Below are 122,485 nucleotides of genomic sequence, written 5' to 3' on the forward strand. Positions count from 1 at the left end.
ATGGTCCTACCCTGCTCACTGGCTCACACTGCATGTCTTCATATGGGCACGTTGCACCAGAGCTCCGCACATATGTACAAGTACCACGGAGCTCTAGGAGTGCCAAATGATCGGGCAAATGGTAAAAATTTCAAACCTTTTGTCACTCATCTTGTAGATAAGTCCAAAAGGAGTGGTTTACACGGTGCAATTTTGCCGCTTTACTACTAGTTCACGGTATAAAATGTTTGTTGTGGCCGGATCACACGAACATATGCGCAGGTAAGAGTTGTTTGGTTGGTTATCATAACTTGTCTAAACTTATCACATCTCAAGTTAGTTAAATTTAGTCATGTTAGGTGTGTGTTTGGTTTATGTCACACTTGTGATAAGATTCCCTTCTTAATATATAGGACCCACATGTCAATGACACAATAAAGTATGACAAACTTGTCACATATTAGCTAAAATGTGGCTTTATTTTTGTTAACTAAACCTTAGTCAACTTAGCTAAAATATTATGACAACCTTATGTCAACCAACCACCCCCGTATGCTCGCGGTGCAATGGCCGGCCACTGGCCAGTCGAGAACTTGAGGTTCGTGCACAGACATCACCACATGATTCTAAAACACAAGCGATCGATTGCAAATTTTTCATGCACAAGTGGAAGTACTCCTGGTAGCAGAAATGTATTGTAGATCCGAGGAAGATTGCACTGAGATTAACATGATCTTCTTTTTATTCACTTATTCCTTTTAGCTCAATCTACATAATTACATGACGCAAGTTGCTATACACCACTCCAGAGAAAAGATCAATCCAAGCCACCGTCGTCGTCGTCGTCGGCACCCACGCCACCGTGTCCTGCCTCCCCGGTCGGCGACGGACAACCGACAACACCGTAGGGATCCGCCCCTCTTCCTCATTCCCGGCGAAGTGCTCCCGTCGCCGGATTTGTGGAACGGAAGAACCGGCACCGCACGCTCTCCTGGATCACAAGCTCACAGCTCACTCCACTGACCACGAACACTTCTACTCAACCTACCTAAGTAATCGGAAGACACCATGCGTCAGCTCCACTCCGCTGCCCATGTCGTCGTGAGCTCTAGGCGTCTCGCCGCGTGGCCGCCCCAGCGCATGCTGCACGAACTGGATTTCTTGAATAGAGATTCATTTTTTTCCCCTTCTGATTTTCTCTCTGTTTTTTTTTTCTTGTGGCCACGGCACTACGGCAGTGCCGGTGGCCGCGTCAATCGAGGGGGTAGCATGTGTCCTCACCGCCGGTGTTCCAGAGGAAATGCGCGTAGGCGGCGGCATGGTGCGCGTTGCCGGGGTCGGCCGCGATGGCCTCCTGGTAGGTCTCCTCCGCCGCCGCGAGGTCGTTCCTCGCCTTCCACAGGAACGTCGCGTACCGGCTCAGCGCCTCCGCATCCGCCGGCTCAGCGCGCACCGCCCTCTCGAAGTACTGCTCCGCCCTGCGATCAACGGGAGGTTAGACAACGAATCACCGTGGCGCGGCTCAGATGAGCACGACGTCAACTCATCGAACAGGTGGTGGGTGCAGCCGGGGGGACCTACCGGTCGTGGTCGTTCTGCACGAGGTAGAGAAACTGCGCGAAGTTGGCGAGGATGAGCGGGTTATCGGGCTCCTCGGACACGGCCAGCTCGTAACTCTGCTCCGTCCGCGCGTACTCGGCGTGGCCCTCCGTCTCGAGCTCCGCCTCCACCGGCGCGACGAGGTTGCCGAGCACGTCCGGGTCGCTCAGTTCCTCTGCACGCGCGTTGGCCTGCATGTTCGAGGCCTCCGCGACCATCCTTTCCCAAATGGCCTGCTCGTCCTCGGCCGGAGTCTCGGGAACGGCCTTACTAACTCCCGTTCCCGCCGGCGGCGCGGGTTGCTGTGGCGCGAGACGGCTCAGCAGTGACAGGGACTCGTCCCACCGGTCGTCGCCAGTGGCTCCCGCGACGGGCCGAACCTTGCCGCCGCCACCGCTGCTCCCGCCGACCGAGGCAGCACGCCCAATAGAGAACGTCTTGACCGAGGCCGCGTCGAACCGCGGCCGGGATGGCTCGCTGTTCTGGGTGTCGACCGCCGCGACAGCCGCGGCGGACGGTGGAGCAGGAGGGATCGCTGCGGCGGCGGCGACGCTGTGGCCCATGGAGTGGACGGTGAAGTTGGCGAGGAGGAGCATGAGGGAGACCATCAGGGCCGGGGTGCCGGCGAAGATGTGCTGGAAAAGCCAGACGAAGGAGGCGTGCATCTCGCCATGGACTCGCGCCAGGACGCCCTGCAGGTCGTCGCACAGCATTGCCTCCCGCATCTGCTGCAGCGCGAAGCTCTGAAGCTCCCGCACGATGAGCACCATCGACGAGAAGGCGCGGCCCACCGAATCGCCGGCGGAACCGAGCAGCCGCTCGTCCCACCGCGTCTGCCGGGTCACCAGCTGCTGATGCTGCTTCTTCCGCTTCAGCATCCGGAGCGACAGAGGCATCCCGGCGCTGCTTGCGCTCCGCTCCACGCTCGCCGGCCACCCGCACCCGGTGGGCTGCACCCCCACCGCCGCCGCGAGCTCCTCGATCCTCCTCAAGAACTCCGCGTCCCCACCTCCCACGCCATCCAAGCTAGCGCTCAGGGCGCACCTCGCCGGCTGCCGCAACCCGCGGCGCCGCGCCATAACACCGACGCCCCAATTAACCGGGCCGCAGGATCTCGCGAGGCCCGCGCCGGCACCGCCGAGGGCGGGGCGCGAGGAGGACGTCGAGGGCGACGACGAGGCGGAGGAGGAGTGCGCGCACGGGGATGGCGCGACGGCGGCGACCTGGAAGCCCATGGCTCGCTTCTTCTCCGCGCGTCGGAGGGGCGCCTCTCTCCTTGCCTTCGGCTGGGGCCCCGAGACCACCACCGCAAGGGGAGGCGTGGAGATCGCGCGCGGCCGCAGGAGAAGAGAGGAGGCCGCTGGCGAAGGAATGGAAAGCGTTGGGGGCTTTTAATTCAGGAGAAGAGAGGAGGCCGCTGGTCAGCCTCCGGCGCACGGCGCTGCTCGTGATACTGGTGTAAAGATTTGGACTTTTAACATCTCGAAAATTATATCTCAGGTTATTGAATTTTTTAAAATGATATCTTTGGATATTTTTCTAAAGATATTAAAAACTGTTGATATACCTATACCGACTTACCACAATGTAAAGTCATCAAGCCAATTTTTTTTAATAATCCTTTATCACTTGCTGTTGTATCTAAATTAAGTATTTTTTTTCAAATAGATGAATGAGGAAATCTAATTTACAACCACCATGATTAGCATAAAGTATTTGAATTTTCTGCTCAGTTGTGCAATTCTGAATTCCTTTATCTTTTCCTTCATCAATTCATGGTCCTCCAACTTTACAATAATGTAGATATACAAATATTTTTCCATCTAAGGCCTTTGAAATAGTGAAATGCATGAATGGGAAAGCGAACTACGAGTAATTGGGCTGGAGCCCTTTTTTACCCAGTACTTTCAAACAAATACAAAGGTGTACTTCCTCTGACTATCGGCCTATCAATTTACTAACTTCAAATTAGTAATTATAGACATATTTAAATACTGTGAATATTTCTCTAATTTTAGATATTAAGGATACGTGCAAAAGTAAAGTCGGATATAGTCTCTTAATCAATACTATATCATATATATAGATGTGGGTATGTATAAGGATAGACTAAGACATTGTCTCTAAATCAATACACTAAAATATTTTTTTGTTATCCTCCTTTTATTTTTATTTACTTCATGTAACAAAATTACTTTAAACAAACACTAGGAGTCAACTTTGAACCGTTGTCACCCGCATGCTTCAAATTTTGGATTGCAATTTCCAAAAATTAGGTGATCTTGGAACAAAGCACCCCTCGGTAGGAAAATATTTCACCTGAAATTATTATTTTGTTGTGAATTTTGCAAAATTTATATATACTACATCCTTTCTAAAATATAAATATTTTTAGATTTTTAAGTAGAGATCTAGATTGAGGAAAAAACCCTTTCATCCCTTAATGAATAAGTGATGAGTTTGGTTGGGAGAGGATATATGGGGTAGAATTGGAAGAAATTTAAATGTGAAATAATTGGCGGTACAAGTTACAAGTATTAATGTGAATATTGTTAAAAACACATTGATCGGAAACTAAGATTTAAAACCTTAAATTATTTGTATTTTCGAATAGACAGAGCGGATTTCTAACAAAAAAAACTAATAACCATTATTTATTACTGTGTTATAAGACAATAAGAGTTTGCCATTTTGCACGTGCTTTGTATGTGAATTGGGGATCCAGGGGATAAAATAGTAACCCAAATTATTAAGTCAAGTTTGTTAGGAAGTCATAGGTGCAGAAGATAAAGTAAGCGCCAAATTTATCGACGGATCTAGAACGTTAAGAATCTCTGGCCTGTGATACAAGCTTGTTAAAAACAAACCTGATATTCTAAAGAAATACACCCTTTACAAATGTATAATGGGGTTAACCCTAGAAAATGTGTAGTTGCATAATTATGAGTCCAATTGGTAATAACAAACCATAATTTTTGCTTTTAAAAAAAATAACAAACCACGTGCTCGTGTCTTTCCAGTGCATGCTTGGGCAACTGGGTAGCGGGTGAAAAGCGAGAACAAAAAAAAAGTCCACTTCTGCCTAGAAAAAGGAACTGGTCCTAGCGTAGAAGTATACAAATTATAGTACTCGTATTAAACAAGTCCAAAGGCCACAGAACTACTGATCTAATCATATGATTATGTGAACATGGGAGCCGGACGTTGCTAGGTCGGCTTGAGTCACCGTCGTGCATGCAACCACTCAAATTCAATCCTCGCAAAACAAAATATCCTACCACTAGGTTTTATACATCACGATGGATACAGATGCTAGATTTTATCTTATTAAAAAATATTATGATTATGCGAACATAATTGGTTCTTAAATAAGAGCGGATGAAATTATATCATCTACCATTATAATATAATACCGATTTTACTGTTATTGGCATATGAATCTCATGCATATGTCAGTGATGTAATAGCAAAAGATCTTAATTTAAAGACCACCAACAGTGAATTTCGACGTGCGAATTCCTCTATTATAAGACTATATATATTAGCGACGATAATAACACTACCATTATTACTAATTCTATCATCATTATCCCAGAGGACGTGAATCCGGCAGCGTCCGCCACCATCAACCCACCCACTTAACGCCTCTTACGTCTGACCGTCTTCGAAAATGAAAATACACTGAGCTTGAGCCCATCTGACGTACTAGTGCCGTCGTTTCGCAGGCACTCTCGCTACACGCCGAAACGGTAAGAAAGCGAGGGGGAAGGGAAAAGAAAATATCTGGGCGAGCTGGAGAGCGCGCGGCACCAGGCACCAGCAGATGACCACCAGACTCCAACTTGGTGATTTTGTACCGGTCGGCCTGGACAAGCGCAGGAAGGGAGGGCCGCGTCGGGGTCGACCTCCTTCGATCCGCTCGTACTCGATCGGACGGCAGAGAGCGTGAGCGGACGGTCGACCGCGGTGGCCGCCGGATGGGTCCTGGAGGCTTCCGTTCCGTGCCGTTCCGCTCCACGAGCAGCACATGCCGAAATTGCGCACGGGCAGTCGGGCACAACGCAGCTGTAGCTGTAGCCTCTACAGTCTGTAGCTTAGCGCGGTGGAGTCGTGCCTGTCAGGTGTGTGTCGTGTGCCGCCTCGGGTCGCGGGAGAGTTAAAGAGGATGGGTGGTGGCCAAGCTGGATCCCGTTCGCTGGGAGGAGTAAAATCGGAGTTTTTCTTCCCTCGCCGTGCCCTACTGTCCTGGGACTCAACACGACACGGTGTACTCTAGGCTCTAGCAAAGAACAGGAATACAAATATCTTCTTAAATCCAAACATCACACGAGTCACGGACACACGGAATCTGTTCAAGTTATTTGTTCCTTTGCGTTTTTGTCGTGGCTGAATATATGAATTACTTATAATGATAATTTGATGATAGAAATAAATAAAAATTGTCCATAATAAGTACGTATTACTACTTGTCTTCTCAAATATAATCGTTTCAATGTTGTTTTGCAAACACTAAAGTGTAGTCAAAAGGTTTTATTTTAAGTGATTCCTACTTGATTAACTACAAAATTATTGAGATGATTGAAATCATAAAAATAAATAAAGAAACGCTAATACGATATGAATGAAATATAGATCCTAAAAATATTTATATTTTAAAACTAACGGAATATTTGACATAAAATCTTCTGAAAACCATTTTTAACGTATAAGCATTCTAGATTGTTTAGAATCTAAATAGATGACAAAAGATTCTTTGTTTAATCACTTAAACTAGCATGGTAGTTTGTATATATTGTGCAGCTAGCATTATTATAAATTCGCATTTACATGATTTCTTACCGTTGGTATTGATTATTTTTAAATTTCTTAGTTCAAATGGGATTCTTTAAAAAACTATATTTCTACGTGGAACCTCATTTTACTTTTTTTTAGTTTTAATTCCCAATTTGTATTTATACTTGTATTCAAAACTGGTACCTATGTAATATTTATTTTTTTAATTTACATTTTAGATACCTCTAAATTATATTTATATATAGATTCTTCATTCTTTCTCCTAATATTACTTATTTTTAACTGAAATTTTATATGTTTCCAATTTACTCTTATAGATGGGCTATTCGAACAATATTAGTTATTTTAGTTTTTAATCTAAATTTTGGATTTTCCTAAAGTGTATTTACACGTGGTCTTTTTTTACTTTTATTTATTTATTACAATTATTATTTTATTATTTTCTTTACTGATGGATTATTTTTTTTTGTTTTTCAATTAATGTGAGATTTTTCTAGCCTGTGAGAACAATCATGGTGACTCATTTTTAAATGATTAAATTCATTTCTATGCACCTGATTGCTGGTGAAATCATTGGAATAATTAAAATCATAGGAATCGGTTCATAAATGTTTATATTGTGGTATGAAACTTAAATTCTAGGAATGATTATATTTTGAAACCAAGAGAGTATCAAATACAATTACATTAAACCTATCTGTGAATTGTATACAGCCACATAAAGCCTTCGTATCTTACTGAAAAAAGGTGCACACGTCACTTAAGAGCTTGTTGGAAAAAAAAAAATCTAAGCACACATTTAGTGGTCGACACAAACCTTCAGCGTGCATCGAACGGATTGGCATATAGCTACCAAAAATCTATTGAAGACATAGCAAAACTACAAATAAATTAACTATTATAAAATTAGTAATATACTTAAAATAAGCATGCATCCTAATGTTTCTTTGTATACTTATAAGCTAAAATTTATATTTTAAACTTAAATTTTATGGTGTTTTATTTATAGTTTCTTTTACATCATTTGCCTTTAATCACAATGAAAAAGTATATATAATCTTTAACAATCTATTATTTCTATTGCTAATAAACCTTACGACTAGTTTACTACTTCCTTCGTTTCGTAATTTAAGTCTTTCTAACATTATCTAGATTCATATAGATACCAATAAATCTAGGCACATATATATAAAACATATACATTTATCAATTAATGAATTTAAAAAAACTAAAAAGACTTACAATATAAAACTGACGGATGTAGTAATAAGCAAAACCAGATACGAAACTAGCGATTACCAAACCTGGAACTCATCAATGAAGTATAATTATTTTATATAAATTTTAAGTTTCTGAAGCAATTTTTGGAGGAGGCATTTGGGTAAAGCCCAAACCGTCACACGCCTATTATGCCCAGAGCGAAACTATGGAAGCTATAGTATCGAAAGAACTTGTATTAACACGCCATTTGGAAAGCCTGATACACGCACGTTCATCAATCATCCGTTAAGAAAAGAAAAGGACAGAACCCGTCGTCGCCCAAATAATCCACATATAGTGAGTAGTTCGAGCAACCGCTAATTTTATAACCAACTTGGTGTGGGATAGCATTATCTTCTGTCCTGATTCTGCTAGAACTAATCGCGAATGGTGGGTGCTGTTGAGAGAGACTACTTACAGTATTATTTTTTGTCGTGGATGGGCTACATATGGTGAAATGTCATGGGCCGTGCCGTACCTGTACCTGTCGTCCGATGAAACACGCCGCGGTAGCGGTTAAAGATTGTAACGGACTATAGTGTCCGGCGATCTCTCCGCCGTCCAATATTTTCGAGTGCCCCACACAATGATCAATTCTGTGTGTGTAGTCTGAATGGACGAACGAGGGCAATTCTCGCCCACGATGTTGACAACTAAAGCTGCCCTAGGCCCTAAACGTTATTTCAGCCCTTAAATCTTACAACCCAATATTTTCATTTTTCTTATACTTACAAGCAAAAACATAAATTTTAACTTTAAATTTATACATTTGATCATTAATCTTATTCAAAAAATATATAATTATTAATAGTTTTGTTTTGATTTGATTTATTATTAAAGTAAATTTTAAGTATGATTTATATTTTTTTATGTTTGGATAAAACATTTGAATGAGAATAATGGTCAAACGTAAATTTAAAAATCAATGACGTCAATTAAAAAATTGGAGGAAGTATTCACAAATCACTTTTCATTTACAAATCTGTCGTTTAACATTTTCCAAAAAATACAAATAATCACTCCTTAATTTATCCTTGTTTCCGTTAACACACATTTTATGCAAAAAAATATATGGAAATTAATTAAAAGTAAATAAATGTATTTTTAAGTTTCTACCATAAAGGATTACTTAAATATGTGTTAATAATGTTTCTCGTTTTACGTGCCAAAAAGCTTTATCCTAGGGCTGCATAGAACACAGCCTACTTAGCAAAATTTCCTTTGATGTAAATCTAACCAATATATATTGTAGTAAGTTTGCGACCACACTGATGCGATTTACGGCTAAACTTGCCATTCACGATAATCGTTTCAGGATATTACTCTGTCCCATTTTCATGGATTCATATCTGCTGCTTTTTCTGAATAGGTATCAGTATGCTTACTATGCTAGGACGTTACCATGACCAAGCAGATTAGCTTATCGCCGTATTATTTAAATATATTATTTGCTTTACGGTTAGAAAATACGTTTTCTCAAAAAAAAAAACTTCTACTTACTCTATCTCTTCAAGTTTTTTTGATGTCAAATATTTTCAAATTAACTAAATTTATAAAAAATATAGCAATATGTTCAGTAAGCAATAAATATACTATAGAAATATATTTAATGATGTATTTGATGAAGCTAGTTTCATGTTATATATATTAACATATATTTTTATATAAACTTTGTCAAATTTAAAGAGTTTTAATTTAGGGCAAAGTAGCCTAATAATATTATTTGGATCTCTTGTTTTAAGCTAATTTATATATATTTACTAAATATTTAATTTATTCCTATAATAAGTAGATAATTCAGACAATCTACTCAATCATCTATATCAAACAAAGTCTAATGTCTAGGTATGGTTCACACAAAAGGCACATTTAATGGTCAAATGGTTGATATTCGTTTCTCCGCAAATTGAACGGACAATATACCGTTTCTTAGAGTAATTCAGCAGATCATCTATTCTATAAAAATATATGATGTGAGGAAAAAACAGGTTTCAACAGGTCATCCATCCTATTATTCAAAAATAGAGCATCATTTATATTAAAAAGAGCAACTCTAAATATGCATGTTCTCTTTTCTTCATCGATAACTCAACATCCAATCACTAAGATAAGAGAACAAATATCAACATGAGAAGATATGGTTATAAAATATCAATAAAATATATATGTATCATGTAATATGAATGTTTTATTAGAGTGATTCATAATATGAATAGAGAATCTATTTTGAATTGTCATCTAAATAAAAATATGAATGATGAAATTTGGATGAACCGATAGAAATGCTCTTAGTGATAAGTTCCAGCTCGGGTATCTTAAATCGTGTTCACGATACGATATGAGATTTACTCTCACTAAATTGCAATGGCATGTGCAATCAATTCATTCTAGGAAGAATTCTGATGGTGGGCCATTTTTGGAGACTGCGGGTTGTTCTGATTGATCGTATTAGCTCAAACGTAATCCGTCAGTTGTGCCATGTGTGTTCATACGAGACGATCCAAAATAGGTGGACGCGATTTCAGATCGTCCTCCTAGTACTACAAAGGAGCGGAGAGCGACGGTGCAGCAGGGGCATGTGCATTAACTTCAGTATAGTAAGGTAAAACTTCCGGGAAAACTGTTTTAAACTCTCGAGACTTCTCCTCGTCTATTGCATATTATAAATAGTTATAAAAAATATAAAAAAATTGTGAAGATATATTAATATGCGATAATATCACTACACAAACATACAAGTTAAAATATTACTTCTATAATCCATAGCAAAATAACAAATATATGATTGTGAGTATGTGTATACTATTCATAATTTAATTTATTATTTTTGTTATGGATTGTAGAAGTCATATTTTAATTTACATGCTTGTGTAGTGATATATTACATATTGATCTATCTTCATAATTTTTTTTTCAAATTTTACTATGACTATTTAGGTGTCCTTAGAGCTTAGAATCCTGCTCAAACTTTCGCTCAACCCTGGCACTTCTCTTAGTACCTGGTAGTGGAGTAGCAAATCAAGGTTTATATGCAGCATCAAATGGAGTGTATGACACAGTAAATCTTTCGCAATGAAAATTTTGCAAGGCACCGGACACCTCTTTTTTAGAGGTTAAAATTACCAACTCACCCAAAACGAGATATACGAAGCATATAATTAATAGATACTTAAATTTTAAAAATATGAAAATGGATTTATTTAATTTTTTAAGAAACTTTTATATAGAAAACTTCATATGAAACACGCTAATAGTAGTTTGAAAGCGTAACAATGGATACTGAGAGAGCAGATAATCTTATTAGATACCTACTCTATATTTTAATATTTAACGACATTGGCTTTTATATGCGTTTGACCATTCATTTTATTTTAAAAATTATATTATTATCTTATATTTTATTGTGATTAAATTTATATTTATGTATATTTAATTATTACATTTTTTAATTTTTATAAAGTTTTTTTAAAAAATAAATAGTAAATGTGTATAAAAAATGAAAGGCATCACTAATTAAGAAAGAGAGAGAGAGAGAGGAGTTTAGAACGGAGCCACCGTTATAATTCGTTCGGTCCCTGTGAGCTCGTGTCATGTGGTGCGGCCTCGGCATCTCATCACAGGGACCAGGCGAGGGGCGAGGCGATGCGCCAACGATCCGACGACACCCATCCTTATCCCCAGCTCTGCCTCTGCTCCCGATCGGTCGAGAGAACTCCATCGCCAGCTTCCACCTGCTGGCTGCTGCACCGTGCCTGCCTGCACTGCTGCAGCCTCGTCTCGACGCGCCCCGTTTTTCCACCCCCACCTCACCCACAGCCTTAGGCCTTGATTAGTTCGTAAATTTATCATATTGAACTTTTGGACATTTAAATAAAGTATTAATTATAGATAAAAAACTAATTACATAGTTATGTAATAAATCTTAAAACGAATCTTTTGAGTCTAATTAGTCAATGATTAGCTATAAGTGCTACAGTAACTAATATGTGCTAATGATGAATTAGTTAGGCTCAAAATATTCGTCTCGCGGTTTCGAGGCTACTTTAAAATTCGTTTTTTCATTCGTATCCAAAAACCTCTTTCAACATCCGATCAAATATTTAACATGACAATTCTCCCAAAAATTTTCTACTGAACACCACCTTATCCTCTCCGCGCATTTGTTACCGTCCGCGCCCGTCTAATCCAGTAGCCGTGCTGTGCTCTCTCTTCCCCGCGCGTGCCTCACCTTACCCGTAACATCTCGCCGCTATCCGTTCCGCGCGAGCGAGCAGGATCACCCACCCGACTTGCCGGCCGCTACACTCGCTCGCTCCTCGACCGAACCGCGAGACTGCGGAATCAGCGGAAAGTTTGCCTGGCCTCTCGTTGTCGCGCGCGCTTTCGGTCAGCAACAGCACGGGCGACGACGAGAGGCGTGGCACATCAGAGCGCAGCTTTCGCGTACCGGCCCGCCACTGTTTCTGAGATGGGTAGATTTTGACTTTGACGTACCCGTATATATCTCGTGTGTGTATCTGTATCCGCTCGAGTTTAATCATTAGTGTGTTGCTGGTATTTGCGTTCGTTTTAGTGTTTGGATCCTGTACCAGACTAGCTCACTTAGCCCGCAGTACAGCGGTTGCAGCTGAATAGCGGATACATGCAGTGCAGAGCTTGGGTTCGTCGGTCGATCGACCCTCCTCGCGTCCTTTTCCTGTTGTGCGTGTAGCATGACGTGATGGTGTACGAGTTGTAGAGCACATGCATGTGTGTTTTTTATACGTGTGTCGCGCGTGTCCCGCGTTATCCAGAGCTACTTCACGGCAACGGATCAGGAGAGGAGCGAACAGGTGCAAAGATAACGAGCTAGCAACCAGCCGCGGCGTGGTACTGTGCTATCCTTTTCCACCTCAGCTGTTTGGCTGTTCCACTTTTCTGATCGGTCTGCCGTGTCAGCGTTAGCATGTCAATCCTGCTTGTGTGGCACTGGCAGTGGCAAGTCGCCCAAGCAGGACGACGAACATATTTTCATATATCTTCTTCTGAAATATGGGATGTCGTCGTCATGCAAAAGATCCAACAGGTCGATGTATATGCAAGGCATAGCAAGCAAACTTCTGTAGAAAGTTCTTGCCCTATCTTGTCTTTATAGCATGCTCTCTTCTTTTTCGTTCACGGGGGTACAGATCCTCAGTGACGGTCCATCGCATGTCTAGGCTATTGGTCCGTCAGAACGAAGTCATCTTAATCGGGCCTAAAATAAGCCCGTTGTAGATGTAGTCGCATAGCCGAATCCAGGTGCGCGCATATGTTTAGAGTCCGTCACAGATGAGTATGGACACAAATATAAGCCCGATTGAGAATATCTCAATCATCTCAATCGGGCCGACTATCAAACCCGTTAGAGATGAAACCCATCTCAATCGGGCAGATTATGGCCCATCACGGATAACTCTCGTTACTGACGGGCCTGATGACCCTTATCTCTGACGGACCTAAATTATGGTCCGTCACGGCTGACTCTTATCTCTGACGGGCCTGATAACCCTTATTTCTGACAGGCCTAAATTATGGCCTGTCAGCGATGACCCTCATCTCTGACGGGCCTAAATTTTGGCTTGTCATAGATGCCTATTTTTAAATATGACAACTTCAAACTATATTTTTAAATATTAAGTGATTTCAAATGGAAAAATTGTCAACAACAAAGTTGTATAACTTACGAAGATTTACAACTTTTATTTTGGTCATTTTTATATAAACATTTGAATAATTTGAATTCGAATTTAAAAATATGATAACTTCAAAACAACATTTTCAATTACTAAATAATTTCAACTTAAAAAAATCATCAACAACAAAGCTCTATAACTCATCAAAATCAATAACTTTTATTTTGGTCATTTTCTATTTAACTTTTTTTTAACAGTTTGAATTTGAATTTAAAAATATAACAACTTCAAACAATATTTTCAAATACTAGGTTAAACGTGCTTAGCCTAGAGCAATTCCTAGATGAGTGACCTACCAAGAAGACACACGAGTAAGAACAAAAGCTAGCAAAATGAGGACAAAAGTTAACAAAATGTCCGTCGGAGATGGGTGACCTACCGGGAAGGCAATGAGTGAGGGCAAAGGCTAACTAACAAATGCCCGTCAGAGATGACCAAAGGCACACAAATGGTAAAATTTATTTTTTTGGATTATAATTATTTGTGACGGGCCATAATCTAGGCCCGTTCGAGATAAGAGTTCACAGATAATAAAATTTATTTTTTTCGATTATACTCATCTGTGACGGGCCCTAATCTAGGCCAGTCAGAGATGAGAGCCATCTGTGACGGACCATAATTACAGCCCGTCAGAGATAAGAGTCCTCTGTGATGGGCCATAATCTAGGCCTGATTGAGATGAGTATCTTCCGTGGCGGTCGGATGCCCGATTGAGATATTTTCTCACATCACTGACCTTTGTTTAGTGACAGGAGCTATGTCCGATAGAGATGACACTTTAAATCCGTTAGAGATAACCGGTTCTGTTCCAGTGGTTATGTCAAGCAGCTCAAGCTCATTGAAGGATTTGGATGGTGTATATCGATCCCTACGTGTTGTGAGTAGCATTAAGCTTCCTTTTTAGAAGCTATGAAGCTCTTCCCATATCTTAAGATAGCCTGTTTCGTCTTGGACATCAATTGATCGTGAAAGGTTTGAACAACTGCTATAAAACTATAATTTGGTAGAAGAGAATGTGGTGACGATTCTGACCAAAACACCAAACCTTAATTTGCGTTGTTGGCGATTCGCAGCAGCGTCACACGTTGAAACATGAAGCTATCGAACTACGATTGTGAAATAGGGGGGGCTTCTCTAATCGCAATCATTCATGACAAAAAGAAGTCCTTGCCGGCGATCGCACTACGAGATGTAGCCACGGAGCGCGATGGCCTGCGAAATTTTCAGATCCAGTCGTATGATCTTCGGATTGGCACGTTGGACGGGATCCGGGTTCAATGACATGCCCCGTGACATTCTCGGTGATATTAAGCCACTGACGTGTGGGACACACATGGGTCCATCAATGACTCAATGTTACTAAGAATGTCACGGGACAATGTCACTGAATCCACATCCGCGTTGGACGTGTGGCGGTGTGGGGTTTGGTGGCCCACGGTAAAATGCTAGCTGCCTCGCCCGAGCCACCGCCGGGAGCCCGGATACCAAAACCCCCTCGGTGACGGTGGTTGGAGGAATAGCAGGAGCTCATGGGCGTGGATAATGAGCCAACTTGGCTTGTTAAGGGGTGACTTGTTTGGGCTTATTATCTTAACGAGCTAGCTCAACTTGGCTTCTTAATGTAAACAAGTTAAAAGTCTAACTTGGCTTGGCTCATGAGCTGACCCGGCTTATTAACGAGCTATGTCTCATTTAAATTATCAATAATTTATAAATTTATCATAGATTAACATAATAGACACTAACTAACAAAGTACTCACAATATAATAGTTTGAATGTGATTATAGGGTTAAGCACTAGTTAATAAGTTCTAAATATATAAAACTATATATAGTGATATCTGGGTATTGACGATCTAAACAATCAGCTTGGGAGCTAACCTATTAAGCTCATGAACTAAATGCCCAGCTCGGCTCGATTCATTAAGATTATGAGTTTGAGCTAATCTAAGTCAAATTTGATGCGAGTCGATCCAAGTCACAAGCTTCGAGATTTTTGTCCACCTTTCGCGGTGCTATCATGCTTGAGTACAAGATTGACATTGCTGCTTCACAGAGCTCACTGATCTTCTACGGTGATTCCTTCGTCGGGGAAGAGAAGGCAGAGAAAAGAGATGGGATAGGTGATATCGGTGACATGTGGATCCTATGCGAGTTTCAACATACTTTTTATTATTTTCCTGATTGCAATACCATGTAATCACCAATTAGATGCCGTCTAGGATGAAACTGGCATACAAACCGTCAAGGAAGGGAAACGAGCCACTTTCAGCAGTTAAGAGCATCTCTAATAAAAAATTAAAAATTTACTCCCAAAAGTCTTGTATTGAAGATCTCTGCCCTCCTAAAATAATGAGGCTAAAAAATTACCCCTACTTTAACAGAGGCCCGAAAAATAGTGATAATAGTTGATTGGTTGGCCATATAAACAAAGTGGGACCAGGTTTTTTGGATCATCCTCTTCCTTCCCCCTTGTGCATGAATGATGGGCGATGCCGCTTTATCATCATCTGAATTGATCATATAATTTGCTTGATCTTCTTGTTTTGTGGGGGAAATGGCACACCAAGTTTATGCCCTAGCCATACATTTGATCAATCAAGTAATATCCCACAGCAAAGGAGGCAGAGGAAACCAGGTTAGCAAAGGAACTTCCATGCACGGTATGTGTGGAATTTTCTCGCAGAATGAGCGATGGGAACACATATTGCATTCCCAGATCTAATTTATTTTTGGCTAGAATATCTATTGGAGATATATTTTTATAACACATTAAAGCTTTTAGAAACTTTTGAGCGCACAGTCAGAGATGCTCTTTGGAGAGGCTTAGGGCATATTTAGGGAGCTTAAAATTACAAGAAGCAGCCTATGAGAAGCACTTAGAATATAAAAAGACTTATAGTTTGTAGCTTCTGGTTCATTTTATGGATTCTATAACATTAGATTCTCCGAAGCTAAATACAATTTAAAAAATTTTAAGTTCTAAATATTCTATAAGAAGTTGTAACTGCTAGGAAGCTCTCCTAAACATGTCGTATGTTTCCTCGTTAACGGTTGAGTATAGGCAAAATCAGAGTCGGGCAATTATTGATCGCCCTAATTCCCGAACTATCGATATGACAACAAGGCTTAACACCGTAACGGTCCATTCTGGAAAGGCCGAATCCCGGGATAACACGGGGAATAAGTTCATTTTAGGTCCCTCATGTTTACGCCGAGTTTCAAAATCGTCCTTAAATCTCAATACCAGAAATGTTAGACCTCGAATTCACATATCCCGTCTAATATAAGTCCCTAAGCAGTATGAAGGAGTGGTTTTGCTTACGTGACATCCTAATCAGCCAAAGAAGCCTTATAAAAGATGTGGGGTCTACTCGTCAGTGAAATAGGATTAAAAAGACGAAAAAAAAACTCTCCATCTCTCTCTTCTCTCCTTTTCCGGCAGCAGGAGGAGCTCGGGCTCAACCGGCTCGGCGACCGCCGGTCGCCGACCCCCGCCCGCGCCGTCGTTCGCTATCCGCTCCTCCCCAGACCGCCAGCCGCCGCTGGCCACGCCGCTCACCCCCTTCCCGCGCCGTCGCTCGCATCGCCTACACCCTGCCCACGCCATCGGCCGCATCGCCTACATCCTGCCCACGCCATCGCCCTGCGTGTCCCGACTCGACGACCGCCGCTGCTCGTCCCTAGCCCGTCGTTCGTCGTCGCGCGGTGACCAACATGCCCCAACCCGCCTGCCCCCACCGCCGTCTGCACTAACCCTCGCTGTCGACCGTCCGTACCAGTCCTATTCTCACAGCGAGCTGCCGTCGTCGGTGGCTTCTCACCATGATCGTCAGCGGCCGGCTCGCCAACCAGCATGACGACAACGGCGACGGTGCCAGCACCAGCAGCGAGTGCTGGTACGTACTGTGTGCTAATTAATCAGATCTAATAATTATAAAATAATTAGTACGTAGCTAGCTGATCGATCGAATAATAACTAATTTGTAAGTGCATGCACATATGCATGATGAATTGATGATACGTACGTAGGTGAACGCGGAGCAGCTGGGCGTTCCTGAACGAGACGTCGCCGGAGCAGCAGATGTTCGGCAAGTCGCAGACGTACGCCTGCATTCAGTTCCACGTCTATCGGGTCGTCACTGGCAACGCCTAGGCAGAGCGCGGTGGTGGCTAGGACGTAGGCTTGCGGCGGCGGCCGAGGTGACCGGCAACGGCCTGTTCGATGGGGCACCCTCCACCGCTCCGACGCTCCCCATCGTCCTCAATCTAGTCGACGGGGTATACGGTGATGTGCACGTCCGGGCCAGGTAGGTGTCGTCGTGCATCGTCCTGGTGCGGATCGAGCGGAGGCCGACGTAGGTGGGTAGCAGAGCCGCGCGGCGGTGGCTAGCGACAGCCGGTGCGGCTGGAGGGCAGAGCACGGGCAGCGGTCGATGCGGGCGTGCGACAGGGGTGGTGGCAGCCGGGCCGATGGTGACGGCGAGGGCGACTAGAAGGCGGATCCCTAGCGCGTCAGTCGTCACCGCCCATCCCCGCCCGCGCCGCCGTCCGCCATCCGTGCGAAGCTCGCCGACCGCTGCCGTTGCCCTAGCTCGCTGGCCGCTGCTAGAGCAGAGAGAAAGGGGGAACCGAGACAACAGCTCGCCGGCCAACCCAACTCGCCATTCATGGCAGGATACGAGGGACACTGCCGGTGCGGCGGCGGGCGGCAACGGGCGGAACGTGGGCGAGAATTTGCCGACGCCGGCGTTGCCTCATGTCGTCATCGGATTTGGGTGGGGACGCGTCCGTACTGACTAGAATTTTCCGTCAGCGAAACAATCTATGCATACTGCCCTAGAATCTAATATACACGGTTTTATATAGTTTAGGGTGAAAATATCTGGTATTGAGGTTTAGGAACATCTCGTAGACTCGATTATGTAATGTTGAGGGACGTCAGGTGAACTTATTTCAATAATACGTACGGGACCACGCCGTGTTGGGCGCATTTCCGCCTGGCCCCGGCCTCCATCTCCATGCTCCCGGACGGCCCAGGCCCACGGGCGTTCCCGTCACGAGGATGCATTCATACATCGTACCTTTGATCCTGAACTGATCGAAGAAAAGGAATGGGTTCATTGGCGTTTGAGCAAAACATTTTAATTATGTTTGATCATGAAAAAGAACGCGCATGTCCTCTCTGTCCAATTAAATGTTCAACAGATCAGAGGCAGACACTTGCAAGCCGGCATGCATCATGCATGCATGCGCCCGTAGATCGATCATATATTCCGTGCCCTTTCTGCTAGACCTCGTCTTTTCTATACGCACACCCCCTGCATCTTGCTGCTCCGTCTCTCTCGCTGCACGGTAAGCATGGCGGCTCGAAGGTTCATGCCGATCGAGCAGTGCTCGACGGAGGGGCGGTCACAGCAGACGGTGGCCGCCGACCTCGACGGCACGCTGCTCCTGTCCCGCAGCGCCTTCCCGTACTACCTCCTCGTCGCCCTCGAGGCCGGCAGCCTCCTGCGCGCCGTCGCGCTGCTCATGTCCGTGCCTTTCGTCTACCTCACCTACATCGCCTTCTCCGAGTCGCTGGCCGTGCGCGCGCTCCTGTACGTCGCCGTCGCGGGCCTCGACGTGAGGGACATCGAGTGCGTGGCGCGGTCGGTGCTCCCCAGGTTCTACGCCGGCGACGTCCACCCGGAGGGGTGGCGGGTGTTCAGCTCGTTCGGCAGGAGGTACATCGTGACGGCGAGCCCCAGGGTGATGGTGGAGCCGTTCGCGAGGGCGTTCCTCGGGGCCGACGGGGTCATCGGAACGGAGCTGGAGGTCAGCGAGTCCGGCAAGGCCACGGGATACGTCGCCAAGCCCGGCGTGCTCGTCCGCGAGCACAAGAGGAACGCGGTGGTGAGGGAGTTCGGCGACGCGCTGCCGGACGTCGGCATGGGGGACAGGGAGAGCGACTTCGACTTCATGGCCATCTGCAAGGTACGTACACAACTACGCATGTGTTACAGACATGAAACTATGAAAGCCACTAACATGCGGACCTGAGGAGCAGTGGGACCCGCATGTCAGTGTTTTTCACCACCTCAGCAGTACTTTTCCGTTAATTATGATGTTTTTTTAGTGAAATGGAAAGTTTCTCTGTTTTTATAGTTATCGGTATAAATATGATATTAACCACTAGAAATTTAAAAATCACATTAAAAGGTCATATAATAATAAACTTCTATATAGAAACCTATTTTTAATGAAAGAGGAATTTTCTCTTTTTATAGTTATTTAATGGTATAAATATAAAACTAACCAATATAAAGTTAAAAGTTATTTTAAAAGGTCATATAATGAACTTCTGTATAGAATTTTTTTTATAAAAAAACACATTGTTTAACCAAAGCCGGTTCTATAATTTCAAGGGCTCTAGATGAGTGCCATGAGTCCTTTAGGCTAAATATTTTTATCCGTAATACATACTATATAACCATTTATCTTTTAAACTGACATAAATAAACATCACAGCTAACATGATGCCCCATGTATTAACTTTCTAAGAGATAGGTTGCAATATAGTTTCTATTATCAATTTCTCTAAATAATGTTGTATACTAAATTGAAAACAAAAATAAATAACATGAATGAAAAATGGAACAAAAAATAAATTAGGACTAAATCTTTTTTTTATTTGTGTTCTTAGCAATTAAAAAAAGTAGTGCTAGAAAAAATAAACTACAATAAGAACATCTTAAAATCAAATATAATATTAAATTCAAAAAAATTCAAATTTGGCTACAACTAAAAATCCAACAAGAAAATGATAGAGCTACTAACCTTAACTATCTATTAGGATTCGTAAGTTGATTAATCATTATTATAGAAAGAACAAATAAAAATTCAAATAATATGAGCATCTAAATATAAGTTTGGTTGGGCCCCTCCGGGATAAGATCTTAGGCGGTCATGTCTTTTGTTTAGGCCCTTAGCTGGCCTTGCCTGTTTACAATTAAAAAAAACATACGTGTAAAAACTGGCAATAAGCTGGCACAATATGCCCCCATCAACTCTCTCTAGGATTGCATATGTTCATGGACAATGTATTGTAGTACATCCTACAGTACGTTATAACTGCAGGCTGCTTAAGTGCAACCGGCAGGGAGCATATGGAATTCTGCGATGTGGTCGCCCAACCATGTACTCAGTATTTGTCCTAGGTAGCCAGGTAGGTTAACTGCAACAATACGACCAATAAATCAATTTCCTGTGTTGTACTCCCTCCGTTCTAAAATAAATTAATTTTTTATTTTTTACATATAATTTTTAACTCTTCGTCTTATTCAATTTTTTTTCGATGGATATTTTTATTTTTATTAGATGATAAATCATGAATAGTACTTTACGTGTCACTAATTTTTTCTAATTTTATAAAAAAAAATTCAAATAATACGGACGATCAAACGTTGGACACGGAAACCAAAGAATTGATTTTTTAGGACAGAGGGAGTATTTGCATATATGTGAATAGTACTTGCAACGAGTATGCGTTTTGTTCGTCGCCATTTATGTTAAGATGCTGTCACGCTCAGTGTAAGGATAATTGTAGTATGGCATTAATCGATCTGGGGCAATCTCTCCGCGTTAGGTGTCTGCATTTCACCAGTGAGATCAGTTGGTTGAGAGGTCGTAGTTGTGTCATATATATCGACTACTGCAGTACTGCTCTCATTTTATCCCTTTCCTGTTTTGTAGGTAACTCTGAATCTAGCTCTCTTCACGCATAGATTTCCATTTCCTGCGTTCATGTACGCGTACTAATATGCTAACTAGGCAATTAAATAGCCGATCGATAGCTCATAGCAGGGCAGCTGTGCCTGTCAGTGATCACTCCAGCTTGGTTGTATGGTTGAGTTAGCCCTGTCTGTTCGATGATATATGGTCCAGGTGCCACTCAATACCGTTTGGTAGGAATTGATACTTGTGATGTACTTAACTACTTATGATCCCGAATAAAATCCATGAAGAATATGAACGGGAGAACAAAGTCTGGCCCGTCCATGATCTGCAGATTTCCTCGTTTGTTCCCGCCCACTTTGAAACGGAATTTACTGTTTTGCTCCAAGTGCTTGCACTGTGGTCCTGCTAGCATAACTGATTTGATTCCAAGTTTGCGATGGGGCATCACGGTCACGGGCTTACTATGTTCAGATCGATATGTATCTGCATGCAATTCTGGAATTCTAGTTACTGTGCTGATCTTGTATAAGCTTATCGGCTAGCAACAATTATTCCTTCTATATTTTCTTAGACAATGTCATCGACTATTTTACGCATTTAATCAATCATTTTATTAAAAAATTATATTACTATTAATTTTTTAATTAGAATTATTACTAAATGTATTTTAATTATACATTATATTTTTTATATTTGTAATTTTTTTAATAAGATGGATAATCAAATGTGTATGGAAAAATCTATATCATCATCTTCCTCTGGTTCGTGCTCTAGCAGTGCTGCTGGACTGCTAACCTGCTTCACAAGCGCGACATTGCTAGCCACACTGTTTGCCCCTTATGTGGTCAGGATCCTAAGACAGTGAACCACATCCTCCTTAACTGTGTCTTCGCTAGGCAGGTATGGCTCCAAGTGTTGGCGCCCCCGGGTTGGACGTCGCGTCCCTCTCACCCACCAGAGGCGCTTGGCTTCAGGACTAGTGGTAGTCTTCTAGAGTTGGCTTACCCCCAACACCTGAAGGCCAGTTTTAACTCTTTAGTCCTCCTCGTCACCTGGCAGCTGTGGAATGCAGCCGTGGAATGAGCGAAAACGTAGAATATTTGACTCAGCGTTGTCTTCCGTCTAAGCTGTTAAGGGACTCGTTATTTCAAAGGGCCAACTATGGTCTGTCGCCGGCATTGTCACTTTTGAGGATATCTTGGGAGTGTAGAGCGAGCCTGCCACCTTAACTTTTTCCGCTTTTGCTAATCATTAGTCACCTGAAAATTTTGATTATGTCAGTCGATTTTATAGCCAAAGGATCGCTTCAAGATTGGTGCACTGATCTAGCTCAGGTAAGTTGTTTCTTTTGTTTGGTAACGGGCCAGATGGTGCAAATAATCGACTGATGGTTTTGTAACTTTTCAGTCGACTGATCAATAGTCGCTTCCAACTTTTTCCTAGAGTTGCGTTTATTTTATAGTCACGCTTCTAGTTTAGTGCTCTGTTTTTTTTTTCTCAGCATAGGGGCCTGTCAGGCCTCTCATAGTCACGCTTCTAGTTTAGTGCTCTGTTTTTTTTTTGTCTCAGCATAGGGGCCTGTCAGGCCTCTAATCGTCGTGTTTCAAACTCTTTTTTTTTTATATATTGATGTATAAATTTTTTGCGCGTTCTTAGAGAAAAGTTTGGAGAAAGCATTAGTTGGGGTACGGATCCCGGATCCGGACTATATATTGTGTTGTTTGGGGGCAACCGAGCTATGTATGGCACAGTGTAAATTTTGGCAGAACTTAGGGATAATATGTAATTAATCAATACATGCTGATTAGTCCACGGAAGATAATTAACCTAGCGGGCATTCGAGTACTAGACGAAGCGCATTATCCATGTTTAATTTTTTTACTTCTCCATGCCCATATTGATCCATGCATATATGCAACGTTCTGAATTTAAGTTGGATCTCTATTCATGAAGGAATTAAACTATGCACGAAAGGATCCATGCATATATCTTGACCAACGTGACGCGTGTACGAATGCATGCAGGACGCATACATCGTGAGGACCTCGCGGAAGCACCGGCCGGTGCCCAAGAGCCAGCTGCTGAGCCCCGTCATCCTCCACGACGGCCGCCTCGCCCGGCGCCCGACGGCGATCAACACGCTGCTCGTCTTCCTCTGGATGCCGCTCGGCTTCGCGCTCGCGATTCTCCGCGTGTACGTCAACCTGCTCCTCCCGGAGCGCGTCGTCTTCTACGCCTACAAGCTCATGGGCGTCAGGTTCGTGGTGCGCGGACACCCGCCACCGCCGCCCGTGAACGGCAGCCCCGGCGTGCTCTTCGTTTGCAACCACCGCACCGCGCTCGATGCGGTCGCCGTCGCGGTCGCGCTGGGGCGCAAGGTGAGGTGCGGCACGTACAGCATCGCTAGAAAGACGCACGGCGTCTCCAGGCTGTCGGAGCTCGCGACCTCGCCGTCGCCGGTCAAGACCGTCGAACTGTGCAGGGAGCGCGACAGGGACGCGGACCGCGTCCGGCGGCTGCTCGAGGAGGGCGTAGACCTCGTGGTCTTCCCCGAGGGCACCGCTTGCCGCGTCCCGTTGCTGCTGCGGTTCGGCGCGCACTTCGCGGAGCTCACCGACCGCATCGTGCCGGTGGCCATCGCCACCAAGGAGACCATGTTCCACGGCTCCGCGGCGCGCGGGCCCGACCACATGGATCCCTACTTCTTCTTCATGAACCCGCGGCCGACGTACGAGCTCACGTTCCTGAGCCAGCTGCCGAGGGAGCTCACCTGCGGCGGCGGCAAGTCGCCGGTCGAGGTGGCAAACTACGTGCAGAAGGTGCTCGCCGGGCAGCTGGGGTTTGAGTGCACCGGCATCACGCGGAAGGAGAAGTACCAAATGCTCGCCGGCACCGACGGCGGTGTGGAGTACAAGGAGGACTAGAACATATAGCATACAGAGCCACGCCACTGTTGGTCATCCTACGGTCAGGAAAGTTTGTTCATGTTGTTTATTGTTGGTGTAAAGTCACATAACAAGCTTCATGTTGTTTATTATTGGTGTCACGTCACATAACAAGCTTCATGTGCTTATACAAGATCTGAAGCTAACAAACGTAGTACTCATGCTACCTGTTCTATCGTCGTGTTACAGCCACGCTTCGAAATGGAAAATAGTACTCCCTTTGCATTTTTATTTAACGTCACTTACTTTTGAATTTATATTTAATCTAGAAAGATCTTGTTGCCAATATTTAATTATAGTAAATACAACAGTGTAATTAAATCATAAATCAAATAGAATAGTTAAAACAAATATTGTTTCAAACCAACTAATATAGACTTATTTGGTGTGACATGCACAACATGCAGCCTTCAGTGTAGAGACAACACAAAGACTGGAGCATGCTGCAGGAGCATGCAGCAGTATAATATTTAGCCACGGAGGAGTTCAGTTCATGGTAGTTTTTTTCTTCTTTTTATTTCTCAATCTGTAGAGATATTGTGGAATCGAAATTTGTGTTGGATGATAGATGATTATTTTCATTGTTCTTAAATTTTCATTTCTTTAATAAGGTTATTTTTTTTAGAACTTACCAGCATTTGAGGGGATATATATATATATAACGGTATAACCAGCTCGAGTATAGGGATCGAACACCCAAGTGACAAGACACGTAACAAGGACAGTGCACAACTTCCTGGAAGCAAATCCTCTGTGCGCGGCTGTTCCAACTTGGCCAAACGCCATCTTACAATGGATATAGAGTAACAGAGTCATTAGATATTTTCGCAAGCATACACACAATCCAACACAGCAACATGTCGAACGGCTACTGCAATCTGCACCACAGATCAGTCATCAGATAATCGTGTCATGTGCAGATGTCGCATCGCGCGATCGTGCCCTAGCGGTACAGCAGCAGATTTACGTGCGTCACGGTGCACGCGACACGTGCTGCAGGAACTCGTGGTCACCGAGGAGGCGGGCCATGGTGTCGGGCGCGAGGCAAAACTCGACGTCGACGCTGCCGTCCCCAGACCGGCCCGGGAACGCCGACATCTTGCCGTCGAACTTGTTGGCGCGTCCGCTCCTCACGGCGAGCGGCCGGCCCCACCCGAAGTCGTTGCCGTCGTACATCGGGAACCGGGGCGAGCTCCCCATCGTAAGCGCCGCGCCGTCGGGGTTGCCCAGAGGGAAGCACCGCGGCGCGGCCTCCCACTCCGCCGCCGCCAGCCGGATGGCGCCGTCCTCGTGCGCCACGACGGTCGCGTTCAGCCTGGCCGCCGCCCACCGTAGGTCGTTCGACGCCAGCTCGGCCACCTTCGCCGTTGTAGCCACGCTCTGGATGGCGTTGCCGAAGTAGAGCGGGGAAATCGCCGGGCGCAGACGGTGCCGGCAGTTCACCGCCATGCGGAACGTCGTGGTCGCGTCCGCCGCCAGCAGACGCCGGGATCGCGTCACCGCCCTCCATATATGCGCGCATAGCGACTGGAAGGACGAGATCTCTCTGTAACCACCCTGAACCTTCGCTTCATCCACGTGCTTCCCGTCAGCCTCTGCAAAATTGTCGGATCTTCTCCGCTGGTTGGCCTTGGCCTTCAGCTCGCGAATAGCCGCAGCGCTGAAATGGAGCACTCTCTCGCGGAGGGGCGCGTCGGCGTCGAAGGTCACGGCAGGACCCGTGCCGCCGGGGAAGCGGATGACGGCAGTGGAATCGCCAAAGAAGTTCCGGCGCAAGTCCGGTGGCTGGACCGGTGTGCCGCGGCAGAGACCTGCCCACGTGTTAAAGAAGTGCCAAAAGGAGGTGCCGTCCACTACGGCGTGGTTAGCGACGAAGCCGACGAAGACTGCTCCATCGCCGAGCACGGTGAGCTGGAAGGAGGTGAGCGGGCGCCGGTGACCGTCGTAGCTCACGGTACGGTCCATGGGGAACAAATCCTTCGTCAGCCTGGTTGGCACATCGGCGTTGGGCACAAGGAAGTCGTCCAGCGACAGAGCAGGCGCGACCGCGTGGTAGAACTCGACGGCGGCGGCGTCGCACCGGATGACGATGCGGCCGTCATCCAGCGTGACAAGCCGACCGGCGAGGGCAGGGAACACCGTGAGCGCGCGGGAGAGCGCGCACACGAGCGACGACGCTAGGGAGGCGATCGGTACGCCAGGAGGCGGGAAGAAGAGCCCCTTCTGGATGTAGTGGCACGACAGCATCGGCATGTCGGAGACCGAAAGCTTGACGTCTCCAGCCGCCGACACGCCGTCCGGCCGAACGCTCTGCTTTGAAACAACGGTGACGGCGCTCGTCCTTGGCGCATTCGCGCAAAGCGTCTGCGTCTGCGTCAGCGGAACGACCACTGTCGCTGGCGCAGCCGAGGCAGCCTCCACCATAGCGTACGGAGAAGACCAGCCGGGCAAAGTATATCTCTAGCGTTCGAGCTGGAGTGTGGCGGCGAACCGTGCGTCGCAGAAGATGGCGTTGGAAATTGCTTAGTTTTGGCACATTATATAGCTAGGCATGGAGAGTTTACTGAGGGAGTGGATTCGTCTCCCGCAAACCCGCATCTGCGCTAGTAGAAAATGGATGGATGGGACGGCATGCAGTAGTATCATCCGGATCGGCGCCAGCAATTGTCAAGCTCACACGCCTGAGATGGCGCCGCGACCGCGAGTTCGACCGGCCCTCGTGCGGCTTGTCCCGTGGCCCCGCCGCGACGCGCCAAGCATTCGCATCCTCCCGGTCTGGCTGGCGTTGCTGTCACGGGGTTGGCCGGTGCCGGAGGACCGAGCATTATTTGAACGGAAGAAAAACACACGGGGCCGGCCAGGGCGGGCCAACGCGAACCTGCCCGCGCGTGCGCGTGCGCGCACGTTAGCCTCGGCGGCTCGTGGGCCGTGTTCCCTCGTGGGCGAGGGCGTGGACGCGGGGAGCTGCATCTTGCTCTGCCGCCCGCGGCCGCGTGGTGGCGAGTTGCGACCGCACGCACGGCGAGGCGGTCCCCCCGAGACCGAGAGGGCGTCGGCCGAGAGCAACACCACCGAAACGCCCAGACCGCACGGTGCGAGGTGGGCAGGAAAGAATCATGGTCGTGCTCGAGATTGCGACTGCGTTTGCGTTTGCATTCTCTTGTCGCGAGCAAATAGCAATGAACCGGCGCTACATAAACAGTTCTAATTTGGGCTAGACTCTTCCACTAGGGAAAAAAAAAAGGCTCTGAAATAACTCTGGCACACTGAGATGGGCTTCCTACCGAACAAATGTGAAATAAGTTTATCTGTGGTCCCTTAATTTACATCGAGTCTGTGAGACATCCTAAACCTTAATACCAATCGAGTCTATGAGACATCTTAGACTTTAATACCAAAAATCTTCGTCCCTAAACTGAAACTGTGTAAATTTGATTCAAGGACAGTATGTACGGATGGTTTCGCTGACGTGAAGTCCTAGTCAGCAAGGAGAAAATAAAAAAAAATATGGAACCCACGTGTAAGTCTGTAAGTCACATGTTAGCAAGGAGAGAATAAAATGTGTGGGACCTACGTGTAAGCGACATGTAAGCAAGGAGAAAATAAAAAAAATGTGGGAACTTACATGGATCATACTTTATGTTAGTTACATCGATCATACTTTATGTAAAGTGCAAAACTTGGACTCCCACGCGAGCATCGGCCACTCGAACATGTGCACCGTCTCCCTCGTGCGGTCATGCCGACCGCATTGGCGGAGTCCGGCGTAACACCGAACAGCGCAAGGACGCCCGATGTTAGAACCAGACAGCGCCGTCGTGGTGAACGGGATGGAGTCTATGACGCGGCAAGGCACGAATCTTAGCGCCAACGTCACCACCTCCGCGAAGTAGAACGGGAGCATCTCACCGAAGCGCACCGCGTCCTCGTGGAAGCACACCGTCGTCGTGGCCGCGGCGACGCCTCGTGGCGTCATGGACTCCACCGTGGCGTCGGCCATAACCACCTCCCCCGGCCTCCGCGGCCAGCACGCCCTCCACCGGCCGGCGCCGCTTGTCCCAGCCATCGGTGACTCCCACGCTCCCCCGGCTGCCGCGGCCTCTACCGGCCGTCGACGCCTCCCCCGGCCGTCGCGGCCTGCATGCCCTCCACTACCATCGGCCGGGCTGCCTCCCCCGGGCGTCGGTGACTCCGCCGACCCCCGGCTGGCGCGGCCTCCCCCGGCTGTCACGGCCTGCACGCCCTCCACCGGCCGGCGCCGCCTTTCCTGGCCATCGGTCACTCCCCCCAGGGTGCCGCAGCCCTCCACCGGCCAGCACCGCCTTCCCCGGCTGCTGTAGCCTCCACCGGCCATCGACGTCGGCTTTGAAAGAAAAGAGGAGAAAAGAGGGAGGTTGACAATTTCTTAAAATTATTTTTGCTGACTAGGATTCCATGTCAGCGAAACCATCCTGCATATTTTTTTTACCTAATATGCATAGTTTTGTATAGTTTAGGGGCGAAGATTTCTAATATTTGAGTATAGGGATATCTCACAAGCTCGTCGTAAAGTTAAAAAGGACGACAAGTGAACTTGTTCCAACAAATGTACAGTGTGTGACTAACGTGAAAAGGTCTGAGGCTAACTTGTGCGCTGAGATGGGCTTCGTACAGAACAAAATGTGTACAGTATTTAACTGAGCTGGCCCATCTTCTAAAATTTTAATATGGGCCGTCATCTAGAAAGACTAATGTGGGCTCCTCTTCTAGAATAAACTAACATTGGCCCAGTACTTTGGACGAGTTCTACCACCTGAACGAGTATCCTATTCGACACGTTAGATGGGAACCACTTTTTGATCCCGTGGGCGGTAGGAAGCGCGTCCTTGGTGGACAGTTCTTGTTTTTCTATATTTTCTGTATACAGTCCAGTCAGATGTCCACTATATGATTGATTTAACCTTCTGAGAAAAGAGAGGATTATTGTGAAGTGGAGAATGTACCACGGTTAACTATCAACGAAACTCAGGCATGCTGATGCCCCCTGCTAACGGCATACTCACTCTGTCCAAAAAAAACAAATTTTTCGGCTTTTGTATTCAACGTTTGACCATCCGTCATATTTGAAAATTTTTCATAAAATTAGAAAAAACTAGTCACACGTAAAGTACTATTCATGATTTATCATCTAATAAAAACAAAAATATCAATCGCAAATTTTTTTTGAATAAGACGAAGAGTTAAAAATTGAAGGTAAAAAGTGAAAAATTGGTTTATTTTGGGATGGAGGGAGTATGTTTTATGAAACTTTTTATATAAAAGTTACTTTAAAATATCATATTAATCTATTTTTACAATTAATAATTAATTAATAATATATTAATCTAATATTATTTTTTTCACGCCGGATAACTTATCTCAAAACAACATGAGCCAACCTATGGCAATCTAGAATATAGATAATCTACAATTAAATTATTGTGATAGTTTAATATAATCTATCTATAGCATATATTATTATAATCTGTAAGCTTCTTCAAATATGTTTTTTCAGATTATTGAATAGTTAAAAAACTATTTCCTTTGGCTCTTTGAATCAATTATTCACATTAACATCCATTACATATTTTAGCTTATTATAATTTAGTTTATAGTAATATTAATTAATAATTTAGATTACACTGGCCCTTAGTGGAAACAAACACTACCTTTATATTGTTTTCTACGGCACGTTTTTACCAGCATAGTGAATTTTACTTTAAACCCTCTTCATGTTTGTTTTTACTAAAGTTTCATGTTAGACACCAACTAAAAATTCACATAGATATTTTCTAACTTCTTTTTCTCTTAAATCATTTTTTCTCAACACCACTGCTATCTCTAGGTATACATGGGACATCAACTTGCTGATGGAGGTAGGATGGTGTGATTAGGGGTGCAGATTATCGATGAAATGAATACATAATGATAATATGCTGCTTAAGTATGAAAAACATATTTGAGTATGGAATCTCGTAGATATACCATATACAATACAATTGGTCGGGTATGAAAAGACGTAATATATGAAAAATATAGTGATATGGTCCATATGGAATAGAGCATATGTATATATGTACAAAGCTCCCAAAGTCATCAAGGGAACGAGACAATACAAGCCTACACAGGACAATTGAAGTTGATTGGAGCCTTATTTTGTAGATGTGTTTATGCTTATAAGCCAAAATTTAAAATTAAGTTAATTTTGGAATTTTTTCATTATATTTTATTTTCAACCTTGGTTTTTAAATCGCTAAAATACATATATAAAAGAGTTTTATTTAAAAATCAATTTTGTTGTATGTCATTTGGATCTTTTTTCATAAGAAAGCAAAACAATCACCCTGATAAGAAAACCAAACAATCACCCTGATGACCATGAATCCATGATATAGCTCTATAAGTTCTGAGTTAGAGGATAACGATGAGATTGTCATTCAAGCATAGACTAGAGTTTCCCTTCACATATTTTATATCTTGTACACGTCTAAACATATGGACAAAGCAAATATAATGCCTGATCATTACCCTACGGGAGGTCCAAATCCACATAAAAATATTGTTTATATTCGTGCATAGAGGGCCAACGAATCCTAGACTTAATACAAATGATTGTAGTTACATATACTATCATTGTCAAAATCTTATTAACAGTATTCTCTAAGTTCAACAATGTAAGATTTTCTGGTCTTGCCTAGATTTATATGTATACTAATAAATCTAGACACATATGCAAAACATATACATCGATATATGCATGAAATTAGGCAAACCTAGAAAGTCTTATAGGATTAATGGAGGCATGACACACTTAGCCCACGCTTGAGGACAGGGCAAAATGGAGTCTAAAGTGAAGTGAGTGGTAAAACGAGAAAGTATGGAATGAAAAGAAACATGGGCTAGGGTAAATCCAATTGAAATTCACTTAACAATTATTGAAGTTGCAAATATTGTGTTTTTTGAAAAAAATACACATGCTTATTTCTAACATTCAACTAGTTAAGTCGTTGGTTGGAAGGTATTTTCGGCAGCGGTTTACAGATATGCGACAATGCAAAGAAATTTGATTTTAGGGTAAATTTTTTACACTTTGATCCAAAGATAAGACTGAGTAATGAAAGCGACTATAATGAAAAAAAATTCTTATAGATTAATTTTGAATTTAAGGTGCACAATTCAATATTTCAAACAACCCAGAGGTGATCTTTTTTCCTTTTCAGGAAAAAACCCAAATGACATAATTATAAACGAAAGTTAATTTATGAATAAAACTTTTATATGTATATTCTTGGTGATATAAAAATCAATGCTAAAAAATAAACTATAATAAAAAATCTCAAAAATAACTCTAAAAATAAGATTAAAAATTCATATTTTAGCTTATTAGCATAAGCAGAAGTTGAAAATATCAAGTTCTTGGTTAATTAACCGGTCAAAATTTCTTACGCACCAATTCGATGTTCAAAGTTCGTCTTAAAAGCTCGACGTCGATGGGCACATCATTTCGCATAACACTGTTTTAAGACGTAATTTTCCCCTGTCCATCTAGAAGGAAAGTAGATGCAATTTGATGCCCCTACCATATGCCATCAGTGGAGCCCCATACGCCACAGCCCATTGGTTGGGCACCGAGACCGACCGACCGCTCGGTCCCCGTCCTCGTCACGGCCGGCCCGGAGCAGTACGTACGTGGACCTGCCGGGCACAGCAACATGCAGGCTACTGTGGCTAGCCAGTACTAGTACTAGTAGCTACCTAGCTCATGCCGCGAACCTGGTCGACACGCACGACCACCACCGCTCCACCAGCAGCAAAATTCGCCTTTGGAGGCCAACGATTCCGGCGAGACAAGATAAAAAACGGTGGCGATCGACGGATCGAGCTCGACCGTCCGCATGGTGGATGAGATGGTAGTACGTACTACGGCGCACGCGTCCTTGATCCGCTCCCGTCGCGCGCGGGCGGGCGAGGCGATGTGCCCAGCACCTGCGCGCGCTTGCAGAGATCTCGACGTGGACGGCGACGTACGTGCGGTGCGGGTGGCGTGGCAGTGGCGCCGCCCGGTTCCGTCGGGTGGCGGTCGGAGCCGGCCAGTCGCCGAGAGGATAGGCTCGGAGTGCCGTCGCATCGTACGTATCGTATCGCCCGCTCCCTCCGGGCTTCCGATGGATGCGCCGTCGTCAACGCTGGCGAAGGTGTCTACTAGGCTTTTGCCGATTTGGGCTGTACCACCGATCGATCTCCCCCCGTTTACCGATAGAAAAGGATAGCTAATCTCAACGGGGGAATCAATAGCACCATCCGTTGCTAGCTCATACGGAGTACGGTGCGGTGCTAGCTTTTTTTCCGTGTCTCAGCGCAGAAGGAGGCGTGCGTTGACATATTTTTAAATCTATATTTGTTCGGAACATACGGCGGGATTTGATCTAAAACCATACAGTGGGAGTTTTCAAATACAGGGAGATGGGGAAATGCCAATTCGTCTAGCGAGTATGTTACCATTTGTATATACAATTTGCATTCTCTCCCTTACCTGTTTAGGTGAGGGAAGATGCAGTATCTTTATCTTTTTTCTTCTATTTATATTTAAAAGCTAAATTTTTAATTTTTAATCTTAAATTTAGTTGTATTTTTAATTTTTTATGTAGTTTATTTTTTAACATATACTTTTAGCTCATTAAAAACATGTATATAAATTTTTTATTTTTAAATTACTTTTTTATTGTATCGTTTGGACTTTTCTTTAAAAAAACAAAAAAAATTACCCTCCTAGTTGCCGACGGCTGAGGTTGACCTTAAAACAGAGTAGAGGCAGCTAGGCCAGCATCCAATCAAATGTCACTGAAGAATTGCATTTTGCGAGAGCCTTGGACAGCCATTTTTAGCTTATACACTGACCAAATATACAGATGAATGAGCAACGGTGGCAGAGCATTTGCGTGATATCGAAGTTGGTTAAAGGACCATATATACACAACTAATTTCGTTACATATTGGAGAGAAGTTGGTTCAATTATCTAAAATTGTATCAGAGCACCGAAGTCATGCACATGCGGCATCTTTTCTTTTTAAAAAAAAAACAGAGAGAAAGATTCTCTCAACTGAACCCTCACAGCAGATCATCAGAGAATTTCGTGTCCGATATTTTTTTAAAAAATAACTAGACTACCTACCGAAGTGAATTTTTTTGTAGAAATTTGCATGAAACTAAAACCGAAGGTGCACTGTATAGTCTAAATGGATACTACATAATATACCACATACTGTTTTTTTTTCGAGGAATGTACTCCCATGGTTCAGTAGCATTCGACTAGTGTTCAAGATGACGGAAGGTTACAATTTTCTTTGCGTGTGGCATCATCAGTAATGCGAAATTATTAGCAAAACGCAATAAGAACCACGGCCCGTCGCTCGACTTGGATTCACCAACTGACCATCTGGACCATGCAAAATTTGGATGCTATGAAAGAGACAAATGAACTACGAATGCTGATCGGGACTTCAGGGTCCCAGGAAAGAAAAAAAAACACACACATAATCTCCGTAAGGAAAAAAAAAATCTTTTCAGCTTTCAAGAAAGTGAAAGGCTGCGACCGGACGACGATGCGATAAGACGGGAAAAAAAACAAGATATTTTTTTCTTAAAAAAATGAGATATAACGAGAAGAAAGGGTAAAAGCTACTACTACTAGTATAACTTGTCGTTTTCCTCTGCGTGATGATAAGCCAGGCCCTCTTGCTGGTTTACTTCCACTTGTAAACAAAAAGTGCGCCTTGCACGAAACGCTAATGCTGGGTTAAGCACAGCGAGATGAAGTACGAAAACTGTTTCGCCCGCGGTGTTCGCGCGCAAGTTGGCCTGCGCTGTTTTCAGTTCGGTCGCCGTGCGATCCATTAATCCATCCCAGTTGAGTTGAGGGCCAATCAACTTGCGCAGCGGCGTCTCAGCGACGCATTAACTAAACCCCCGCACCGTCCGAGCTACCAATCGAAACGAATCGATAATAATGCCTCCGTACTTAAAAAAAAAAAACTCTTACGCTCACGCAGTTCTAAAATAGCTCTATTATTCATTCATCTCACACCATATTATAAAAATAAAAAACTATAATACCTTTTTATTTTGTCAAATCGCAATGCAATCATAATCTATTTTATCTATCTCCACTGCATTTATTCTCTAGTTTCACATTCTAATGCATTCCTCCTCTATTTTATTTATTTCCAATACATATATTTACTACTTTCGCATACTCCGTTACAATGATAGCTTAAAATAAACTCATTTTAGTCAACAGATATATAGCAAAAATGATCTTATTTTAGGATAGAAGTAGTATTTAGCTTCTCATATTTGTTTCACAAAAACGTTATTTTGAACTAATCATTACATTAGAGTTTATTAAAGTAAGGATAAATGTATTGACGTTTGAAAAAATGAGGGGTATTTTACCCTTTTAAGATTTATATACGTATATATGGGACAGATAATAGAATAAAGTACTTTTGGAGCGGATGAAGTATTTATATAATCTTTTCTTATACAGTACTCCTTATACCCCAAAATGGAACTATTTATATATTTCAACCAATCATAACCATTTTTTATTTAATATTCTCATGTATATTATTATTCTCAACCAATCACAACACTTCTCTAATTATGTTTGCATACTCTCTGCCTCAAAATATAGCTGTCCAAATTCGTGGCCTTATATCAGCCAAATATCATTCCGCGTAGTTTTTTTATCGCATTCTGTGTAGTTATATTTTAGGACAGATTTAGTACTTTCTGAATCCATCTGTCTATATCTAAAAATACTTATGTTTTGGGACGGAGGAGTACTCAATTTGTTGTAAAATATAAATATTTCTAATATTTAAAGTTTATATTAAAATATAAGTATTTTTTACTATTCACATTACTACTTATCTCATTAATCATTTTTCAACAAATTGTTTTTCACTTTATCCCCACCTATGCTTCTATTATCATATATTTCTTATTTATTAAGAAGACAATATGTCTTTTATTCTCAACCTTAATATCAAAATAACATAGAAATGATTAAATGTCGGTATGTCCGTTCCAAAAAAAATTGGTTTTTTTGCATTTCTCACATATGCCTGTACAAAGTTATAAACACTTGAATGTTCTTTACCATTTTAAACCTCAATACACATATTCTATACTTTTTGAAATCACAACGGATTTTCTCATACTTTACTAATCTTTAATACAATAATTTTCGCAGAAATGAAGGATATTGAGAAAAGAAGATGAAATATAAATAAAGTCTTTTTGTCCGGCGAGAAGTACTGTTGCATTCACCTGCGCCGTAATACCAATGCTCCTACCAACCGTTTTTCAGTGGCAGCGTGAGAACCCCCACCAGTCAGCAGCGTGTGAGGTACGCAGCTTGGGTTGAGGGGAAAAAATATTGATATGGCCCACCGGAAGTGCCAGATAGGGGGTGTCGTAGTGGACCAGCTGTTTGTCCAGGTGCACCTAATGCGAAGTACTTGCTGGATTTGGATAGATTCGTTCCAGATCCGACTCCGGCGCACCTCACATACTGTGGCTGTACGTGTCTGGAACTCGGATTCTGTGTAGTATTCTCCTCATTCACACCCCAACACGTATCTACTCGTCTACTATCTTGTAGATATATTAGTCGATTGACTTTCTACTGTATTTGTTACACGTAGTTTAGCTTAGTTAGTATTAGAGTATTACTATACTCCTCTGTTTTAAATTATATAAATAAATACGTTATATAATTATTAAATTTGTATATTGTAGAATGAAAAATAAACTTTACATTTATGTCAGCGCTACCTTTTATTCGTTTGGTCACCTCTCGAAGATCATGACACGTATAACCGTAGTTCTTTTCCAACTATACAACAATATGATAATTAGAATTCCCCTTCCTATTTTTGGAGTTTGGGACACGGCGCCTTTACGCCAAGTACGATACAGGTGCGCTCGCTGAAATTTTTAATGGAAACAGGGACTTACCATCTTACTACCTCGGTGTTCGACGTAATCATCATTATTCGTGCTTTGGACTTTCTCGCCGCAGATCATGAACAAAAACAGGTTCTGGCATAAACTAGCACGCAGGCATGACGTGCCATCATCGACAGGATCTCAACCTGCATCCTTGCCGAGGTGGTTTATCAGTTGGATATAATGCGTAAAGGTACGGGTTTAATTAGCACTGTGTCAGCAGCTTAGCAAGTGCCAAGTAGGAATAGTATATTGGAGATTCTCCTGCGAGACCTGCCTGTGGCTAAAATGGCATGGCTTCGAGCCTGAGAATTGCGTGGTGCGTGCGTGAGTGAGTGAGCACTGATCGAGCAGGCGAGGCGAGGCAGCGAACTAGGGGGGAGGAGATCTCGCCTCGGCACCCATCGTGTGTGTAGCCCCCGGCGAACCGAAAGCATTTTTTTATATGCGCTGATGACATGCTACGAGATAATGTCCAGATGCCCCACTAACGACGAGGCTAGATCGGACGGATCCTGGGCGCCGGCGGACCCCATCGCCCAATCGCATACCCGCTTTCCCGGCCGCAAGAGAAAAAGAAAACGGACATTGTTGCTACGTGCGTTGCTACGCGCACACCAAGCTGCCCCACAAGTCACATCATAACTTGTGTTATGCTATTCACTATGATTATAATTATGAAAGTTACAAAGTGGGTTTTAAGATCAACTCGATATGTTTTCATGTGGTGGAATCAATCCACCTGGATTTAGATCTTAGGTTAAATTGATCGTACTTACTACTATGTTTAAAACAGACGATATACATGTTGATAACATGAGGCCGACGATGACTTTGTTAATATCATAAATATAGTTATCCCAATTTTCAGAAATAAACTAAAGCGTAAATTGCATTTTTGTTCATATTCTCTTCCCCAAATTTCACTTTGGATGATCCTTAAACATATATTTTTATTTTGGATTAAGTAAATTTGTTATTGTCGTAGTTTGGACCACCATGAATAATTTTTTTAGTATGCATCAACCACCTCAAACACATCGGTTTCGGTATACCAGCAAGCCCTTATATATTTGTAGTCAATTTCTTTTTGCTAAAAAGTGTTTAGATATGATGAGCAAAGTTGTTTAGGGGTGTCTAAACCGCAACTATATATGAAAAATTTACCTAGTACTAAGTGAAAAGATATGTCTTAGGATTGGTCAAAGTAAAACGTGAGTAATAAAAGATGGCCCAAAATAAAATTAACTAAAAAATTATTATGATCAAGGTTCTTTTTGTTGTCACCGTGCCAGGAGATATTTGTTACCAAAACATTTTCTCAATAGCTATCCCTACACCAGGAGATATTCGTCAGCAAAACATTTTTCTCAATAGCTACCCCTTGTAGACGCTTATGGCAGATTGAGTATTGGCATAAGTTTTTTCTCAACTAATAGTTTATCATTAACAATTATCATCTCAACAGATCTAGTGTTTCCATACCTATGTCACGGTGTGGTGTGTATATAGTTGTTCAAATTGTTAAATCAACCATATCAATCTTGTACGTAGGATTGAATCCCACAAGACCTTAAGATCAATAGGCTTGGGTGGAGATTCCTCAAGCTTAAATTACAAGAGGTATTTGCAATTTTAGAACTGGTTTAAATCGTTGTTGAAAAACACCACTAGAAAATTATAAAAAATGCCATTAGAATTATCGTTCGAGTGACAAGCTTACTATACAGAAAAAATCTCTAGCAAATTTCTTATGGACTCATGCCTAAAATGTTAATTCTAAGAACATATCTTAATATTAGATCTATAGTTAGTGTATAGCGTTCATATTTGGCTAATTATAATTTTGATTCTATTGGGGAGCTATGTACTCCTAGGGTCCCCATCAATATCGTGCATGTCGAAACACCTCCATCCCTCCGGATGTGTAGGCTCTGAACAACCCTTGGATGTGGGTGGTCCCTGGAGTCTACATCAAATCCTAAAGAGGGAAAGCATGAGCATTAAGAAGATGGGCATGCCTTCGATGCCATGTAACCTAAGATCTACTTCGACCATTCGGAGTAAGGCAGGGTATATAGTCGAGGCCAGAGACCGCACCTCAACTAGGTCTTGCATGTTGTCGTCTAGGATCCTCGGGATATAGGTGGCAGGTTAACGCTATGGTTGCTCAAAGAATAACAAGAAGCCCCTTCTAGGTGGGCCCACCTATCATGCTCTGGCCCCTTCTTGGTAGGCCCACTTGTAATTCTAGCTCACAACAAAGGACTTGTAGGCCACCATTATGATGTTCCGTGTGTACATCGCTAAAATATGTAACTTGCCTCAATGGGGGAGGGATTCTCAGAGAGAGTAATGAGCCACCCAGCTCATTTCAAATCGACATTCCCCTAGTTGGGTTCGGTTCCAACATATTTCACTTTGGGGGAACCTTTATGCTCTCTCCAATTCCTCCATGCTTCATTTATTCAATTTTGCTCATGCGGTATTGGTAGAAACTACAATACTCAATCCAAATTATTGCCTATGGGAGAAGTTAAGATCCATGCAACTAGGTTTAGTTAAGCACATCATGCCAACATTGGAGGATTTTGTTTGAGTTTGTGGTGGTTAATCAAGCTAGTTCCATGCAAGGTTTTAGGATGTGTTCTTTTTTTTGCTGAAAGATGAAACACATAAGCTTTATTTATTTTTAGTTATAGCTATTTAATGATATAAACGATTGAATCAACTATTACAAAATTAAAAATATATTTTACACCATTTAGGAGTTTGGTAAGCACATAGGTATAAACTGAGGAGGCTTATGATCTATTGCTTGGAAATTTCAAATGACATGGTAAAATGAACATGACAAAAAGGATACTTGTGAAAACCTTGGCTCAATTGCTAAACATAAAAGCTAGAAGTGTCACCTATTTATTCCGTTAAGCCCGTTTGATTTGAAGGAAAAATGTAGGAATCTTACGGGACTAGCTCCAATCATATAGGAATATTTCCTACGGAATGTATAATCCCATGGATTTTTTGTTTGAATTTTAACAATAGGTCTAAGCTCATAGAAAAATTCCTTTTATGGGTGCTCTCTTTAAAATGTGTTTTTTTTTGTCTAATCAAACGACCATTCCGGTGTTTTTACTATGTTTTTCAATCCTTTCTTATATAGATGTATTCCTATTAATCTCATGTTTTTCTCATTCCTAATCATACAAGTGAACGGGATTAGTTAAGAATAAATCGAAATATGTATTTACACTACGTCGCCAACACTTTTCAGCTAAAATGAAGAAATTGATCAACATAGATTGTTATAAAGCATGGCGTCTGATTCTCTAGCACCATACATATACGGTGCTTTCTTTGCATGAATGCATATCTAGCTACAATCAGCTGAAGTTACTATACTTGACAGTGAAGAAGCCCCAACCAAGTAATACAATCACCTCAACTATATAATTGTCTTAAAAGCTATCTCCGTCAACTACATAAATACACATAGCATTACTTTTTTAAAATAGTACATTAACTATTAACTAGTAAACTCTAATAGTCAGTTGCATCTTTCTCTAATGTACGTATTTTTAACAATCTAAAAGCTAAGCTAGAAAATAAACATAGGTAAAAAGCCCTAAAATCAACTATAAATTTAAGGTTGAAAATTTAAATTTTGAATTATAACTAAAACAGACACAAAAAACATGGGTGACAAAACATGCACTAAAAAGTCACATCAACTAAATTCAAATATTAGACGAGACAAAATGTGATCAACTTTCAAGAAATTTTTTCCCTAAAGGTACAGCCAAAATCATGCCTTCTCTGTACTATAAATGTACGAGTAAGACTCAAAATGGACACTAACAAAGTCATTAGCACTACAATACCACATGCATAACCGATGTTACTTTACTCCAGGGTGATCTGAAGTGAAGGTAATACTAATGAGCAACTTGAGCCTTCAACAAACGCTCACATGGTACTACCACCGCTACACATCCAACAGGCCCCATCACAAAGGCTAGGGGGGGGGGGGGGGGGGGGGGGGGACAGGGGCGGCCCACGCCCTGCGTGCGAGTGCCGTGTGTGCACCGAGCAATTTACCCGCCCGACCCCGTGCCGACGTGGCGCAGCATCCCCAGCTGGATCGCGCAGAAGTAAACGCCCGCCCCCTCCCCCCTCCCCCCTCCCCAAATCCCCATCACCATCTCCCCCTCCTCCTCTCCACCCCTTCTCCCTCCAATAATTCTCTCCTCGCCTCTCAGCACCAGCACCAGCAGCAGCAGAGAGCGCCATCTCCAATAATCCCCCATGCCCGCGCGCCTCCCCCGGCCAGATCCTCCGCGAGCCGGCGCGGAGCTGGGGGCGTAGGTAGAGCGAGGAGCTGGTTTGGTTGATCCGTCGCTGGGAGTGGCCGGATCGATGGGCGGGGAGGCACCTGAGCCGCGGCGGTTGGACCGCGCGATGAGCTTCGGCGGCGCGGGCGGCGTCCCCGAGGAGGCGCTGCACCTGGTGCTGGGGTACGTCGAGGACCCGCGCGACAGGGAGGCGGCGTCGCTCGTGTGCCGACGGTGGCACCGCATCGACGCCCTCACGCGGAAGCACGTCACCGTGCACTTCTGCTACGCGGCGTCGCCCGCGCGCCTGCTGGCGCGGTTCCCGCGGCTCGAGTCGCTCGCCGTGAAGGGGAAGCCCCGCGCCGCCATGTACGGGCTCATCCCCGACGACTGGGGCGCGTACGCCCGCCCCTGGGTCGCCGAGCTCGCCGCGCCGCTCGAGTGCCTCAAGGCGCTCCACCTGCGCCGCATGGTCGTCACAGACAACGACCTCGCCGCGCTCGTCCGCGCCCGCGGACACATGCTGCAGGAACTCAAGCTCGACAAGTGCTCCGACTTCTCCACCGACGCCCTCCGCCTCGTCGCACGTTCCTGCAGGTACTGAAATTGCTGTCGCAACTCCCTTTTGTTCTGATCTGGGAGTGGGAGAGGCAAGCTCGGATTGGGGTTGGGGATTACCGGATTTGGCAGATAGCGACTAGGTGGAGAACTGGACGCTGTTTGATTGATGCCCAGGAGTGGTGTAGTGGATAAGCACCGAGCTAAGCATCAGTTCCCGCGAGTAGATTTTTCATGTTAACTGGGTAAATTTTTTTTCCAGAAAGTGCGTCGAGATCTGCATGTTTACAGTTCAATTATGACTATTTAGCGCTCATGAGTTACCTTTGTTTTACTTTAGCCACTTAATTATTCTACAACAACTCTATTTGTCGTGCTTTAGCTCAATGGTAATAGCGTGATGAGATCAATTCACTTACATGTTGCACTGAATTCCACAGATCACTTAGAACATTGTTTCTGGAGGAATGCATAATTGCTGATAAAGGTACTGAATGGCTGCATGACCTTGCTATCAACAATCCTGTTCTGGTGACATTGAACTTCCACATGACCGAGCTCACAGTGGTGCCAGATGATCTAGAGCTTCTTGCAAAGAATTGCAAGTCACTAATTTCATTGAAGATCAGTGACTGTGACTTTACAGATTTAATTGGGTTTTTCCGGATGGCCAAATCATTGCAAGAGTTTGCTGGAGGGGCATTCATTGAGCAAGGGGAACTCACTAAGTATGGAAATGTTAAATTTCCTTCAAGGATGTGCTCCTTAGGACTTACGTACATGGGAACAAACGAGGTGCCCATCATCTTCCCTTTCTCTGCAATACTAAAAAAACTGGACTTGCAGTACACTTTCCTCACCACTGAAGATCACTGTCAGCTCATTGCAAAATGTCCCAACTTACTAGTTCTTGCGGTAATGTCTCTATTATATGTACATCATAAAGATATTCAATTGATTAGTTAATCGTTTTCATCGTAACCAAAACTGTAAATGCACTCTACAGGTGAGGAATGTGATTGGTGATAGAGGATTAGGGGTTGTTGCAGACACATGCAAGAAGCTACAAAGGCTCAGAGTTGAGCGAGGGGATGATGATCCAGGTTTGCAAGAAGAACAAGGGGGAGTTTCTCAAGTTGGGTTGACAGCAGTAGCTGTAGGATGCCGTGAGCTGGAATACATAGCTGCCTATGTATCTGATATCACAAATGGGGCCCTGGAGTCTATTGGGACTTTCTGCAAAAATCTGTGTGACTTCCGGCTTGTCCTACTTGATAGAGAAGAGATGATAACAGATTTGCCATTGGACAATGGTGTACGTGCACTACTGAGGGGTTGCACCAAACTTCGGCGGTTTGCTCTATACTTGAGACCAGGGGGACTTTCAGATGCAGGCCTTGGTTATATTGGACAGTACAGTGGAACCATCCAATACATGCTTCTGGGTAATGTTGGGGAAACAGATGATGGTCTAATCCGGTTTGCATTGGGGTGTGTGAACCTGCGGAAGCTTGAGCTAAGAAGTTGCTGCTTCAGTGAGCAAGCTTTAGCTCTCGCCATTCGGAGTATGCCTTCACTGAGATACGTATGGGTGCAGGGCTACAAAGCCTCTCAAACTGGTCGTGATCTCATGCTCATGGCCAGGCCCTTCTGGAACATAGAATTTACACCTCCCAGTTCTGAGAATGTGAAGGAAGACGGTGAACCCTGTGTAGATAGTCAAGCTCAGATACTTGCATACTACTCCCTTGCTGGGAAGAGGTCGGACTGCCCACAATCTGTGGTTCCTCTGTATCCTGTGTGACTGTAAATACGCAAAGCGGGTATCTCTCTGCTCTGCTACGTTCTTGCCTTTTTTGGGTGATACGCTTGTCGATATGTGGTTATTGTATGGGTCTAGATGGCTAGCTGCTATGTACCGTAATAAGCTACTGGTAGCTGAGATGTACTGGAATAAGCACTGCTATTTTCCCTGTACTACTATCTAATCCTAGGAAGATGTATACTAATAAACACGCTGTGACACTACTTGCTTGCTCATGCTCCCCTAGTCCCCTGTCCTGAAATGTACCATTGGAGGTATAAGAATACCTGGTTTTAGCAGTCCTACTAAGATCTTGCTCCTTGTACATAAATGGTCCCAGACTGTAGGGGAAGATTATCAGGTGAGTTGCCTGTTGCATGATACTGTATGTGCTGAGAATGTTGTTTCAACCTTTGCTGGTTCTGGTTTTGAAGACCTTGTTTGTCTTACATAATTGCTCAAACCTGTCATTTGGTGAGTGGCATATTGCATAACATATGAGATTTCCCAAAATATTGATATTTGTAGGTTGTTTAAGAGAGATTAATGTTGAGAATAAAAGACTATAGTGTTATTTGATAACGATGAATGGATAAGGGTGGGAGGATAGATGTGGAATAAAATTGGGAGAATTTTGAATAAAAAATGATTGGTGAAATAAATAGTATTGTGAATATTGATAGTAATATTTATGCTTTAGAATAAGATTTAAATGCTAGCAATGCTTATATATTTTTTTTGAACGGAGGGAGTATGAGCTAACTGTATGGCCTATGAACCGTTCTGTGGGAAGATAATCATATGATCCGCATCCCCTGTTAAAGAATTCTGGCTATAAATGGTGGTGCATATGGGAGCAGTAGCAATGGCAGTATTGCACAGTCGACAATTGCAAGTTTACAATTTACAATGGGACATTTCTTAGCTGGAAACCAAGGCCACAAAATGATTCTGGCATTCTGCCATCATGCCAGGGCCCCTCGCGAATGTGGCCTCTCATGGTAAATCAAACCATAAGCAGAGTCACTACACCATGAACGCGATAAGCACATCACCGGAATAAAGGGGATTGTCTGGTTTCTTATGAGAAAAAAAAATCAAACGGCATATATAAAGAAAAAAATAATTTGTGAATAAAATACGTATTATAAGTGACCTAAAAATCAAGGCTAAAAAATAAACTTTAGTAAAAAAACCCTTAAAATCAACTTTAAATTTAAGATTAAAAATTTAAATTTTGATATATAAACTTAAGAAAAACAAAAAGATGGAATCCGACGGTACGATGGGACTGTAGCAAACAAAAAGCGTAGGACGGTGTCTGCGTCTAGCTAAATAACAAGTTGGGGGCATCGAAACCGACCTCGTCGAGAAAAACTGTGCTCGGCCGTGTCATCGACCGTCGGTCGCCACAAATTTCCGAGGTAGGCGCGACCGTCTATGCATGCACACCACACAGGCTACAGCCACTCGGCTGCATGTTCGTATAATCTACTCCCTCCGTCGTATGATCTACTAGTACTCTAGGTAGGACTTCATTAAGAAAATCGTAATTGTGCGGTGAAAGATATCAGGGAGAGAAAAAAATGCGTACGCGTCCACTAGTTGGGCCACGCTACTGTACTGGGTTTCTACCTTGAAACAGTCTCCCCACGTGGCTACGCATCAGTCCAGGACAAGCAAGCGAGTGAGATCCGAAGACATCCATGGCCTGATCGAGCAAGCTCACCTGTGCAGCCCACATGGTTACAGCTTGCAACTGAACTGGAGTAGCATAAATACTATACCTTGACATTTTTCAGGCTTCAGCTATGGGATGCAGGCCCTGTTTGGCATGGAGGGGCATAAGTTAACTTATATCTGGCACGTAAAACGTAGTAATAGATAGTACATGACTAATTAATTATTAATTATTAAAAAATATAAAATAAATTAATACGTTTTTTAAAACAACTTTCCTATAGATTTTTTTAAAAAAATATACAGTTTATCCGTTCAGGAAGCGTGCGCGTAAAAAAATAAAGAGGGCTTAGTTAACTTTGGGGGTGTTTAGATGGCAAATTTTTTGGTGGAAATATCACATCGAACGTTTGATCGGATGTCGGAATGTGTTTTTAGACACGAATGAAAAAACGATTTTACAGCTCGCCTGGAAACCGCGAGATGAATCTTTTGAACCTAATTACGCCGTCATTAGCGTATATTTGTTACTATAGCACTTATGGCTAATTATGGACTAATTAGTCAAAAAAATTCGTCTTAAGATTTCTTCCATAACTACGTAATACGTTTAATGCTTTATTTAGATGTCCAAAAATTCAATATGATGTTTTTGAAAAAACTTTTATGGCCGAACGTGGCCGCAGTGATGCATCACTATCACCCCCAATTTCGCGAACAACAATAACCGAGCTGACAGGATGTGTGGACGTGCAGGTTGGAACCATTTTCCAGAGCTGATCACCTCCAAGCATGCCAACTGAAGCATGTTTGGCCACCGATGAACCTTACAAAATTTATGCCGAAACATAGGCGCCTCCATAGTTGAGCCATTTTTTGGTTACTCAAACGGTTCACAAAATTCATGTGATTTTGCAAAGTGAGTTTATGTTTCGTTCACATGTTTGAAGAGAAAGTTTGATACTTGGATGGAGATAAGCATTGACTAAACATGAGGTAAAGGTTAAAGTACGTGCCCTTGTATTGCGGTAATCTTCTTTATTTTACTCAAAATATTATATCAAACGAAAGCGATACTTTGAAAAAAGAAGGGGGAAGACAAATCGAAGCATGACAAAGACTCTTTATTTTCAACTACCATTGAGGACCTTCATGTTGCAAAAAAAAGGCATTTAGTTGTGAAAAATCGTTGTTATCTTTATAACTTTTGTTGATGTTGCTATTATTGAAAAAAAAAACGGTTACATGTCTAGGTGAGTTCGCCGAACTAGTTTACTCATACAAAATGAGATAAGTCATTAACATATGATTATATATATATATATATTTGTTTTGAAACCATATTAACTCGTTTTACATGAGGAAATTGGTTTAGCTTGTTTTTCTCCAAAAGAACTCACCCTAATAGTAGAAAAGAAATCCCCTAGCCCCTATGCATTGCTCGCGTGTTTGATGAAAGAACAAAAAGTTAAACGTTTGATCAATAGCAAAAGTGGAAATGTTATATATATGAGAAATTCTACGTAGTCGAGGAAATACCTAGAGGTATTAAATTCTTAGTACATTCAAATACCTATTATTTAGGGGCATTAAGATTTTACAACAAGAAATATGATAACTCCATGTATCTTTTCACGGATGGTAAACCTATATACCACACTGTGACATGTACGTTTGTATTTAGAATATAAAATATACTGTCCTGATTTCTGATCAGACATAAGAATGAAAAAGAACCAAATAATATCCAATCTGATCTGCCTCCGAATCTGATTAGCTGAAAAGCTTGGTAAGAATTTTCTGAGCTATTCCAATAATCCAAAGAATTTGGATTGTTCAATATTCCTTTTCGAATAATCCGGCAAAGAATTACTTAGAGTTCCTGATACTCTAGTACTACTCTATGATGATATACCCTTTTTTTTAAAAAAAAACTACTCTATCTAAAAGTATTTATAGACACTCAATAGTCCTAAGGTGAAACCAACATGACCTACATAACTCAGCTTCCAAAGCAATGGCTAGGCCCAATTGAGTAGCATATCCTGTACCATTTATCTATCCTTGTGGGTTACCTCATTTAAAATGTTAAGATTGCTTCGTGGCAGGGTTCACCCTAACAGAGTAATCGCCAAGGTTACTGTGGGTTTCGGTAAGATAATTGTCGATATGCTTTGATAAATTTTGTTTGACTTTAAATTTGAAAAAGATAAAGAATGTCTTAAAAATTCTATTAGTGCCTAATTTCTACAGCCATTTGGTGAATGAATTTCATAGAGAGCACAAAATTTACTTCATATATTGGAGATCCATCGAAATTGGAAAAAAATTGAACAATAAGAGATGGTTTGGGATATGATTTCTACTTTGTTTAAGTGTAAAAATATAGAAAAAATTATACATTATTTCATTGTTTTTCTAGAGATATTCACATTTTTTATTCATTCCTTTTTTAATTTTAGTTTTTTATAAATTTTATATAGGTAACCATTGTATTACTACTATCGTTGAACGGAAATTTGACTATGATATTTCAAGATATAGGGTCTAGCTAGTGATAAGGGGCATGTTTAGGGGAGCTTATATGATATTGATGAGATGTACATAAATACAAGACTTGAAACTACATATCGGGTAGACTACCCTATAAATATATGCTGACAAAGTCGATAAGGTTGTATGTAATTGATCTTGACAAGTTAGCTTCTAGAGTCTTGGCATGGTGTGGCTTGTGTGTTGGTTGTTGCCCCTCATGTTGCGTCCGCTTGAATTTGCTTATGTTCACCCTGCTGGGGTTTTGTATTTGTGACCACGTTTGCCCCTTGTTCAAGTATAGTTAGGGAGATATGTATGGATACTATACGAACATTCTTATTAGGAACCGAGTAGGATTGTGTGCACTCCTTGGGATAAACAGGCAAGTAGTTAGAATCATACCCGGATCAGAATGTGTACATTTCCATATCCATATACATTTACTTCCTCTGCCATGTAGGATTATGTTTGTGGCACTCTAGCCAAGTTAAGCACGTGTCTATATGGTATCTCATACTGGTAACACAGACAGCTGCAAGAAGTTCAAATTTGGAATATGACTTGTCATGATATTCTCATGTGTTTTGGGGGTTACTGTGGTTATCAGAATGTAACCATGTTACTATTGCGGTTGATAAACACCCTACCAACGATACGATGGACAATATAGTATATAGTAAGCCTATCTAAACAGGATCTGGTCCGCCCCAAAAAAGCCTAACCCATATGACCGACCATTAGCTAGGCTCAAGCCTACCTATTGTAGCCTAAAAGCCTAGCAAACCACAATAATTATGAAAAGGCTGAGAAAGCCTGGGGTTAGGTCGGGCCCAGGCTTTGTCTTATTGTAAATTATTGGGCTTGGGTAGGGTTTTTTGGCCGGGCTCTTTTCAAGCTTGGCTCGAAGCCCTACCTGGATCAGTGTTTGGATATGCCTAGTCTCTAGTTTCTAAACATATTGTAACAAATCGATGCATGTCTTATATGGTATGTTTGGTTATTTGTATGATCCTAACATAGCTAGTGAGGTGTAAAAGGGGGCGTGTGTGGCTGTATGTATTAGTTGACTTGAGCCTGACTTAGATGAGATGTTGTTTGGTTGGTTGAATGTGAAATCTTGTAAGTGCGAGATTGTGTTTGGTTTGATGTACTCTCTATTTGGATGGTGAGATTACCCCAACCATCATGCATTGAAATATTATTAAGTCAACACTACCCTAAACTATAATAAAACCTACACATTTCTAATATAATGTAGCTAGACCAATAAGATCACTTTTTAATACGAATTCATATCCATATATCCATGAACGGTAAAACCATTATTGCATATTTATACCATATAGATAAGTGAAAGAAACCAAAAGGAAAAAGAGCAAAAGAAAAAAAAAAGACAAGGGGGTGGCTTAATGGGCTCATTGTCGGGCTATAGCATCTCACCGCTTGCCCGCAGGCTACAAGGTCGCTTACCGTTGCTGTAGCGGTCAAATCAGGTGGTTGGGAGTTCTCGACCATCGGAGTTGTAGGTGCTGCCGGTGAAGACGGTGGATCCAATGCGACAACATCCGATGAAGAAGGGCAAGGAAAAGGTGGAGGCGGTGGTGACCAGTGAGGAAGATGTGAAGGCGGCTGTTGTGGCGGTTATATCTAGTGACGGATAGTCAACTGTTGGATGGAGAGACATTGGTCGACGGATCGTTGCGATGGAAAAGCAGTGGTGGTCAATCAATTTAGGTGGTAGAGAGCCAGCCGGCCGATGAAGATGGTGATCAGCGCAAACCCCTCTCGTCTCCTGCACGTGCTCGCTCCCTGTGACTGTACCCATGTGTACACGCGCTTGTAGGAGCTTGGCTTGGTCAGGGAGTGAAACTCGCGTTGTTTCTCGTGGGCCTAGCTCGGTAGCATTTTTACATCAATGCTTGGATGGTTGTGCGGACAACAAACAACATCTTATACATATCCCCGTGTACTAGCCATCCTCCATTGTAGTACATGTCAAACTACTCCAGTGCGTCGATGAATAGGTGCACAAGAGTTGTAGTCCATAGGTATGCAAAGCAACTTTAGTCTAGCACATTTGTTACACACTGTTTCTAATCAATAGAAAGATACACTAGGGTGCGCTCTTTTGGGCTTAAATTATTCCATATTTTTTACGTGTATGTTACATGGACTACCAAGGCCACGTTCTTTTGAAACGTTGGTAAGATAACTTAGCCCGCGCGAAAAACGCAGTAATAGATTAATACAGGATTAATTAATTATTAATTATTAAAAAATATAAAATAGATTAATATGATTTTTTAAAAAACTTTTTTATAGAAAATTTTTGCAAAAAATATACTGTTTAGCAGTTTGGGAAATGTGCGCGTGGAAAACAAGGGAGATAAGTTATCTAAACTGGGGGCCGAACACAGCCTAAATGGTATATAAAAAGTTTTATATGGAAGTTTATTATCTTAGCTTTATAGAGTAGATTTAAAATTCTATAGTTAATTTTATTGTTTATAACATTAAATAACTATAAAAAATTAAATACCTTTTTATCTTTTATCAATAAAAAGAACTCATGTTCGACAAAGTTTCTTAAATTGGACTGTACATGTATCCTTTGACACGGCTGATGACGCTGTTCTACAATGGAAGGCGAATTCCGAATTATGTCCTGTTTTTTAATAGTTACTGCATTTTAGTTTGTGTTGTGCTCCGAATCAATTCGTTTCTTTTTTTTTTGCGGGAGCATAATTCGTCTCATTTTCCTACTAGTCCCACTGAATTTGTTTGCGTGCCTCGATAAGACAGGAACCACTGAGCTTGTCATATATTAATATATATACTCCACTCTACTCCCTCCGTCCCAAAATAAATTAATCTTAAATACAATGTTTAACTATTTGTCTTATTCATAACATTTTATGATTAATAATTTTATTTTTATTAGATGATAAAATATGAATAATATTTTATGTGTGACTAATTTTTTTAAAATTTTTTAAATTTTTTTAAAAATAAAACGGATTGTTAAATGCTTAAAAAAACAAAAAGTTCTTTTTTTACGGAGGGAGCGATAGAGTAATGTGTCACACGGTCATAATCCACGATAATGCGGCTCTTGTGGACGTGTCACGTCTCGTGTGGCACGCGGTGTGGCCCATAAAATAACTAAGCCCATGGATAGGTGTGGTTTTAAAACGGAAATCCCCAGGAGGCGCGAGGCAAGCAAACGCAAACCCACGCACACTCACACACACACTGCCACACGCCTTGCCTTCGTTCCTCTCGCGAGTCCAGCCGCTTCTTCGTCTTCCGCCATGGCCGCCGCGGCGCTGTACAAGGACGCGGCGGCACCGGTGGAGGCGCGGGTGCGGGACCTGCTGGGCCGCATGACGCTGCGGGAGAAGGCGGCGCAGATGGCCCAGATCGAGCGCACCGTCGCGTCGCCGCGCGCCCTCGCGGAGCTCGGCGTCGGCAGCGTCCTCAACGGGGGCGGGAGCGCCCCCCTCCCCCGCGCCTCCGCCGCTGAATGGGCCCGCATGGTCGACGACATGCAGCGCCACGCCCTCTCCTCCCGCCTCGCCGTCCCCATCCTCTACGGCACCGACGCCGTCCACGGCCACAACAACGTCTACGGCGCGACCATCTTCCCCCACAACGTCGGCCTCGGCGCAAGCAGGTTAATCGCCTCGCCATGTTCTCCCTTTTCTGATGTTCGGTTGGTTTGACGGTCCAATTTATCCGTACGCCTTTGGCTTCCCAGGGACGCGGAGCTCGCGCGTAAGATCGGTGAGGCGACGGCGCTCGAGATCCGCGCTACCGGCATCCACTGGACCTTCGCACCCTGCGTCGCCGTGAGTACAACTCGAAAACAACCCAGATAAACTGGTGGCGTTTTGTTTGGGATCTCTTGTTGATGCGCGTTCGTTCTGGTGCCGTAATGCCTGACAGGTTTGTGGGGATCCGAGGTGGGGGAGATGCTACGAGTGCTACAGCGAGGACCCAGAGGTCGTGCGCTCGTTGACCACCATTGTCGCCGGCCTGCAGGGGCAGCCACCGGCTGATCACCCTCATTGCTACCCGTTTCTCTCATCCCTTAGGTACTTAAGCAGTGAGATTCAATGCGCTTTTTGTATACCCACAACCTGTTTGTGTAAATGCGTCTATGCGGTTTGCAGGGAGAATGTGCTTGCTTGTGCCAAGCATTTCGTAGGGGATGGTGGCACGGACAAGGGGGTCAATGAAGGAAACACCATTTGCTCACCTGAAGATTTGGAAGGGATCCATATGAGACCTTACCTTGATTGTATAGCTCAAGGTGTGGCAACGGTTATGGCATCCTACTCTCAATGGAATGGGGAACCATTGCATGCAAGCTGCTATTTGCTGACAGATGTTTTAAAGGGAAAGTTAGGCTTCAAGGTACTACTGGACACTATGAAAATTGTTTACTTGTTTATTGAAAAAAAAGGAGATTCTGATTTATGAAAGTTGGTTGGCATTATCATGTACCCTTAGGTCATCGTTGTGAATTAACATGTTTATGGTCTTGTTTCAGGGTTTTGTGGTGTCAGATTGGGAGGGTATTGACAGGCTCTGTGAGCCCAGAGGATCTGATTATCGCTACTGCATTGCACAGTCCATTAATGCAGGAATGGATATGGTATTTATTTAGTTAAGTGGTCATATGAAACATATTGTCCAGTTTTTTTGTTGCATTTGTTGAATAATCTACAGATTATGGTACCTTTCAGATTTGAGAAGTTTTTGGAAGATCTTGTTTTCTTGGTGGAGGCAGGGGAGATACCAATGCCACGGATTGATGATGCGGTTGAGCGGATTTTGAGGGTTAAGTTCATATCCGGAGTTTTCGAGCATCCATTATCAGATCCATCCCTACTAGACGTAATTGGTTGTAAGGTGGAATGCATGTTTAAATGTTCTCTTTGTTCTTCTGTTTGATTGGATGTCTCCAACCATGTATGTGCGCATGTTGACCTTTTAGGAGCATCGTTTGTTGGCACGTGAGGCTGTTCGGAAGTCTTTGGTACTTTTAAAAAATGGCAAGAATCAGAAGGAACCATTCCTTCCATTGGCCAAAAACGCAAAAAGAATACTTGTAGCAGGAACACATGCTGACAATATTGGATATCAATGTGGTGGGTGGACAATAACTTGGCATGGAGACAGTGGAAGAATCACTGATGGTAAGCACTAATCAGATAACCAGCTATAATATATATTTTGTATACTTATGAATTATTTATGCTGGTCATTTTAATACTTCATACTGTTTTTTTGTACCATTGGCCAATGTTGTATTCGACATGATATGTATATATGTGCTATTCTCTACGGTACCAGTGCTTGGTACTTTGATTTGATAGCACAATAATTTTCATACTTTCATACTGCTGTAGCTCTCCTGCACATATTCTAACATTTTGCAGGGTATAATCTGTGCATATAGTTCTTTCTTTCTTTTCAACCGCTATACGATAATATGTAGTAATTAGAAAGTAGTAAAAATGTTAGAATATGTGCTATTCTCTACGGTACCAGTGCTTGGTACTTTGATTTGATAGCACAATAATTTGCATACTTTCATATTGCTGTAGCTCTACTGTCCTCTCCGGAAGCAGAAAAAACTATTTTGAGGTGTAGTTACTACTTTCTGATTACTATATATTATCATATAGCGGTTGAAAAAAAAGAAAGAACTATATGCACAGATTATACCCTGCAAAATGTTAGAATGATCTTGGTACTGAGCAGTTGTTTCTCATTTGAAGCTGTGATGATTGTCTTTTTCTTTTTTGACCTGAAAAAGGTAGTTGCTAGTCTGTTACTGATAGTTTACAGTCCACTTGAACTGGTAGGATGCATATGGCTGGGATGTATGACAAAAATATTTTGCTTTTTAAGATGCACGGATGCACCACCATCTTCCTTGGAATTAAAGAACAACAAAACCTAGATTCTTTATATCAAAGAAGCTAAGTGCACTCAATACCATTTTTAAAAGCATCTATATATTCAATCTAAAACAACAGGTACAACCATATTGGAGGCTATAAAGGAATCTGCGGGAGCGGATACTGAAGTTGTGTATGAGGAATGCCCAACAGAAGCCACAGTTGAAACTGGGGAGTTTTCCTATGCAATTGTTGTGGTTGGTGAGGTCCCATACGCCGAATGGTTGGGAGATAGAACGGACCTTAGCATTCCATTTAACGGTTCTGACCTTATTTCTTGTATTGCTACTAAAATTCCTACCTTAGTCGTGGTTATATCTGGAAGACCCTTGGTTATTGAACCCCATGTTCTGGACAAGATATATGCTCTTGTTGCTGCCTGGCTACCTGGAACTGAGGGTATGGGAGTTACCGATTGCCTCTTTGGGGATCATGATTTTTTGGGTACATTGCCTGTGACTTGGTTTAGGTCCACTGATCAATTGCCTATGAGTGCTAGAGATGCTAGCTATAATCCATTATTCCCTTTTGGTTATGGGTTGAAAATGTTCCAATGTGATTAAGTTTTAGCAGAAGATACTGTTTGGTTTGGTTATACATTTGAATCATTATAAGAATTTTACATATGCTGTACCAGTTGACTATTTGAATAATGTAAAAGAGAAATAATGCCATGTTGCAGTATTGTGGGTGTGGCGCAAGGCTTTTAAAGCTTGATTCTTATATTTCTCTAGAGGATTTAGTTAATCTTTTGATTACTTATCTACATTGACAGTTAAATTTCATATAATGTTTGTGTTTCGATTTATCTTGCTTATTTGCCTTAAGAATTTTGTTTTTGTTTTACACATTCAAATTTGTACTGAAGGTATATCAAAGCAATAGGTAGGGAAATACATTAGAACTGAGTTTGTGTCGAAGGCCAAAGGATGGTTGGGCCATTCTTGTTACTGAGATCAGTATATCAGAAGACGAAACTCCAGGTGATAAATTGGAGCATTTTACACACGGTTTGTTGATGGAAAGAATACAACAAACAGAATGGTTACTCTGAATGATGTTTCTGAGAACTTGGCTAAATCTATCTGCTTGGAGTTTATTTTCATGGATAAGTATATAAGAACATTGAAGTGGATCCATGCAGCAATTCACTGAAAAGGAATGGTTCAGATAAATAAGGTCCTTCAGTAATCAGCCTTTTTTGGTGAGAAGGTGTATTGCTTCTAGGTGGAGGCTCGTTTTAAAAATATATTCGAATTCTCTAGGTGCCGTACCGCTAAGGGCCATGTTCTGCATGTATCACAAATCGCTGTGTATTTAAGATCTGATCTCCTGAATGCAACAGTGCGCAAAGATTTCCATATAATGTGTTTTATCATGCAAAAGAAAGGTATCTTAGCGGAGGCCGCCAAATGTAAGGATTAAGGTATAGGGAGTTGAGTATAGCAATGAGATGCATGCTTAATTATTCAGGTCAAATCTTGGCCACTTCTGGCTTACCATCATTGCTGTTGCATTGAAAGTGTTATCAACAACAGTACTCCGTGGATTCGCATACTGTTGCTGGAGAATGGATGAATAGATCTACTTGGTTAATATACAGAGGTTTCATGCTGGTTCTTACTGTGAAACCGATGACCTTTATGCTGCCTCCCCTACTTTTTCATAGCCATGACAACTATTTGGTGAACTATTGACCCTCATGACTTGGAAAAGGAGGCTCGAGCTTCTGCTTTGATCCTTTTCCCTCTTACTGTCTTACAAATAAATAATATGAAGCATTGACATGTCAGATGGGCGAAATGACTACATTTTTGTTTTTATCAAAGCATGCTCGAGTTTCATATTGTTTATGGTTGGTTTTGCTGCTGTTCTATAGTATAGTAATTAGTTGCAATCCACAAGTCAGTTAAATACATTTCTAAGCAAAGTGAGAACATTTAGGCTCCATTCAGGAATCAGGAAAAAAAATCATGATTCCCGTAGAATATTGATTTTTTTCTACGAAATTATGTAAACTCCTGCACTCCACACAGAATATAGATGTTATTTGCCAAAATTTGTATGTTTGATGGCTCCAAATACCTCAGATAGGTTTAATTCAACGATAACTCCATGAAAGCCTGAATGACAATGTTCATAGCTTGTACAATGGCCACAAGCGTACAATCACATTATGGAAGATAAATTACCAACAGGACACCATGATGTGTTGTCTTTTCCATTCTTTCTGAAAGTTCCAAGTGTCCACCATGGCACTTACTGGCCAAGCTGATCATTTATAAACTTGAATTGTTTTTTTTAGATACGAACCCAGCCAACGGCTGGCTTTATATTACAGGAGAAGGTCGAACCGTGGAAACTCTACAGAATGGACTTGAAGTGATGCTGATGTATCTCAACTGATTCCGTTCTTGGATATTCGTACTCAAACATAAAAGCAATATTTACTGCTGTAAATATTTTTTATGTTTCCATCAAACATGTACGGTGTGAACTGTGAAGGATGTCTTTACTTGCATCAAACATTTTGCCAGCTAACAATGTAATTCATGACCCATTGTTCTGTTGATGAATGTTTTTACGATAAAGCAGGTGTTGCTATTTGAAGCTACCGTTTGTGATAGTTTAGATGCATTTTTTACACATAAGAGTATTTTCAATAGTTTATATAAATTTCATCGTTCAAGTTGTCATTTAAATGACCATCCAAAATAGATTATCTATTCATATCAGTTATCGCTTCAATAAAACATTCATATTACATTACCGATATATATTTTATTAATATTTGTAACCATCTTCTCTTATGTTGTTATTGCTCTCTCCTTTTATGATTGGATATTGAGATATCTTCTCTTATGTTGTTATTGCTCTCTCCTTTTATGATTGGATATTGAGATATGAAAGGATGAGAGAGAACATATATATTTAAAGTTTCTCTTTTCAATATGGATGATGCTATATTTTTAGATGATTTGATACATTACCTGCTGAAACTTTTTCAAATCATTTATTTTCAGAATGGATGATGAAATAGATGATTTGCTGGGATTGCTCTAATACACCTAAGACTGCCTACCTTTTCTGTCACGGAAAATTGGGTTAGTCTGCTTCATGGATCCTAACAGTTTGTGGTTGACATCTAATTGCGGCAATCCTGGATCTCAAAGAATATTGATGTGAAGATTCTTGCAGTTGTCATGGAACACATATATGCTCTTATAATGTTAAAGCAAATACTCGTGTTTAAACTCTTTTGGATGCTTTATTTGGTCAGTGTTGTTCTTCCCCTGTTTTTACCAAAGAGTGGATTTTGTAAGAAAGTTCATGTGAAATTAAATTAACAAAATCCATGATTCAGAAACTGTCTTTTGTCTACCTTAACTGTATAGGTCATCTAAACGGCTTTTTTTTTCTTTTTAAAGAACCCATTTGAGAAATTCCAAGGTAATCCTGCTTGCTTCTCTATTACTGTAGTCCTTTTTTCTATCACCCTGTGCCAGGTTCTCTGATAAGTGATGACGAATTTTTTTGCATCTTCTATTGATTACCAGGGCTAAAACATGCAATTCTCATCAGTAGAACTGATGGAGATATGGTCTAAATGTTGATGAAAACTTAAATCTCCTCCTTTTGTTTGCATATATAAAGTGAGCACATATTTGGATTTAATGTTAAGGATTTTGGATCCTAACAGTAAAGCAGGAATTATGTTGATGAAAGCGAAATTCCATTTACAAAATGATCGTACGATGCTGAATATCTAGGAGTAAATCTAGGAGAATGAGCATCACTTCTTTTTTTCATTCAAGTGAAAGTTCAAAGCCCTGAGACAGATGCACCATGATCTGACCTGTGGTCCAGTAATGATTTACTTTAGATCTTTGCAAGAAGTGAAACTTCTATGGCATGCCCGCCCATCAATTAAAGGGGCCACTAGAGTAGATAAGCTTCAGGGTCTATTTAGCGATGGGCAAGGAACAAGTTAATAGCCTGCTTTTTTTGACCCAAAAAAAAAAATCTAAGTTGCTAGATATTTCTCCGTTGCTACAATGGTTTATTTCCTTCATACTGAACAACTTTGCCTTTTTAATCATTAGAAACAGCTTAAAACAATGTTTAGGTCATCTCATCAAGAATTGATAATCCTATGAACTAATTGTCAAGTATTTGTTCATTTTGGCTTCTTCCTATTTTGTTTGCAGACTCTGATGTGTTTGACTCTTTCACTTTCACATGGAGGACATTTAGACTTACAGCACTATAGGTCAACTATCTCGCCGTAAGATAATGTTGTGAGACGATACGTGGCCTAACGTACTCCGTCCTTCATTTTAAGTTTGTTCTTAGTTAAATCTTTTTAAGTTTGACCAAGTTCATATATAAATATATTAATATCTACCAACCAAATTATTTTAATCAAATCCATCATTAAGTATATTTTTATAATATTTATTTTAGGTTGAAAATGTTTTTCTACAAACTTAATTACATTTCAAGAGATTTGGTTTAGAATAAAGCTAAAGTGACTTGTGATATGTAACTAGGGGTAGCAGTCAGTATTGTTTCACCTGCATTTATATATCACATGCAATTGTTTTTCTTTTCACATGTGTTCACTCCTTTCAATCTGGTGGCATGTGCCCATTATTGAGCCATCCATCTTCCCTCTCCCCTCTCGCATGTGCAGCACCTCCAGTTTCAACTTGTGCGTAAAATAATTCGATGGTCCCTCTTCCATCTCCCTTAGCACAAACGTCAGTGCATGTGAGATGTGACACAACCATGTTTACAATTTACAGGCACGCTCGGTGTTATCTGTTCCTGCCAAAGAAATTAAGCCGGAGAGAAAAAAAAAATGTATTGTTCGATGTGAAGACGGAGAGGAGCACCCATACGCATACTGTTAGATTCAAAGTTGCACAGGTACCGTATTGTAATGGGTGCGGTTGGGGAGGGTGGTCCGTCCCCTACGGTGATGGCTACCTGCTGCTTGAATGGCCCTGTTGGTTTTGAACGCCTCTTGATGCAGCGTTGGAGTCACCGGTACGTACTACCGGGGAAGCAAATGCAGATGCTCTCGGTCAATTTGCAGGGGGAGGAGGGGTTGGTCTTCTCTGCCGCATGACATGGAGCCTGCCACTGCGCGCCACTGAATGGCTGGCTGTGTGGGAGGCGTGGCGATAACGATTGCCCAGCCCCAGCCGCTCGGGCATCTCTTCTCGTGGGTATTTTTACCACTTTTTAAATTAGATGATAACAGATATTGTTACTGATATGTGGATCTATATAATAGTGACAAAAAAGTTAATTATCTCACCCATGACGTACGTCGTCGCAGCCATCCGTCAGTTCAGTTGTTGCTGGGTTGCCATCCTGCCGCTCATCAAGAGATGCTGAAGCGGCTGCTGCCGCTGATCCTGACCCGTTTCACTGCCTCCACACTGGCTCTGCAGCTTTTTCACTGAGCCATATCGATAGTTTGGTGCGCAACTTGGCGTTTCGCATCAGGTATGTCACGCTCTGCCATCCTTGCATGTTCTTGGACAATGTATTTTTGTACTCGTAGTTGTTGTTGTTGTCGTCGTCTACGAGTACTGAACTACTGATGAAGCAAAGGTGTGAACCATAGCCTACGCAGGCACGTAGCTGGGACGAGGAGAGTATTCTGATCGTAGTGGGGGGTAGGTAAACTAAAAACTACTCGCGGCCTCCTGCCGGGAAACTACACCTGCCCGGTGGTCCAATAACACCCAAGTTTCCTGCCCGGTGGTCCAATAATTCCCAGTAATATGTTAGAGGATGGTCGGTATTGAAGCACATTTGTTTACTGCATGCGCATCGACCAGCTCTGCCCCACTGGTGTCAGCTACGCCAAAAACGTGAGCTTTTTAAGCTCCAAGTGCGGGGTTAGCTATACCTACTTAGGCTGATCTAAACACACCTTTCTACCAAATCTAGCCGTGGATACTTGGGCTTTCCCTTACATTTTGGAAAAAGGCATGTAAGTGGCCGCCGTTTTTATATTAAAAGGGTTTGCTAACGCGAATTTGGCTGACACGAATTCAAAAACACAACCCAGAAAACAATTGAACCATCAGAGTGCACGGGTTCTTGGATAGGATAACAAAATCATGTGAATTGCAACAAAAAGAAGGGGTTTTGAAACTGATGTTAGGTAGTACATACATGTGTATGGTACGCTTGCTGTACTAGTGGTGCACCGGTGTTGAGTTGAGTGCTGACACGGTCTTTCCGTTTTCTTTTGCTTTGAGCTGTGAAGCTCACCTTTTTTTTTCTCTCTTCCCATATTGATATGCTTTGCCTGTATTGGGAGCAGCAAATCTTTGTGGTCCGACGCGAGAAAGAAGAGGGGGGGACGGAATCTCGAATCTCTGCAGCCAGCCTCTACCTCTAGTCCCGGCTCAATTATATGCCCATTTGCAGAGGAGCCACCAGGAATCTCGACACTAGCTTGCTTGCTCGTGCAATACAATGGCTTTTACGGACGCCGACACTTGTTGATGCCACCAAGAGATTTGTTTCTGTCTAACAAAAAAAATATCTCGAGTTACTGGTACCTCAAGGTACCAAATTATTTCTAATTATTGAATCAAGCTGTGTGCTGTCAGATCTAATAATTAGAAACGATTTGTTACCGCGAGGCACCGGGTACCTCAAGATACTTTTTGTTGCAAGGTAAAATTGCTCGCCCCCAAAAGCGCCGTGATGCCGATGCGTTGCGGCCTGCTCCAGTTTCCCCCCAATGGCAGCTTGGCAACGCCGAGATCACTCAACAGCACTGGCAGTGACACCACCAGCTTTCACCCAACATAGGTCCTCGATCTGCCGCTCAGGTTTCGCAACAACTGGATCACGTGCGTAAACTAAACCCCCATCCCTAACCCCTTTAATTCCATCTCCGACAAAGTTTACGTTACCGTTTTCTAATCCAATATGTAAAGTCACCAACATTTGTCAATTCCTAGGGAGGAAGGAAAAGAAATTAAAATAGAACCAGGATAGCAAATAATTGTTTTGTTTTCTCAGGAAAAAAAAAGGCAGGAAAGGCACAGGACGTTCGCCCACTTTTCTTGTGTTGGATTGCCTATTTGCATGCATCTTTCACTCCTGCCCGCCTGTTTGTCCCTGGGGGCCCACTCGCAGCCCCACATCTACAAGTTGCCACCATATGGTCCTTGGCCTTCAGGGATAGGCTGGAGCCAATAATAACAAATGAGTAATTTTATGAGACACCGCTATTTTAGTATCTCTGGGTATTTTAGATACTAGAAGATATCAAATTTTATATAAAAAATAGTGATATCTTATGGTAACTCTTTAAAGATAGGAAAATTGCTCATTTGTTACTATTGACTCCAGCTGCCCTACGTATAGCAATAGCAGTATAGTAGTGCCCCCATTGACAGCCAATAGTGCAGGGATGACAAATTTAAAATGTGATCAAACCGTTTGGAACGAGAGGGGCCCCCACTAGAGCACAGGATTTCAAAGGCTTAAGGCATCCAGGACGTGACAATATAAGGCATCATGACTTCTCACATCGAATATTTAGATATTTAAATGGAGTATTAAATATAGATAAAAAACTAATTGTACAGTTAGAGAAGTTAGAGAAGAAACTGGGAGACGAGTCTTTTGAGCCTAATTAGTCCATGAAATTCGTCCATGAGAAAAACTAATTGTACAGTTAGACGAGTTATGAAATTCATTTTTTATTCATGTTCGAAAACTCCTTTCGACCCTCCATGACGATGGTCATAATAATTTATCTTCTCCTCCCTCTCTTTCTCCATGCACGAGGGACTCGCCTAATAGCCCACTTTAAAACCTTACCATTGCATAAAATGAAATAGCTAAAGATCTATGTTTATGGTGCTATCTACAATAACTAGTTGAGCAATATACATTGTGCATGCTCTATGCTATTCTCGTGTTCATGCTAGGGATTTTATATGATTTCCATATGAAACAGTCCAGCTATTCCAAATTTTGTATGAAATTTCTCCAAACCAAATAGACCAAGAGGTTTTGGGTAGGAATATACTTTTTCTGTTAATACCACTGTTGCTTTAACTATCGTGCTTGTCTAAAATGCACCCTCTATAGAAGAATTCAAATTTTCACGTGAATGGAAAAAACCATCATGCTCTAATTGGAGTTCTTTAAATATCCTCTGTCCCATCGGTATTATCCATCGTCCTTTCTACCGGCTAAAATGTATTACCAGCCTAATTGTTTCGTTGAAATTAAACATAAGAGAAACAACTTATTAAATAATAATTTTAGATATTTATATTTATGTTTTTAACTATCTAAAAGTAAATGTTGATAATAAACTACGTAGAAAAAACACTACAATCAATTCTGAATTTAACTTTTAAAATTTAAATTTTAGCTTATAATTATAAGCATAAATAAAAAGAGAAGAGGGTAGGTGCAAGTCATTTCCCATCCCATCGAAACAAGAAATATTTTTATCAATAGGAAGTGTTGCTAAAAGATTACGGGTAAGTCATACTTCAATGGGTTTAGAAATTCGGAGGTATTAGAATGCAACCCCGTTAAATCACCTAAAACCACTTGAAAGTTCATGAATCTTACTCATTCAAGCTGCCTCGACGAGGTAAAAAATCGTGAAATTGCGGTTTACAATCTAATTCCGAACGGATTTAGATCATCTACTACGATCTCATTCTTTTATGGAATCATATATCAGTGGCAATAACTTAATAATGACAGAAGATCTCGGTCTTGCGAACCAGTTTCAAGGAGGAATATTTAGACGAGACAGTACTGCGGCTCTCTTGCCCTCTCTTGGTCAGACGATTCTCGTCCCCTCTCTCCGGAGCCGCGGAGATACCGCGTCCCACTACCGGGAAGTTCTCCCGAGATTGCGTCTTTCCTGAGCAAATCAACCACCGGAGAAAGGCGCCACCCTTCGCCCTTTCCATGGAAGCATCTCCCGTTTTTTTCACCGGTGCGCACGGCCAGGCCAGCCACGGAAGCTCAAGCAGCTGCCGCCCCGGCGCCCCCGATTCCCTGCGCCGCCACGCCCGATCGATGGCGTGCCTTGAGCCACTAAAAATGGCACTTTCCTGGGTGGATCTGCAGCACAGCGCGCGGTGCCCCCGGTGCAAGTGGTACATGCGAAATGAATCCTGCAACAGCAGCGAACTGTGCCGTGCCCACCTTGTGGTGGTGCCCGTTCCTTCCGTTGGTGTTTCTGTGGGCTGTTATGTTAGATTGGAGTAGAAAAGAAGGGAGAAAGAAAGAACAGAGGAGAGAACAAGGAGGAGGATGAGAGAGGTGTTAGGGCATGTGATGCTTGGTTCCGTGGTGGACCTCCAACTCAATTCCCTGCCACTGTTTGCCTGTGTGACAGCCACACCTCCATCAGCATCAGCTGGGGGTACTTGCAAGGTACAACCTCCATTTCAGCTAAACTAATCAGTGTGAGTGCCATGGCCAGCTCCCATTGGCCGAGAGGAAGTGACCAACTGGACTCGACTGCGGGTGCGTAGGATGTATGTAGGCCTGATCTCAGACACGAGCTGGCCGGTCATTAATAATAAAGTGTCATTTGGGCTAAGCAAGTACGGTGCTTGAAATCCGTAACACGGAAATTCTCAGCCAAAGTGAAAGTCAATGGGAAGCTTCCCAAGTCATTAGCGCACACCACGTCCGCTTCAGGTTTTATTCCCTCAAAAGCGACAGGAAAGAGCAGATAAAAACCACAATCATCACCATAATCATCGTTAATAAAGCAAGAGTCAATGAGAGGGTGACCAATGCTAATACCCTCCACTGAACACTAAAGAGGCTTAACAAAAAATAACAGACAGACAATATGCTGCTGCTGCTACGTGCTATGTCCAAATAATACATGCATGACAATAATAACTTGACTAATACATCAACAAAACGGCGTCTAGGTGGTACTCATCCTGTGCCTCCTCCCATAGCACAGGAGATAATCAATGGAGTATCAAATATCAATAGTTGAACTAATTATTTAACCGTGGGCGTGGACTTATGTACACAGACACGAAGTGCAGAGATGCCATGTCCAACATGCTGCTGCTTCTATCGATCTCGTAGTTCTTCTCCTTCTCATCTCCGGGATACACGGCAGGGAGCTTAATTAGCAGCAGCCCAATGCTTGGCTACTGTATTGTTTACTTGTCCTCGTGCTGCTGCGATCATTTCGTTTTCAGAACTCCATTGATGGTTGGAAGCAAGAGCACGAGTGCACTCAGCTGCGCGCTTCTCCGTCTTCGAGCACACCAAAAGATGAGAGCTTTCACAGTTGGTTGTGGGTTGCTGCTCCGGGACAGGTGGTCAACCGAGGGGCTGCAGCTGGCCGCATTGCATCTGCATCAGAACAGAGTCGTCGAGGCGGCCGCCGTGATGGCCGGCGACGTGTGAATTGCTGGCCTCCAGCTTCACCTGGCCGTAGGGATGGGGCACGAAGTGGTGCCCGGCGCCACGGCCGAGCTGATGCGGCGGGGGAGGCTTGCTGTCGACGAGGACGCCGAACTGCTCCGAGATGACCGGCGCCGCAGCGGCAGAGGAAGAGTGCGCGGTGAGCACGGACGGCGGCGACGGCGAGGGGTTGCCGTGGTCATCGTCGGGGATGTTAACGGTGGTGATGTCGTGGATGCTGGAGCGGCGCTTGTCCTTGCCGCCGGAGTTGAGCCGGATGAAGTACTTCTGCGCGTGGCTGGCCACCTGCGTCGGCGTCCGGCTCGTCACGAAGTTGCGCGAGATGTTCCTCCAGTCCCCTCGCCCGTACTTCTTCAGCCCCATCAAGAACAACCTGGACAAGAAAACCTCATCAATTCAGCTCCAAGAACATCAGCTGGTCCAATTCCATCAAGATTGAAGGTAAGCAGGGGGGGCCTACTTGTGCTCCTCCTCTGTCCACGGCACGCCCTTCTTGCGCTCCTGGTCGGGGCCGCGCGCGCGTTTGCCGCCGACCATGTAGCAGGAGCGCTTGAACCCAAGGCCGGCAGCATCATCGCCGCCGTCCCAGTCGAGCGTGAACCCGGAGGACGGGGAGCCGCCGGCGCCGTAGTGGGGGAAGGGCACGAGGCCGGCCTCGATGAAGCAGACGTCGTTCTCGAGGTCGTCGTAGTGCGTCATGATGTCAGCCACCGTCTTGCCGGGCAGCAGCTCCGCCACCCGCTCCCACCTCTCCGGGTCGTTCCGGTCGACCGCCGCCAGAGCCTGCTCGAACACCTTGTTCTCCTCCAGCGTCCACGGGCTCCCGCCGCCGCTCCGCCGGTCCTGCAAGAACCACCCGCCCGCCGCCTGGCCGGCGAAGTAGTGAGCCGGCGCCGGCGGTAGCACCTCCATGTACGACTCCTTCATCATCTCCGTGAGCCGGCCAACCGACCAAGATTTCACCTTACTTCTCAAAAGCGAGTTCTTGGGAGGAGGAGGAAGAGTAAGGGGAGGTGGAAGGGGGGAGATGGGGGCAGCAGAGCAGGGCGGTATTTATGCAGCACCGGCGGTGATGGTATCGATTCCGGCAGATGCCAAAGTGGCCACAGATGATTCGGCCTCCACCTTCAGAGCCGCTTAAAAGAAATCAAGGCGTTCGTGATTGGCTCTTGGTGGAGTTTGTGGCGTCTCAACCAAACAAACAAAAGCCTTCTCCCTCCTCCTCGCTCTCTCCCTTCTGCGAGGTGCGAGCTGAGAAGAAGAGAGCACAGGAGCAAGGCGGAGCTCTGTAGTCTGGGCTTCTTTCGGTTCGGTTCGGCTCACCCGTGTGCGCGACTGCGCGTGTGGGTGTTGGTCCAGGCTGGAGAAATAATAATAGGGAAACTGGGTGCCTTTCCTGTGCAGTTGCAGGCAACGTTGCGTCTCTTTATTGGCCGTTGCTTGCCGCTTTTCCCAATGCTGGAGGAGGGCTAGTTCCGGCTTGTTTATTCATCCTCCATTCATTTCCCCTGACCCAGCCGACCCATTTTCTCCTGTGTGCTGGTACTAGTAGCATTTTCGATCCGGTTTTCCTATGCCGTTCTCTTTTCTTCCCAGTTTTCCATGCTTGTAATTCGAGCTCCCTTCCGTATTATAAAATATCTATATTTATCATGAATCAATAAAAATATGTTTTTATATGTGCCAAAATTTATTAGCTTTTATATAATTGTAAATATTATATTTTATAGTGCAAAGCAAAGATAGTAATTTTTTAACGATCATCTCTGTACAACATACCAGGAGTGCATTGCATAAACAACACATGACAAAAGAGATCGATTGTTCCATGTTTATTGTGCTCCCTTAGATCTTTGAGGCACAAACTAAGCAGAGTTGATGAGTGGTTCCATTCCTCCGCATTGGTGTTATATGCTCACCTTAGATGGAGTCATACTCTCGTAAAGCCATTTTCACTCTAGCCTCCCTCGTGCGTCGGAGCTAAAGCAGAAACATGTAGGGGCGGTGACACACTCAGATCAGGAGGAACACATAGTGTACCAGGAAAGTCGATAGGTAAGAGGAAGAGGTGCCAACAGGGAGAGAGGAGAGGTTGATGGACGATAATAATGAAGTTCGTTCGTAGAGGCAGGCAGAGGGAAGATGCTGGTGATGAAGTTCATTCACAAGGACCACAATGGTGGAGAGGGGAGAAGTCGCCACCGGTGATGAGCACCGGAAACTCTACGGACACTCGGGAATGGATTGGAGGAAAGATTTTATATTATTCTCTGGATTTTATGGCGACCGTTGTATAATTTTGATCTCTTATGTAAATTACAAATATTGAAGGACTAAAATGAAAAATGCTAGGGGCTGACAAAAAAACCTTAAAGCCACTCTTGAAACCACTCCACATTATGATAAATCTAGATTTTTAACATGTGTCGGTTTACATGGCACCGTAAGACTATTCGTATGAGTGGTCTCTATTATTGATGCCCTTAGAGGCTTGACACTTGTTCCACTATCCTATTTTCATATCGTATCTTCCTATATATTCTCACATCATTCTGACTCTATGTAAATATGGCATAAATGATGAGATGCGATGGTTATGTTTTCCCATTCACATATACACATATAAAAAACTCTCATCACTTCATATAACAATTTTTAGAATCGCTTCTATGGAGAAAATAAGATATTTAGAGGAGCTTAGTTTGTCTAAGAGGATATCTGACAATGGCAGCTCAATTAGATCCATGGCCTCCACAAACACTGGTGTATTCTTCAACTTCAGCCCCGTTCTTTTATGGGTTAATAATGGGCCCGTAAAACATTAAAACAGATTAATATATGATAGATTAATTATTAGCTATAAAAAATTTAAAAATTATGTTAATATAATTTTTAAATCAACTTTCTATATGAAATTTCTAGAAAAAATATTATTTAGTAGTTTGATAAACGTACGTGTGAAAAAGAGAAAATCTAGGTTAGTAAACCTGGAGAAAGAACGGGGCCTTCGTCGCTAAAAACATTGAGAAATTTAGCAAGAGTCATCCCACACATGAATCATATTGTCGCAGTATTGGTCAAAGGTGTGATATTCGATTGAATTGCATATAGTCACATATTGCAGTAAAAATTGCAGGTCTGCATTGTTTTTAGAAGATTTTAGGTCAAACCATCGTGCCCCGTGCGCTTCACTCTTCTCCTTTTTGTTAAAAATGAATGCTCCCTTTATGAATACACGACTATATATATATTTTCCAATACAGTCTGAATGAAAGACACCAAAATTATTTGGTTTGCTTCTTCATTCTTTGCACAAGTCTAATGCTATTTGAAATCTGTGAAAGCAATTAATTATGCTACTTTATTCTCAACAAATTTCTTTTTAACACAATTTAAGCTCTATTCCTCTATATATCATCCCTCGTTCGGAGATGCATCGTGTCAAATATCTGTGACAACTATATGCATCATTTCTACTGCAGCATTATTAAAAGGAATCAATATATTCCCTCCATTCTTACAAAAGAGAGAGAGAGAGAGATCAACTTCAGAGGATGAGGCTGAGGTTCAGAATCAACTTAATAACTCAGAAATTGTTCTTTTACAAATGAAGTACTAGCAACAACAACGAGTATACTTGCCAGTTTTAGCTATATTTGGAGGTGTAAACTTTGTTTATCGTCAAGTTTGTTACCATAACTTTTTAAGAGAGTTTGTCATCCACAAGTTGGGTAAAGCCGTTGGTCGAAAAACATACCGTCATGAAAATAAGTTATTTACAATACTAGCTATATATATAGAATTAAGAAAAAAATATGACTACACATGATTACAAGAGTTAGTCAACCAAACATGTCTAAAATCAATAGCGGCACCAACACCTCGACTAGTCGAGCTTCCCGTCGCCCTGGCTCCACTACTAGTGCCTTCATCCCTGAGTATCGTTGGGTGTGCAAAAAATGATCGAGCACCGAAAAACTTAAGTTGTTAGGCACCCAAACTAGATAATGTCGATGACTACATCACTATGTAAAATCCTATAGGCTATAGCATATCTCCATAAGACATGACCAAATTAGTCATCATACCAAACACCCTCAAACCTATGAGCACGATATTTTGAACTTATATATGAGGTTGTAGAAACTACAGTGTTCCTTATGCCATAGCCATCGCAATCAGCTAGCTAGTGGCCATATTTCGCCGGAGTCGACGCGATGGTGGGGACTATGGTCTCACGAGGCTTTGTGGAGCTCCAATGGCTCAAGTGTGTATTAGGTAGAAGACCAAAACTCCGTAGCTCAGCTCCAAGCGTTGGGCAAGACATGGCCTCGTGGGTGGCCAGGGGCATAGTCGGATTTCCTATCCCACCCCTGTCACCAACATGAACACCCTAAAAACAGCATCAAGAACCACCCCCACCTCCTCGCTGCCGCTGTCAAGCAGAACCTCTGCAGCACCTTGCGGTGCCTAGCATTCGAATACTCTTGCAAGCACCAAACACCTTGTGTAGGACCATGCCACGTCTACAATGCGATACAAGTTGATGTCGCGGAAGAAGGCATGCTGCTTCACGTTGTGCGCGCCGAGGCATCGATGAGCCAGAAGCGGGGATGACGATGCCCAACGACCACTCTCGAGAACGATGCCTTGCGAAGATCTCATTACCATGGAGGATGGGTAGGTGATGGGTCAGCATCGGTGGATGGATGGACATGTCGGATAGGAGATATCGAGTGAATGGATAAACACACACTTCTTTTCATTTTTTATTCACAGAGATTCTGCGAAAGAGAAATTGAAGAAGGGTAAAATTGTCTTTGGGCCATGGCTTTCTGAACTAATGATACTGATTATGGGCTCATGTGGCTTTAACTCTGGTTTCCAATTTGTTTGAACTCACCTAAGAGCATTTCCAGCAATGTTGAATTTTACTCCAACGTAATCTCCAACAACGCCCAATACCTACTCCTAATTTTACGTTGCTCATAATACTGACCGAAAATAAGTTAGATTTGGAGGTCTTTTTGTTATTCCCAATTGCTCTAATCGGTAAAAAAAAGGCTTTGTGCATACTTATTCTTTCAACGTGAACACTTTTTTCTTTATCATGCTCCTCCTCTGTCCCTCGGACGTTCAGCTGCCTTTGCCCGCACCCCGCCTCCTTCCCCTTCGTCGTTCGGCCACAACAAACATGCACGTCGCAACCCCGATGTGCAACAAGAGAAAATATGGCATGGCCGATACCGTGCAAACAAGAAAAACTACGAAGTAGCCGATACTGTAGGACGATAAAAAGAAGTTGCCGCGGTCGATCGTGCGTGCTCATGGAGTAGTTAAACAATCCTAAACTAATGAACAGTCCCACTCCTGTCTATGTGGCAGACTAAGTAATTTTAGGAATCTAAATATAGGAACATAGTTAGAATTGAGAAAGATTTAGGAAGTTATTTTGGGACAACTCTCAATATAGCGATGTTGAGAATCAGTTTTTGGCAATATCTTAGAGATGCTCTAGGAACATAGTGATTGAAAGATGTGCGCTGTAGTAGTGTTTTTATAAGCTCTAGTTGATGTTAGTTAGGTTTGTGCATGCCCTAATGCCTTACATCTAAAGTTATTTCAATGGTTAGGTTTATCTCTCATAAAATATAACTTTTTACCACTCTTTGGCATCAAATTTATCGTTTCACTTTACTAACGCGGTGAGAGTAATTAAACTCTAGAGAGTGACTTAAAAAATTAAAAGCCCCTCATCTCTCTCGTTTCTCCTCTCTCAGGATGGTGTTGAATTAAAAATAATAATCCAAATGGCATCTCACGCTGGTGGCCCAGTTCACGTGGGGGGGGGGGGGGGGGGGGGGGGGGGGGGGGGGGGAGAGGTCTTTTTACCACGGATACTTGTGGAGTTGTGGTGCAAGCCCTGTAGTTCTGTTCTGCCTGTACAGTGCAACAGAAAGGGAAAACGAAAGCGGGGAAAAAAAAAAGGAGTACAGAGGCGCACCAAACCGGGGGCTACAGAAACGTACTTCGGGCCTCGTATAAATACCATGTGTAATGATCTCGCCGAGCACTGAATACAATACCGGTGTGCTCTACCTACTTCCGGACTCCTGGCCACGACCGGGAGAGCAGATGGCGCCGGCGCAGCGCACCGTGCGTGCTCAAATTTTAATGGTGTTCCTGTGCTTTGTGTATCTAAGGGATTCTCGGTTTTAGCCCCGTTTAGTTTCCAAAATCTTCACGATCATCGTCACATCAAATCTTTAGATATTTAGAGAGCATTAAGTATAGTTAAAAAATAATTAATTACACAGTTTAAAAGGAATTTGCGAGATGAACTTTTTGAGTCTAACTGGTACGTGATTATTCATAACTGCTACATTAACTCACATGTGCTAATGATAGATTAATTAGGCTTAAAAAATTTGTCTCGTGATTTTTTTGACACTTATATAATTATTTTTTAATTAGTCGTTGAAATAGTCTTTCGAATCCGATCAAATATCCGATGTGACACTAATCCAAAAAATTTTACGAACTAAACAAGCCCCTAGTTACGCAATTTTACAGTTACTCAATATATGTCTATAGTACAGTGGATCAATATGCCAGTGGCCAAAAATAGCAGTGATTTAAATAAAGGATCCATGTCTATTTGTCTTTGTCTTTTGGTACTTAATTTAGCTTTTCCACCGGAAGTGGTGAAGACACTAGCTAAAACTTGATTATGCGTGAGGGGGCAGTGGTACGTAGACTAAGCGGAGAAGATGAGAACCTTTTTAGTAGCCCTAGAAATTTTAGATTTCGGTAGGTTTCCGAGGGCAATGTGCTTTTTACTTAGAGAGATCATAGTTTTATTGTAACTGCACGTGATTCTAGGGTTATTTTACGCGTATATATATATATATATATATATATATATATATATATATATATATATATATATATATAAGTGTACGTTTAGAATATGTTGTGTATGCATTATATTTGGACCTAATTCATAATCATAACCTTAGTGATCTACATATGATCATCAAAGCATTATGCCGAATTGATGATTTGGACTAGCCGGTAAAAGAAGGAATCATCTTAACCACATGGGTTATATTCGCTAGCACGGGAGCAGAATACTAGTGTGGAATATGGTGCTAGTGGTGACGATGGTACGGTCTCTCCACCTGCACTGGTTGTCCGTGGAGATAGGCCTTCGATCTCCTTAATTTTAGCGTATATCAGGACTGTTATCTGCTACCTCCGTTTCATAATGTAATATATTTGACTTTTTTTATAACATTTGATCATTCGTCTTATTTAAAAATTTTGTATAAATATAAAAAATAATAAGTTATACTTAAAGTTCTTTCGATAATAAAGTAAGTCGCAAGCAAAATAAATGATATTTCTATAATTTTTTGAATAAGACAAATGATCAAATATTGTAACTAAAAAAGTCAAACATCTTGTATTATGATACTGAGGGAGTATGTTTTAAGGATCGGTGATGCCGTGCATAGTCCATCACATATGTATGAGTCAACCCCTTCATTTTTATTATTGCGATAAACATATTAAGGGCGAGCTAATTATGGAGAGCATGGCGCTTTTGATATCATGTCATGCAAGATATGCATAATTGCACGACTCTGTTAGCGGCGTATGTATGGACGTGAGTGGTGCTATGAGATCAACCAACATAATGGACAAATATAATTAAGCAGAAAAATATTATCAAGTGTACGCAGAGTATAATAAAATCACATAAGATACGTTATGGCACATATGATTTGGTTGAAAACGTTTATAAAAATATTTAGGACATATTCAATTTGGAGATATCAAAATGTTTCATGCAAAAATCCTATAAAAGTATTACATTCCAAAGAACCGCTAAATGTAATTGATAATAACTTGCACTCGTATTATTTCCGTAGAATTCAAGCCAAGAAGATGCCATTGCGTGACAACATGGTCCTCCCTCGATCAGATTCTTGGAATACTTGCACCCAAGTTCATCACCGCAGCCTTGTCTGGTCCGAAACTAGCAGCCTAGCTAAAGGCTAGCTAGCTATAAAGCCTAGAGGCGAGACTGCGAGAGGGAACCAGGCTATACACCATAGCCATCGCTGCGACTTGCGATTATTGGTCGAAACAAAGCGAACAATATATTTATAAATAAAAATAATTTATAGATAAAACTTTTATCGATTTAAAAATCAAAGCTAAAAAATAAAATTCGATTAAAAAAACCTTAAAATTAACTTTAAATTAAATTTTAAATTTTAGATTATAACCCTAACCAAAAAATGTGGGTTCCTTGTTCCAGTCTTCCGCTGCCAAAAAACCGAAAGTTCCCTTGGACCCTGTGGTACTGCCGCTTTTCAGCAACGCCACGCTCCGCTGTGCCCCGCGGTCGGCGCCTCCGGCTTTTCTCTCCCGGCGGGCCGGCGGCGTCCGCTTGTAATGGACGCACGCATCACCTGACCTCATTCCGATGTGTATTACGTCCATGCGCCATATTCTCGCGCCGACCCTCTCATCTTTGGAGCAAAGGGAAAACCCCCTATATACTCTTTTAACCAAACGGGACAATGATGAGTCACAAAGTTGAAATAACTAAATATTAGGCCCGTTTAGTTCCTAAAAATTTCTTTAGACACCTAAATAGAGTATTAAACATAGATAAGTAAAAAAACTAATTACACAGTTATAGGAGAAATCGTGAGACGGATCTTTTAAGCCTAATTAGTACCTGATTAGTAATAAGTGCTACAGTAACCCACATGCGCTAATGCCGGATTAATTATGCTCAAAAGATTCGGCTCGCGGTTTCCATGCTAGCCATGAAATTCGTTTTTTCATTCTTGTCCAAAAACTTCTTTCGATATCCGGTCAAACGTCTGATGTGACATACAAAAATTAGTTAGTGTGCTCTGGCGATTGGTAACTACTGCTGCTGCTGCTTTAATTATGCGGCATAAGCATGGCGGCGGTAGCTCCAGTGGTGCTAGTAGATTTCCGCTAGGTGCTTAAGCTTCCAATCAACACGCAAATGAGAGCTGTCCACCGTGTCATTTTATTTCTATTTATGTTTATGTAATAAAATTTAAACTTTAAACATTAAATTTAAAGTTTTTTCATCGCTGTTTATTTTTTTAGGTTTTTTATCATGTTTAAGAAGTATCTTGAGGCACCAAAAATTTTAACGTAAAACTCTGGTATCTAAATATATATTTAACTCAAGGTACTAATTTTTTATATAAAAAATGATACCGCAAGGTATTTTAAAGAATGGTAAAAAGCTCTTATTTTTAGTTTTTGCTTTTAGAACCAAGAAACGTATATAAAAGTATTATTTATAAATTATTTTTTATTTTCAAATATATTATTTGATTTTTTTTCACCATGACCCGTTTGTTTGTACTGATGACTGGTTATACTGAGCTACTGGCTAATGGATTCATGATGTCTCTATTTCTTTCTCCAAGACTAAAGTACAACAGGAATGTTGTGAACCGTACCAGTAGTTGATTATTTTTACGATGCGGGAGATTTAGGGGTTACTCGCGCGCCGGGGCATTTTACGATGGATTACGTGCTGAGCGGTGGATGGTGCAACGGAGAATTGGATCCCTTCGCTGTCACGCCCCACTTTCGTGTCCCGTTTGAGACGTGACCAACTACCACCCACCTCCTTCATGGCCTTACAAACACGCACACACTGACACCATGACACGCACAATGTCTTTGTCACCACTAGCTTGGATCTGTCGTAGCTTCTGCTTTACATACGCACAGTAAGCATGTCTCGTACATGATCGTACTCTTTCTTCACAGACTCAGAATATTATATCATTACGTAAACTACGCATTAAAAAGGTAGTCGTTCTTTTTTTTTCCCGTCTCCCCTCCTCTCGCTGCACTAGCAACGTGTCCATTTCTCACCACGTCGTGTGTAACAACAATGGAATATAATGTTTCTCAATCTACCCCTTAGCATATCCCCTTAATGATGGGCATGTCCTAAGCAAAAATCCTTCCTCTTAGCTCATGCAAGCCCACTCTAGGGGTTAGGTCTAGCCTGCTGTAACGTATAGATATGCTACTTCAGAGAAAACAATATCCTTAATATGTCGTCTAAAACGAAGGAGCTTTATAACACATCTAATCATTTCACAAAGTAAGAATAACTAAACTTAAGTAGAGAAGCTTTTAATTAAAACAAAACAATAGTAATGAATGGGATTGATAGGGGTTGCAGGATTATCGTGACGAGCAGACTAATTGACAAACCGGTGACCCCACCTTGCTGCCTCCACGAGAATTGCATATTTCAATATTTCTTGTTGAGTCATAGATTTTTATGTTAGATTCATTGGACTCAACAAAGATTTGTCATGTAACCCTCCTTCAAATCTGAGTGTAAATAGTCTACGCACAACCTGAATGAAGCACTTGACATGGTTATCGTTGAAAGTCACACAAGCAAAAGATGTCTCCTAAATCCAGCCAGCCCACAATAATCATGAGAGATCGAGAGTATTTGGATGGCGGCAACGAAAATGTTGTCTTTGCTAGATAAACGAAGGAGGTTGATGAAGATCAAGTAACTTGTGATTTCATGTTGTCTAACCGGACGTCTAAAGGCGAAAGCATCCATGGTCACCAATTAAACTACCTTCACCACTATGGATGTTAATTGTGCCTTTACAAGCACAAAACTGACACGTGGACCCCCGACATTTTTTTGTTTTTTATGCTAATTAGACCGTCACGCATGCCATATATATAGGACAAAAATCACTCTGGAGCGAGTCGAGGGGATGACGGGTAATTTGTCTTATACGAGAAAGCACGAAGAATGTCTGATTTTTGAATTAAGGGGATAATTTATACGGTAGTAGTAGTTTATGGGGTAACTTAGACTTCTTTTCATAATCTATTTAGTTCCATCTATTCAAGGTAATAATCGGGTTAAACAACTACCAGCACACACCTCTCTCCAAATATGTTTTTTTTCCTTTGCTAGAATTTATTGCACGTGTTGAGCAAGAAAATGTAGTTAGCTAATGGTATTATTGTTGTGAAATACGAAAAAAAAAGGATAAGCTTTAATTTTTTTAACTGTAATGTATTTGGTTGTCTAAAAACCTTTAATTCTTTAATCTGGTCTAACAATAGCATTAGATGATAATGGTCTATTGCTAATAGCAAGGTGACCAAATTTAATTTAGCCATTCTATCGGATGACACAGAGGGTCCAATCTTCAGTAGATGTCGCCCTTCAGACTAATTAAATTGGCACAGCTCTCGATGTACTTGTGTTGCCAGCCAATGACAAGGCCTGCGTACAACTTAAGAAGTCGTGACACCAACAATTAACGGCAAATCATATGATTAAGATTTCATGTAGACCTAAGCACAGTACTGCCTAATCTCATCTCTCTAGTGTACATTAAATATTCAGATCGTCGTCCAAAAGAACTTTCGCACCATTAGATATTTTTTTTATAACTTGTGCTACCGCATAATACCAAAGATTGGTAATAGTTGAGCAAATGTATGAAAACAGGGCGTCGCCAAAAATGTCACACGAACAGGAGAAAATTTTCGTACTATAAGATATTTTAACTTGAATTAATGGATATGTTCTATAAATATATTCGGATTAATTACGATCTAAATAAAGCTATGTAAAATAGACATAATATTTAATTTAAAGGAAAATTTCATCAAATTCCAAATATAAAATTAACAGGTAAAATACTATAAAATTTTCAACTATCATTGCAAATTGATGGCAATCTGACTATCCTGCCAATCCTCTCTTCTTCCTTTATTTCTCCTTTCTCCGCGCATGATAAACTGTGGCCACTGAATTTGGTTGCTTGTAGAGTTGTCTCCAATTTTCAAAAAATTCATCCCCAGCTCAGCTTAATTCCAATTCGGTTTCCGTCTTGCATCAGTTGAACAAACTCTTTCCCTCTGGTCCGTACTCAGTAGTCACAACCTCACTGGTGCGCTCTCTCTCTCTCTCTCTCTCTCTCTCTCTCTCTCTCTCTCTCTCTCTCTCTCTCTCTCTCTCTCTCTCTCTCTCTCTCTCTCTCTCTCTCTATTTTGCACTAGACCCTGCTCTTGTTAGCTTGTCGCTATAACCTTTTTGTATTTGAAGTTCTTTAGGAGTATTGCTAATTATGTTGAGCTATGAAATGGTAGTGCACCTAGGTCCTGTTCTTCTTTTCTGAATGATAAAAAAATATCTGTTTTTTATAACTTCATAATTACATAAATGATAGAATTAATCAGTGAAAGTTTAAAAAATTACTCTAGAAATATAAGATAATGAACTTTATAAACATTTTTTTGGAAAAACATATTGTTTAGTAGTCTGGAAAGCGTGTGTGAAAAACCGAGGAAACATATGAGAAAAATCTAGTAAAAAGACGTAGACATACAATTATTGGCCTCCTTTATATGTTTATTATTGACTGTTGGTAGGTTGTTCCTGTATCAGTGCATTTCTGTTTAAGATGACAATAATGCATGCTTGTACTGCACACTGTGCAGTGTGTAGTGACTAGTGAGCAGCGACAAGTGCCCAACAGTTACAGTATTACATTCAGCTCTGGAATTCCTCACCTCTTTTGGTATACATACAAGAACAAAGGGGTTGCTCTTTGGGGTAATGAAGGGATACCACTCGATAAATTAATCGTTCTTTGCCCAGGCGTTCTGATGCCTCCATCACATGACCTCACAAAGAACCAAACGAGCATTTTGGATGCATGCAACTCCATTGACAGGAAGAAAGTACACCAAATGCTGACAGGAGCTTGGCCCGGAAGAGGATTCCCCTCATGTCATTTGTTTGGTTCAAAAAGTGACTTCTGCTGGAAATTTTGTATGGCGAAAACCATTCAATTTTTCTCCTTGTTGGGAGAAAGAACATTGGTGGCGGTTGATGCGGTTGAAATGCTGAATATTGCGACCCTGAAGCAGAAGAATTGCTACGCCAAGGAAAGCATCCGGTGCTGCTTATGGCAAAAACAAGATGCGTCTATTTAATTAGAGGGCCAGCCACGGAAGCAAAAATGATGTCAAAGATTCGTTCGTCTTAGAAGAAGATGATTTCCTGATGAGCGCTAAGAAATCCATGTTCTATCTTGAGTTTACGGTTTACCTAGCCAGAGAAGATAGAATTTATTGGGCTTAACCGCCTAAGCCCATATCTGCAAGCTCATGCGTTGTGAAAAGGACAATAAAGTGTATTTTGCCTCCCTCAAACTATTGATTGAATCTAATTTGCATTCCTTAATCGCAAAACGAGATATAAAGGCTTTGTCGACTATTCAAATTGGTTCATTTTACCTTCCTTGGCAGCTCCAACGACAGCTTTGTTCTACATAACATTAATGTTTGCCACGCTGGACAAAGACCAGTCAAAGTACCACATAGGCATCACATCGGACGGAATCACTATTAAAACCTCTATGTTGGCAGAATACACTAATACCGAGGAGCTGTATATGCAGTTTTATGGTCGAGGGATGCAAATCGCATTGGGTTTATAGTTAAGGGAAGCAAAATATATTTTTTTCCTCATGAGAATATTGCAAAATCTTAAGCCCATTAATCTAAATGCAGGCCTAAGATTCGTTCTAATGTTCATTTTCTAGGCGATGAGGCCAGTGATCTAGCCGATAGCCGGCTCATCTTCCACCATGTTGTGGAGACATCAGGCCATGCCACCACTGGATTGTGGGGTGATTCGGAATGGTGGCACAACACAAAACAAAGGCCTAGAGAGGAGAGAGTAAATAAGGATTAGTCGAGCCGTGCAAGTCGCAGCTGACTATGCAACTTGATCAGGACCTGTTCTCAACCTTGGGGGGCCTTAGGGTGAGATAAAAAATAGAGACCCATATTTGAGTGCAGGTGTTTCCAATAATTTATTACAGTACAGTGGTGCATGGGCATGGTGATTGTGTAGACACCAAAATAGAAGAAAGAAACAAAAATACGTAGAAGCACTATAAATGAGGAAACAGGCCACAACAGTCATCACCACTAGAAAATTAGTGAAAATCTATAAGATAAATAAATTAGCACAAGGATATCAAAGTAGCAATAAAGTAATGCACCTAATACCGAGTCAAACTAGCTAGATTAGCGCCATGTCAAAAAAAAAACACACTCAATACTATGTTAGGACTTTATTTGTAATGGTTTGATAGATGAGTGATGTGATGTACACGGTTTTGCAGTCGAGGGATTAAATCGAACTCACTCTATAATTAAGGAATGCAAAATGGTTTTTTTTTTCTCTTTCAATAAGTGTTTGAAATAAGCATATTGGCCCATCGGCTGAAATAGCCCAGCCATGTCGGCCCGTTTGAACCCTTAGACGGCAGATTGGCGGGAGGGAGAAGGGGTAAAAAAGAACTGTACTAAATCCTTGACATTAGCCCGACATCGTCTTTGTGGGAGAGAAACATGAACAGCCGAGAGAAGAGGCAGATATCGTACGGTCTTCAGATCCAATGCGGGAAATCGCAGTGGGAATCGACTGTAAATTTGTAGTGCATGTCCTCCAATTTTCTCTAAAAATTTGTAGTGCCCTTCCTCCTACCGAAGTCGCATTGGCACCCTTCCATTCTGCTGTTGCTCCTTTAGCCTAGCTAGAGGTGGTAATGAAGACCCATTATCCAAAATTCGATGGGTATTTATACTAGTAGAGTGGACAAATAGGTTAAATTTTGTATGCATGGATAGCTTAATCAAAAAAAATTATACCCGATAGGTTATTAGGTATAGGTATGAGTATGCAGTACCCATACCTAACCCAACGGATACCCATTAAAAATAAACAAATATATATTCTAGTCTTGGCCCATCAAAACTAGGCCCAACAAAAAACTCATCTAAAAGCCAGTCCAATTGTCTATTGTAGAAAAACCCTAGATTGTTGGTTTCTTAATTTCTCCCTAGCTAACATAGAGTACAAGACTATGGCCGTATTCGTTTGGAATTGTTTTGGTGTAAGCTATCCGGCGCAGAAAACGTATAATAGATTAGATTAGTACATGATTAATTTATTACTAATTATAAAAAATTAAAAATAGATTAATATACAATTTTAAAGCAACTTTCCTATAAAAAAAAGTTTCACAAAAAACACACCGTTTAGCGTTTGAAAAGTGTGTGCGCGGAAAACAAGGCAATCTAAATAAGTTATTTTGACAGCCGAATGAAACCTATAAGTGTTGTTGTGTGTAATGCTATGATGATGCATTGATGCACGACTAGTTTATTCACTACTACATCCGTCCCAAAACAAGATCATTTTTCAGTTTTTTGATACAATGTTTTGACTCTTTGTCTTATTTAAAAATTTTGGCGATTAATATTTTTATTTTTACTAGATGATAAAATATGAATAGTACTTTATGCGTGACTATTTTTTAAAAATTTTTGTATAAACTTTTCAAATAAGACGAATGGTCAAACGTTGGACACAGAAAAACGAAAAATAAAGTTATTATGGGATGGAGGTAGTATTTGGTTATGTGGTGAAATTTCTTATTATGCTTATGCTTTACTGTTAAATTTACAAACCATATTAATATTAATTATGTACCATTATTTTATTGCACTTGTGGGTAATGATTGGATATAGATTACTCGTGGGTAAATTTTACCCATATGGGTATTAGTATGAGAAAAAAATTATATCAATCAATATAAATGGATACTCCAATGGGTATGTTTTGATTTCATAAAAGATGGATATGAGGCAGTAATATTCAGTGGGTATATATGCATAGCCACCTTTAAGCCCAGCTCCACCATGCCATACCTATGTTCCTTCTTCCGGTCGCAGCCACCGCTTTCATCCACTGTCGTAGCTGCTCCCTGCAACAGCACCGTTTGATCGTTTGGAAAACAATATGTCCTGCTCCCTGCCAGGACATATAAACCGTAACCATCCATATCAAAATGTGGAAAGTTATTCGTACACGGTATATAATATCTAAGAGTTTTTTTATCATCCTTGAAAGTATCTCAAGGTGCTAAGAATTTTAGTACAAATTTTTTATATTTAAGGTACCACACTTTTTACACCGAAAAATATGGTAGGAAAAAGATGGTAAAAAATCTCAATACCTAAAGTTCCAAACCAGTTTCGACTCTACTGGGCCTTTTTGCTCACAACAGTCCACAGAAACCGTCCCGTGCGGCCGTCCACCTGCGCGACGCCGAGGCCCAACAATAAGCCACCCAATTCCTCCCGCAGCGACGCATCCCGACGGCCTAGAGAGACGTCTGTCAACGGCGTCAAGACCGTGCCCCGCGACGCGCTCCAACTGGGCCGCGTTTCCCCCGGGCTCTCCTTTGCGCCTCCGCACCGCACCACCTTCCCCGGCCGCAGCCTCCCTCACGGTGGTTGCACCTCTACGCGCCCACGAGAAATGATAGCGACTTTTTCTGATCCGCCGCGTCCCTTTCCCCCCGGAACAACGTGCTGCTGCGGTGCCGATCGATCTGCAGTGCCGATGCCTGACATTCTCGCCTGCCTGCTGCACCGGCCGCCTTGTTTTTTTTTTTTTACGGCCATGCAGGCAGTAGCAGTGGTACTAATGTCGGTACACTCATTGGAATGCAGTAAAACACACCGGTAACAGCCAGGGAGTTCTGACTGCTCCATGTGACGAACCTGATGATGATGATGGGGTTTCATTTCCCTTGATTTTTCCATGCAGATGTATCCTAACTTGGGAGGGAGAGGGGGGCCATTCACCGACGTCCAGTCCAATTCAGGTGAATTTTTGGTGAATTGTTCACCTTTTTTTTTCGTGTCTCAAGGGTCGAGGCAACTGTGAGTACAATAGTCGACACAGTAGAACGGAGAAGCTAGCAAAAGGGAAGAGATTTATCATTTGCGAAGAGAATTGTTTCCCCTTGCCGCGCACTCTTCGTTACTCCAGTTCGTTTGCTTCACCGATCCGTTCAGTGCTGAAGAAGCATTCAGCATTCAGCAAGCAACCCTTCTTTGATGGCTCATGATAGCTTCCAAGGGAAAGGCCCCAAGCAAAGCATCGAGCATGCATACACGGGGACGACCACAACGCAGCCCATGAAACGCCACTCCAACCAACTCTCTCTCTCTCTCTCTCTCTCTCTCTCTCTCTCTCTCACCCTCTCAGCCACAGAAGCCGAGCGTGTCGAGACGCTGTCGATGGCTCACTCGTCGTGCGTCGTGCCACACGAACAGCAGCTACGCCACCTCGCACCGACCGATCCTGTGCATTCCAACCGGAGCCGATCGAGCATCCGATGCAGAAAGTTCATGATCCCCTATGATTGTACACCTCTCTCTCTCTCTGGAGAAACTATGTACGTGCAAGGCAGCAGCACGACACCAACATGCGTAGCAGAGGCATCGGAGCAGGTACAATAGTAGACTATAAGCTAGCTATAATAATATTTTAAAGAGATAAAAGAGAAGAGATAAGAAAGATGTGCTACTAATTTATAGCTAAGTACACACGGACTTCAAGATAAAATGAGTGTATGACAAGTAGGACTATGTATTGATGTTTTCTAGGTAACTATTATATAAATTGACTATTAAATTAACTATAAAAAAATTAAAACTAGTAGTTAGCTATACTATTAAACTTGCTCTCGGCGGCGGCGGCACAGACAATGCACCCGTAATCCAAGCGGGAGGCAATGATTAGGGAAAGGAAAATCCGGGGCGAAAAAAAAGGGAATAATCTTTTCTGCGCGCCGTATGATTCGATGCGTAAAAGCGATCTTTGATCGTGGTAAACCATCATCATGAGAGATTAGTAGTAAGTAGTAGTAGATAGGGAGCCTCGAGATCCGCGCCCGGCCGGAGATGCCTTCCATCATGCTGCTGGTGCTGGGCACCGATGGATAGATGTAGGAGCCAGGGATGATCTCAATTGATCGGGGTTTTTAACTTTTTGTCACTCTTATGAATTTTCATAACAGATTTATCACTAGACCCATATATCATAGATTCATGAGGGTCCACATGTCATAGACTCACGGTGACAAATCTGTTTTGGTCGCTCGTAAGAGTAGCAAAAAGTTAAATTTCTCCTATTGATCCGGCTGCTGCTCCTCTACTACTTTGTTGTGATGTATATTAGCTGGAAATTATTATACATACGACTCAATCATCTGATCTACGTATGACTCAATCATCCAATGGCTGCAGTGTCGTTCACTTATCCCCTTTGTCTAATCAACTGTTACAGATTGAATACAGTTTTTCAATCATACGCAGGTAGTTAAATTGGGTCATACGTATAACGGGACTGTTGCACTGTAGCTAGCTTTGCAACAGTTTTATACAATAATACAAATCTATACGAGGCTAGTACACCGGGATTAGCTTTACATTGCTCTCTTCTGGCTATGCTACAACGCACGAATGACTTGTGGACGGGGAAAGGGGAGGTGATTAAAGCTGGTGCAGTGTTAATGCATGCATGCATGGATGCACTCCTCTTTTGCTTTTCTTTTCTACCCCCACTTTGGTTGGGCGCCTTTGAACCCCAGTGTGGCATGCAGCAGCAGCTTATGATTCCCATGCAAATACACTCCAAATCTGCCTTTGTGGGGAAGTGTTTGTATGGCTAGCTCCGTCCTGGGCCACATCCCCGGCCTCCTTTGTGAGCTCCAAGGCATGCTGCCCTCGGCTATTATTTTCAGCCCCAGCAACCCGGCCGCATGCCAATTGCCGATGCTCCATGATTGGGCCTATCTGCTGCTGTTCCATTAGACCATGTTTCAGGTTCAGGGCAGTCACACATGCTAGATTCTTTAACACTGATCACCATCATCAGGGGCTGGCAATTTAGTAAGTATAGCCGCGGCTGCGATTATGGTTGCAACTTCAACACGAGCGTAGATGTGGGTATTCTCTTCTCTCGTCGGTGTAGAAATCCGACGGCCTTCGCGTAGAAGCACTTTGCGCATCGCACCTGTTTAATAATTAGCTACTCGAGTTTTGAAAGTTTAGCATTTGTTTGTTTTCTTCTATAGGGTATGCCAGGTGGCATACCCTGCAATCCACGGTATACCCCATGTATACGTATTTCAAATAAAAAAATTAAAAATATACTTACCTGATGGAGTCTTCAGCAAAAAGATAGGGATGTAAAAGCCAGGTTGTCACAAAATGGCTTTGTTTCAATGGCAACCGCATCTAGAAATAAAAACTCAAACGATGCTGAAATGATATCCTGCGTGGCTTTGCATTAGAGCAAGTTCAATAGTATAGCCAACTGCTGGCTCCAAATCATTTATATCTAACTTAATAGTCAATTCATACAATAGTTACCTATAAACAATACACAATTAATATCTGGTCCCATCGTCATACATACATGTGTCTTGGAGTCTGTGTTGCAGCTCGTTGCAAATCTATAGCCCGTTGTTCTTCTCTTTCCTCACTTATCTTCTTAAAATATATTTATAGCTGGCTTATAGTCTGCTATTGTATCTGCTCTTAAGAAGCATAAACCAAATCAGTAAAGAAAGATCCTGAACTGTGACTGTAGACGCACTCCCCGTGTAACAGTTCTTAACATATCTTTGAGGCCAAGCATAAAATTTGTTCCTACAAGGAGTCGAGCTCAGGACCTAAGGGCATTCATAGTGCTGTGTAGCCAACAAACGCTCCCAAAATCCAACTAGGATGAATCTACTCGATATTTTCCACGGTGCAAATGTCCCTAGCTGTTGCCATGATTTTGTATGTCAGCCCTTATAATTTTTTTATTTTAGTCCTTATATTTTTTTTATTTACGTACCAGTCCTAAACTTTCGAATAAACACTCTGAAAGACAGAATCTGTTATTAAAACACCCATTTTCTCTCTCTCACCCACCTCCTCGGCTTCTCCTTCCACCCTAATCAGACTGCCTCTCTCATCTCCCCACTCTCGCGCGCGGATCCAGCGGCGGAGGCCGCGATCGCGGTAGGCGGAGATGGCGGCGTGGCCTCACCAGGAGGAGCCTGAGACGGCAACGCAGTTTCGCCCTTCACTAGGAGGAGCTCGAAGCGGCGGGCATGGCCTGGCCGGGAGAAGCTTGGGCGGCAACGCTGTTTCGCCCTTCGTTAGGAGGAGCTCGGGCCGGCAGTGCATCTCGTGTGGCGTGGCACAGCCCCGGCGACACAGGCCGGATGAGCTCCAAGCCGCTCCTTCTCTACCTTGCCAACTCCATGAGTTGCTCCTTCTCGTCAACCGTCATTCTCTCCTTTCTCTGCTTATAGACGGTAGGGCTCTCGTCGAGACGAGTGGAGATGGAGACACGGCCTCCACGGCGTCATGCTCTGCTATGCCCTAGAGCCAAGCTCTACCGAGGCACTCAGCCTAGCGAAGCTACGTGGTCTTCGCCTTCTCTCCACCACGACGATCAGCGGCGGACATGACGTGGTGAGACCACTCGTCACGTCCGTCATACTGTGAATGGTCTGAGGGCGTGCTACAAGTGCACTATAATAACTACGTGCGCCTCCACACAATAATGTCTACTCCTAGTTATTTTTTTTTTGGCAGGCCACAAGGACAGAATTTGTAGATGTACACTCCAAAATTTAGGTCCTGAGGATAACTCAGAGATGTGAGATGTCACTTTACTCACCTGCATGCTGGTCCTGCACACTGCCCCTCCCTTCCCAACTGTGCATGCCATGCCATGCCATGCAAGCACACAGGTTGCAGCTAGGATACCCCTACCCGTTGCGAACTTGCAAACTGCAACACACATTCTCTCATCGGGATCTGCGTCGCATGGATGCGAGAGAGACACAAGAGAAAGGGAAAAACAACAGGCAAAGCAGCTCCCCAGCGAGCTTTTGACAGCTGCAAGTAGTAGTAGCAAACTGCAAAGATCTTGCTCATCAAACGGATCAAACCGGTACTATACTACACATGCAGATTTATTCTTCCCTTTGCAGTACGACGATCCACGCGATGGCAAAGATTACAGCGAGAGGGAAGGCTAGCTAATCTAGCCACGCTAAAGACGAATGAACGAACGAATCCGTCCACATGTTACCGCAATCATCACCAGGGTTTACAGAACCATGGGAAATCCATGGCATCGCTTTTGAACAATATAAAATCACACCAGATTTAATTGAAATTTTAAATTTTGCGTGAAAATTATGGTGACGTTGTGATGAGCGGTTATGTAGACCCTGCTCATGAGCAGTGGCTGGCGCGTTCTTTCGCTCATTCCCATACGTTTTACATGTGCAGTGCTCATCTCTTTCTCTATTCCTCTTCTTCATCTCTTTTCTGTTCTCTTCTTTTGTGCTGCGTGTTGGTTCTGCGCGTCCTTTGATGCCCGAGCTCTCCCTTTTGTCAGGGGAGGAAAAAAAATGGCGAGGGAGAAAGGTGACGCCCGAAAATGCCACGGCGAGGTAGCTGCTTCTGTGTGCGTGATACTGTGATGTGATCGATCCCGATGCGTTTAGCCGATCGATCAAAGCGGCGCACTGTTTACGATCGCGGCCCTCCTTTTGCTTTCGTTTGGGCTTGTCCAAAAGAGGAGGGTTATGTAGCCTAGGTTAGCTTCTTACCCAGGGATTCATCAGTACAGGTGAAAATGTCGCCGTTAGGCCAATCATGCTCCTGCTGCTGCCCATCTGTTTTAGTTCGAATCTCTGTTGCCTGAAGTGACATCGAGTGTCTTTTTTTTTTTTTGCAATTTAGGACATTCGGTAGTAAGAAGCTTCGTTGTTCACAAGTTAACAATGGTAATGCTCTGTTTAATTTGATTCGGGTGTGGAAACGTGACCTTCCCAGAACAAACTTGCACATATCTGCATTGTCTGAACAAAGATGCAGGACGGCGATTAATATAATATATCCATGGCAGTAAATTAATCTATGACAGTGTTATCTGAACCCTCTATTCCTTCCTAGAAGCTCGTAACATGGTCCGTTCTATGCTTGGTTTCTCACTAACCAAGACCTGAAAGTCCCCTAAAGAAAAAAAAACAAAAATAAAATAAAATAACCTAGATGCCCCTGTGTGTATTCAGGCACATCGCACATGTGAGAGATAGAGCTACTGTTCCTGATCAAAGGGAAGCTAGGGGAGCAAAAGATGAGGTACCATGATTAATTATCATTCCTAAGCTCGAGAAGGGGACAGCTTTGGCCTCCCATCATGTGCCCAGCAGCAGCCCAGGGACGCTCCCTCTTTACCAAGCTGCTACTACTAGTAATTAGCAGCTGCTACTAGGAGTTTGTTTGATCAGATGCCCATCTTTTGTCCTAAACTCGCCTAAGTAGGACAAATCTGAAGTGGAGAGGACAGTGACAACCGGGTGCCAACTTTTGTTCTCTTGCTGTTGCACCTGTTAGGCTTGGGGGAGAAATGACCATCCTAGGCCGGCAGCTTCTGAGCACTGGGAGAAGAGGTCAGGAGGAAACAAGGAGACGGGGATAAAAAGCGAAAGCAGGAAAGGGAAAGTTCATATCGGCTGTCAAGAGAAAAGAGCTTCAGAAGGAAGGGGATGCTTTCAGATTTTCCTTTGACTAGGGAGAATTAATCACCTTCAGTGACTGCAGTTAATTAATTTCCATGAGCAATGACAGTGCTTTCACGGATTGCGTTTGTGTGTTCCACCCACTCGAAAGGTAGATGTAATAAGATTCCACTAACGAGATTCTCTGCAACGGTTCTTTCTATGAAATCCATAGGTCAGAAAAGGCCTGTCTACTTGAGTGGATCGACTCTGGCTGATTTATGACACGAATGTGCTAAACTCTTTTAAAAGGAACGTTTGAATGTTTAGTGTTATCACCATGGCACCATGCATTATGGAATGTGGAGTGAGGAACTGAGGATGGAGAAGAGAATGCATAAACACAACAAGCTTCTCGTTAGTGAATTCATATATAGCTTCATAAACCTCTGAAAATTGTACTCACTCCGATTTTCTTAATTGACATCGTTAACCTTTAAACTTACATTTGAACATTTGTTTTATTTATGTTTTTATCCAAATATACAAAATTATAAATTATATTTAAAATTACTTTAGTAATAAATCAAATCGTAACAAAATAATCAGTGATTATAAAAATCTTTTAAATAAGATGAACAATTAAAAATCAACGATATCGATTAATAAACTGGAGGGAGTAGAGTAGCTTCCGAAATTTCAGAATTGAGACGGTGGCGGCCGACCGTCACCTCGGTAAATGACTCGGGTGAGGATTTTTCTCGTGTGTCCGGGGCATCTGCTTGAGATTATCTGATAAAACTTACGTGTGAGACGAAAGATCTCAAATCACAAGGATTTCTAATATACAAGTATACAAAGCGATGAGCTCAACCTCATGAAAGTCAAATTAAATTGGGGCGCGATGTATGCATTACTAAGCTGGCATCAGGAGTTGATCAAGCTCCATTTAACAGCATGCCTGCGTATAATAGTCTTCTGATAAGAGCAAAAGAATATGCAGGAATCTTAAGCTTGTCGTTCAGTATCATTGTGGAAAAATAAACTGGAAGCAGCCGAACTTTTTTATGGCATGGCGTTGCTCGGACTTATCATCAGGTAGTGCGCTCTTTTAGGAGGCTGGTGAAGCTTTCAGATTCTAGAGTTTGAACATGAAGAAAATGAAGGGACATGGCTGCCAGCCGAAACATTTCTTCAGAAAGGGAGTTCGGTACGTCAACACTCTTAACACGTTTCTTGTTTGCTAGCTGCCGAGCGTGCAAACATCATCATAATGTTAAGTGCAGTGTCAACGGGCCCGGCTTACCTTCAAGATTCCTTCGGACCAAATGCAACTAAAAATACATCTTTTTCTGATCATTTTCAGTTCTTTCGCAGAATAAATTCAGTACCCGGCCACTATTACTCTATTAGTGTTTGAATAGTTGCCCTTTTTATAATTATAGCTTCGGAACAAAAATACAGTGATACTGATTTATATATATTTAGTGCCAAACCTACCAATACAGCATCATACAGCAAAACTAAATTTCTTTCTACAAGATGGGTGGAGCATCCTGAAATACCACGAGTTAATTTCACCCTCGAATTTCAAAACTGGATATAAAACACTCTAAACCATATTCCATGGTTGTTTTGATTGATACGATAGTAGTTTTTTTTATGGACCTGATTTAGAATGGATTGGGTCTAATTAAGTGACATTTTGCATCAACAAAAAAAAAACGTGATAAGGGTATAAACAGGAAGACAACTTCATCTTCAAAGGAAACCACAAAATTGTGCCCGTGTGTTTTTGTTTTCAGTTTTCAAAGTTGGAGGTAAAAGATAATCGGTTTTGTTGAATTTAGTTTTAATGGAACAGGATTGACCCTCAAAACACCCATGCTTAATAGAAAAGATGGAACAAATTTGCTAATCCCTAAGTGGTGACGCAAATCCATACCAACATGCAGAAAAGCCTTAGAGAAAAAGAAATATAGAAAGTCTAGTGCAAGTTCTAAAGTCTTCGAGGTTATAGGTTTACCAATTAACCTGACCCTGTAATCCACAAGAAATATGGAAAGAATTAGATTAGAGAAACTAGCCGATCGGCGGATGGTTGATGGATATTGTTGTGACCAGCCGATTAGCCTAAAAACGCTATAGTGAGACAATTCGCTATAGTATCGTTGTGAAAACAATAAATATGTAATAAGTTACAAACATCATCAGCTACAACAAATCAATAATTAACTTAAATCTATAACATATCTAATAAAATGATCAATCTAGTTTTTATTAAGAATAATCTTGATAGACAGAACCTAATCAGGAAAATATAAAATTATGCTTAATGAGGATTATATTAAATAATTAGTAGATCCACGACGATAGTCACACATAATCGATTTGGGGCGATAATCGTGACCGTTTTCGCGATATCGATAATCATGATTTTTGTGGAAAATCACACGATATTTGTCATGATTATCACACATATCACCATGTATGTTTTTATTTTTCTTTGAAACATTTTCATTAATTTTGAATTCTTATGATATTACTGAACCAAACCATAGTTTATCCTTATCGTGACCTAGCAATATGGTCGATTATCACGATATTGCAAACCCTGGTTGTGGCACCAGGGAGAAAGAGAGAAAACACGTAGACACGTCATAATTGGCGTTGGGAAGGGTACGGATAAGATGATGGTTTTCTCACGGTTCTCTTTTTTGTTTTGTATTGCTCGATAGGAATACTACCAGAATTCCCATACTTTAGTATGGATAAAGAAACATAAGCTATAATATTTTTTAAATAAATAAAATATCTTTTGTATTGAATGTTTTACACAACTTGAATACTAGGAACAACATTGCCAAAAACCCCCGCCGCAAAAACCGCGATTATCACGGCGAGAATCTATCAAAATCATGGAAAACTCGCTATAATCGTACTACGTCGGATGGCAGTTTTAGAGACATCTGCAATAACACAAACCCTGTATTCAATATATGTGGCTATCCATTTAGTTTTGGTTGTTTGATAATATTAAGAAGTTAAATGGGTCATTTGGAAAATTTACCACCCCATCTTTTTGGTTTTGTTTATGTTTGTAGGCCAAAATTTAATTTTTAATATTAAATTTGGAGTTGATTTTGAGTTTTTTTCATCGTATTTTATTTTTAGCATTGGCTTTTTAATCGGTATGAATATATATATATATATATAAAAGTTTTATTCATAAATTATTTTTCGTTTGCAAATATATTGTTTCTTTTTTCATTGAAAAAGATAAGCAATCAACCCCTACAATGGAAAAAAAAAGGCAGAATCAACCTCATCACCGTTATCTTATTTTAAAGCAATCTAGAATTTTACCATTCAACTCGGTTAGCTTTCAAATAAGTTTATACATACTATAGGTTAGTATGTTTTTCCATGGTTTATTATATTCTTATGAAAATTATATGTCTTCCTATCCATTATTCTTTATATATATTATTCTAGCATCATGGGTACAGGGGTTTCCTATCCATCCCCTTTTTCTTTGGAGTCGGCAGGGTTCATGCTCATTGGGAGACAACCGCCGATCTGAGTGGCAGGGCAACCATCCGACGAAGTGGCGACCACCAGCAGCACCAGGTTGGGAGTAGAACGATAGTAAAAAAAATATAACTCAAAACATACCAGCACCAAGTACATTTTGAATTTTTACCTCAAGACGATGAAAAAGGGGTTCAATATTTAGAGTCTAAACAATTTAGAACTACTATGTACCGCACCTCCATCCTAAAATATACTTAAAAAGCATATACTACATCAAAATCATGTTTGCCCACTTCATCTTGTTCCAAAATACTCCTAAGTTTATTCTAAATAATTACTGTTAATCATTATATTAGGGTTCATGAAAACAGTACCAAAATGCATTACGGATATATAAAATAGAAAATAATTGTATTATGATGTGATAAAATTAGGTATTAGGAATGTGACGAGTAAAAAAATAAGATTATCTTGTGACGGAGAAGACAGTAATGAAGTAATCTAAATTTGTCATGAAATATGAAAACATCCCCACCCACATTCTCTCTCAACTACCGTGACCTTTTACCATTCATTTTGTCCGACTACTTTTTTTAACAGATCATAATATTCACTTATTTAATTCTATTAGCGTCTGTGTTTAACTATAAATTTTCAAATATTTTAGTAGCGAGGCCGTAGTTCTTCACCATATGGCCTTTTTTTTTAAAGCACAACTATACGCAGTCTTCTGTTTACTATGTTTGCACCATCAAACACTCCTCTCAGTGTTTATTAACGGATGCAAGTTACAGTCCCACACAAAAATATTTTTTTCTCTAACACGAGAGCGGTACGGCATTTGATCGCCCTCAAATCGTAAGCAAACACTGTATGTATAGTATAATTTTTTTTCCTCAACAGAACACAAAGGATGCGTTTGGTTCGTGAACGAGTTGGGTTGGGTTGTCTAATTCCCTGAATTGTAGATCATAGGATGGGTTGGTTCCATTTTTCTGTTTGGTTGGATGAATGGGTTGGATCTGTTTTTTGTTTGGTGGAAGGGATGAGATGGGATGGGATGGGTTAGACATGTTTTTGTTTGGTTGAAGGGATGAGATGAGATAAATGTTACCTATCATATCTAAAATAAAATATTAAATACTAGGATTAATATATGAATAATCTAAAGTAATTAAATGTATATCTATACCAGTAATATATTTTAAATAAATTTAATAAATAAAATAAACACTCCTCTGTGCGTCGTGTTCGTGCTGGGACGGATCCGTCCCACCTTTTTGGTGGAAGGGGTTGGACCTGGATCAGGGAGAAATATTCCTCTCCTGGGTCCAACCCATCTCACCTATCCACCAACCAAATAGATTCAGGGATAAATTGGCTCTGTCCCAACGCATCCTATCCTTAGAACCAAATGCATTCAAAGTGCACAATAGATTACGGTTTGAAGGCTACCTAAATACTAACTCTGTTTTATAATACAAGATATTTGACTTTTTAAGTTGAACGTTTGATAATTTGTTTTCTAAAAATTTAGTATAGATATAAAAAATAATAAGTTATGTTTAATAAGTTATGTTTAAAGTTCTTTTGAAAATAAAATAAGTTATAAGCAAAATAAATAATATTTTATAAATTTTTAAATAAGACAAATGATTAAATATTAACAGAAAAAATTAAACCGTAACGGAGGAGTAGAACAGGATCCGAGCTGCCGGCTGCCACGCGCAGTTAACACTGATGCTTTGCACGAGAGCAGATTATGCCGTGATAATCACCTTTGGATCGAGCAAACCCCGAAAGGACTACCTTGTCCAAATCACAGTGCGATAAATACCCAGAACATGGCGAGCTGCCGAGATGCACACGAAGCAGAGAGCGAGAGGAGAGAGCGTGCGCCTGTGCTGCTGCTGCTGCGTCGATCCCCTCCCCTCGGAAACGGGGAAAAAGCAAAAACACTCGCAAAGCCCAAGAAAGCCAGAGAGGAAGCAAAGCAGGGAGGCCGTAGAGAGAGAAACCAGCGGTGCTCCAAGCAGCAGAGGCCAGGCCAGAGAGAGAGATAGAGAGAGGGCCCCGTGATTCCCCGGTTCACCTTTCACTTTCCCCCTCCTCCTTCTCTCTCATCTTTTTTTCACCATTTTACAGTGGTAGTAGGATCGAGTACTATACTACCACCTCACGCTGGAGGAGTACTAGAAACCGGACCTTGAATCCGTCACGCTCACTCACGCAGCTCACAGGGTCACAGCTGCAGCTACTTACTACTGGTACGGCCGGGTGCAGTGCCGGCCAGAGTGAAGTGGGAGGGGAGGCGAGCCGAGCCGAGCCGTGCCAGTGTCCAAGAAATGTGATGGCGCGCTCCGCTGAGGCGACTGATTAACCGGGAGGGAGGGCGGGAGGGGGAGGGGGGAGGCGATGACGCTGCAGATGGAGCCGCCGGCGCCGCCGCCGAGGAGGTCCGTGTCGACGAGCTGCGACCTGCACCCGGGGGAGACGTTCACGGGCTTCTGCGCCGCGTGCCTCCGCGAGCGCCTCGCGGGGCTCGAGGCGTCTGCCGCCGCGGCCGCCGCGCCGGGCCGCAGGTCCACCTCCGCCATCCGCTCTCTCTTCTCCAGGCCCTTCGTCGTCGCCGGCGGCGGCGGCGGCGCGGCCCCGTCGGGCTCCGGGCCCGCGCTCCCGGACCTCCGGCGGTGCAAGTCGTTCTCCTGCGGCCGCGGGGGCGACGTGCTCGCCGCTGGTTTCGGAGACGAGCCGCAGCGGCGGTCGTGCGACGTGCGCGGGAGGAGCACGCTCTGGGCGCTGTTCCACCAGGACGACCGCGAGCGCGTCCGCGACGGCACGGCGTTCGGTGCATTCCCGGCCTCGTCCTCCGCCGCGGCTGAGGTGCTCGCCGAAGTACAGCCTCCACCGCCGCCACCATGCGTTCCTGAGGTGTTCTTGGAGGAGATTGCTATGGCTGAGGAGTCCGACGAGATTACTCCAGTCGTCGAACCAATCTTGGTGGTAGACACCTCCGGGGAGATGGAAACGGAAGTCAATGTGGCACGGGAGGCCAAGGCCATGAAGGATCACATAGATCTAGAGTGTTCGCAGGCCAAGAAGCCGCAGCCTAAGGACCTGAAGGAAATCGCCGGGAGCTTCTGGGTCGCCGCCTCAGTGTTCAGCAAGAAGTGGCAGAAGTGGAGAAGAAAGCAGAAGCTCAAGAAGCAGGATGCCGCCGGCAGCAAGGCAGCAGCCGCGGCAATGCCGCCGCCCGAGAAGCGCTCCAAGCCCTCGTTCCTTCGGCGGAGCCGCCTCCGTGGGGAAGGCGGCTCGGAGTTCGCCGGTGGTCGGCGTTCGTGCGATACGGACCCAAGATTCTCCCTCGACGCCGGCCGAATGTCCGTCGACGATGTAGGCTTCTCCTGGGACGAGCCCCGCGCGTCGTGGGATGGCTACCTGTTCGGCGCCGGCACTGGCATTGGCCTTGGGCGCGCGCCCCCGCCGCTCTCCCGCTTGCCGCCCATCCTCTCTGCGCTGGAGGACTCCCCTGCTGGCATCGTCGAGCGCTCCGACGGCCAAATCCCCGTGGAGGACGACTCTCAGCCCGAACCCGATCCCGACGGCGACACCCCCGGCGGCTCTGTGCAGACGCGAGACTATTACGACACGTCAAGCAGCCGGAGGCGCCGGAGCCTGGAGCGAACCAGTTCCGTGCGGAGGCCGTCATTCGAAGTCGCTGACGCAAAGCCAGTGCTCCCGGCCGCAGCGGCCGCCGTGACCAACGGCAAAGATTCGCCGCTAATTGGGAGCTCAGAGTTCTACCACTTCCAACACGCCGAAGACCTGCTCGAACACCACCGGTTCAGCACCAGCTCCCTCATCGAAGACTTCCCCGTGAGCCTGGACGCCGCGTTCCCGGGCCCCGACAAGAAGCCTCGGAGGTGGCGCAAGGCGTGGAGCCTTTGGGGCTTGATTCACCGCCGTGCCGCCGGTCGCAGGACCGGCGCGTCCGACGTCGCGGACAGGGCCTTCTCCGAGCCGTGGCCGGAGCTGCGCGTTCGCGGGTGCAACGCCAGGATGCAGCGGTGCAACAGCAACGCCAGCGCCCGCAGCTCGTTCAGCAGCAACAGCGGCGGCGTCGGCAGCTCAAGGCGCAGCTACATCGACACCAACGGCAACGTCAAACGGCGGCGGGAGGAATGCGTGCTGGAGCGCAACCGCAGCGCGCGCTACTCGCCGGGGCACGCTGACAACGGCATGCTGCGGTTCTACCTCACGCCAATGCGGAGCGCCAGCGGGCGGCGCACCCCAGGTCTGCCGGCCAAAGGTAGTAGCCGGCAACTGAGATCGCAATCGTTCGCGCGTACCATGCTACGGCTGTACTGAGAAACCAGCCGTCTGGTCGGCCGGAGGTGGCCGGTGCACAGCAGTAGTAGTCTAGTAGAGGCTCAATGCAATGGTATAACCATGTGTAGTGCAGTGCAATGTTAATTCCGTTCATTTGGGGCTTGGATTGGATAGAATGAGGTTTATCTCATAATCGCCATTAAATCTCGTCTCGTGCTGTTCTTCCGTGGTCTCCATGAATGACATCGATAGCGGTTAGTAGCGTGTAGTAGTAGTACCTGTATGCTGCAGGCGAGATGGAATGATCGATCGATATCTCTGTGGATACGAGGATAGAAGCAGCAGCTACAGCCATCCTGCAAATTCTAAACTGATGTCACTTTGGTGTCAAATTCTGGCCCGTCTGGGGTGTCACTTTGGTGTCAAAGTCTGGCCGTCTGGGGTACCACTAGTAGGACCGTGCCGAATTCCCCTTGACATGGGCACACGTCCTAGCGTTTGCCATGCCAAGCGGCAGCTGAGAGCTGCAGCGCTACTAGGCTCGGCCCCGGCCGGTAGGCTGCACCTGGCCGACCGGTCCCTTCGCGGGCTGTAGCCGCTGCCGCCGCCTCGGAAACCGTTAAAGGCGCGCCCGTATTCCGCGGGTCCCTCGGCGCGCTCCGTGCCCACGGGCGCCGTTCAGTGCCAGTGCACCACCACCGCGCCGCGCGGACGACGGCGTCGGCGGTGGCGGTGGCGGCCTGAGACGGCGGCGTCGGTCCCGCGCGGGTTCGCTCTCCGCGCGTGCATTGGATTTGGTCGGTTAGTTCCCGATGCTGCGGGCCGTGCGCCGCGGTGGACGCACGGGGGCTCTCTGTGCGATCGGGGGCAGTGGGATCTGGGAGCGGGGGGATTCTGATTTGTGTCATGAGGGGGGAGGCTTGGAATCGGCGGACTGCCGGATCTAGGTTGACGTGGAGGTTGTCTCGTGCATAGTTTTGGACCTGTGCAAGAGAAACCCCATGTAGCGTTTTGACCTGACTTTCTAGCACAGAACTTAATCTACCGGTGGGAGCCTATTGAAGTATAAATTACACCCACATTACTTAAATTTGAGTGATAGATACAAACATATGCAAATATATTATGAGACAAAGCGAGGTACAAAATAACGTTGGTATAGAGGACTTCAACTGTTTTAAAATATAAGCTTACACGGAATAATCACTTGCTTTCAAATCAATTGTATGTTAATCATAAGAGCAAGTTCAATAGTATAGCCAACTACTAGCTCCAATTTATCTATAGCCAATCTAATAACCAACTCATACAATAACTACTTACAAAACATCAATATATGGTACTGGTTATAAATTAGTAGTGCACCTCTCTTCTCTCTCCCCTCTTATCTCTTTAAAATATGCTTATAGCTGGCTTATAGTCTGCTATTGTACTTGCTCTAATTTACTATGATTCACTCGACGTGTAATTTATTTTAATTTTTACAGTTAAAATTAACTTAATCTGACGTAACACACGAACATTTTTTAATAACTACTACTCTGTCTCATATTAAGTTCATTTTGTAGTACTTAGATAAATATTTTGACTTTTTGTTTTTAAAATTTTTTTACGATTAATATTTTTATTGTTACTAGATAATAAAAGATAAATAATATTTTATACGTGACTAATTTTTTTAGTTTTTTATATAAATTTTTCAAATAAAACAAATGGTCAAAAATTAAACATAGAAATAGAAAAATAACGAAAAAGATATGGTCAGTACTGTCCTGCAGCATCGTAACAACGTACACAAGTATTACTCCGCTGGTTTCACTCTTACCTTTGACAGTAAGACGGGAGTCAGCAGGCATGGACACAACGCGATTCTTTCGGAGAGCAATGGCACCGTGAGAACATCGACCAGGCTAGGCTACCCACGGCGGAATGAATACGACGAGGGTTGATTGGGCATTCAGGCGTACGTGATGGCGAGTGAAGTAGCAGCGCAGGTCGGGCGGGCCCGCTGTTAACTCCCCTTATTCAATGCTCTGACTGCCGCAGTGAAGGCGAACATACGATACGAGCGAATATGATGATGCTGGCCAGCAACGCCTCGCTGCTGCCATTTCCCGCTTTGCGTGACGCTCCGCGATGGCACGCAGAGTGCCGTCTCGTCGATCGTCTCATGGTGAGAGCCATCTAATCCTCCATTCCCATGGACTTCTCTTGTTAACAGTTAGGCAACCGAACTGACCTGACCGTATACAGTGAGTTGGCTAGTCGGTCGTCTGCATGAGTGCCCAACTGACCATATACGTGTACGTGGAGTAGTCGGAAACACGCGTGGCGTAACGTACAACGAGCTGGGTTTCGGCTGTTCTACATGGGCGCTGTGGTGGCGTCAGTCACACGTAGTACTCTCGGCTCTGGATACTGTGGTGCGGTGAACAAGAACAGAAATTCACGGAAGAACAGCACGGTGCACGGATGCCGCTGTACAGTTTGTTTGTCACTGCCAAATTCCAACCCCGTTTCATGCGCGCGACTGTTTCGGTCTTTCCGTCCGGCGAGTACCTGGATCCACACGGATCAGACGCAGTAACAGCAAGAGGGTGGTGGCAGTAGTAGTACTTGCCTCAGTGCTGGGGAGCGGGATGAATTGCACAGGGTCGTCTGAAAACATCCGAATCTGAATATTTACTGTCCCTCCTGTGCTGCGTTAGCCAACAGGCCTAAACTCTGAAGATTCATGAACCGGAGATTGCGAGACGGGGGTGTGCTGCGGCGGCGTTGTTGAAGACGACCGTGCCAACCTCACCGATCGATTGCGTGCCGTGCCATGGCTATCGGACATGTCGGACCATGCTCTCTGATCTCTCTGCCAAAGATCACTGCCACCGTCGCGATGAACCATGTAGATCTTAGAACAGAGAAGGGAACATGAAGCGGCTGAAGTATGAACTGTCTGCAGGGTCAGCATTGGCCTTGTTAGAGTTGACTGCGGAACAATCCACAGACCTCCAGAGGAGCACAAAATCGCTCTCCGAGTGGTTTTCTTGCCTTGTCTGTAATACTAGCTGTCTCTTTCGTGCCAAAAATGCATGCATGTAAAAATGACATGACAGACTGAGCATAGTTCAGTTGTTATAGCCATGGGAAACTGTTGTGCAGGCATGGTGCCATGTTAGAACATCGATCCTGCAACTATTTCCTTCGAAGCTACGCAAGGCTGCGTCCATGTATGAGTGACCATAGTGAGACACAGTTCTCCAAATCATTTCAAACTTCACATTTTCATCACAGATTAACAGCAAGCAGGGGCGGACCTGGACCCTGACGACGTCTAACGAAATCTACGGTGAAACTGCTGTCAGTGAGGATAATACTATGTACTTTCTCCATCTTGAAATATAGCAATTTCTGGATTTTAAATTTTATACCATAATATAAATATTTTTACCTATTTATATAATTTTAATTATTTCAATGATTATAGAGCCAATCAAATACTTAGAAAAGAAAATTAGTCAATTAAAAATTCAAAATATGATCACTGAATTAACCATGGGTTGATCCACAATATATAGAGTAGGGTCCTAATACCCACTCAAATTTAATATTTAGTGTATTACTAAAGTGTAATTAAATAAAAAAAGTTTTGAGCACACTAACAATTCTAATAAGGTGCCACCACTCGATTTTTGGGTAGATCCGCCCTTGGAATTACCTAAAAGAGAATCTTTTAATATATTCTTAAGCCACGTTCAGCAGGCAAGATAAGCTATCTTATCTCCATTGTTTTTCACGCGCAGGCTTTCCAAACTGTTAAACGGTATGTTTTTTGTAAAAAATTTCTATAGAAAAGTTGCTTTAAAAAATCAGATTAATCTATTCCATATTTTTTAAATAATTAATAATTAATTAATCATGTAGTAATCTATTGCTATGTTTTCCACATAGGATAAGTTAACTTATCCACCAACCTAACGAACGCGGCCTTAGTCTACGCTAAACAACCTAGATTTGCTTCAATTTTGAAACGGATTCAGTTATATCAAGCAAGATTAGGATGTGTTTGTAACCCCTACCATGTGGCATGCAAAACCAAGCAAGCATTATCGCACGATTAACTAAGTATTAGCTAAAATACTTCAAAAAAATATTAACATGATTTTTAAAATAATGGTCTTATAGATTTTTTTAGAAAAATCATATTTAGCAGCTCAAAAAATGTTTGCATGGTAAATGAGGGAGTAGATGCTGAGAAAGTGTTTAGAAAAGAATATAGCCTTAATGTATTGTGACCCTGGTGACACCGGCGACCTAATTTTCTGCGTCCACTCCTGACAACAAATGCCTGCGAATGTTGCAACGAGTGCTTCGTCTTGGCTGATATTGTTGCTGATGGTGAAGACATGCTCGAACTGAATTCTGGATAACAGTATATCTGACAAAGATAAAGTGTTTACAATAAACGAAAAGTAATTTGTGAATAAAATTTACATATAAGTATTCCTAGTAATATAAAAACCAAGTCTAGAAAATAAACTTCGGTGAAAAACCCTAAAATCAACTTGACATTTAAGTTTGAATATTTAAATATTGGCTTATAAACATATGCAAAAATGAAAAGATGGTGTAAAGAATAGTATGCCCTTAACAAGTGCCAAATAAAAACTTATGGTTAAAACTATTTTAGTATTCTTTTCATGGTCGTTGTTTTTCTTTTTCAGGGAAAAAACAAGCGGCATATTTGTAAATAAAAATAATTTGTGAATAAAACTTATATTTATGTGTGTGTTTGTGTTCCTAGATATTTTAAAAATAAAGATTAGAAAATAAATTATAATAAAAAACTCTATAATTAACTATAAATTAAAAAATTATATTTTAGCGTATAAGTGAAAGCAAAATAAAATAGAGGCCCTTTGATCCCAGGGCAGAAATCTCGGTAGTATTTGGTCACAGACTCACTCACAGGACAGAAATGAACCCAGGTGTTCAGAGTTTCCGACACCTTATATCTGTTCTGTTGTTTTGACTGAGCTACGAATGTGCGAGTCAGTGGGTGTGACCGCGTAATCTCTGCTTGGTGCAGTAGTTGGTACTGAAGAGTTTCAAGCAAAACTATCTAATTCTAGAGACAATTGTGAGAAAATTCTTCATTTCAAAACGGATTCTTCATCACATCTGCGTCTGCTTTTGTTTCGACGAGAGAAATGATCAGCATAGGAGCTAGAGCGTGTAACGCTGAGTGGGCCTTCAACAAGATAAATGCAGGCTCCTCTTTGGGCCTTTCAAGCAGAAATGGGCCAAATGGTCTAACGGGCAAAACCCAGTGTTTGGAGATGGACTTTATCCCTCGGCTGCACATCTATTTTTTTTATTACCTGTCACTTACATAGTCGTAAAAAAGTTTTTTAGAAATTGATAAGATAAAGTAATATGAGACATATCATTCCACAGATATACAAGTTTAAATTTGACTTTCATAATTTGTAAAAAAAAAGTTAAACTGAAACTAATATACGCACATTTACAGTTAAATTTGTAATTTTTTATAACTTATAAAAGTTTAATTTAAATTTACATGTTTATCGAGAGATATATCTTGTATTAATCTATTTTTTCTATTTTTTAATTTTTAATAATTATTTAGATGATAAACATGAAAGAAGTGGATATCCAACTACGTGAGAAAAATTATTTTCCCCATATATATTCTAGTGCAAGTAATACGGACTTGACTTCTTGGCAACTCGCAAGTCTAAGTGTCTAACTAGTTGGCTACTGGCATATCAAGGGCGTGTTTGGTTGGTGGGAGATGACTGGATGGAAGATGTCCATCCAGGTTTTGACGCGTTTGTTTCGTGGGCGAAACTGGATATGGTGGTCCAGAAAGAGAATATTTCACGAAGATGTTGGATGGGTGTATCCGGCCAAATTGGCCGGATTAGCTCATCCACCTTCGCGAACCACGATCATTAGTGATTGTTTAGTGATAATTAGCTTGTTTTGATATTAATTAGTAATTACCAAGTTTAAATTAGTGTTAACTAATGATGATAGATATATTTAATTGATAATTTATATTAATTATGATAAAATCTATGATGATTAATTTATATTATTATTTATTAGTAATTCAATATGTTCATCCTATCCATCCTTATCTATCCAACCAAATAAAAAAATTGGATCATTCTATCCATCTAACCAAACATAAAACTAGATCACTATATCTCTAAAAATATGGATGGCCATATTCCATCCTACCTTGACCACCAACTAAACGCACACTAAGACATTATTATCTTGTGCTGAGCTATGATTAGGATTTACCACAGGATACAACCAGGGTAACTGCTACGAGGGTAATTGCCGATGGCGTTTGATGATTTTCGTTTGAATTTAAATTTAAAAACGACGGAAGAAATTCAAAACAAAACCTGCAAATAGTGCATAAGTTTTACTGTTATCTTAGGGGACAAAGTTTGTGAAAATGATGAAGTTTCCTTTATATTGCGGAGCTCCACCGAAATTTTAAAAAATGGAAAAAGAAACAATAGATGGATTGGAATATGATTCCTACTTTATTCAAATATAGAAAATATAGCAATGGTTATTCCAAAAACTTCATACAATATTATATAGTTTTTCTAGAGATATACAAAGTTTTTTATATATTTTCTAGAATCTTCACAACATTTTACAATTTTCAGTTTTTTGGTTTTCGGCTTCAACACACCGTGGTGACCTGGTATCGTGGAATTCAAAATTTTGAATTCACAATTTTTAGAATACGGATGTGTTGTGGGTTTTTGCTGTTACCATGGTTACTGCGCTACGGCCAGAAGTCGGTAATGGCCTAATGGGCTAACGGCGATTGCGTGAACCATGACTATGACTATGATTTTATCATGTATTTTTTCAGGGTTCTTTTATCATCTTTAAAAAGTACGTTTCAAATTTTTGGTAAAAAAACTCATTTTTTCAGAAACCCGTTATGAATGCACTTGAATTTTTTTCGCAATCGCCTAGTTCCAGTGATGTGTGGCTGTGGGTTACGGCAGCTTTTATTGCGTCGTTATCTGGAGGTAGTTTTAGATGCCATCACATCTGCGTCTGCTGGTGATGTGCTTTAATCATGCAAGCCCAAAATTATCCATGATCCTGTACGTGCTCTTGGATATTAGGGTGCCAAGTCGCTCCACGGGAACCAACAGAAATTGACAGTCAGAGAAATAATATACTTGCAATTGCATTGACGTTTGATAAAATGAAGAATATTTTAGTCCTTATGATTTTGTATTGTTATGGGGTGATTGTTTATGTTTTTCATGGCAAAAGCCAAATGGTATATTTGCAAGAAAATAAAACTTTTATATACGCATTTTGAACGATCTAAAGCCAATGCTGATAAATAAACTTTGGTGAAAAAACTTAATATCAACTTTAAATTTAAGATTAAAAATTTAAATTTTTAGCAAACATAGGAGAAAGCGAAAACTTGGGGGTATATGTGCATGAGGAATTAAAAAAATAAAGTTATTTGGAAACGAGGAAGTATCTGATAAAACCCAAGGTTACAACTACAAGGGTTTGTTCAGCGACTTTTTTCCCCAATTTCCACTCACTCGTTATTATAAACATGCTTCCTAAGCTGTTAATTTTTTGGTAAAAAAAATCTATAGAAAAGTTGCGTTAAAAAATTATGTTGGTAATTTCAAGTTTTAGCCTGTACTTAATTAATAATGTATTAATCTGATGCTCTATTTTATGTGCTAAGGGAAGGGTTCCTAACCTCTTCAAGAGAACAGAGCAGGCCTCCTTTGATTTACAGAAGGAAAAAACATACTCCCTCCACGTGTAAATATAAGACGTTGGCTAGTTCAAAAATAAACTAGCCAACGTCTTATAAAAAAGATGGGAGGAGTATTAACTTTGGAGGATTTCAATCCTACAAGAAAAGTTCCTTTAGAAGCTTTTGAAAAAAGGAGTAAATATTACCATTTTCTTTGAAACTTCAATGAATTATAAAGATTTCAGATAAAAATAAATATGAGGTCCTACCTTATGTTTTCTTTTTGTCAGGACTTCAAATTATGTTTCTCCTATGTATCAATCATGCGATAGTGTTGAAACTTTTATGTATTTTCAATTTATATAAGAGTCTACTGCACATGTCATTTCATTTATAAGTTTTCTATTCCCGTATGTTTATAATCATGCGTTTTAGGGGACCCTAAAACCAAGCCCCCGCGATTTTGCACTATAACAGAAAACGTGATATTCCTTTAACATGCAATTTGTCAATTAATCCCAACATCGTTGCAAAAATATCTCATCCGTACAAAAAATCTTTCTAACCTAATTTTAGAAAGATTACCTTGCTTTGAGACCGAGGAAGTAACATCATGTCAGACGTGTCCAGACTCTACAGAAGCAGCATATGCATGAAACAGAAAATACCAAAAGAACAAAGGCTTTTAGAATGGTTCGTATCAGAGCCAGTTCATAGTTCAATAGTATAGCAACTACTAGCTCCAATTTATCTATAGTTAATCTAATAACCAATTTATATAATAGTTACCTATAAAACATGGTCCCACATATCATACACACATTTTGTCTTGAAGCCCGTGTGCAGCTGGCTACAAATTAGTAGTCTACCTCTCTTCTCTCTCCTCTTGTCTCTTTAAAATATGCTTATAGCTAGCTTATAGTATGCTATTGTACCCGCTCTTAGGGTTATCATTTTGCTACTAACTTCGTCCTAGAAAAACTTCATTTTTTCGATTTCCGTGTCTAACCTTTTGACTATCCATCTTATTTAAAAATTTTATATTTTTTTTAAAAACATTAGTCACGTGCAAAGTATTATTCATATTTTATCATCTCTTAAAAATATTAATCACAAAAAAGTTTCAAATAAGATGAATAATCAAAGATTATATCAAAAACTAGAAAACAACTTATTTCGGGATGAAAAAAGTATCTCGTAAAGAATGAAACAATATGTTGAGAAAAAAATAATTTTTAAATAAAACTTTATGTGTTCTTGGTGATTAAAAGCAAATATTAAACAATAAACTATAATAGAAAAGTAAAATAAAAAATAAATTTAGACTTATAAATATAAACATAACCGAAAAAAGATCATACCCGGTTCCTACCACAGCGATTATATCACAGGGCAAACTACCACTGACGCAGTGACGCCCCCCGCCAAACAAATCAAAGTCTACCCGTCGCCACTCCCCAAGTCTCCCGAGTCCAAACCACGAAAGCAGAAGCGCGTCCCGTCTTTCTTGACGGTTCCGAGCGCGGAGGTGGCCTGGTGCTGCTGGTGCAAGCGCAACATTGTCGTGTGCGACCAGTCCGTCCACCGTACGTGACGACCTCGCCACGACGCCATCTCCCTCTCTCCCCCGGCAGTTTCGTTTGCTCGTCTCCGCGCTGCGCCGGTCTCGCTCGCTCGCACTTCGGCCCCGGGCCGGGTAGTGAGGTAGGTGGCGACTCGGCGCGGCAAGGGTACCGAATTACCGATGACGTCCCCGCAATTCTTGACCCTTCCTTTCCAAATTCCGCCACCAACACGAGGCGAGCCCTCGTTTCCAAGTCGTCCACCACGACCGTGCTAACGCTTACACCCGCGTAGCTGGCTGGCTAGCTGCTCTCGCTCTCGCTCTCCGATCCGCCACCTACCGCGCGCCATCGCTGAGTCCTCGCCGAGTCCTAATTTATATTGTGCTACCAACCATCGATCCGCCGATCACACGCGCGTGGTCGATTGATTAGCTCTCTCCCCATTTGCCATGGGCCTCTGATGACGCCCCGCGCCTCACGCTAGCGAGCCGTCGTTTGCCGCCTCGGACGCGCGGGGGGACGTTGGCTGGATCAGGGCGGGGTGGTTGTGTTCGCCGGGCATGGCGTCGATCAGATCGTGCGTGTCGGTGAAGCCGGCGGCGAGCCCGGTCAAGTACAGATCCGCGAGGGTCGGCGCGGCCGGCTTGGAGCCGAGAGGCCTGCGGATATCTTGCTCCTCTTCTTCTTCGTCGTCGTCGTCCTCGTTGGCCTCAGGTGCTGATGGTTGCGGAGATGTTGGCGCAGGCTGCGCCAGCAGCAGCGGCAGGGGGAATGGTGCCGTTGTTGGTCTGGTTGGCGATGGTTGGTGGGGGAGGAGGGGCGGGCAGCGGGTCGTCGCCATGTGCAGCGCCGGCATGGAGGGAGTCCGGCACGCCCCCGCCGTGGCGAGCGTGCCGGCGGCGTCGGCGTTGCCGGAGCGGGCCAAGGTGGTGGCGCTGGTGGCGGCCGTGATGCTGCTCTGCAACGCCGACCGGGTCGTCATGTCCGTCGCCGTCGTGCCGTTCGCCGCGCAGTACGGCTGGTCCAGCTCCTTCTTGGGCATCGTTCAGGTACTTGTTCGGGCTCTTATTTACCTTGCCAATTCGTTCCAGCTCTTCACCTCACCATTGGCACATCGCATAGGTCCAATTCTTCCGACCTCAGGGTATGAATTGCTGCTCTGTCACTGCCAACAAAATGTCCCAAAGGGACCAAACCATCATTAGTTCATCATAAAAACAAAGTCAAAGAAGCATCAACATCACAATTGCCATAGGAGAATGACTGAAACATTACAAATTCAGTACTATGTAGTACTACTTTAGGAGTAGAGTGTACCTGCCTTTTCTGTGTGCAGGTACAGTGCATCCGTGCATTGACCTCATGTCAGAGAACAGTAAATTAGAGGGATCTCATCCCTTACGAACATGCTATCTTCGTAGCATTCTTTTGAGAATTAAGAGCGAAAATGCCATTTGCTATGGGCTTCACACATGAATCGTGATGCCGTTTTCTATGTGTAACATATGCTTAGTTTTTAGTGGCCTCCAGATAGATAGTGTCGGGTTCACTTTGGAATAAATCAATCTCGTCGGGAAGAAAGGTCAGGAAGCAACTTGAGATGGAATCAAGCACCGATATCTCCTCCTTAGTGGAGTGTTAAAATTTGATAATTGGAATACTGAAACAGTGTGGTTCACCCTTGCCCCTTTTTGTGATAGAGTTCAGCTTCACCTGGTGATAGGGAACTGGAATGTTTAATAACAAATTATCAGCTAATGCTTGAATTCTATTGCAACATTTGATATCATTCAACAACAAAGAATTTTTCCTTGAATAAAGAACAACAAAAGAATATGTGTACGGTTATCTCACTTGGGGAACAATATGTCTTGACTAAATGAAGGTTCAGATAAAGTCATCAAAACAACCAATATGCCATAATACTCTACAGTTTCTCTATGAAATTGTCGATGTGCATGACCAGCTAGGTCAGGACAAACACAACTTGTTCTCTTATTTTTTTTTGCCGGGTTGGCCGAAAGAAGGCCAACTTAATTTCATTAAGATCGAAAGAGAATGTACAAGTACAACTTGTTCTCTTATTATAATGTCATGTGTGGTTAATGATATCTAAATGGATTGACTTGAGGTTAAATCTTATCACTTGTACAGTCATCGTTTCTTTGGGGATATGTCTTCTCATCCATGGTTGGGGGAGCTTTGGCAGACCGATATGGAGGGAAGAAGGTGATGGCAGGTGCTGCTGCTCTCTGGTCCTTGGCCACTTTCCTCACTCCATGGGCTGCTTCTCAATCCACCATTATGTTGCTTGCCGTACGTGCCCTCTTTGGCCTTGCGGAAGGTGTTGCGTTTCCAACAATGAGCACTTTCTTGCCGAAGTAAGTAGCTCTGAATCATTTTCTATTGATGCCAACTCTTGTTAGAAATTCTGGGAAGAATGTATTGATGCAATAAACACAATCTCAATTTGGGTTTTCAATCTCATTTTGAACACAAAACAGGTGGTTCCCAACACATGAACGTGCTACTGCTGTTGGTATTTCCATGGGAGGTTTCCATCTTGGAAATGTCATAAGCTTCTTGGCAACACCGATTATCATGTCGCATATAGGTCTTGCCGGGACATTTGCCTTCTTCGCATCACTTGGCTACTTGTGGCTCTCTGTATGGCTGTTCAATGTCGAAAGTGACCCTCTTGACAGTCGTACAATAAGCAAATCTGAGCTGCAACTAATCCTAGTGGGCCGAAGTACATCAAAAGTTCAGGGTAGCAAATTCCCATCCTTACGAGATCTGCTGTCGAAGATTGAAATGTGGGCCATCATTGTAGCTAATGTGGTCAACAACTGGGTAAGATTTTAATGAATCAGTTCACAACAATTTGGTGCTGCCTCGTCTAAATGTTAACTTCTGCAAGTTCAAAATACCATGCAGGGCTATTTTGTACTACTATCATGGATGCCCGTCTACTTTAAAACGGTATGTTGCCTAAGATGTTCAAATTGGTAACTGTGACAACGCTGCTATTAAGCTATTATTCCTGGCTGCTATCCGACAACAGGTTTATAATGTCAACTTGAAACAAGCTGCATGGTTCAGCGCCATACCTTGGGCAGTCATGGCTCTGTCTGGTTACGTCGCAGGAGCTTCTGCAGATTTCCTGATCAAATCTGGTTTCTCTATTGCACTTGTTCGGAAGATCATGCAGGTAACAGCAGCACCTGAAATTAGACTTGTACATTACTTGGAAGTTACCAATAACTTAGCACAGCCAGAAACATAAAACTTACCACATTTTTGTTCCGTATTTATGCTTGGGACAGTCCATTGGTTTCATCGGGCCAGGTGTGTCACTGCTTTGCTTAAGATTTGCCCAAACGCCCTCGGTTGCTGCAGTCTTCATGACCATTGCCCTGAGCTTGAGTTCGTGCAGTCAAGCTGGGTACTTCTGTAATGTACAGGTAGTGTTTTCTACATTATCCTGCTAGTAGCAAATACCAGCTCAACTCGAACAACCTTCGTTTTCTTTTGTATCACCACAACTACAACTGTATTCCTATCTGACCAAAATGTGTTTTTCCTTTTATTGTTCGAGCAGGACATTGCTCCCAAATACGCCGGATCTCTGCACGGTGAGTCCACAAACTCGATCATTACACAAGACCCACACCACAGCAAAGAACTCCATGGATCTTGGATCTCTTGAATCTGACATCTCTTCTTCTGCTTGAACAGGACTGACGAACGGCATCGGGACAGTGGCCGCCATAGTTAGCACCATAGGAACGGGCTACTTCGTGCAGTGGCTAGGATCCTTCCAGGCCTTCCTCACCCTCACGGCGGTGCTCTACTTCAGCGCCACCGTGTTCTACAACACCTACGCGACAGGCGACCAAATTTTTGACTGAGATGGAAAGAGTACTCTCGTGTAAAATCTCCAAGTAGCGTACTACCGTTGCTTCTCTCCTATGGCTGAGCCAGGAAACGAATGAACAGATATCGATTGATTGATTGACTGCCAGTTTTTGGTGTAAAATTGGGTCGCAACAGCGGTTTCTTTCGAGGAAGTGAATCGCTAATACAGGGAGACACTCGTAATGCGGTTTTCTAGGTGTTCGACGAAATTACCGTGACGGGTGCAGACGAGCCGCCGCCCACGCGCGCGGAAGGAGGCGCCGGGAGCGTGTCGCGGCGGTGCCCACGGAGCGCGCGCGGATGGCTTGACGCCGGTGCTGTGAGGAGGATGGAGAACGCGAAGAGGGGATCAGCCAAACTGACCGGCGCCCGGCCTCCGCCTCGCCCTCCCGCAAGCTATCGTCTATCGGCATGTGTGGGGCGATTCTCCTAGCTTCAGCTTCTATCAAAAGCTGTTTTTGCCAGAGCTGTCCTAAACAGTTTATAGCTTTTGAAAATCTATAGTTACAGATTCTCACAGCTTTTTATTAGAATCTAAAGCTTTTCAAACAGACCATATGGCTCTGAATGGGATGGTGTGGATGTGGCGTGTCCGCTGGTGTGGTGGACGGCGGGGGCGTGGGGCCGTAATGCACTTGCGTGCCTGTTGAGTCTGTTGCTCTCGGCAGGCAACGACGTGGGCCGGTTGGATGAGACACGACTGAGGGAGGGCGCCTTGGAGACTTTGCCAATTTTTCGGCCGGCCCAGCGAAAATTTTGCCTAGATCCACATCACGGTAAAAATGGCGTGAACCATTCGTGAATCCACCGGATCACCGCTGCGGATAGTGGATTCCGTGATTCCATCATTTATCGCCCGATTAGAATGTGATCCTTCCTAGGTAGTACTGTTCACTTATATATTTTAGAGGAAAAAACGAAAACACGTTTTTACAAACGAAAAATAATTTACAAGTAAAACTTTTATATACGTGTCATAGCGACTCAAAAGGAAAATATATAAAACAAACCATAATGAAAAACTACAAAATTAAGTTATAAATTTAAATTTTGACTTACAGGCAATTACATCTATGAATAGATGGTACGAAACGAAACGATGAGAGCCATACGTCTTACTGGATTGGATTTATATATCAGTGACTACTAACTTAGAGGAACTAATTTCTATAAAATGTTTGAAATATGGTATTTTGCTCATGTTTATATTCTCGTTGTTCTTGAGTTTAAATTAGTGTTCAGAATAGTCCAGATGACTATTTACCGCATAGTGAATTTATTTACACGAGGTTTTCTTGACGATTGATGATTTTTATCTTACAAGGGAATTTGTCTTTAAGATAAAAATTGTTAGATATCTCATCCGAAATTTAATATGCAATATATTCATATTATCATAATCTATAGTATTTTACTATTATGATTCATGGGTTTCCTAAGAGCAGGTTCAGTAGTAGACTATAAACCAGTTATAAACATATTTTAAAGAGATAAGAGGGAAGAGAGAAAAGAGGTGTGCTACTAATCTGTAGCCAGCTATACACGGACTCCAAAACAAAATATATGTATGACATGTAGGACCATGTTTTATAGCTAACTATTGTATAAATTGGCTATTAGATTGACTATAGATAAATTTAAATTGGAGCTAAATAGTTGGCTATACTATTGAACTTGCTCTAATATGACTTCTTTTTTTTCTCATTATAACTCTTAGATTTCCCTATATATCTCATATAAGCTAGCAATTATGCTCCTCCCGGGTTATTATCGGTCGTTATCCATGATTTTTCCACAATAGTTTCCACCTAAAAAAATCTGAATCTCTAGTTATGTCTATTTTTCCTAACAAACAGTGAGCATCTGAACCCGGTCCAATTTCCTATCTCAGGAATCACTAAACCTGACAGAAATAATTTGGCAACGGCCCACTTTCTATGGATGCACGGAGAAAATAGCCTTACAGCAAAGACAAAAACTGACAGACCTGGTGGCTGGTGCTCAATCCACTCCGGTGATACTGAGTTTTGAGTATGAGAAACAGTGAAGTTGCATACAACAAGTTCACATACAGCTGTGAGCAGTACAGATTCATGCCTTATAAACCTTGCAGCGCTCTCATTTATCTACCTTTGTCTGCCTTCATCTGGTATAAAGAAGTGGCTGCATTATGTGCTCTTTATTCTCTTCAGATAATTTACCCCACACGATAGAAGAGAACCCGGTTGTCAGGTCTCAGGAGTCACTCCTGCTAGGCTTGTTTGAAACTGGAACAACCTGGGAAAGGACATGGTAGAGTAGTAAGTCGCAAAATGACCATATGCAACTAGATCTTGGCTAATCCACGTAATTTTTTACCACCATACCGTCTCTGATGATGGTATCCAATCATTTGTTGCAGGGTTGCTTGTGCAGCGAACAAGACTGTCAGATGAGTAGGCAACACTTGTGACGTTGAATGAGTTACCATTGGGTCTTTCCACTTTGATAAAGCCTGTACCAGTCTGTAAAGCAAATGATTAACGCGGCCATTTATAGAGTAATGTTATAGAATGCAGATAGTGGTGAAATTAGAATTGGTTGCAATCTAGAAAAGATACACATGTTAGTAACCCTGAGCTGAATGAAAACAACCATCACATAAGACCAAATAATCCACATTCAGAACATTGGAATTTCCAAACAAGCATCAACCACTAGTTCTCTTTGCACAACGAACTGCTAGATAGGAGTGCACGATTATAAATTCTTTCATGGAAGATGGCCTGTGTGTTGGAATTGCAATGGGGACTGGAATTGATAGATATACAGCTTATGTAAGCACTTGGTTGCTGTAATGGTTTTTTGCAGGCTAGTATCCAATTACTCCCCCCATTCCACAATGCAAAATATTCTAGTATTGTTTAGATTCATATGGATCAATGGATAAATCTAGGTAGGGTTAGAAAGTCTTACAAGATGGAACAGAGGTAGTATAATATAATTTGGAAATATTTCAAAGAAAATGTTATGGCACTCAAGCTTTAAAGGTTCCCGAGCAAACTAACTTTCTTCTCTGATAAATTTATGACTAAATGCATTTTTCCCCTAGAAAATGCAAGTCATTCAATTCAAGACGTCAAATAAACATTTTATTGATCGATTGATATTTGATCTCCAAAAAAAGAAAGGTCCAGAGACCCCAAAAAGTACATTGCACAAAACCACAAATTCTACATCGACGATTTCCTTACTGATACACACAATAGCTCTGGAATATCAAAGTTCTCTGAAAACATTAGTATATGCCACACACTCACATATACAGGCTATAAATTTTATGCTTCTTAAGCTCGATAGGCACAATGATACAAAGCTTACCGTGTGATGCTGCTTGTCGATGCAATTGAGCCCGTCGTAGTATTGCGTCTCCACATACTCCTCCCCGTTGACATCCCCGCCGTCCAAAACCAACTTCTACACACAGTAAATCAAGCACCACGCTTACATCGATCGATTCAGCAACCAAACAAACCCAGAATTCCACAGCGATGAACGGGAGCGTACACCTGGGGTCTGGCCTCGAGGTCGCGGAGCCGGCGAAGCTCCGGCAGGTCTCCCCCATCGGCGCCGACCTCCGACCCGGCCTCGCCAGCGTCCGACGGGTCGCTCCGCGGCGGCTTGGCCGGGCGCCTGGGGGCCACGCTGTCGAAGTAGCCCCGCACCTCGGCCTCCACCCGCGCCGCCTCCTCGGGCGGCAGGTGCGGGTCGCTGCGCGCCGGCCGCGTCGTCGCCATGGCGGCCTCTTCCTCCCTCTCCCTCGCGCCGCTCGGTCCAAGTCTGCCTCGGGGGTTGGCGGGCGGTGGAGTCGGCCGCCGGTTTCCGGGGGCAGGGGAGGCTACCCGGTTTTGCGGGCGGGGAGCTGTCCGGCTGACCGCGGGGTCCCGGTGGGTTGGCGGGTTTCGGATGATTTGCCATCCTCCGGCATGGCGCATTCCCAAATGCTACTTTCTTCTTCGTTAACTTTTAACTATTTGCCACTCGTCTTATAGGTTTTGTTGATTCAGTGTCATCTTTATCTATTTTTGTAGGATTATAGCTATATAGGATCTCTTATCTTGATAATAATTATTTTCTAATTATTAATTTGAATTTAAAATTTTATAATTATATTTTTACATGGAAACTATTTACCTATATTCTAAATTGTACTTGTTCATAAACTCTTTTCTACGTAATATTTAATTTATAATTCAAATCCCAAATACTTCTAAATTGTATTTATATATTGAAAATTATTACAAATAAAACAATTGATATTAAAATTGATATTGAAGAAATATTCCATCTATAAATACAATTTGTAAACAACTAAAATTTCAGTGAATCAAATTAGAAATACAATTTAAGATTTAAAAATAAAAAAGGTCCATGTGTAAATTAAGATAAAAGGTCAATATATAAATACAATTTAGAAGCATCTAGAATTTTTAAATTATAAATTAAATATTATGTACAAAGACTTTATGAACAAGTATAATTTAGAATATAAATAAATGAGTTCCATGTAAAAACATAATTTAGAAAATTTAAAATTCAAATTAACAATTAAAAAATTATTATTATCAAGATAAACGATTTTGTATAGCTATAATTCTACAAAACTAGGCAAAAGTGACATTAAATCAATAAAACCTATGAGACCGATGATAAATAGTTAAAATTCACGAAGAAAATGACATTTAGAAATACGCCTCCCGAGAGGATGGCAAATAATCCAAAGTCCTTGGGTTGGCAATGTGGCGATGTCGTGTTCACGGGAGAGATGAGATCATGAGTAGAGATGGCAACGGGGACCGGCGACCCGAGACCCGATGTGTATTTACTCCATTAGAGTACGAGTATGAACTAAATATATCACCCGTGAGTACGTAATCGGGCAAATTCCTTCACCCAATGGGTACGCGGGTATGGAAACGTTCTTATGATCCTCATACCCGTTTACCCATGGGTAATAAATACCCGCAAGTTTAAATGCATGTCATAACTCAACATCAAATTAGCCTAGACCATTAACCAAAACCCTAGATATTTAAACCATCCATACATTTTTCACCACACTATATAAATGTGTGATGTCTTAAGTATCTGGTGTCTAGTGTAATATACTATATGAAAAATATGTAATTTAGATTGGTTTAAACTGTTGCATGTATATGAGTGACCCGACGGGCAAGGTTTACCCAAGCGGGTATGGGTATAGGGAAATTTTTCTACCCATGATGGGTATAGGTATTTTAATGGTATAAAATTTTACTGGTGGATATGGATATGGGGTACCAATATCCGATGGATATTTATCCATTACTATCTCTAGTCATGAGACGGGAGAGATGGGGACGTTTGATCGCGATTAGATGGGCCTTGCTTGGGGTGGGCGAGGTGGGGCCCACTGATCCGTGCTGTGTGCCCCGCGACGCGGCGTGGTGGACGATGAATTTTGATGATAGCTCTGGATTTCGCGAGACGTCCAAGCCACCGAGAACAGTAAGGGTATTCCCAAACCCAATGATTATAGATTGTGTCATATTATTAAATAAGTTATCACATAGGATGAAAAATAATGTGACAAGTAAATAAATGAGCAAAGATAATGAAACCATGTCTTGCATGAGACATGGTTTCTACACAACATCCAAGATATCATGTGAGATAAGTAGCATTAAATTTAAGCGTGGAATAGTGGTGTTTGCATTGGAAGAGTAGTGTCTAGTACTAGTTTCTTGATGATGGGAAGTTTATAAAAACCATATCTAGTGTTATGGGTTAGGAATGGCCTAACAATCTTCATGTGGCCGTGCAAATTTGCGGTGGGTTTTTATCTTTGGTTTAAAGCGCTCGTTCTATTTCAAAATACAACTTATTTATAGGGTTAAGAGCATCATCAACCGCTTATCTATCCTATTATCTATCCTGAAAATAGAGAACGAAGACTACAAATTAAACTCTAACAAAACGGCAATCATATTATATATTTTTGAATGTCATCTATATTAGGATAGAGAATTTTTATATTTAGATGATCTCTCTCCATCCTCTAAAGAGATATAGGGGTTGTTTAGATGGGGCTAAAAAGTTTAGCCCCATGTCACATCGGATGTTTGGACACTAATTTGAAGTATTAAATATAGACTAATCAAAAAACTAATTTCATAAATGAGAGCTATTCCGCGAGACGATTTTTTTAAGCCTAATTAATCCATAATTAACAAATATTTACTGTAGCATTACATAGGCTAATCATAGATTAATTAGGCTTATTAGATTCGTCTCACAAATTAGTCTAAGATTATGCATGAGTTTTATTTATAGACTATGTTTAGTATTTATAATAAGTGTCTGAACATCCGATATGACTAGGGGCTAAAGTTTAGCCCCTAGAAACAAACACCACCATAGAGGATGTCATATATAGGTGATTTGGTGGAGTATAAAAAGATATAAAGGATGAAACTGTTTTAGATGATCATCTAAATGAAGGTATGGATGACCAAATTTAGATGAGCTGTTGGGGATGCTCTAAGAGCTTCTTTAGAATTCAAATCTTAAAACATAGTAATACAAACAAAACGTATGATTAAGATGTTACGTACAATCAAACACTGTATAAATGTGATGTAAAACACATGAATTTATAAGATAATGTGTGCATAGCTCACTTGAAAATAACATAGAAATTTGAGTTGCTTTTAGAGAGAAAAGAGAGATAAAGGGGAAGAACATTGAAATTCTTAAACAAAAATTAAAATGAGGTTGGAGCTCATGTGAAAAGTTCCTATGGAATCGAGGTATAGGATTGTGATTCAAAGGAATTTAGCTACTTTAAATCATATGTTCTAAACAATCTTGCTAGGAAAATTTTCAAGGGTTTGAATCTTTTGAAATTCCTATGAAAATTCTCCATTTCAAAGAGCCCTAAATCCTATTTTAAAACATGAGTATAAGTAAATTTTATTAAGTATTTAAAATTTAAAATTCTTTTTTATTTTATAACATGTACTCTCACACATCATTCTTTCATATTCAGCAAGGATATAATAGTCAAGAATATAATGGTCTTTTCTCTCTTACATGGCATTCGAAGGTGTCTCTATGACAACAGTACTTTAGTGTTGATTATTCCTCACATTTTTCACGCACGATTCCCAAACTGTCAAATAACATATTTTTTATAAAATGTTATATATATATATATATATATATATATATTGATCATCTCACATTTATAAAATATATATTTTTAACTTTATAATAGTTAATTTTATTGTTTATATCATGAAATAGCTATCACAAAAATTAGATATTTTTTCATCTTTATATAACGAAAAACCGCAACCATGGTGCTCTAAAAACCTCACGGAGGTTCTAATAAGAAGTTTTTCACCCAAGATTTTTCTCATATTTTTCCTTGGCTTTTGCGTGCACACTTCCTAAACTACTAAACGGTGTTTTTTTTTTGCAAAAAGTTTCTATACAGAAGTTCATCATCTTTCTTTTCTAAAATATACTTTTAACTTTGTAATAGTTAATTTCATCGTTTACACCATTAAATAGCTATAAAAAACAGATAGTTTTTCATCCATCATACGATCCCTTTACCTCTGAAATTTCAACTTGACCACTTCTATACCTATGTTGTTACATTTCTTTTATTTCACAGTTAAGTTTGTGGCAAATGTATTTAACACCCTTGATGATTTAGGTTTGTGGCAACTTTATTTTTTGGTTACTGCGTTCAACGTTGGACCATCCATCCTATTTGAAAAAATTATAAAAAACTCAAAAAAAAGTCACATGTAAATTACTATTTATGTTTTATCATCTAATAACAATAAAAATATTAATTGTAAAATTTTTGAATAAGATGGATATTTAAACACTGTATCAAAAATAAAAAATAAAATTATTTTAGAACGGAGGAAATACGTGGTTTCAGTTTAACAATAATCGAATACCTATCAGGTTCCGCAACTGCCAATATATATATTTCTTGAATTTTAAAAGTGAGTGGCATTTAGTTTACTTGCCAAAATTTTGACAATATCAACTCTGCCTATCGACCAAACTGACATATATGGTTGTTGGTTTTTTCTTCAAGAGTAAGATAGATAGAAAAACTAGCTCTAAAATTTGTTCATGTTACCCATAACTAATATGGAAGCAATATGTATAATAATAACACATAACGATATACTATATCATAGCACATCTTTCATACATAATATCTAAGAGACGTTGTTGTAACTGGTCATACAACTGTATTTTGTTTTTCATATTTATTCTCTCCTCCATATAAACATAATTATAATTTTAAGGCACATTTACATTTACATTTACTTATTGCACTCGCTTTGTAAGTGCCACAAGACATGTACACCTTACCCACTCAATACACACGCACACACGTCCAACGGTAGTATATATTTCGGTAGAAATTTTTTCATTTTTTAAACCTTTTTAATAAATAATTTTATTACTAAATCTCAGGAAAAAATATTTTCACCGTATAAACCTTTTGGCCATCCCCACTAACATTGACGTGACGAAATGACTCATTGTCTTACCACGTCACTGACATTGGCTGCCACGCCATGCTACGTCACCAACACTGACGTGGTCAAAAGGTTCAACTTTGAAAAAAATCTACATGGTGTTTAGTAATAAAATACTTGCTAAAAAGGTTTATTTAATAAAAAAATTTCATTTTGGTATGAGTAGAATCCATGATATCATGATTCATGAAACGCCAGGCCGCGAAATTAGTTGGGCTTTAATGTGGGCTGACCATGGCTACGACAGTTGATTGAGCCGTCTTTGCCGCTTGTTGCCGGACCCAAAACAAAGCCCAGCCCATATATATCCGTCGAGGCAGCTTGTCATGGATCGCCGTTGCTGCTACCGATCTGCCGCAACAGCGGTGGCTCAAGCCGCCCGCCACCGCGTGGCCGCGTGGGCGTATTCGTCGGAGCTCCGCCGTTGCATCCCGGCGCCACCCATCCCTAGTCGCAACATCTAGCACTATCAGGCTATCAGCCGCTTTCCCACACCTCGATGCTGCCCCACCTGACGGACAGTCTTAATCTGTACCTGTACTGGCATCAAATTAGTTGGTGTGTACTGTGTTCACTACGAGCACAGAATTTTGATGTGTATTCCCATTATAATACTGTCTGCTTGGAATTTAATTCAGAATCGACATCAGCGACACGCTCAACACACACCCAGGGCTTGAGCTGAAGATGACACTTCACCTGCGTAATCTTGCATGATGTGGAGTGGAGGAAACAGGGGAAGCTAACTGCAACCACAAAGTCCCAGACATCACAGAGCGCTTCTTCTGGAGTAAATGAGAATTAAAACTTCTGTGCGTCATTTCAGAAACATCCAAACATTACCAAGATGCTGTTAGGTGCCCGGTGGAACGAACGCGGATATGCGTCATTTCTACAAGACGTGAGCCCTCCATTCCAACTGCACGGATCAGACAATTTGATGGTGAGTACAGAGAACTAAATGCTGAAAGAGAGTTGTCAAGCTCCCGGTTACAGGGTTTAGTGTTCAAATGTTCCAATCTTTCTGTCAGTAGCCAGCCTAAGATACTCTCAGATGATCTCAAGAGACAGTCAGACAGAGCATGAAAATTTTGCAGATGGTGAGCCTGCAGCCATGCATGATGCATTGATGATCTTGAGCCTTTTAGCCACACATCATCTTTCCCTCACAGCTGCTACGTGATGGTTTGAAAACCTTTTGTGACCTCATATAACAAAGAGCGGTCACAACCTGTGAAGAAACCTTTATGAGAACTTTCAGCTCAACAATCCATATTGATCTCACAGCGTGCAGTTTCGGGGTGCGGAAAAGCGACAGGATATAGCATTCCTGATTGGCGTATGGTGGGAAGAATCATGCTGAAATCAGTCCATTCCTCCTACCAATCATGGGTGATGCACTGATGAGGTGCAGAAATAATACGAGATTGGAGTTGGAGATAGCCTATAAGCCACTCTACGAATTGACACGCACGGCATGTGTGCACATGATCCATTGGGGCTAATACCAAGAGGCACATCAAGAAGCAAACTCTTTGACTGTTGATGCACTATTTCTTATTATTATGTGGGAGTTAAGTTAGCATATTACTCCAAGTATGAATCACTGCGTTAATAATTCTCTGGCGTATAGGAGTACTTAGATGATAATCTGACAGGTAACTGCATGTCCAAGGCCATGAGTTAAGCTGAGCTTAGTGTGATGTGAGCAACTGTCAACCTCTGGCGATTGTCGATCTCATCTTCAATTCATACTCTTTTGTTTAATCATGCAAACCGATAAAAAGAGACAAATCATTCCTGGTGACACACTTATTGGAATTGATCAAGAGGAACGTTGACATCAAACTAGTCCACAAATCTTTGTGCTCTTCCCTTTTATTTCCCATGCTGTGGCTAACATCAGTCTTTTCTTTTCTTTTTTTTGCGTGTGAGTTATAGAATTGCATTTTATTCAGAAGGGGTCCTAATGAGTCTCGGATGTATGAGTGTAGTTGAAAAGCCCACTAATTGGTGAGTGCAACGAAATTAGTGATTACGACATGTATTACGGATAGTGTTGGGGTTTTGCATGAACGCAAATGATCTTTACTACTGTAAAAGCTTAAAATGAGAGGGATCCTCTACTTATATGTAAGGTACATTGTCCTTCCTTTCACAATTAATATGAGACTATTCAATAATATCTCTCTTTCAACATTGGTATCCATTGGTCGTTCATCGACCTTTATCATACATCAATGGTCTCTCGGGCATACAGATCCCACAAGCGCCCAAGGTCTATCAGGTTTTCACACTCTATTATGCATTTGAGTTGAATATGTTAAACTAGTCAGGTTCTAATACCAATTATAGTATCATAAATGATATTTCCTAACTTAAAAGCTAGACAGGGAGACGAGGTACTCCTCCACTTATTTATTAGGGAAATTTTGCTATAGGGTATCTCGACTTTGTGATTTTAGATGTACAACACCATACAAAGTAACTTTTAGGGGAATACACTCTTAAAAGTTGGATATTTACTGGTGGACATCACACCCATTAAAATAAAAAATTTTGGTTGAAGAGAAGAGAGAAATCACATGAGATGTCAGACATACCCCTGGACAGTGGCAAGGACAGTGACAACGACGACGACCATGGCTTGTGGCGGCGATGCAATGCAGCGTTGACCAAGCAATGTGGAAGGAGGGGATAGAAGAGATATAGAAGAGCTGATATGTGGGTCTAGGGGTATTTTTGATATTTCACGTGATTTATCTCTCCTCTTCAACCATAAATTATTATTTTAATGGGTACCCACCAGAAAATATTCAACTTTTAAGAATGTATTTTTCAAAAGTCACCTCATGCGGTGTCCTGTCGCTAAAATCACAAAGTCATGATATCCTATAACAAAATTTGCCTATTTATTGTGTCTCTGGCCCTTGCACTACCATGGGGAACTATTCAACAGGTTCGAACATAATGGGTTTGAAACATGAAGTTGTATTTCCTAATTTCTTTCATTAATCTGCAAGTAAAGCAAGAGGGCCAAGCGATATATGCCTTCATCGTTTGCCTTTTCCAAAAAAAAAAGGTGAAATGACTTATTTATAAACAAAAAATATTTTATGCGTAAAACTCATATGTGTATTCTCAGCGATCTAAAAGCAAAGGTCGAAAAATATGCGACAACTCCAAATTTAAGTTTTAAATATTAAAATTTTACTTATAAATATAAGCATAAGCATAAACGAAAAGAGTGACCGATAATAATGAATGAGGCACGGATTTTAAACTCATCTTCTACTTGTTACCCAAATAGCTATTAACTTTTTAAAATACATTATAAGATAGATTAATATATAACATATCATTACACAAACATTTAGGTTTCAAGGAAAAAATTACACTACTTAAGAAAGTAAAGGTCGTAAAATATATTTTTAATGTAAAGTTTTTGGTATCCTAAAGTCACGAAGTTTGTATAAAACAAAATGTGGTATATCAAGAACAGTAAAAGAGATCAAGGTTAAATATGACTCATATCGTTACAAGTTATTAAAAAAGCAAAATTTATTTGTTTTCTTGTCACAACATGTATAACTTATATATTTTATTAGTAATTTCACCGTCCTGATTGCTAGGAGGTAACATATTTCCTAAGTATAAAACTTGGTACTTCAACTATTAGTTACTGTAGGTACTATGTAGCATAATTTTTGGTATAAAATTTTGGTACTTCTATATAACTTTCAAGTACAGCAAATATTTTTAAATTGTATATTTGTGGACACATATTAATCTACCTTTCTAATTGTTATCAAACTTTTTGATAACTTAATTACTACCTTCGTCGTTTTATGTTATAAAACTTTCTATTTTTACATTAATTCATATGTATACTAATGAATATATACACATATAACCCTTATCTTTTTCTTATATTTATAAGCCAAAATTTGTTTTTAGATTACTAGTAACATCGATCTATATAAATGTTTTTCATATAAATTATTTTTAAATTGTTAATAAATGGTTTCACTTATGCTTGTCAAAACCAAATTGATGAGATTCATAAGAAACATACAAGTAGCTAAAAAGTCAAACGGGGAGTAATATAATTTTTAGTCCGTGTTTTAAATGATAACGCCCACTGGAGAGTTTAGTTTGGTGCGGCTGTTGCTGCTACTGTAGCCCAAAGGTACGTACGGGCAAACCGATATAAAACCTGCAAGAAATCAAGATGGCGTGAAACATATTCTGGAAAGGAAAAGGCGAACTAGAGAGAGAGAGAGAGAAAGAGAGAGAGCGAGAGCGTGCAGTAGAGCATTTTGTTGAGGAGCAAGGAGAGCAACGCGATAATCTTGTGTGAGATAGCCGCCCGGCCCAGCTTAGTGGTGCATTGCACCCTAGGCCTAGGCGATTAAGTGGTGTCTTTTAATTTTGCTTTTCTGGTGTTGGGTGAGTGTGTATGGAGGGGAGCCAGAGCTGCGCGCGTGTGTGCTCCATTATCCCGGCGCATGCGATCGACCATCCATACCCTGAAAACCGACCTGTGGCCCTATATGGAGAGAGTGACCCATACTTGACCATGTCTGACCCACTCTCTCTCTCTCTCTTTTATCGTATAAATCCAGCAACTAAAATTTAAAATTTAACTTATTTTAAATTAATCTAAATATTTTTAGCCTCAGTGTTTAAGGCCATATCTAAAACGTGTGATTGTGAAAATGGCTTTTTTATCCTGCTTAAAAAGTATCTCAAGATACCAAGAATTTTAGTAAAACTTTTTGGTATCTCAAGGCATTAAAGTGTGTTATCTTGAGATACTTTTTAAGGATGGTAAAAAAGTTCCAGTGAAAAACATATGAGTAGAGAAAATGTATGAGTAGAATATCACGTTCATTAGATTCTTGTTGGATTTCAAAACACACACAAGTTTTGAAACTATCGTTTAATTAGCATATAGGAAAAACGCGCGAAACCAAGACATGGAAGGAGAAAAAAAACATGAGGTGAGACATTATTATTATTATTCTCCAAAATTTTTCTAATTTGGTACATAATAATTTCAAAGGAAGCAGTAGGAATAAACCCTTTATTTCAAAGGGCTTCATATGATTATTTTCTCATATAATATAACCCCTCTAGAACTTATATGTTTTTTCTTTGTTCCAAAGTAGCCCTAAACCGATGGTATAAAAATCTCACCTAAAATCTTATTTCTAATTGTTGCGTTTATTTCTCCACGGCAGGCATGGTTGTGTAGTCCATTGCTACGTCACATTCCAGTGTTTATGAGAGGTATGACGACTATATACGTGTAGACGATAGCTTTATGTGCTCTGAATTAACAACGTCTATTTAGTTCACGAGACAGCATTATTCCTAGATGGATAGCGCATGCATTCAATCTGTATATTGATATATGCATCTTAATGGAAGCTAGCCATTATATCATGAGATATGCATATATACTAGCAATATAGTCTATCTATTTTTTATTTTTTATTTGATACTATTAACTTTTGGATCTATGTTTTATTATTTATCTTATTTAAACATTAACATAATTATTACTTGAGTAATTTTACAGTACTTGAGAAAATACCATGAGGTAAAATTTCAGTGTAAAATTGTACGATGAAATTTTAGTACATCTCAGTATCTACTCAAGGACTATAGAGTTGCTATTATTAGTTATTTTGTTATAATTTAATTTACTATTAAAACTATTTTAATCATGGTTTATAAAAATTTTAAATAAAAAAAAATCAAACAGATAAGAAAATCAACGGTGTTAAATAAACAAATATATACTTATGTCGCATGAAAGCATCCCGTAGGATGGCTACTGGTGCGTGTCGATTTCGGTTTGATCGCTCGACGAGTCGATGAAAGGTATGAATGCAACTTTCAGGTCCCACGCCATGGAACGCTGCATACACCAACCTCAATCAAAAAGCCGGCAATTAACCCCAACCGAACCTGCACCCTAGAACCTACAGCTTGCCATCTGTACACACAGCCCATGCCCTCTCGAGCTCGATCAACATATCCCTTTCGGCTTAATTGATTACACGCGACGCATTAACCACTCGGATAATAATCAGGCTAACTAGCCATCTCTTTTTTATTATTACCAGACAACCGAGACTCAACTAAATAGCAGTAATTCCCTCCGTCTCAATGTGATAATCATATAGAAAAAAAATCTCAAATTGATTAGTTAGCGAGCGTCTTCTTTTGGAGATTTTTTGGGAGTGTAGTTTAGAGTGGCTATGTGCATTCTTCCCTTTCTCTAGTAGGAACTAGTCATTTTTCTAAGTTCTCTCTCTAACTAATTGGTCGTTGGACCTAGTCAGTGTTTTTTTCTGGGTCCCCACCTATAGGCTATCTGGTCTAAGGCGTCTAAATTTCAAACTCTTTCCTACTAATATACTGACGTGCAAATCTTTTACGCGTTCGAGAAAAAAAGTATCATATAAAAAAAAGAGTCTATTATGTGTTGATTGGAATACGATTATATAAAGAACCCTTTAGTTCACATGCTTGCATGGATCCATATAATTGGCTTTCGATGATCTGCAAATTTATGTTTTACATACATGCATACCGGTTAGAATTTGTGATTCTCCGGCTCTTTCAATACTCCCTCCAAATCTTTTTGTTTGACTTTGGTAGCTCAAAAATGAGCTAGCCAACGTCAAACATTTACCCACAGAGGGAGTTCATATTAAATATTTTCTTGGTTTTGTTGTATGGATCCTATATAGTAATGATTAATTAGTGACGAAGAAAGTATCACTCGTATATAATTCAGTGGTTAATTAATTAAGAAGCTGGTGTGTTACTTTCTCAC

General features: G+C 41.9%; 10 protein-coding genes across 11 annotated transcripts; 5 read left to right on the forward strand and 5 right to left on the reverse strand.

Annotated features, from left to right (window-relative positions):
• Positions 1-698: 698 nt before the first annotated feature.
• On the reverse strand, positions 699-3,016 carry LOC102708526. The gene is made up of 3 exons (XM_040524661.1): positions 1,561-3,016; positions 1,261-1,457; positions 699-1,122 (listed from the first exon to the last, which is right to left on the reverse strand). Exons 1-3 carry the CDS (start codon positions 2,811-2,813, stop codon positions 1,088-1,090), a joined length of 1,485 nt encoding a protein of 494 aa, XP_040380595.1. The 5' UTR covers positions 2,814-3,016; the 3' UTR covers positions 699-1,087.
• A 15,657-nt stretch (positions 3,017-18,673) lies between these two features.
• LOC102705911 (glycerol-3-phosphate 2-O-acyltransferase 6-like) lies at positions 18,674-24,216 on the forward strand. The gene is made up of 2 exons (XM_006654423.3): positions 18,674-19,322; positions 23,090-24,216. Exons 1-2 carry the CDS (start codon positions 18,708-18,710, stop codon positions 23,987-23,989), a joined length of 1,515 nt encoding a protein of 504 aa, XP_006654486.1. The 5' UTR covers positions 18,674-18,707; the 3' UTR covers positions 23,990-24,216.
• Positions 24,217-24,661: 445 nt separating this feature from the next.
• LOC102706194 (uncharacterized acetyltransferase At3g50280-like) lies at positions 24,662-26,519 on the reverse strand. Its single transcript, XM_006654424.3, has one exon. It carries the CDS (start codon positions 26,432-26,434, stop codon positions 24,983-24,985), a length of 1,452 nt encoding a protein of 483 aa, XP_006654487.2. The 5' UTR covers positions 26,435-26,519; the 3' UTR covers positions 24,662-24,982.
• Positions 26,520-27,665: 1,146 nt separating this feature from the next.
• On the reverse strand, positions 27,666-28,364 carry LOC121054484 (BURP domain-containing protein 13-like). Its single transcript, XM_040524374.1, has one exon. The coding sequence runs from the start codon at positions 28,362-28,364 to the stop codon at positions 27,666-27,668; it is 699 nt and encodes a 232-aa protein (XP_040380308.1).
• An 11,892-nt stretch (positions 28,365-40,256) lies between these two features.
• LOC102706474 (coronatine-insensitive protein homolog 1b) lies at positions 40,257-42,973 on the forward strand. Its single transcript, XM_006654425.3, has 3 exons — positions 40,257-40,972; positions 41,374-41,848; positions 41,940-42,973. The coding sequence occupies exons 1-3, from the start codon at positions 40,461-40,463 to the stop codon at positions 42,735-42,737; spliced, it is 1,785 nt and encodes a 594-aa protein (XP_006654488.3). The 5' UTR covers positions 40,257-40,460; the 3' UTR covers positions 42,738-42,973.
• Positions 42,974-50,190: 7,217 nt separating this feature from the next.
• Positions 50,191-53,605, forward strand: LOC102708804 (beta-glucosidase BoGH3B-like). 2 transcript variants are annotated; one of them, XM_006655306.3, is made up of 8 exons: positions 50,191-50,625; positions 50,710-50,800; positions 50,898-51,046; positions 51,125-51,368; positions 51,505-51,609; positions 51,684-51,866; positions 51,952-52,153; positions 53,000-53,605. In XM_006655306.3, exons 1-8 carry the CDS (start codon positions 50,264-50,266, stop codon positions 53,482-53,484), a joined length of 1,821 nt encoding a protein of 606 aa, XP_006655369.2. In that variant the 5' UTR covers positions 50,191-50,263; the 3' UTR covers positions 53,485-53,605. The 2 variants fall into 2 exon arrangements, with proteins under 2 accessions (XP_006655369.2, XP_015692740.1); XM_015837254.2 differs by having other exon boundaries at positions 50,898-51,368.
• A 9,038-nt stretch (positions 53,606-62,643) lies between these two features.
• On the reverse strand, positions 62,644-64,773 carry LOC102706753 (transcription factor DIVARICATA-like). The gene is made up of 2 exons (XM_006654426.3): positions 63,852-64,773; positions 62,644-63,764 (listed from the first exon to the last, which is right to left on the reverse strand). The coding sequence occupies exons 1-2, from the start codon at positions 64,319-64,321 to the stop codon at positions 63,287-63,289; spliced, it is 948 nt and encodes a 315-aa protein (XP_006654489.1). The 5' UTR covers positions 64,322-64,773; the 3' UTR covers positions 62,644-63,286.
• A 27,085-nt stretch (positions 64,774-91,858) lies between these two features.
• Positions 91,859-94,047, forward strand: LOC102707032 (protein OCTOPUS-like). Its single transcript, XM_006654427.3, has one exon. It carries the CDS (start codon positions 91,859-91,861, stop codon positions 93,809-93,811), a length of 1,953 nt encoding a protein of 650 aa, XP_006654490.2. The 3' UTR covers positions 93,812-94,047.
• Positions 94,048-103,371: 9,324 nt separating this feature from the next.
• LOC102707312 (probable anion transporter 2, chloroplastic) lies at positions 103,372-107,150 on the forward strand. Its single transcript, XM_006654428.3, has 8 exons — positions 103,372-104,175; positions 105,281-105,507; positions 105,631-105,979; positions 106,064-106,108; positions 106,191-106,337; positions 106,453-106,590; positions 106,728-106,761; positions 106,865-107,150. The coding sequence occupies exons 1-8, from the start codon at positions 103,687-103,689 to the stop codon at positions 107,035-107,037; spliced, it is 1,602 nt and encodes a 533-aa protein (XP_006654491.2). The 5' UTR covers positions 103,372-103,686; the 3' UTR covers positions 107,038-107,150.
• Positions 107,151-108,980: 1,830 nt separating this feature from the next.
• On the reverse strand, positions 108,981-110,915 carry LOC102707588. Its single transcript, XM_006654429.3, has 4 exons — positions 110,593-110,915; positions 110,405-110,500; positions 109,411-109,548; positions 108,981-109,321 (listed from the first exon to the last, which is right to left on the reverse strand). The coding sequence occupies exons 1-4, from the start codon at positions 110,818-110,820 to the stop codon at positions 109,280-109,282; spliced, it is 504 nt and encodes a 167-aa protein (XP_006654492.1). The 5' UTR covers positions 110,821-110,915; the 3' UTR covers positions 108,981-109,279.
• Between the last annotated feature and the right edge of the window lie 11,570 nt (positions 110,916-122,485).

Source organism: Oryza brachyantha, chromosome 5 (genome assembly GCF_000231095.2).
Source record: "Oryza brachyantha chromosome 5, ObraRS2, whole genome shotgun sequence".
NCBI lineage: Eukaryota > Viridiplantae > Streptophyta > Magnoliopsida > Poales > Poaceae > Oryza > Oryza brachyantha.

Bases quoted from the DNA above. Each gene is read 5' to 3' on its own strand.
- LOC102708526 (XM_040524661.1), bottom strand. From the start codon at position 2,813: ATGGGCTTCCAGGTCGCCGCCGTCGCGCCATCCCCGTGCGCGCACTCC. The intron at 1,458-1,560 runs GTAGGTCCCCCC...CGTTGATCGCAG, and splicing joins GTGCAGAACGACCACGACCG to GGCGGAGCAGTACTTCGAGA. The intron at 1,123-1,260 runs GTGAGGACACAT...CAGTTCGTGCAG, and splicing joins TTTCCTCTGGAACACCGGCG to CATGCGCTGGGGCGGCCACG.
- LOC102705911 (XM_006654423.3), top strand. From the start codon at position 18,708: ATGGCGGCTCGAAGGTTCATGCCGATCGAGCAGTGCTCGACGGAGGGG. The intron at 19,323-23,089 runs GTACGTACACAA...GAATGCATGCAG, and splicing joins ACTTCATGGCCATCTGCAAG to GACGCATACATCGTGAGGAC.
- LOC102706194 (XM_006654424.3), bottom strand. From the start codon at position 26,434: ATGGTGGAGGCTGCCTCGGCTGCGCCAGCGACAGTGGTCGTTCCGCTG.
- LOC121054484 (XM_040524374.1), bottom strand. From the start codon at position 28,364: ATGGCCGGTGGAGGCTACAGCAGCCGGGGAAGGCGGTGCTGGCCGGTG.
- LOC102706474 (XM_006654425.3), top strand. From the start codon at position 40,461: ATGGGCGGGGAGGCACCTGAGCCGCGGCGGTTGGACCGCGCGATGAGC. The intron at 40,973-41,373 runs GTACTGAAATTG...TGAATTCCACAG, and splicing joins CTCGTCGCACGTTCCTGCAG to ATCACTTAGAACATTGTTTC. The intron at 41,849-41,939 runs GTAATGTCTCTA...TGCACTCTACAG, and splicing joins CCAACTTACTAGTTCTTGCG to GTGAGGAATGTGATTGGTGA.
- LOC102708804 (XM_015837254.2), top strand. From the start codon at position 50,264: ATGGCCGCCGCGGCGCTGTACAAGGACGCGGCGGCACCGGTGGAGGCG. The intron at 50,801-50,897 runs GTGAGTACAACT...AATGCCTGACAG, and splicing joins CCTTCGCACCCTGCGTCGCC to GTTTGTGGGGATCCGAGGTG. The intron at 51,369-51,504 runs GTACTACTGGAC...GTCTTGTTTCAG, and splicing joins AGGGAAAGTTAGGCTTCAAG to GGTTTTGTGGTGTCAGATTG.
- LOC102706753 (XM_006654426.3), bottom strand. From the start codon at position 64,321: ATGATGAAGGAGTCGTACATGGAGGTGCTACCGCCGGCGCCGGCTCAC. The intron at 63,765-63,851 runs GTAGGCCCCCCC...TTTCTTGTCCAG, and splicing joins TGGACAGAGGAGGAGCACAA to GTTGTTCTTGATGGGGCTGA.
- LOC102707032 (XM_006654427.3), top strand. From the start codon at position 91,859: ATGACGCTGCAGATGGAGCCGCCGGCGCCGCCGCCGAGGAGGTCCGTG.
- LOC102707312 (XM_006654428.3), top strand. From the start codon at position 103,687: ATGGCGTCGATCAGATCGTGCGTGTCGGTGAAGCCGGCGGCGAGCCCG. The intron at 105,508-105,630 runs GTAAGTAGCTCT...AACACAAAACAG, and splicing joins ATGAGCACTTTCTTGCCGAA to GTGGTTCCCAACACATGAAC. The intron at 106,109-106,190 runs GTATGTTGCCTA...ATCCGACAACAG, and splicing joins TGCCCGTCTACTTTAAAACG to GTTTATAATGTCAACTTGAA.
- LOC102707588 (XM_006654429.3), bottom strand. From the start codon at position 110,820: ATGGCGACGACGCGGCCGGCGCGCAGCGACCCGCACCTGCCGCCCGAG. The intron at 110,501-110,592 runs GTGTACGCTCCC...TACTGTGTGTAG, and splicing joins ACCTCGAGGCCAGACCCCAG to AAGTTGGTTTTGGACGGCGG. The intron at 109,322-109,410 runs GTATGGTGGTAA...GTCCTTTCCCAG, and splicing joins GGATACCATCATCAGAGACG to GTTGTTCCAGTTTCAAACAA.